At 37.4% G+C, this 121,896-nt stretch overlaps 2 protein-coding genes and 1 long non-coding RNA gene across 6 annotated transcripts; 1 reads left to right on the forward strand and 2 right to left on the reverse strand.

Annotated features, from left to right (window-relative positions):
* Positions 1-6,312: 6,312 nt before the first annotated feature.
* On the reverse strand, positions 6,313-23,887 carry ANGPTL5 (angiopoietin like 5). Its single transcript, XM_005579440.4, has 8 exons — positions 23,736-23,887; positions 23,044-23,188; positions 21,682-21,785; positions 20,751-20,844; positions 18,559-18,659; positions 16,394-16,514; positions 10,526-10,711; positions 6,313-7,250 (listed from the first exon to the last, which is right to left on the reverse strand). The coding sequence occupies exons 1-8, from the start codon at positions 23,829-23,831 to the stop codon at positions 6,931-6,933; spliced, it is 1,167 nt and encodes a 388-aa protein (XP_005579497.3). The 5' UTR covers positions 23,832-23,887; the 3' UTR covers positions 6,313-6,930.
* Positions 23,888-30,731: 6,844 nt separating this feature from the next.
* Positions 30,732-108,805, forward strand: CEP126 (centrosomal protein 126). Of its 4 annotated transcripts, none has more exons than XM_005579437.4 (11): positions 30,732-31,131; positions 38,326-38,445; positions 57,651-57,796; positions 61,801-61,912; positions 70,138-70,336; positions 73,715-75,848; positions 85,441-85,553; positions 88,962-89,037; positions 94,631-94,840; positions 101,733-101,800; positions 106,857-108,805. In XM_005579437.4, exons 1-11 carry the CDS (start codon positions 31,004-31,006, stop codon positions 106,899-106,901), a joined length of 3,351 nt encoding a protein of 1,116 aa, XP_005579494.3. In that variant the 5' UTR covers positions 30,732-31,003; the 3' UTR covers positions 106,902-108,805. The 4 variants fall into 4 exon arrangements, with proteins under 4 accessions (XP_005579494.3, XP_005579495.3, XP_045227061.2 ...); XM_005579438.5 differs by lacking the exon at positions 101,733-101,800 and adding an exon at positions 101,838-101,870 and having other exon boundaries at positions 106,857-107,688; XM_045371126.2 differs by lacking the exon at positions 30,732-31,131 and adding an exon at positions 43,370-43,421 and having other exon boundaries at positions 38,410-38,445.
* Positions 92,568-104,936, reverse strand: LOC135967108 (uncharacterized). The gene is made up of 2 exons (XR_010580972.2): positions 104,804-104,936; positions 92,568-92,621 (listed from the first exon to the last, which is right to left on the reverse strand). It is a non-coding gene; the product is annotated as an uncharacterized lncRNA (long non-coding RNA).
* Positions 108,806-121,896: the final 13,091 nt, after the last annotated feature.

Below are 121,896 nucleotides of genomic sequence, written 5' to 3' on the forward strand. Positions count from 1 at the left end.
TTAGTTTGGGTTTATCTAAAAGTAAACCCCAAAACAAGAATTTGAGTCCAGGTGACTTACTTAGATGCAAAAAGATTGATAATCCTTAGAAATGAGCTCTTAAATCATGCCATTAACTTATAAGATTGTCTCCTGCAGAGAGAGACAATAGTCTAGCAAATAGCAAGACAATTTCTTGTACATCAAGAAAGAACCAACCCTTGCCATCAACTTAAAATGAACTCCCAGGCCGACCTATGCTAGTTGGCTAACTGCCTGGCCACCCAACTTTATTCATTAAAGGATTGACCACGTAGCTCAGTTTTCCTCTCCATGCTAAGACCTTCCTTCCCTCTAGGAGGTTTCAACACACAGACTGTGGTGCCTCAAGTATCTGGCCTCCTCACTTCCCAAGACTAAAAACTGTCCTGTATTTGTCACTCACTCTCATGGCCAAATTCTAGAGCTCACCACCTAGAGTCACATAGCTCTCTGAGTCCTGCGTTCAGACAGCACCCCAGCCCCAGCAGCCAGTCCTTCCCACTTGCTCAGGTGAAAGGAGAGGCCACCATGGACCACAAGAGCCTTAGGGCAGGGATTCCTTCTGGAGAATACTCAGAGACTACAAAAACCTCTTCTGATCCATGGATTCACGTTTCCTCTTTAAAATACCTTTGGATATTTCTTTGAAACCTGACAATACGGGGAAATAAATTTGTACAACTTGGGAGAAATCAAAGTTTTCATTATTCCATTTGTTTCACTTTCAGAAGACTAGCCTTGCTGGAATATAAAATGTCTTAGGCATTAGTGGAAAATGAAACATCTTGTTTTATTCCCAGCTGCTTAATGCTGTTAAGTTCTTAAGCACAATGTAACGAGTATCTGACCTTACACTCTGCTTTTATAGAAAACAAAAAGAATGAATACATTTGATTTATAATGCTCTGAACAATGAAATGAAAATAGCCTTTTATATGCTTTCATATTACCAACTTTTCTCATTTCTATTTCTCAAAGCTTTTCTAGTCTTGTTTATCTGAATTGAAAGCACATGTCCTGTGAGCCTCTTATATAATTCCTTGGATAGTGAGCAATAACGATGAGTCTGATGGCAAGCCTGGTTTAGGCTAATTTTAACAGACAATCAAGTTTTGGTTTTGTTTTCACAAAACCTGTCTCCTACTATTTATTACACATACCTAGACACCTAACTACCTATTTCCTGCTGTTACATCACCACACGACTTTGCAAACTCTTTCTTTATGACATCACTGAAAACCTATTTCAGAACTAACATAAGGATTCAGTTGTCCTTAACTTACAAGAACATTCACTGCATAAGAGCACAATAGGGACTAGTGGTTAGAAGCAGCCGGAGCAGGGCCAGCCGTATGGGGGCCGCCACACTGCCTCACACACCTGGCTGTGTCAGCACAGTAGATGGAGTCGAAAAGACCTGAGTTCAGACTCCAGTTCAGCTACACCTAAGTGGGATTGCTGTGGTTATAAATTGGATTCAGTTGTCTTCATCAGAAAAGTGAGAATAATACCTAACTTATAGGATTTTCTAAGGACTAAATGAGATCCATGCATAATATTTAGCACAGTGTCAGGCACAAAGTAAACACTAAATGTTAACTCTGATAGAATATTCATAATCAAGTGTATGTGGCTATGTTATATAAAATTGGGATAAGCTGTTTTCTCCTGACTATTCCTCAGACCTAGACAGTATCAAATGTACCCTTCAACAAGGTTGTATCAATTTACATGGCAATAAAACTATGAGTAAGCCCACTTATTGGCTTCTGTACAAACACTGAGTGTTACCTCATGTAAATGCTAACATTAGGTCTTAATTTTTATGATAACTCATGAGATAATTTTATGTATATTGACCATTTATATTATGGCAATTGCTTTTCATGTCATTTGCCTATTTTATAAGGATGTTCTTTTCTTATATTTTAGGATGCATCATATATAAGAAACAGAATCTGTCATTTGTTCAAATACTTTTTCTAGTTTCTCCCTTGTCTGTAATTTTCCTTACAATGTTTGGGGTATATGGAGCCTTCAAATATTCAAGTAATCAAATGAAATCTTTCTGCCTTTGAAATAAAAAGATTAACTCATATGTTTGCCTAACATTAATTTTGTTTTTTAGTGTATTTAATTGATCTGTAATCAATTTCTATGCAATACAGCATTCCTTTTTATTTTCAAGTTTTTAACCATTTTCCCAATTACCATTTATCCATTTTTCTCTTTTCCCACTAACATAAAACTCTACTTTTTCTGTATTCTACATAACATATTTCTATCAAGTTATAGACATAGTCAAGTATTTTACTGACCTTTCTGTTTTCCTCATTACACATATTTTAATTTTGTAGTTTTATTGTGGTAGGCAGAATTCTAAGATGGCCTCCAATATTTCTCGCACATGCACACACCTTCTCCCAGTTATTCAATTAAACACCAATCCATATACTGCCTTGGAGGAATATCCAAATGCAATTAAGTTTCCAAACCAGTTAACCTTAAGCTAGGATTATGCAGGTGGCTTGGCCTAACCACATGAGCCCTTTAAAAGCAGCTAGTTTTCTCTGGCTGGTCTGGCTGGCAGCAGAGGTAGTAGATAGAGAGATGTGCTCTGGTTGACCTGGAAGAAAGCAAATATTCATCCTGTAAACTGGAGGTCCCATGTTAAGGAACAACAGGCCACCTCTAGAAGCTGAGAGCAGTCCCACACACAGCTAGATAAACAACAAGGTCCTGAATCTTATAACCACAAGGAAATGAGTTCTGCCAACAAATGAGCAGGGAAGAGGACCCCGAACCCAGATGAGAACTCAACCTGGATGACGCCTTGATTTAGCCCCATCATTCTCTGAGCAGAGAACCCACACAGCCTTTGCCAGGCTTCTGAGCTTCAAAACTGTAAGCTAGTAGTTGAGAGTCCTTTTAAGCCACTAAATTTGTGGTAATCTGTCGCATAGCAATAAAAAACTTACGTGTTTATAGTATACTTTCACAACCGGTATATCAGAACACCATCAATTCCTATTCCATCATATTATTTGCTCTTGGTAATCACACTTACAGTGCTTTAAATTTTCTCAAAATTAAAAAAGAAAAAGTTCTATTGATCTTTCATGTTAAGTGTATGGATTACATTGGAGACAGATCTGAATGGTCCGGGAGGCTCATTATCCCTCTTCCGTGGTGGCTAGACAGAAAGAGCAGCCTGGTGCCAGCCACTGCACTTCAGTGAGTTCTTCTTTCAAACCAGGCCACCCCCTCAACCACAAAGCCCATACTGTTACAAAGCTGCCTTCCCAGAGCATACTGCTCATTAAGATTAGTGGGCTCCATCAATGATAGACTGGATAAAGAAAACATGGTACATATATCCCATGGAATACTATGCAGTCATAAAAAAGAATAAAATTGTGTCCTTTGCAGGGACAAGCATGGAGCTGGAGGCCATTATCCTTAGCAAACTAATGCAGGAACAGAAAACTGAATACTGCATGTTCTCACTAACAAGTGGGAGCTAACTGATGAGAACACACTGACACATAGAGGGGAACAACACACCCTGGGGCCTATTGGAGGGTGAAAAGTAGGAGGAGGAAGATAAGCAGGAAAAATAACTAATGGATATCAGGCTTAATACCTGGGTAGTTAAATAATCTGTACAACCAACCCTCATGATACACATTTACCTACGTAAAAACCTGGACATCCTGCACATGTACCCCCTGAACTTAAAATTTAAGTTAAAAAAGTAAAGTTTAGTGGACTCTCCTACCTGCAAGCCAGTCATTTACACACACACACACACACACACACACACACACACACACACAAATCTATTTCCTGTATACCTAGGATGTTGCTGGGGTGCATCAGCAAGCTCCTAAGTAATACCCAAATCGTCCTTACGCATTGTTCCTGCATCTCCAAACCACCCTTGGTTCTCACACCCACTGCTCAACTTCACACATTCGGGGCCCTTTGCATCAAGTCTTCCATTTGAAGACTATGATGTGTGTTGCTACTTCGAGTGGTTTATGTTTTTCTGCCATGTTTTAGAAATATTTTTAAATAGATCATTACTTGCCTTTAGCCTACCTCTGAGTATTATAGCTCTCAAAGCTATTATGAGTAAGTTAACTTTTTTGTTTATAATTAATCTATGCTGGCATAAAGAGAAGCTATTGGATCTATATATTTCTGGGGTTTTTTTTCCAACTGGACACAGAGTGTTTACTGACCATTGAAGCGTAAGTGGATGAAAGAATAAAGCATTCATATTTTTAAACAGGACCAGTTAGCCAGAGAAGTCGTCAGAATCTGAAAGAATGACTCTATAATGATGCTATTCAGACAATGAGCATGTGGCTGCTACCTATTATGCCTACTTCTGAGGCACATGTGCATGCTACTGGGGGAGTAGATACAAAAAGAAAGAAAAAGAAGAAAAAGAAAGAAAGAAAGAAAGAAAGAAAGAAAGAAAGAAAGAAAGAAAGAGAGAGAGAGAGAGAGAAAGGAAGGAAGGAAGGAAGGAAGGAAGGAAGGAAGGAAGGAAGGAAGGAAGGAAGGAAGGAAGGAAGGAAGGAAGGAAGGAAGGAGAGAGAGAGAGAAAGAAAGAAAGAAAGAAAGAAAGAAAGAAAGAAAGAAAGAAAGAAAGAAAGAAAGAGAGAGGGAGGGAGGGAGGGAGGGAGGGAGGGAGGGAGGAAAAGAAAGAAAGAAGAAAGTAAAGCGAGAAAGAAAGAAGAAGAGGAAGAAGAAGAAGGAGGAGGAGGAGGAGGGGGAGGAGGAGGAGGAGGAGAGAGAGAGAGAAGAAAGAAAGAAAGAAAGAAAGAAAGAAAGAAAGAAAGAAAGAAAGAGAGAGAGAGAGAGAGAGAGAGAGAGAGAGAGAGAGAAAGAAAGAAGGAAGGAAGGAAGGAAGGAAGGAAAGAAAGAAAGAAAGAAAGAAAGAAAGAAAGAAAGAAAGAAAGAAAGAAAGAAAGAAAGAAAGAAAGAAAGAAAGAAAGAAAGAAAGAAAGAAAGAAAAGAAAGTTGTCCTTATCCCTTAACATCTCCTAAGAGTCAGGCCTAAGTGTCTGAGGCTCAGGATTATGACCTGAAATACACCTCCTCATTTGCAATAGGGTTTGAGACCTCTTCATACTTTTATAGCTTCTCACCCAAGAATCAGGCCTAAGTGTCTGAGGCTCAGGATTATGACCTGAAATACACCTTCTCATTTGCAATAGGGTTTGAGACCTCTTAATACTTTTATAGCTTCTCACAAGGCATCCTGGAAGTAATGTTGTCCATGGTTAGTCAATTACAACTCAAATGTATCTTCCCACTCCAAAGCCCCCAAAATTAAAATTTCTCACTGCTCCCTGGGTCCATCTTTTCCTTTAATATTCCATTGATTCCCATTCTGCTTTCATCCTCAATTTTTCCATCATTTCCATAGCCTTTAGATGGCATAAAAATGTGAAGCCCCTATCTCTTGCAGTACCATAAGGGAGAGTGCCTCAGTCCCAGCTCAGCAGAGATTTCAAGGCCCAGATCTGAAACAACAGATTGGCTTGCTAAGTAACAAAATTATTGCCTTGATTTGCAGGGGAATTTGCCTTGTGGTGCTCATATCATTACAGATGTAAAAGTCAGCTCTGTGCTTCTCCAGTCTGGCAGGCATCTTACTCCACTGCCAAGACACAACCTCAGCTGTGCCTCTGTGATATGCATTGGAGACCATGGGAATCCATGTGCACCCTCCTGCAATCTTATCTCATGTAATCCTGTTCATGATTTATTCACCACTTTCAGAGGATATCAAAGTGAAAGCACTTTAATTGATGACCTTATTATCATTTTTGTCCATCCCTGAACCCAAATCAGATTCTGTGTTCTATTCTGGGCTTAGCTATGTCACCCTGACATCTATATCCTCAAACCTACTTTTAATTCAATCCTCTTCCCACTTAATTTTTCAGCCACTTTTCCCCTCCCTTGAGTATTATGTAACCCTAACTCTGGACAAAGTACTTCCTATTAAAAACTAATTCTTGATCATTTCCCTTGTCTCTCTTATCAGTAACTGATACTTGCCCCTGCATATTCCCTGCTGTCCTCCCCTATGGAATCCTTACCATCCAGTTCCCTCCACCTTAGTAGAAAAAGTAGAGAGGACCAGCTTATTCCTAGAGTATATCTGGAATTGATTCATCACTGTTTTATCCACCATCCTTCACATAAAGTTCATACCATTCCTGCTGGTTTAAAAAGAGTTCAGATAAAGACATATTTTAGAATGCAACTGATCAGGATATAAAAGTACAGTATATTTATTACAAACATTAACAAAATAATTAACTATGATTAGATATGAAAACAAGAAAAATTATTTGGGCAGCAAACTCTTACTACTTTTAAAATGGTATGGCATCACCTAGAAATAGTAAAGTTTTAAAATCATGTGTAGTTTATATATTAATCTGCATAAAAGTTACTTATTGTAACTGTCTTCAGTAGAAATTATCTGTAGATTATATAATCATATAAAGTAAATATAAAAATAAGTAAAATACTCTCTTCAATTTTCCTAACAACATATTATGGTTTAGAAATGCTTCAAAGAAAAGGCAAAATCCTTTAAAAGCACTCTAAATTTTAGGAAGACAAGTTGTAATTCACTTGAAACAAATTTCATTGTATATTGTTAACATAGTCAGAAGTAAAAAAATACAATGAGGCATGTTTTCTTTTACAGAATACTACAAAATTGAAGTTTTCTAATTAAACTCATAATATCTAAATGCTATCTACAGTTAAATTTTGCCTAATATGTTTGAAAGACTAAGTAAAAAGATAAACTTTTAAAAATCTTTAATATATTATCACAAATCACTGTAGAACTTGCATTACAATGTTAAATGAGATTATTTAAAATATGGATTGTACATTCTTCTAATTTTCATTGAAACAGATTTAATCTTGACAGGTGAGTTGTTTTTGGTCCATGTGCCCCACTGAATTCCAGTTGCAAGCAATTTTCCAGGGAAGTGATGAATGCCATTTAGATTTGCTAGACCGCACTGGTTAAACCACCAGCCGGTCTTGTTATGGAGGTGACTGCAGCTCTTCACAGACTGACCATTGAGCAGGCATTCAGGGCGACACCCATCATTATCAACATCTGATGTGCTAAAAGGCATTGCATTTTGATTATCTTCTTTTTTGAGGCCTCGGAATGCATCACCTGGGAAAAAAAAATTTAATGATTGAATTTAAAGGAAATTTCTATTATTTTAATTAATCATTACCAGCATATTAGGCAAGAGCATCATATCTGGAAATAAGGTTTAAATGATTTTTCTACTGTTTATCATGTTAAAATTCTCCTACTCAAAGATTCAACATGCCACAATCTGGTGATGAGTTCCTCAACATGACAGGCATCTTTAAATGAATATTTCATATACAAGTCACAGTCCAAAATGGAAGTTTTGCTGTGTAGACAAAACCAGATATTTAGGCCAAAAATTACAGCATACAGAGCTGTCATAATTTGGACAGACCAATATGATAATTGATAATTTAGGAAAAGAAAATAATTTACACAGGGTAGGTTTTCATACCACTACCATTGACATCACTTTAGCTAGAGAAACTTTTACCTTTAAGAAATGTAGATTTACAATTTAAAAAGTTGGGGGGTTTTCTGGGTTTCTTTTCTGTATATTATACAGAATACCAAATGCCCTCAAGAAAAATTCAGGTGTACTTTTGAGGTGTACCTTTTCTTCATGGCTCTTCACATGATTTATGGACCAATTGAATAGTAGTTAAGACAAAACCATTTTTAAAGGGCTTCTACTGAACATTGTTTTATTTTGTTTTGTTTTGTTTTTGAGACAGAGTTTTGCTCTTGTCCCCCAGTCTGGAGTGCAATTGCATGATCTTGGCTCACTGCAACCTTCACCTCCCGGGTTCAAGCGATTCTCCTGCCTCAGCCTACAGTGTAGCTGGGATTATAGGCACAAGCCACCACACCCAGCTAATTTTTTGTGTTTTTAGTAGAGACAGGGTTTCACCATGTTGGCCAGGTTGGTCTTGAACTCCTTTCCTCAAGTGATCCACCCGCCTCGGCCTCCCAAAGTGCTAGGATTACAGGTGCGAGCCACTGCTTCCGGCCTGAACATTGTGTGTATGGCATCTCTCGTATTTACAATATCCCTTCAATGATTAAGTATCCTGTCCAAGATGACCCAGTTAACTCAGTGGTAGAAGCAGGAGTCATATTTTGTTTCATAAAATTCCATAAAGTTAAAGATTCTAAGTAAACCCATAATACCTACATTTCACCTATATGTAAACTTTGGTTAATGTTTGAAACACTAATTAAAAAAGAAGTCATATAAAATCTGTGGAGAAACCAAGCTCTATGTTTGTTTCATTATTTCTGAATGTTTGGCATCTCTTGAGATAAATCTTTTGAAAGAGCCTGGAGAACTTCATTAGCAGTGCTGGTGATTCTGCTGATTATTAAAGTCTCTGACTCTGCACTTCATGGGAAACAAAACACACATATTGTAGGTATTTTCAGAGACGATATAATCTTCAACACCCACACAGTGTAATACCTTTCCAAATCCAGTGAGAGACAACACCCATGGAGCATTGCCTAAACAATGTGATCATTCCACGGATACTCTCCCTAGATAAAGTCCGACCACCAGAAGGACCATACAGCACATAAGCTCAATAGATTTTATTTAATTCATTTAAAATATATATGCATAAGTATATTTCCTTAAAAATAGCCTATTAAAATATACCCATCATGTTTTCTGCGAGAGTATGGTTGGAGAACATAACGCTTTTGTTTTCTGTAAGAATCTAGATAAATTTATCTCAAGTCTTATAATCAGGAATAGTTGTGATTCTCATGGAACAAGTCTACTGCTCAAATATTCAAATTCATATTTCTGTTTTTGCTCCAAGCTCAAAGCCAAATTTGTTATCTGCCTCTACCACACACCTGATTACATTTAACCCACTGGTTGTATCTGTATTTCTATCATTACATCCTGCTGACACCTTTTTCTTTTATTCTTCTGATTCCATTATGTGATCGACAGTTGAAAGTTACTTAACAACCTTGTTGGGAAAATGTAGAGTACATTATGGCAAAGTTTGAGAGTTTTGTAAGGAAAATACTTTTGTCATTATCAATGTTATCCTTTAATTAGATCCTAGTCATCTTTCAGAGAACCCCCACATAAACTTTTCCTAATGTAATATATTCCATCTTTAGATAGTTCTTTACACTTTTAGAGAGGAAGCATTGAAAATCATATATTGTAACTTTTTAAACTTTTCCCTATAGATCATGATTTGAATGTCGGACTTTCACCTAACATCCCAGTGTAAATCCCTCAGGTATCATAGATTCCAACCACGTCAGACAACTCTCTGTGTCCTATAATTTTCCTCCCTCTATGCCTTAACTCAAACTGCTCTGCTTATCAGCCTTCATTTGCCAAAAGCCTATCCATTCTTCCAAGACTAGATCAGTGGTTCTCAACGGCAAGTACGCCAACATATCCATCTGGCTTAAAATAACTGAATCAGATTCTACAGGAATATGTACTTTTAAAAAGCTTCCCAGGTTGAATCTAACATTAAAAGCTCGTTGAAAATTGCTTTTCCATGAATATTTTTTGGGTGCAATCAACTGGAATAATTCTCACCCTCTTTCTGACCCCAAAAGTCCTATCAGTATTCTATATTTCCAGGGTTACTTATCTTCTCCTTTATACTGGGATCAGTTAAAGAGCTGGGGACATATATCATTCATTTTTTGATTTCTAACACTAAATATACATAATGAACAAGCACCACAAACAGCAACAAGGGAGTTGAATTTAGTACTTTTTAATTCAAATGCCTTTAAATTGTCAGCATTAAAATGCAAGTTTAACATCAAGTATTTTGAAGTTCTAACAAATTAAATTTATTTGGAAATGAGCAGATGCATCAAAGTATAATGAAAAGAACACTAAACTAGTTTTTCTGTCAGCCTGGATTCTTGCCTTGGCTCAGGTGACATGATCTGGGAATCTTGGGCAAGTCACTTTATCACTCAGGTTTTTTCACCTGTAAAGTGAGAAGACTAGAGATCGTCTTTAACAGTCTGTCACTTGTAAATGTCAGCCTCTCTGAACATGAAAATGAAAATACCTTCACAGCCTCCTCCACAGGCCCTCTATCCAAAGAATTAACTGAAATTACATAAGGCAAATTGTTTTAGAGACTATAAAGCACTTCAGAAGCATGAGGTGGTACAATGATCATAAGGTGGTACAATGATCATAACCAAGTTTCAAAACTCAAGACTTGGCCAGCTTTCTTATTCCTAATCTATTCTGTTATCAGTTAGGTGTAAAACAAATGCATTATTTTTATCTTTGCTTAATAATGAGTCAGTTATAATTTAGATTTGGATACTTTTAGGAATAAAAAAAAACTTACCAGCATTTCCTGAATACCGTCCTAAGTGCATTTTAAAAAATCTTGTTTCATCCTCTAGCCAAAAATTATCATATGATGCATAAGCAAGTGTGTCATCTTCAGATTCCAAAGACACATACAGCATAAAACTGGTATTTTTCTGATTTACTATATAAAAAATCTTTTTTAGTCCTAGCCAAAATTCTCCTGTAAAAAAAAATGCTTTGTTTTAATATATTTTAATACAAATTAGAATAATGCTTTATTCTTGAATGTTTGGTCTTGTTTAGCATTTCAAAAATTCTGAGATGGCTCACATAAGTAATTACAGGCACTGGATGGCCTAGCTCAAATTATCAGTGCTTACCTACTTTATAAAACAAACAAAATGCCTACTTCTACTTCACCAGACTTGAGAAAATCAGACCCTTTTTCTATCTCTCAACTTAAGTAAAATTTGGGGAGAGGAAACAATAATGATCTCCCCAAATTTTATCTCCCAAAATTAACTTAGTCTTCATTTAAAGACTAAAATAAAAAGTCAACTTTTACCTTAAGGCATTTCAACATAAAACCAATTGAAATATTATGGCAGGTAACACAATGTTATTAACCAGTAAATGTAGAAGGTTTAACCTCCAAATCAGCAGCTCCTAAAGAAACATTTCCTAAAAACGCTCAGTCGAAATTATTTTTTGCTGCCTTGTAATACTTTCTTAACAGACACTTCTTTGTTACAATGCATCTAGTTAATTTCCTATGCCTTGAACATCATGTAATAACATTGGAATATCCCCGGGTTTAGGATCAATATTTCCAAGACGATTCTAGATTCAGGATGAAATATAAACTCCCCAGCTCAGACTGCATACTTCTTGCATACATATCCTAGCCAATGGCTTTCTACCTCTGCCTACCCACGTGGCATAGCCCAAATGTGGATACCTCTACTCTGAGATATATGCCTCTACTTGAATCATAAAATTATTAAAGAAAATAAGGGTCCAGTCAAAACAAACTTCAGAGCCGGAGGATGATGTGACAGCATTCAAACTCTTAAAATTATAGCTAAGATATTAAGTCTTTCTTCAGAGCTCACGGGCATGGACATTTTAGCAACACACTTACAAATGAAAAGTAAGGAGAGAAATTGCGCCCAATAAGATAGCTCCATAGGGGTCCACTGAGTCTCACACAGTGTATAACACTTCAGTTTAAGTGCCCCTGCCATCTTTTCCCAGTAGCCCACCCTCAAATTTAAGACTTAAAAATGCATTTTCTGTAATCCCAAATTAATTAATTTATTTATTTTTGTTTCCTTTTTTTTTTTGAGAGAGTCTCACTTTGTCACCCAGGCTAGGGTGCAGTAGTGCAATCTGGGCTCACTGCAACTTCCACCTCCCCCCAGTTCAACAGATTCTCATGCCTCAGCATCCCAAGTAGCTGGGATTACAGAGGTGTGCACCACCACCCCCAGCTAATTCTTGTATTTATTTTTTATTATACTTAAGTTCTGGGATACATGTGCAGAATGTGCATGTTTGTTACATAGATAGACTTGTGTTATGGTGATTTGCTGCACCCCTGAACTCATCATCTACATTAGGTATTTCTCACAATGCTATCCCTCCTCTAGCCCCCTACCGCCCAACAGGCCCCGGTGTGTGATGTTCCCCTCCCTGTGTCCATGTGTTCTCATTGTTCAACTCCCACTTATGAGTGAGAACATGTGTTTTGTTTTCTGTTCCTGTGTTAGTTTGCTGAGAATGATGGTTTCCAGCTTCATCCATGTCCCTGCAAAGGACATGAATTCATTCTTTTTATGGCTGTATAGTGTTCCATGGTGTATATATGTGCCACATTTTCCTTATCCATTTTATCATTGAAGGGCATTTGAGTTGGTGCCAAGCCTTTGCTGTTGTGAATGGTGCTGCAATACACATATGTGTGCATGTGTCTTTACAGTAGATTTATAATTCTTTGGGTATATACCCAGTAATGGGATTGCTAGGTCAAACGGTATTTCTAGTTCTAGATCCTTGAGGAATCCCCACACTGTCTCCAACAATGGTTGAACTAATTTACACTACCATCAACAGTGTAAAAGCATTCCTATTTCTCCATATCCTCTCCAGCATCTGTTGTTTCCTGACTTTTTACTTATCACCATTCTAACTGGCATGAGATGGTATCTGATTGTGTTTTTGATTTGCATTTCTCTAATGACCAGTGATGACAAGCTTTTCTTCGTATGTGGTTGGCCGTTTAAATGTTGTCTTTTGAAAAGTGTCTGTTCATATTCTTTGCCCACTTTTTGACGGGGTTATTTGTTTTTCCCTTGTAAATTTGTTTAAGTTATTTGTAGATTCTGGATATTAGCCCTTTGCCAGAAGCTTAGATTGCAAAAATTTTCTCCCATTCTGTAGGTTGCCTATTCACTTTGATGATAATTTCTTTTGCTGTCCAGCAGCTCTTTAGTTTAATTAGATCCTATTTGTCATTTTTGGCTTTTGTTGAAATTGCTTTTGGTGTTTCAGTCATGAAGTCTTTGCCCATGCCTATGTCATGAATGGTATTGCCTGGGTTTTCTTCTAGGGTTTTTATGATTTTAAGTCTTACATTTAAATCTTTAATGCATCTTGAATTAATTTTTGCATAAGGTAAAAGGAAGGGGTCCAGTTTCAGTTTTCTGCATATGGCTAGCCAGTTTTCCCAGCACCATTTATTAAATAGGGAATCCTTTCCCCATTGCTTGTTTTTGTAAGTTTTGTCAAAGACCAGATGGTTGTAGATTTGTGGTGTTATTTCTGAGGCCTCTGTTCTATTCCATTGGTCTATATATCTGTTTTGGTTCCAGTACCAAGCTGCTTTGGTTACTGTAGCCTTGTAGTATAGTTTGAAGTCAGGTAGCATGATGTCTCCAGCTTTGTTCTTTTTGCTTAGGATTGTCTTGGCTATACAGGCTCCTTTTTGTTCCATATGAAATTTAAAGTAGTTTTTTCTAACTATGTGAAGAAAGTCAATGGTAGCTTGATGGGAAGAGCATCGAATCTATAAATTACTTTGGGCAGGCCAGGTACAGTGGCTCACGTCTGTAATCCCAGCACTTTGGGAGGCTGAGGTGGGTGGATCACTTGAGGTCAGAAGTTCAAGACCAGCCTGATCAACATGGTGAAATCCTGTCTCTATTAAATATACAAAAATTAGCCAGGTGTGGTGGCAGGCACCTGTAATCCCAGCTACTCAGGAGCCTGAGGCAGGAGAATCTCTTGAATCCAGGAGGCAGAGGTTGCAGTGAGCCGAGATCACACCATTGCGCTCCAGCCTGGGCAACAAGAGTGAAACTTCGTCTCAAAAAAAAATTACTCTGGGCAGTATGGCCATTTTCATGATATTGATTCCTCCTATCCATGAGCATGGCTTATTTTTCCATTTGTCTGTGTCCTCTCTTATTTCCTTGAGCAGTGGTTTGTAGTTCTTTTTTTCTTTTTTTTTTTTTTTTTTTTTTTGGAGACGGAGTCTCGCTCTGTCGCCCAGGCTGGAGTGCAGTGGCCGGATCTCAGCTCACTGCAAGCTCCGCCTCCCTGGTTCACGCCATTCTCCTGCCTCAGCCTCCCGAGTAGCTGGGACTACAGGCGCCCGCCACCTCACCCGGCTAGTTTTTTGTATTTTTTAGTAGAGACGGGGTTTCACTGTGTTAGCCAGGATGGTCTCGATCTCCTGACCTCGTGATCCGCCCGTCTCGGCCTCCCAAAGTGCTGGGATTACAGGCTTGAGCCACCGCGCCCGGCCTGGTTTGTAGTTCTTGAAGAGGTCCTTCACATCCCTTGTAAGTTGGATTCCTAGGTATTGTATTCTCTTTGTAGCAATTGTGAATGGGAGTTCACTCATGATTTGGCTCTCTGTTTGTCTATTATTGGTGTATAGGAATGCTTGTGATTTTTGCACATTGATGTTGTATCCTGAGACTTTGCTGAAGTTACTTATCAGTTTAAGGAGCTTTGGGACTGAGACGATGGGGTTTTCAAAATATACAATCATGTCATCTGCAAACAGAGACAATTTGACTTCCTCTTTTCCTAATTGAATATCCTTTATTTCTTTCTCCTGCCTGATTGCCCTGGCCAGAACTTCCAATATTATGTTGAATAGGAGTGGTGAGAGGGCATCCTTGTCTTATGCTGGTTTCCAAAGGGAATGCTTCCAGCTTTTGCCCATTCAATATGATACTGGCTGTGGATTTGTCACAAATAGCTCTTATTATTTTGAGTTACATTCTATCAATACCTATTTTATTGAGAGTTTTTAACATGAAGGGGTGTTGAATTTTATCAAAGGGCTTTTCTGCATTTATTGAGATAATCATGTGGTTGTTGTCATCGATTCTGTTTATATGGTGGATTATGTTTATTGATTTGCATGTGTTGAACCAGCCTTGCATCCCAGGGATGAAGCCCACTTGATCATGGTGGATAAGCTTTTTAATGTGCTGCTGGATTCAGTTTGCCAGTATTTTATTTAGGATTTTCACATCGATGTTCATCAGGGACATTGGCCTGAAATTTTCTTTTTTTGTTGTGTCTCTGCCAGGTTTTGGTGTCAGGATGATGCTGACCTCATAAAAACAGTTAGGGAGGATTCCCTCTTTTACTATTGCTTGGAACAGTTTCAGAAAGAATGGCACCAGCTCTTATTTGTACCTCTGGTAAAATTTGGCTGTGAATCCGTCTTTTGCAATTTTATAGAGACATGGTTTCAACATGTTGGCCAGCCTGGTTTTGAACTCCTGGCCTCAAGCAATCCACCTGTCTCGGCCTCCCAAAGTGCTGGGGCTACAGGCATGAGCCACCAGGCCCAGCCCCAAATTTGTTTTCAAAATACACCAGTACAAAGCTGTCTCCGTTTGCATGCACTATACCTGCCTGAAGACCTGGTCAGTCAAAACTCATATTCTTTCCCCATAGAAATAAACTTGAAGTAAGGAAGATGGCAATTCAAAGCCTGTATATGGATCTATAACTACCTAATTCAAGAAGAAGCATCAGCGGAAAAATCAGAAGTAATGCTGCGGAAATGCAAGCATATTCACTATACTCCATAGCATGGCAGTTACCTGGGTATAAGCCAAATGGCTTCTAAAATCACTGGCATTCAGTAGCATTTTTAGCACTAGGACTAACACCATTACTTACCAAATCCTTGGATGACATTATTATGAGAGATTAAAGATTTCAAATTATAAAAACAGTAACTGTTAAAATAGCAGAAAAATTAGCAAACTCACTGGCAGAAGTTCCAACTAATGTAAAATTCTGCAAAGTTCAGAAATATTGGTGTTTCTGTTTACCAGCAAAAGTGATGCTGCCATGTGGCAATAATGTAAACAGATTTTTACATTCACCTGGGGTTATAATTTTCAAATTTTGAACATAAAGATGTTTACTGACATTTTAATAATATGATCAGTTTAAATAATTTGAATTTGCACAGACACCTCAATTGGCCATTTCACTGGCTTGTATCGATACTACACACATCTCAAGAATTTTAAGATCTAGGACAATGCTGCCATTCAGTTTTTCGTTCTGCAAACAGTTGGTGAGCACCTGCCAGAATCTGCTGGGTACACAGTAGGCACTTAATACATATCCAATCTAGAATTTTCACTCAAATCACATTTCACCAGATATCTACAAATAAAAATTTCCAGATCTCAACTGAAGACCTACTTATTTTAAATAATCTGGCATATGAAAAGAGGGTGATTTAACTCATATTTTGATATTTGCAAGCATTTGCTATTTTTACTGAAGATCTGACCAATAGAGATTCTATAGATATAATACCAAAAAGAGTAAAAAATGTAGAGTAGAAATACAAAAAATTAACCTAAAAGGTCTCCAAATCCATCCAGATAATCACACCACAACCTTTGGAAATCAATTATCCCATCAATCCTTTTCTGTATCACAGTCCATCCACCTCCTCTGTAATCCATGTCACACATTACCTAAAACAAGCACAGGGAAGCACAAAATAATACACTATTATTTTCATTATTTGATAATATAACACTCACGCTTCATCCTTAGGCCTAGAAAAAGAGACGATACTGCCACTGAGTTTTCAATGCAATCATATGCCATTAATTCATTCAGATTTTTTTATATCTCTAGAAATAATGCTGTTTATTATAAAACAAACCTGTAATTAACCTAAATAATTTTGTTTATTATAAAACAAATTTGTAATTAACTTAATCACGGTCCCCATAACAATCATTTTTTAAAATATGTATTTGCAGCATTTTTTTCTTTCTTTTTTTTTTACTTTTTTGAGACGGAGTCTCCTTCTGTCACCCAGGCTGGAGAGGAGTGGCGCGATCCGGCTCACTGCAAGCTCCGCCTCCCTGGTTCACGCAATTCTCCTGCCTCAGCCTCCTAAGTAGCTGGGACTACAGGCGCCCGCCAGCACACTGGGCTAATTTTTTGTATTTTTTAGTAGAAACGGGGTTTCAACTGTGTTAGCTGGGATGGTCCCGATCTCTTGACCTCGTGATTCGCCCGCCTCGGCCTCCTAGAGTGCTGAGATTACAGGCGTGAGCCACCGCGACTGGCCGTATTTGCAGCAGCATTTTAAGGTTATGCTGTTATTACTCAACTTTACAAATATTCTTCAGTTTGTATAACAGTATTGCTCTGATGTGGCAGAGCAATGTATTTCTCTATAAACTTTTGAATTAAAACACTGGGGTGTGTGTGTGTGTGTGTGTGTGTGTGAGAAATGTGTTCACGTGCTTGTCTTTGCTCTTTTCTCCCACAAGCCTGGAAGGCCTGTGTTCAGACTGCCATTTTCAGAGAAAGGCATGATCTGTGCCCACTCAGCAGGTGCTCATACACACATCTGTTGATGCTGTGTAAAAGCTCCTAAAAGAACCTCTGTAGGGGACGCATAGAAGCAATCTAGGGAAGAAATCAGAGCAAAATTCTCCCTCAGAAACTTCCCGCATAGAGACAGAGAAAAGGCAGTGTGGGGGAAGTTAAGGAACCAGCACTTTCCCACAGAAGAGGTGATTATGCATCCCACTCTTCACAAAATTAGAAGCCTTCCTTTTCCACGTCTGTTCAGATCTAGTTTTGAATCTGTAGGTGAAGTCACTTAGGTAATTTTAAAATTATTTCCCACCTAATTTCCAATTTTTTGACATCTTGTCAATAGATTTCAAATAAAATAATGGTAGTAACTCTAAGAAGAGAAACCAGTAGTACCTACTTAGAAAAAAAGTGACTTTATTATCCAATAAAGGTTATCAATAAGGTATAAGTATCATAAACTGTCTTCTGCACAAAGAGGTGCCCAGGAAAAAATATATATAATATATATAATTGTATATGTGTGTGTGTGTATATATATATATATATATACACACACAAATATATTCCATCAATATGCATAGTCTCTGGTAGAAATTTCTACTAGATATCCTTGCAGAGAACTACCAAGAATAGACATAAGAGTAATTTATCAATTTCAGAATGAATCAGCTTTTCAGTCTGCCTTGCACTCCACTGAAAGGTTTTTTAATTTTTAATTTCTCATACAATCACATAAAATCATCTATCATCAAAAGAAATTATAAACATATACAGGAAGAGAAGTCAAAAGTATTTTTAGTAAGCTCCAAGGCAAAGCACACCATTATTTTCCAATATCCACAGGCTAATTAAAGCAAGCAAGTATTATATTGCATAGTTCTGCCTGCTATAGTTCTGCCTATTATGAGGATAATATAAGCTTTCACATCAGATGGATTTACTTTAAAGAGTATAACCATGGAAACTCAAATAGAAAAGTGAAAGACAGACTCTAGCTCTTTTATTAATTCATGTTTTGGGCATTAGAATTCTAAAATACCAAAATTTTGAAACTAGAACTTTACCTAATTTATTTAAAATTTTTCAAGGAAAAATTAAATATTAAAACAATTTAAATTTTAACATAAATTAAATTGGTTGGATGTTTATCTTAGCCCACGTAATATGGGAAAACTTTACCTCAAATGGGTAGCTAGATCCTTCTGGGTGAATTATGTATAAACCGCTCGGTGTTTTGGTGACAGAACCAATGGTATCCTTAATATCAGTGCAATCTAAACCTAGAAAAGCAAAATTATTTAATTGGGATATTTTCAAGTGTACATTTAAGGCAATCATTTTACTATAGAGAATTGATAGTGCTATTATTATCATAATTTTCATTAATAATATTATTTTAACTCCTGCAAAATGAAAAATGGTCACAATTTTAGAAATAAGAAGAAAATATAAAGGATTAAAGAATTTATGCTGCAAGAAGCCTTCACTTATAATATCACTGTTAGTGATTTGTTTCCTATACTGTTTAAAAGTTTCATTTGGGATCAACACTTATTAAACATATTTTATAATTACACATTCTCTTTCCCAATAAATAATGCCCTTTCAGAAATTTAAGTTTATCTTAGAGGATGTAATGTTTAAAGGAAGTCTACATAAACAGGGAGGAGAACACCGAAACGAATAAGCAAATTAACCACTATAGACACATCTTTCAGTATTCTATTCCCAACTTCAGAGACTGAGGTGTTTGGGACCACTAATACCAGTAGCCAAAGGAAGAAAGGGGAAATCACTTTCTTAACCAAGAAATTATGCCTGATGTTAGAGCCTACTCTGTTTACAACAGTTAGAATTATAGCCCCCCATAATCACTTTCTCCAGAGCACTCATCTCTAAGGGATTGTAAACATGTGTATGTGGATATGGATATTACATTTTCTGGAAGATATTCTACTCTGTAGCATCTTTTATAAATGAAACAAATTCAACCCTTAGAGTGTCCATTATCCAAATGCCCGTCTTAACATCCTAGTTCTACCCCTAACACTTTACTTCATTGTGTTATCCTAACCATTTATATAGTAAGGTATTACACAAAGCCCTTACCATAGTGCCCAGCACATCCAAATAATGAAGAAAATGCCATCTACAAAAAAGTTAGCTATAAAAAGTCATTTGCTTTCCCCTTCATCTCTAGGAGACATAGATTTGTTGTTGCCTGTGTCCTTAATTGTTAAGAGATATTCTTATAATGACTCTATGCTCAGAGACATGATAGAAGTTCATGCTGAAGGACTGATCTGGGTTGGAGTATCTGCTTTATCATTACCTTTCAAATTAATGTGAACAGATTATTTCGATTTTTCTGGGCTAGATATTTCTTATCTGATGATGATGATCATAGCAAGCCCTTATATTGCTCTCCCTATGATTTGGGCAATTTTTTTTTTCCTTGTGATAAACATTTGATTCGGGCAATATTTTAAGAGACTTTCCTGTATTTATTCATTTAATCCTCACATCAACTATAAGAGGTAGGTACTATCAGTTTACTGATGAGAAAACATATCAAGAGAGCAGCAGGTCAGAAATTTGAAACCAAGGATTCCGACATCAGAGTCCATGCTCCTGACTACCACACCATACGTGCTTTGGGGCAGTTATGAGATATAATAAAATAATTTTACTAACAAAATAACATGAGAAAGTGCCTGTCTTCCTACCTATCACATAGAAGATTTTCAGGCACTGTTTATTCTCTTCTTTTTCGAAGAAGAACATAAAGATCATGTTCTAGGCACTCAATAATATTTATTTGTTTAAACATTTGGAGATAAATTCATATTTATAAGATTTATAGGGTATTTTTCCTAGAAATCCAAGCCTTTAGGAATTAATATGCTGTATTTTAGTATAAAAAGTGCTAACTTTCAGTTTATTCTTGTCTTCCATTTCTTTTTCCTTTCAAATTTTATACCCCAATTTTAAACATTTCAAACATGTCAGAAACATTTTTTACAGGTGGGAGGAACTTTGAAGCTTTCTTTTCTTCTATCTGAAGATGAATTATTAATAAGATGTAAACCAGGAGCCCAGAACAATGCTACAGAAAACAATGTTATTTTCAACAGCTTCAGGATATCTTTATACAGCCATGGCTTTCACATGGTTGAAAAAGTATCCCATTTTAAGAAAGTACCACATTGTCTGTGGTGAAATTTGCTTAATGGCAGGTATTAACCCTCCAGTCTGTTAGAGAACGGTGAGCTGCAGTTTTTAAACAAAACTTTTAAATGGATCGACCTGTCCAGGAAAATTTTAAGCAATAAAAGACAAACATGTAAAGGCTGAAATACCAAAGTTCTCACCATGTGACTGAACTGGTCTGTGAGGAAAAGGATCCAGTTGTTTTCTAAAAACTTCTGTAGTCAAAAGGAGAACTCTATTCATGAGCTCGTTAACCTAAACACATGCATACACATTTAAGTAAATTTATATTTGAAGAAATTGCCATCTTTAAGCCTCTCCTAAACCCAGCTCTGAAATACATAACAGTGCCCATTTCTCTAGATTGAGTTCTTACCACTTTAACAAACAATAAAGACAAAGCTAAATAGCAATCATTGAATTTCGTAGTATCTACCTCTTTAACATTGATTTTATCTGCCCCTATTTCTGCATTTGGCTGCTCTTGCACATCTGTCTTTCATACCTTGTCCAAACCATTGCTGTAGTTTCTTACCTCCTCCCTTGGCTCTTCCTCAAGTCACTGGCCACACAAGTTGATCAGATTGTGGCATTTCCTTGCTTAAACACTACAGTGGCTCTTTGGTGTGGTACGATTTCGTTCTTGCCTATTCCTATAGTCAGTTTTCCTTAAATACTCAGCCTCACCAGCCACTCCACCCTGCATCAACTCCAGGAAGTTTCCCCAGAATGGAATGTCCTCTTCGCCTTACCCAACCTGTATGATTTTTAAAACATTTATTCATCCTTTATGACTGTTCACAGACTTTCTCCTCTGGGAAACTTTTTTGTATCTGAGAGTTCTCTTTTGTGCCATTCTAACAACCACATTTTTGTCAATACATTTTAATGCTCCACTAGACTGTATACCCCTTGAATAATTCAATTGTTTTACTGCTTTTTGTTTGCTTAAAGTTTACTATGGTGCCTCTAACATAGTAGGCACTAAATAGATGTCTGAACATGAAAGCATTTTAAAAAAAGATGATATCTCCAGCTAATTATACATCAACGTGCACATGCAATAAAAACACAATGCTAAAACATCTATACCTGATTAGACAAATAATCCAAGGAAGTTTGTTGCTCATCCATCATATTCCTTAGTAGTTTTTTGGTACTTCTTGTGTAGGAAACAATAGAATTTTGCAAATTTCCTTAACCATAATAAAAAGTGGCTGTTAAGTATTATATTGTTATAGAAAACAATCACAGTGAAAAATAGTGAATTTTACCTGATTTTGGATGTGTATGTTAACTCAATACTATCTCAATTTATCTTAATACTCAGAATTACATATTTTAGTTAGTATATATTTTGTTTAACTCAGGATTAACCCCAGAAATGATTGTGTCAATACTTATTAATGAAACTATGCTTCCTACTAATATAGATTATCCAGAATAATTAATTTGTTATAATTAAGAGACAGTGTTCTGATTATAAATTCTCACTTTATAAGATGAGATATATAGAGGCAGGAGGTATAGGAGTCATCAATTCTTACTGTTTAAGAAAGTTAATGGTAACAATTTTATACCAGGCAAGTTAATTTTTAAAAGTACATCTTGGTTTTTTAATTTTTCTATTAATACTATATTTATATAATTAAATTGCTAGCACATACATATACATACACATAATAAATCTTAGTCAAAGGTTTTGGTTATTTGGTTTCTGACTAAACATTTACCATGCATTTTCCTTTTAAAAATATTTTTATCTTAGGAGAAAATTTCTTATAGTGAAGTTGTGATAACAGTACAAATAACTTTTTTACTAACGCCTTTGAGACCATGTTGCCATAATGTACCATCTTGCCATTTCAGTGTGTATTTCTTACACCAAAGACATTTCTAATAACACAACCATCAAAATTAGGAAATAAACATTGACTATCTATAGTTCTCAGACCCTATGTGAGTTTTACCCAAGATAGCAATAATGATGCCCCCTATAACAAAAGGGCCACACATTATTACATATGTTATTCTTTAAAAATTTATTTTCCAAGTTTCTTTCCACCAGCAGTAGGATCGCATTAATAAATCTTGATAGTTTTAATTCTGCCTCACTCAGCTTCCTCTCTCTTTTTTATTTTCAGTCTCTCACTTTCTATTAGCTTTTTCCTGAATTTAGCCATCTGTCTTAATAGGCCTAAAGCTGCACTCATTGGTTTGAGAAGCCTGAGACCCTTTTGTTACACACAGAATTAGCTACATAGAAAAAGGATCCATTCATTTACCAAATATTTATTAAGCACCTATCATGGGCCAAACAATAAAGCTTCTAGCCTAGGATGATCAGGATGTGTAGAAAATGACCCAGACAAAAGCTAAAGTATACTTTTCAATGTCTAGCCTAAAAATAATGAATCATATACCCTTATTATTGTGTTTATTTTTAATACTTACTACACATGAAATGTTTTTCTTCTCGTGTAATTTTAGTTTTAACATCACATGATTCCTCACAGTCTTCCTTACAAACAGTATCATTACTTTTACTTTCATCTTTTGCATTAGATACATCTTCTACAATGTTAACTACTGAAGAGTCCTTTATATTAAAAAAATAGAAATAAGAAAAAATACATTAAACATATTATATGACATAATACATAATAAGACTATAGGGAAAAGCTTAGATTTCAGGAAAGACAAGGCTGATCATCAGAGAAAAATATAAGCTATTTAATCCAAACTTCCACAAATAAACCTGATGAGTAAATAAAATCTAATGGACCAATTTCTTAATATCCTAGGTAGTCACTCACAGGATAATATTTGAAATATGAAAGTTTGTGGAACAGCTTTTTTTAAGCAATGTGATTTTTTATTACCTATCAGATATTTCATTGAAAAGTTGTGGGCTAGTTTTTAATCTAGGCCTGAAATGTCTTTAAAATTTTTTCATAAGATATTTGTTGAGTCAATCTTCAGTTTATAGCTTCCTCAGTTTAAAAACAGTAACATTACAGCAATTTTTCAACATTTCTAAATAAATGTTTTAATTGTTCCATAAATTATATTTGGTAGTTATGATTAATCTTTTCAAAATTCTAATCATGCTTTCCTAGCTAATATAATATTGCTAAAATTCTTACCGTAGAATGATGTACACAGTTACCTTGTACAGCTTCTCCACAAATAAAAATACATACATTTACAAATAAGAGTGAGACTTGGAATGGAGACATCATATTTTTCTTGGATAGATGAACACTTCTTCAAATATCAGTCAGCTCTCTGTGGAAAGAACTACAGAGCATAGAGTCTTCAGTTAAAAACCTCTGGAAAGCGTACAACAAAAACAGAAGCCAATACTTACTAGTTTCCATGCCCTGGTTTGAAACAACACCCTTCATATGAAAAACAAAGTAGCCTCTAGAGATCCTGACATTTTAAGTTGTACAATTCCTTTTTTATCACTTCATGTCTGTATTATATATCCAAGTTTTTGCAATATAGGCAACAAATAGATAAATAAATAAATAAATGACAGATGGGGATAAATAAAGCATGAATTTATAAATTCATCTAATTTTTGTGAGTCAGCCTTTTCTTGCCTTGGAAAAAAAAAATGCATTTGATAAGCTATACAGCAATACTTGCAAACTGCTTGCAAAAAAATAGGAAATAGAAATGACTGAGGGAGTGGTAAAAATATTACCTTGAAACTATTTCTATAAAATGCTAAGTAGAAATTTGATCAAGGTGGACATCCAGAGCAGATAATTCAGACTTAAAATACACTTTTAAAATGCCAAATTTCAAGGCCGGGCACAGTGGCTCACGCCTGTAATCCCAGCACTTTGGGAGGCCGAGGCAGGTGGATCATCTGAGGTCAGGAGTTCAAGACCAGCCTGGCCAACATAGTGAAACCCTGTCTCTACTAAAAAATACAAAAATTAGCCGGACGTTGTGGTGGATGCCTGTAATCGCAGCTACTTGGGAGGCTGAGGCAGGGAGAATCGCTTGAACCTGGGAGGCGGAGGTTGCAGTGAGCCAAGATCGCACCATTGCACTCCAGCCTGGGCGAAAGAGCGAGACTCCGTCTCAGAAAAAAACAACAAAAAAAAAATTTCAAGACTGTAATTAATCTGTAATTAGTTGTAATCTAATTACAACTATTTTGTCAAAACTGTAAAAATTCTGAACATCAGAGAAATAATGTTGTTGAAAATGACCACTCTTTGAAGGTTGATAGATCAATGTCTTCAAATTTTCTCTTTCAATGTCTCCTTCCCTTCATTCTACACACATGCCTAAGTCTTCATTATTCTAAAATTAAGAGGCAAAGCAAAACTTTCCTGCACCTTGCTTCTGGTTCAAGATATCATTTTCTCCATCTCTTTTCCTAAACTGAGAACTGTCATAGTTTTTATGGTACTAGTACAATGACTGATACACAAGAGGCACTCAAATACTTTCTGAATGAAGAAACAGCTTAAAATAATTATCTGTTCTCTGACTTTCCTTCCTCACCACCTACTATTTAAACCCAAACAATCTTATCTCTTATTCGTGGCAATCACTTTCTCAGAGTTTCTCCAGTGAGACAGTATGAGATGGTTGGGAGTGCCGGCTCCAAGACCAGATTGCCTAATTTAAAGACTAGTTTCAACCTTCCCTTACCGTGGAATCTTGGACAAAGTTACTAATATTGCCACAGCTCAGTTACCTCCTTTGTATTATGGAAATTGTTGTATGAATTAAAAGATTAATATATGTAACATTGAGGACAATATTGATGACTTTTATAATTTATATTAATAGACAAATACACATATTGTAATCTTAAATTTCAAGTTGAAGTCTTACAAAACTGAAGTGAAAATGGCAGAACTTCAGCAGAAGTTGGCAGAACTTTAAATCAGCCAGATGTTAAAATTCTTTGTTCTTTCACATCTTGCCCAGAGGCCAATTCAGGAAATTCTTATTTGAGCAAGAAAATACTTCAGCAGAAGATGGAAAAAAAAAAAAAATATATATATATATATAGCCTCAGCCAAGACAAAAGTGAAAGCACAAAAAATTGTCCATCACAGCTGCCACATGGTTATAATACTCGTTAAATTAAATAAGCAGGAGGCCATTGCCTGAGGCTGTCTCTGTACTTTGAGTTCCTCTGTAGCAAACTGCAGCCTGACTTAGGAGTATATTTTTTGTAACAAATAGCGGAGTTTCAGCCAATCATAGGCAGCCAACTAATCAGAGTGTACCCAAATGAGATAAACATCTAGCTGTAGTCAATCACATGATTTCTCTACTTTGTTTCTGTGTCCTATAAATAAAAGCTTGCTGCTCATGCTGCTGGGTGGAGCTCTCTGAACTTCTTCTTGTTCTGGGTGCTGCCCAATTCATAAATCATTCTTTGCTCAAATAAATTCTGTTTAATTTCTGTTCTAAAGATATTAAAAATAATATTCAGGCTGGGTGTGGTGGCTCATGCCTGTAATCCCAGCACTTTGGGAGGCCAAGGCAGGCAGATTACTTGAGGTCGGGAGTTTGAAACCAGCCTGACCAACATGGAGAAACACCGTCTCTACTAAAAATACAAAGTTAGCTGGGCGTGGTGGCGCATGACTGTAATCCCAGCTACTTGGGAGCCTGAGGTAGGAGAATCGCTTGAACCCGGGAGGTAGAGGTTGTGCTAAGCCAATATCGTGCCATTGCACTCCAGCCTGGGCAACAAGAGCAAAACTCCATCTCAAAAAAAGAAAAATATATATATATATGTGTGTATATATATATATATATATGTGTGTGTGTGTGTGTATTCAAATTCAAATTAAATAAGTTATGTGAATATGCTTTATAACCATAAAGTGGTTATTATTAGTTTCCTTTGTAAATAAAACATCAACAATTTATGAGACCACATTAATGAAATTGCAAGTCTAATAGACATCTCACATTTAACAGGTTTAAAGCCTAACTCATATTCCTTATTCCACCCATACCGATTCTTTCCCATCTTAGTAATGGTAATACACTTTATTCAATTGTTTGAGCCAAAAATCTGAGAGTCACATTTGACTTTTTTCCTCTCGCTTACTGCAGCCATTCACCAACACATCTTATTGGCTCAAGGTTCAAACTGTAAACATTTCTCGCCACCTCCACTGCTACCATCCTAGTGCAAATCTGCTGTCTCTGATAATCTTTTAACTGTCCTCATTGTTTCTGGTCTTATCTCCTATACTCTGATTTTCCCCACAACAACTAGAGGGTCTCTTTAAAGGTTAAACAAAATTGTGTTACTCTTCCAATCAAAACTCTCCAATGGATTTCCCTCCATTGAAAGTTGGATTTTACATTAAGTCCTTGCATACAACACAAGTCACCACTAAATCTGGGCCATGTACCTCTCCAATCTCATCTGTTAGCACACTTCCCTTATGATATGGTTTGGATCCACGTCCCTGCCCAAATCTTTTTTTTTTTCTTTCTTTTTTTTTTTTTGAAACGGAGTCTTGCTCTGTCACCCAGACTGGAATGCAATTGCACAGTCTCGGCTCACTGCAACCTCTGCATCCCACGTTCAAGCGATTCTCCTTCCTCAACCTCCCAAGTAGCAGAGATTACAGGCCCCCATCACCACGCCCAGTTAATTTTTATGTTTTTAGTAGAGATGGAGTTTCACCGTGTTGGCCTGGCTGGTCTCAAACTCCCGACTTCGGGTGATCCACCCGCCGTGGCCTCCCGAAGTGCTGGGATTACAAACGTGAGCCAGGCCTCCCCACCCAAATTTTATGTCGAACTGTAATCCCCAGTGTTGGAGGTAGGGCCTAATGGAAGGTGATTGGATCATTGGGGCAGATTTCCCCACTGATGCTGTTCTCATGATAGTAAGTGATTTCTCGTGAGATCTGGTCATTTTCAAAGTGTGTGGCACCTCCCCTCTCTCTTTCAGTCCTGCTCCTGCCATGTAAGATGCCTGCTCCCACTTTTCCGTCTACCGTGAGTAAAAAGCTCACTAAAGCCTTCCCATAAGCGGATGTTGCCATGCTTTCTGTACAGCCTGCAGAACCATGAGCCAATTAAACCTCTTTCTTTATAAATTACTGAATCTCAGGTGTTTCTTTATAGCAGTGCAAGAACTGCCTAATACACCCTACCTCACTCTGTTCCAGCCACAGTGGTCTTGTACTGTTCTTTGAGCACAACAGTATGATTCTGTCCTCACAGCCTTTTGTACTCACAGACCGCTGTGCCCTTATTCTTCATCCAGATATTTGAATGGCAATCTCTTTCCTTCATTCAGACCTTTGTCGTAATTTCCCTTCCTTTGGGGCCTTTCCTGAGCACTCCCTCACAGATAGAACTGACATTGGTCTCTATCTCCCTCCACTATCCCACTTTCCACATAGCACTTTTCACTACCCTAACATGTTCTAGTGGGGAAGAAAAATAAATATAAGCTTCATGAACATAAGGACTTTGAAGTTTTATTCACTGTATCCCTAGCATCTAGAAAGTGCTTGGCACATAGTAGGTGCTCAATATATATATTTCCTTAACAAAAGAAGGAATTGTTTTATGGTTTTGAAGTGTGAAAGAATATAACATTATATTTAATTCAGATGCCCCTTCTGATAAAAATAGAGAGATTTTAGGGTAATATTCTTCTTTACTGCTTGAATCACAATTGCCTTTCCTGTCAAGAAATTAAGTTTGTAAAATCCTCAAATTTTTTATTATCCAAATATCTAATCCTAAAGCCTTTTCCATAAATAACATTGACAAAAAAGTCATGACAAAATCAAGAATCATGATGTACAGAGCCCCTCGGGCCCTGCCTTTCTATAAGAATCTAGGATTCTACAACTAAAATAGAATGTGGAAAACCCACTTAACATTTTGAAGAAATAAAGAAAGAATTTAAAGGTAAAAAAAAAAAAAACCTATGATTAAAAAAAAAAAAAACTGGCAGCAGGGCGTGGTGGCTCACGCCTGTAATCCCAGCACTTTGGGAGGCCGAGGCGGGTGGATCACCTGAGGTCAGGAGTTTGAGACCAGCATGGCTAACCTGGTGAAACCCCGTCTCTACTAAAAATATGAAAATTAGCTGGGCGTGGTGGCGGGCGCCTGTAATCCCAGCTACTCAGGAGGCTGAGGCAGGAGAATCACTTGAACCCGAGAGGCGGAGGTGGCAGTGAGCTGAGATTGCACCACTGTACTCCAGCCTGGGCAACAGAGTGAGACTCTGTCTCAAAAAAGAAAAGAAAAGAAAACTGGCAACATTGTTTGAAATTTATTTTCTTCTTGGTCGTTACCATAAAACAATATTTGAATGAAGAATAATTATATAAGTCTAAACTGAAATAAAATCCTAAGCCCCCACTGACCAAATAGACCCCCTCTTGGCCAAGGGGACCCTGGGAAAACCTTAAAACATTTTTTGGTTTCATGTTTGTTCAATACACATGCATCAGAACTACTTTCATAAATAATCATAACTCCTCCTGTATCCTATAAATTATGTATGTTTAGCCAACTTTTTCAGCATAAATCTCCTGTCTCAACCTCCCCTACTTCAAAGTACCTGCCTCTCTAGGCTTCAGCTAGAAGCACACTTTCCAGCTTGTGGGATGGCCCTCCTTTCAAGCTGTAACCCTTTCCTCTCCTTTCCAGATTCATAAATCACGTGGTTTTTTAAGTTAACATAAGAAAGGATTTGTAGGCAATTGAAAAACCAAATTATGCTTCTTAGTGCTTATTGCAAGCCACAAAGCAGTGAGATGCCTAGGAGTTACGAGATTGCAAACTAATAATATAGCAAAAGCTGGACTTTTGGAAGGCTACCCATGCCTAAATACTCCAAATAGCAACCCTAATATACTCATATTCATCTGTACTTTGCACTGCCCTACTTTGCTCAGATCAGCCAAGGGGAGACAAACTTGTGATGATAGCAGTGGGAATAGAATCAAGGCCATTGCCTGTGGCCAGGCCAATTAAAAACTTGCCAAGATAGCCAAGTGTCCAATTGTATCCATTTAGCTTTTCGTGTCAGAATTGTATATTTTATCCTGTTGGTATACTTCTGAAGGAGACTTCATGTGTTTTGTGTCTTAAATCTAAACTGGATTTGTTGTGGCACTTTAAAATCTGTCCCCAGTGTACATTCCAATTTCAGTCATTACAACCAAGTTTGCAAAGATTGTTTTAAATAATTTCAACTGGAAAAGTTTATTATTTGAACTCTTAAAATGAACAAATTAATTCACAAAGGCAGAGACATTTGAATGGTGGGTGAATAATCTTTATTTGGTCTGTACATTCGGCTTCCAATCTGGGAATTTTTCCAAGAAAACACTGACTGAAATACAGTCAGAATATTTATGTGCATTTACATTAGGCTCCAACAATAAGATTGAGGCTTTTTCAAAATTTTCACTTGCATAGCCAATGAACTAGTGGCTCAAAAATCCATTTAATTTTCCATACTTCCCAAAACCATGTCAATGCAATGATCTCTTTTGGCATATGATCCCAAGAGATTGCTAGTTTTGCTGTGATGGTCCATTTCCAGAATCTGGCAGCAAGGCAAGAACCATTAGGAGGCTTTGAAATGTAGACCTTATAAGTAGGGCAAAGGCAAGGAAGACGACTGCAGAGGGAATGCCAGAAGCATTACCGAGTGGATGAGAGAATGCAGGGAAGGAAAATTTCCACTTCACAAAGACATTTTAAAGAGACGGTGTTTGGGGATAGCGATGCCACAGAAAGACTCACAACTCAAAATCTCATAACAGGATTCAGTAGTTTAACAAATTCAACTCCAAATTGTCCCCCAGACAATCACTGCAGAATCCTCCCGGTGGCAATTGCCTGTATCTGAGGATTTTACATCTGTCTTTCGTCACTGTCAGTACTGCCACAAACACACTCTCATAAAAAGGGAGGTAGAACTGCATCAGACTCTAAAACACCACCCAGCTCACCCCTCGCTCAGCAACGCGGGTCGCTAGGGATGCCTGGGTTGCCACCAGCGGCTCGAAGAGGGCGGGGCTGCCGGAGCCTGCGATTGGCTGCTTCGTGCATATCGTCCCGCCCCGCCCTGTAGCTCCTCCCAGGTTTCCGTTGTCAAGGACGCGGCGTCGGTTGTTATCAAGATGGCGGCTGCGGAGTTGCTGCCGCCCCCTCTGCTATTGCCCGGCGAGGTCGCCGCTGCCTCAGCTGCCATCTGCACTAAAGGCACAAGTGCCGCTGCGCGGGAGCTAGGGCTGTCGCGGCCGACCTTTCGGAGCCCGTGACGCGGGGCCTGAGAGACGGAGTATAGGGAGGGGCCGAGCAGGAGGAGGAAGCCAGAGCTGCCATGAGGGAGGCGCTGGGGGCGAACAGAGAGGCGGCGCTGAAGTGAAGGATGCTGGCGGGGAGGCCCGGAGCCCGGAGCGCGGTCGGGGAACTGGGCACTGAATCATCGGACAACCTCGACAGAGCCCCCCTCGACCCTCGGGAGAGCGGCGGGCATCACCGACCTGGCGCTTACCTGTATCCTTCCCATTCTGTGGCTGCCAGGGTAGCGATGTTGAAAACGGGGCCCATCTTTTTTCCAATTAGATTCCCATTACCTTTGACGCAGGGTGATCAAAACTAGCGAGTCATCTTAGTGCAGATATTTGCTTTAGCAACTCTCGTGGCTCACGTTAGACATGAAATTATACCATTTTATCTAGTTCTGTGGCTGCTTCCTCCACATCACCCTGTTATCCTACTCCCATTCTTCAACTTTGTAACATTTTTGTGAATTTTGAAACGCATCAACTGCGTATTCTGTGGGGATTATTTTTTACCTTCTAGAATTATGCCATTATGTTCTTATATATTAACTACTTCCTGATTTATCATTACTACTTGGAGAGAGAAATTACACAAATAAGTAAAATGTTTTGCTATCCCGAAGAGTCCGTTTTAACAGTTATCCTAACACAGCCCTAAATCCATTTACCAGAGCTGCTTAAGGCTACACCGTTTGGTAAGTTGTTTTGTTTTCCATCTCTGCCAGTCTGTTGTCAGAGCAACAGAAGAGAGGAAATGAGAAACAGGGGACCTGGACGCTTCACGATCTGGATTATCTCTGACTTTTCTCGAAGAGTTGGTTAAGCCAACCTTTGATGTTGCTGTTGGTTGCATTGTAGAAAATGGAAAAAGGAGAAGTATTTTGTTATCAAAATCTGTAAATCACGTTTATTCCTTTAGAGACTGTTGTGATGATTAGGATTTAACCTTTGTGTTCCCAAAGGACTTGGTTGACAATGATGGTGTTGTGTAATCATCTTCATTCTTGTCAGAGATGAGTGTCTTCTCTTTGCAAGTTAACCCTGTTTTCTTATCCTCCTTGTCTCCAACTTCTAGGATGTTCTTTGTACTCTGTTACAATTTTAGCAGCAAGTCAACAATGTGTATTGAGTGCCTGCTCTTTGGCTGACTCTGTTCTAGGTTCTAGGGATACAAATCTAGTGAGGAAGACAAATGTGTGTAGAGTTTCACTAAAAATAAAACATCTCTCCTCCGATCATGCTTTCTCCAACCTTCCATCCCTTCAGTCTTTTCTTTCTTTGGGCAAGTTCTCAAAATGGTAGCTTGCAACAGCAGCTTCTAGTTCCTCTCATCTATTCATTATTAACCCCATTCAGTTTGGCTTTTGCCCTTGCTGCTCCCCAAAATTGCCCTCTTAAAGATGTACTCTGAAATGAACACAATCATTTTCTGTATGGATTTAATTCTGGCCTCTTGACATTATATGTTCTTGGACACAACTGCTATTACACTGACCCTGATTTATCTCTAAATCAGAAAATAGGGAAGTATTGTAAATGGCTCACTGAGAGTGTTTTTCTATTATTTTCATTAATAAAATGGTTGTAGGCCTCAGTTTTTAAAAATTATGTGGTATAAATTTTGACACAAATGCCAAAGAAAATATTCATAAATAGAATCCAGCAATACTTTGAATGAATACGACCAAATAGACTCTATTCCAGAATTCAAATGACATTTCCTATAAATACAGCACTAAAAAATATCCTTAAAAGCTAAATATATAGTTAAAATTAGGCAAGTTATAAATGAACATTTTAATAGATGACCAATAGACTTTGATAAAATCCAACAACGTATGTGTGTGTGTGTGTGTGTGTGTGCTGGTTTATATATATTTTTGCTAGTTTGTGTATATATATGTTTAGATAATATATATTTAAATTAGAACAGAGGAATTATTTTTGAACATAAGATTATAACACTAAATCAAGAATATTATGTTTACTAGTTGGAAAAACACTAAAGCACCTTTTATATAAGTTTAATTAGAATATTCTTTGTGTCTGTGTTTTCCATTGGATACCTGGTACAGGGTAGGTGCTCAAATTTACATGACTAAATGAAAAAAAGGAAAGAAAACAAATGAAAGGACCATAGTCTTAAAATAAGCAAGTATGTGGTAACATTTACATTTCGATTTCAAATATGAACATGATACTGAGAGGCCATCTGGCTTTCTGTTGAAGACATTTTCTTACTGGAGTCAGAATTTTCTGACTCTAAAGGTTATAAAACAACAAAACCTTATAAAGTTTATTTAATTAAAATTAGCTAAAGTTCTATCATTTCAATCTCTTTTGAGAGTTCAAATAGAAATAAAGATTTTTTTTAAAAGGAAGGTCTCTCATGTCCCCTTATACCTGCCTTTTTTTCCTCAGAAATATCTCTAGACTTCAACCCTCCCATTTTATCCTAGCACCCATCTTGCCTCTCCTTTCCTCTCCAGTTTATACCCTATTCTTAACTATCTGAACTTTCTCTCACCAACATCTTTGGCTATTTGTACCGCAATCATTCTGCCTCAGTCACTCAGTAACTACTAAAGTCTGCTCTTTACTCCTTCATGCGAATAATAAAAATGCTGTCAAAGAAAAAAATCACAAAACAATACAGATTGTACCACTAAAGATTGATGGTTTCCAGCTTCGCCTAAACAGGAACAAGTTTCTTTCTTTTTCCTATTAATGCCCCTGCCAGGTCTCTGTCACCTTCCACCACACTCAATGTACTGTCTTACCACTTGATAAGACACGGATGCCCTGACAGGTCTCTTCCAACAAACAGCACAAACTCACACCCTCCCACCCACCTGTCTTTTTTTTCCTCCAGGCTCACTGATGGGATCTTACTTTTACTGTAGAAAGTGAAGTGAACCCATTCAGCTGGGCTGGGTGGCTCACATCTGTAATTCTAGCACTTTGGGAGGCCGAGGTAGGCAGATTGCTTGAGTCCAGGAGTTCGAAACCAGCGTATCTCTACAAAAAAAATACAAAAATTAGCTGGCTGTTGTGGTGCATGTTTGAAGTACTACTTAACAGGCTGGGACAGGAGGATTGCTTGAGACTGGGAGGTGAAGGTTGCAGTGAGCTGAGATTATGGTACTGCACTCCAGCCTAGGCAACAGAGGGAGACCCTGTCAATAAATAAATAAATAAATAAATAAATAAATAAATAAATAAACTATTTTGCTGACACATACATAATAAAACATAGTTTTGTACCTTGTCTTTCTAAAAGGTACTGCCCCACGCTCATGAGATTTTGAAACTTATGTACATAGTACATTTCTAATGGCATATACATTTGTACAACCCTCTTAGGAGCCAAGTTTTCTATAGTGCACTAAAAGATATAAAAATGCATATGCCTTTTTGTCCTCATATCTACCCCAGAGAATTTTCTCCAAGGGAATAATTCAGCTGGTTTTTATTAAGTCATTACTGTATTCTAAGAACCATGCCAGGCATGAGAGTTACAGAAATGTAGCAAAGACACTTACGATGTACTCATGAAGGTGTCATCAAGTCATCTGGTGGAGGTTAGAAAAGGCTTCAAGGGAAGGAACTGCTTGAGATGACCCTGAAAGGATGAGTAGAGTTAGCCAAGTGTGTGCCAAGAGATAATGGTATGATACATCATGGGTTGTTCTGTTTATAATTATCTTAGTGTGTCTGGGCATAAGATTCATACAGGGAAATGTTAAGAAATGAAGTTGAAAAAACAAACTATATTATAGAATGGTTTATATGTAGGTCCAAGAACTTTGGAATTTTTCTTGAAGGTAATAGGGAGTTTTTAGAGAATAACAAAGAGAAACACAATCAGATTTGCATTTAGCTGACTTCGTGTAGGTTCAAATAGAGGATGACCAGTTTTGGAGTAAGATGAGTTAGAGGAGCACTGCAGTAGTTCAAGCAAGGGATTTAGAGCACCTGAGTTAAGGGAGAGGAAGAAGGTACAGTAGAAGAGAAATAGAATCAACATAGTTTTAATAGATTTGGGAAAAAATGGGTTATGTAATACATGGTTACTTGTGATGGCAACATTTTAAACAACCTAACTGGAGAAAAGACTAAGTTGGGAGAGGAGAAATGAGGATAGAGTGGGGTAGAATAAGCTGTGCTTTAAAATTACATGTTACAATCCATAGTATTCTTGGTTTTGTTTTTTAATGTTAGGTATCTAAAAATTCCCTTCTTTTGGACAGGTATTTAGCAGTGTTTTTTATGGAACTACCTACCTTTACCATACAGCCTGTATAAAAAACAAAATTTAACCAGCCATCTAATTTTTTTAAACTTGAGTACCTTATTTGAAAAGATACAAAAGCAGCAGGATTCTTTATATTAATAATTAATAATTCAGCAGGAAACAAACTATACTATTATACTTATATATAAAGAAAGAAAGACAATCATTTGGTTAAATTGAAGACTATGTAGCTGTCAGAACATTACAAACATTACATTTGTGATTTTCTTTATGCTGTTGTGATGAGACTTCAGACATGTCAAACAGAGAACAGAACTGTCTCCTCCTTGCTTCCCACTGAAGCCGGAGCATCTTCCCTCCCTTCAACCTCATGTTGGCCCTGTGCACCCTGAAAGAAAGTTGCACTTTTCTTTACTGCCAAGTTGTCACTTTTAATACCTAGCCATCTTGTTGAAGTCTGGCTCTTAATAAAGAATTCTATCAGAGAAAAACAGTTTTTCTGTGCTAGCAAAGAACCAAATTTTCTTCCGTTTTGGTTTGATTTTTATAAATCCTTTAAAAGAAATCTTTAAGTAAAAATATGTTTGTGAGTGTGTTTGGGTCTTTGTCTTGAAGTAGTGTAAAATTTTATTTAAAACAAAGGTAAAATGAATTATGGCCTATGGTATAAAGATGGTTAAATAGCAACATGAAACAAATAAGCCCCCATCAGCAAAGGTCTAAACAACAAAATGTTCAAATAAATCTGTTATTCTGAAATATGTAATAATAGAGTTTCTTTATAATATTGATGCTGAAGCACTATAGGATCCTGAAATTAACACATGTTGAATTAACAAATTATGTACCATGTAGTTTATTATTGGGTGTATTTCTTGTCTTGTTTTACCATCAATAATCAATTTATGAAATTTTTACAATCTTGATTAAATGCAGCTTTTAAAGGGAATTTTGCATCTCCATCTTAGAGTAAAAAGTTTTTAAACAAGCTGTTTGTTCTAAAAAAGACAAGTAGATATGCCCTACCATCTATAACTTCAGTGTAATCTTATATATTTCTACATCTAATGATGAGGTACTAAATGTGATTACATGGTAATTGAATGAACTTTTTTTTTTTTTGAGACAGAGTCTCGCTATGTTGCCCAGGCTGGAGTATAGTGGCGCGTTCTCAGCTTACTGCAGCCTCAACCGCCTCCAAGCTCAAGCGATCTTCCCACATCAGCCTCCCAAGTAGCTGGGGCTACAGGAATGCACTGCCACACCTGGCTGATTTTTGCATTTTTTGTAGAGACGGGGTTTCACCATATTGCCCAGGCTGGTCTCAAACTCCTGGGCTCAAGCAGTCTGCCCACCTTGAGCTCCAAAATTGTTGGGATTACAGGTGTGAGCCACTGCGCCCGGCCAAATGAACTTCTTCTAATTCAGAATCGTTAAAAACAGAAGACTCATGAAAAACAGAAAATTACTCTGACAAATTCGATAAAGATATTTAATAATGTCAATTAAAACACCACTAAATAAATTGGAGAAATTACTCATATTGCTACAACTTATTTAAGGAGAGTTTAATTTTATAAAATAAATTTCAAATGAATAGATGATTAGGATAACCAAAATATTCCCCTTTTTCTCTGACGAGCTTCTGGATACACAGATGACTATGCATGGTTTTCCTAGTGGTTTTTTATAACCACTAAGTGAGTCAGAAACTGTATTCCTAACCGTTCTAGTTATATGGCTATTTGATTGTTTAATATTTGAAAGTGTACTTTCCTACTATAGATTAAGGGATCTGTTGGAACATTTACTTCATCTACTTTCTATTAGTGAAATACAACCTTCTTATTTCATTTTCTTATATTTATGGCTATGAGGGCAACTAGTTGGTAAGTACTCAAATATTTGTGTAATGAGGACATGCTCAGTGGCTCACACCTGTAATCCCAGCACTATGGGAGGCTGAAGCGGGCGGATCACCTGAGGTTAGGAGTTCGAGACCAGGCTGACCAACATGGTGAAACCCCGTCTCTACTGAAAATACAAAAATTAACTAGGGGTGGTGGCACGTGTCTGTAGTCCCAGCCACTTGGGAGGCTGAGGCAGAAGAATCACTTGAACCCAGGAGGCAGAGGTTGCAGTGAGCTAAGATCATGCCACTGCATTCCAGCCTGGGCGACAGAGTGAGACTCCATCTCAAAAAAAAAAAAAAAAAAAAAAAAAAAACCTGTGTAATGAATGAAGAGATATATATATATATATAGTCTTCTTATCTGAGCTCATGACTTTTTTTTTTTTTTTTTTTTTTCTGAGATGGAGTTTCGCTCTTGTTGCCCAGGCTAGAGTGCAGTGGCATAATCTTGGCTTTCTGCAACTTCTGCCTCAGAGGTTCAAGAGATTCTCCTGGCTCAGCCTCCTGAGTTGTTGGGATTACAGGTGCCTGCCACCACGCACGGCTAATTTTTGTATTTTTAGTAGAGACGGGGTTTCACCATGTTGGCCAGGCTGGTCTCAAACTTCTGACTTCAGGTGATCCACCCGCCTCGGCCTCCCAAAGTGTTGGGATTGCAGGCGGGAGCCACGGCGCCCAGCCTGACCTCATGATTTCTAAAAGTAGATTTTTTTCTTCAGGAAAAGTGAGCTATATCTTAAATTCTAATACCAAGTCAGAATTTTTTTTTTTTTTTTGTGAGACGGAGTCTTGCTCTTGTTGCCCAGGCTGGAGTGCAATGGCACAATCTCAGCTCATTGCAACCTCCGCCTCCTGGGTTCAAGCGATTCTCCTGCCTCAGCCTCCCAAGTAGCTGGGATTACAGACATGCACCACCAAGCCCTGCTAATTTTTGTATTTTTAGTAGAGACAGTGTTTCGCCACGTTGGCCAGGCTGGTCTTGAACTCCTGACCTTGTGATCCGCCTGTCTCAGCCTCCTAAAGTGATGGATTACAGGTGTGAGCCACCGCGCCCAGCCCAAAAATTTTTTTACATAAAATGTTTGCCAGTCATATGCTAATGTGGGCACATACTAATTATTCCACAAAAACTATCATTACATCATTTGCATGAGGCTGTAGTTATATTTATCCTATAGCACTTGACACTGTTCCACTAAAGGTGTAGACCATTGTTCTTAACTTAATGCTATCATTAGAGATATGAAAATCCATCTGGAGAAAAATTTAGAAGAAGAGCGCCAGATATTACTGCAGCAACAAAAAATATGTCGAAATCGAGCACGTAAATATTTTGTGGAGTCAAATCGGAGAAAAAAGTAAGTAATTGCACTTTATTCCGAAGCATAGAAATTCAAAGTCAGTATAAAGTAATAGTTTCTCTACTTTTAAATAGTAAATAGTTGAAATTATTTACTGAAATTTAGAATTTTATTTTGTATGTATCTGTTTCCATTTTTCTCCTACTTTTGGGCTCCTGGCATCTATAAACAGCATGTGACAGGTGTTTGATAAAGATGAATAATCATATGTTGAAAGAGTAATGGACTTTGGGGTCAGAGATGTAGGACATACTAGCTCTATGAATTAAAGGAAGTCTGTTTAATGTCTTTAAGCCTCAGTTTTCTCATTTATGATTGGAATTAATAACATATGTTTCAATGGGTTTTGGTGTACAGCAGAAAGGGTAGAAATAAAGTGGAGTATTTGAGAATACATGTAAAAATATCAGTGTCTGACATAAAAGACTTCTTATTTTTTTTATTAATGTTTGTCAATTGTTTATTTTACCATAATCGACTTTGTGTAATAGCAAGCCTTATATGGAATTTTATTAATAAATTTTCTATTTGTATTCTCTCATCAAATGTAAGAATTCTGATGTAGAAAATGACAGAAAAGAAATTTTGGTTTAAAATTCTAAGAGGCAGGACATTTTCCAATACAATATTATTGTGTTTTATTTTCTGTTACCCTAAAGTGCAATGTAAAGATACATAAACATTTCTTTTAAAACACTAATCATTTATCTCTATATTTCACCTTTTATAAGGGGGCCAAATTATTTGTGCATATCCCAATTTCAGGAACTGTTTATGATTATGGTCTTCTTAACCATGCCATGATCTATCAATTTATACTTTACGTCATTTAAGTTTATGCTGTCCACTTACATTGTGTTCACAGAGGATTTTTTTGTTTTATTGTGGTTTTGGGTGTGTGTGTGTGTGTTTTTTGTTTGTTTTGTTGTTTTTGAGATGGAGTCTCACTCTGTCTTTCAGGCTGGAATGCAGTGGCACAATCTCAGCTCACTTCAACCTCTGCCTCCCAAGTTCAAACGATTCTCCTGCCTCAGCCCCCCAAATAGCTGGGATTACAGGCACGCACCCCCATGCCCAGCTAATTTTTTTGCATTTTTAGTAGAGACAAGGTTTTGCCATGTTGGCCAGGCTGGTCTCAAACTCCTGACCTCAAGTGATCCTTCCACCTCGGCCTCCCAAAGTGCTGGGATTACAGGCATGAGCCACCATGCCCGGCCATCCATACTATAGTAAAGAAAATTAGAATATTTGGAAGTTATCTTTGACTATTTAAAATGTTGTGATATAAGACAATCATTTATTCACTCAACTAACATTTACTAGGAAACCCCAAGGTTTCATATTCTGAAGGATAAAAAGATACAAAGCATAATTTCTGCCCTCAGATTACTGATAGTGAAATAATAAAAGATGGCAATGCTATGCAGTAGGTACTACAATAGCATCACTTCCGAGATTCTATGGAAGCACATGCCATAGACTTAAAGGACAAGAAAGAATTCCTGGAAGAACAAAGTCTTTTGTATTACTTAACCAAGAGTTAACCAGGGAAGATGAAGAGGAAGGGAGATGTTTTATTTAGAGAGAACAATATGCGGAAAAGTCTAATGTTATGAAATACAGGACAAAAGTTGTATGTAGCTGATGCATGGGAATGTGTGTAAGAGTATCAGGAGATGAAGTTACAGTGTTGATAGTACACATTTTATGAAATAACTTTTATGACAATCTAAAGAAATTAAAGATGCTGTTGAAGGAACAAAATCAGAGGAGTGTCATGATCAGATTTATATTTTAGCTCATTATAGCAAAGGGGTAGAGGATGAATTGAAAACAGGCTGGAGGCAAAGAGTACAGTAGAAAGCTGTTATAATGTTCTAGGCAAGAGGATGGTTATGGAAGTGGAGTTGGATTGAGTAGATAGGGTCAATAGGAGTCAAGGATTAATTATAGGTGAAGCATGATCAGCATTGCCAGAAATGGAATTCTTGTAGATTATGAAAACTTTAACATTTTAACATAAATTTTTCTAAAATACAATGCATATTTCTGTAATCTTTCATATAGTTTATGATAAAAGTGGTTTGATCTTTTCTTCTTGCCCTAGGATCATTATTATGAGCATTAAATATTCTCCATTATGTTATTGTACTGCCTTTGAGCTATTAAGCTTTATTTAGTCTATAATAAGTAGCCTGTAACAGTTAAGCTTAGTGAGTTCTTGCATTGAGGATTATCTATCTTCTTGTAATTTCTCTTTTTAAAATTAAACTCTTGGCTGAGCACAGTGGCTCACACCTTTAATCTCAGCACTTTGGGAGGCCAAGGCGGGTGGATTACTTGAGGTCAGGAGTTCAAGACCAGCCTGGCCAACCTGGTGAAATCCCGTCTCTACTAAAAATACAAAAATTAGCTGGGCATGGTGGTACACTGCTGTAATCCCAGCTACTCAGGAGGCTGAAGCAAGAGAATCTCCTGAACCCGGGAGGCAGAGGTTGCGGTGAGCCAAGATCACTCCACAGCACTCCAGCCTGGGTGATGGAGCAAGGCTCCATTTAAAAATAGTAATAATAAATTAAATTAAACCAAATTATACTCTTTATTTTGAGGTAATTGTAGATTCACAGGCAATTGTAAAAAATAAAACAGAGAGATTCCATATACCTTTTACCCAGTTTCCCCCAGTGATAATATCTTGCAAAACTATAGTACAATATCACAACTAGGATGATAAGATGTTTACAGTCAAGATACAGAACACTTCCATCACCATAAAGATCCCTCAAGTGTTGTCCCTTTATAGCCACACCTACTTCTCTCCCAGTCCCACCCCCTAGAAATCACTAATACGATGTTCTCCATTTCTACAGTTTTTTTCATTTCCAGAGTGTTGTATAAATGGGATCATACCATATATAACCTTTGGGAGTTGGCTCTTCTCACTCAGTACAATTCTTTGGGATTCATTCAAGTTGTAGTGTGTATCACTAGCTTTTTTATTTTTATTGCTGAATATTTATTATTATTTCATGATATGGATGCACCAGAGTTTGACCATCCACCCGTTGAAGGACATGATATCTCAGTCTATTATAAATAAAGTTGATAAAAAAAATTCATGTATAGGTTTTTGTATAAACATAAGCTTTTATTTCTCTGAGATAAGTGACCATGAGTACTCTGGGTAGGTCATATGGTAGTTGCACGTTTAGTGTATTTTTTTTCAGAGTATAAGCATGATCCAGCTTTTCCTCATCCTCACTAGCATTTGGTATTGTCACTTTTTTATTTTAATCATTCTGATAGGTATGTAGTAATATCTCATTGTGGTTTTAATTTGTACTTCCCTAATTGCTAATGATGCAGATTATCTTTTCATATTTTATTTACCATCTCTTCTCTTTTAGTGAAATTTTCTTTACATTTGTATTCATTTTTAATTGGACTGTTCACTCTTTTATTATTGAGTTTTGAGGGCTCTACATATATTCTAGATACTAGTCGTTTGTCAGATATGTTGTTTGTAAACATTTTCTCCTACCTTGGAGATTGTTTGTCCATCTTCTTCATAGAGTCTCTTCCAGAGCAGAAGTTCTGAATTTTGATGAAATTCAGTTTATTGGTTTTTCTTTTTATGGACTGTGCTTTTGGTGTGAAGTCTAGGAACTCTTCGCCTAGACCTAGGTTCTGAAGATTTTCTGCTGTGTTTTATCCTCAAAGTGTTATAGTTTTATGTTTTACAGTTAAGTCTGTGATCCAGTTTTAGTTAATCTTTGTAAAAGTATCAGATGTGTATCAGAGTTTGGAGGTTTTGTTTGATAGTTTTTTGGGGGATGTGTTTTGTCTCCAGATGTCCAATTGGCCCAGTGTTATTTGTTGAAAAGGCTACCTTTCCTCAATGAATTGTTTTTGCACCCTGTCAAAAATCAGTTGAGCGTATTTGTATGCATCTATTTTGGGGTTCTTTATTCTATTCTACTAATTTTTGTGTCTGTTCCTCTACCAACACTCCACAATTTTGATTACTGTAGCTATATAATAAGTCTTCAAATCATGTAGGCTGATTCTTCCCACTTTGTTCTTCTACAAAATTGTTTTAGGTATTCTAATCTGCCTTTGAATATAAAATTTAGAATAACCTAAACCTGCAAAAATTATTGCTGGGAGTTTCATAGGAATTGCATTATATTTGTATATCAGTGTGGGATGGGGAAAATTGACATCTTCTGTTGGTCTAAAATTACCTTTTTTGTGTGTGTCTCTGCCAGGCTTTGGTATCAGGATGATTCTGGCCTCATAAAATGGGGATCTCCTAATAAATCTACTGAGTTTTTTATTTCAGTCATTGCATTTTTTAATTCTAAATTTTTTCATTTGACTCTTCTTTATATTGATTCTTTATGTCTTCTATTTATTTTCTGAGACTATTTTTTCATCTACAGACATGCTCATTGAAGCATTTTTGTCATGGCTGCTTTAAAATTTTGGCAAATAATTCTAACATTCCTGTCATCTTGATGGTGGCATATGTTGATTGTCTTTTTTCACTCAGTTTGAGACCTTCCTGGTTCTTGGAATGACAAGTGATCTTCTATTGAAACCTGAACATTTTCATATTCTATTCTAAGATTCTGTGGCTTATTTAAACCTTCAACTTTAGCTGGCTGTCTCTGACACTGCTCTAGCGGGGGAAGAAGGGATGCAGCCTCACCATGGAAAGATGGAGGTAGAAGCCAAGGTTCATCACTCAGCCTCTGTGGACAGCAGACGAGTAGGAGGGTTCCTTATTACTGCTGGGCAGTAGCAGGAGTTCCAGCTTCTCACATGGTCTCCATTGATACCACAGTGGAGGTGGCCTTATTACTGCTGGATGGTGGTGAAAGTCATGTCTCACTGCAGGCTTCCTCATGTCTCTCTGCAGGCCTCCTCAGATATCACCAACTATGGAGACTCAGGGCATCTCATCCTGCTGGGTAGGTGAAAATCCAGACTCGCCACATAGTCTCTACTAATACCAGGGTGAGGAGAAGACCACATTACCACCAGGTGGAGATGAAAGCCAGGCGTTCTACTCAGCTTCTCTGACAACATCCCTACAGCAGGGTTGAGGGCACATTGTTACAAGGGAGGCAAGGGTAGAAATCTAAGCTCTCCATTCAGTCTTTTCTGGCTGGATGGGAGTGGAACCACAATTTTCTGTGGTGTTCGGATGGAGTAGCAGGATTATTACCTAAGTTTTCTGCCTAGCTATGCTGATCTTTTCCTTATCCTGAGGCTAGAAAGAGCAAGCTTTAGTTCGGGGGGGTGTGTGTGTGTGTGTGTGTGTGTGTGTGTGTGTAAGCTTTTTGATGCTTCCATGCTTCCAGCTTTTTTCTGCTCCAAGTCTGGAATATATGAAGCAAAAAGAAAACCCAGAGAACTTAATCACCATGTCCTTCCTCAGGTGCCAAGGTCCCTAGCCTGCTGACCTCCTCTTCTTCACTTCTCAGACTCTTCTTATGGGGGTGTGTGTGTGTGTGTGTGTGTGTGTGTGTGTGTGTGTAGTTGTCCCTCGGTATCTGCTGGGGATTGGTTCCAAGACCCCCAGGGATACCAAAATCCACAGATGCTCAAGGCTCTTATATAAAATTGTGGAGTATTTGCATACAATCTATGCACATCCTCTCATATGCTCTAAATCTTTTCTAGATTACTTAGAATAACTAATACTGTGTAAATGTTATGTAAATAGTTGTTACACTATATTTTTATTTGTATTATTTTTATTGCTGTGTTGTTATTTTTATTGTTTTTTCCCAAATATTTTCAATCCAGGGTTGGTTGAATCTATAGATATGGAACCCACAGATATGGAGGGCAAACTGTATATATCATGCACAGGAGTTTTAGTTGTACTTAGTGGGAGAAATAGAAAAAGTATGTCTACCTCCATTTTCCCAGAAGCAGAATTTGTTTCTTTTTGACGTCAGTATTTCTCCTTCTAGCAGCTCCTTCACATTTTTTAAATATTTCTAATACATTTTAACCTACTGAATAGAGGGATTTTGTTAGAACTGAAATCTAAGACTAGTGAATGAGGACCTAAGGGATCTCGTTACTGAATTTTTGAGCTTTAGTTAATTGATATGTTTCTTTTCACTGACGCCTTAGCCTTTAGAGAAATGAGGTACTTTTATGTTTTTCCTTTGTGTGATGTATATTACTAATTCTATAAATCTTTATTGTTTGGGTGTTTTGCCCTGTGATAGTGTATTGAAGGTGATTTTCAACCTTTCATTTGTTTTCTTTTACAGTCAAGTGAAAGACAATCTGTTGGAAAGTACGATTTTTGATACATTCTTTTAGGATTTCAAATAATTTTAAGTCTCAGAAAGCACAGGATTATAATCTGGGACACATGTTTCTTTGACAGGCAATGAAAACTCACAGTATATTATTGGGTTTAGTTCTATTTCTTATAGGCTTGTTGTTGGCATTATTGTTTGTTAAAAATGATATTTTTCATTTCTAAAAACTATGTCTCCAACTGCATTTTTTAATTTGCAAGAACTATTTTTCCTTATTTTTAATTTATAATTATCTCAAAATATGTTTAGCTTTACAGTTTAATATTATCATATCTCTAGAAAGTTGTAACAACCTAGATCTAAAATATAATTCCATCCAGAAAAAAGAAATGTATCACAAAAGGCAAGTTCTTCAGTTCTACATTTGTCTCCTGTGACCTCAGGTACTCTAAAGACTACTTCCTAGGTTCTATTGTTAAACTGTTGCCATGATGTTTATTTGCTCACTTCTTAAGAGTATTTCCAACAGAGGAAAATGATACCCGTAGCTGTAGACTCCTGGGAAACTAGAACAAATAGTTTGGCATATAGCTGTCATTTGATGAGATGGCTCACATTTGAGCCAAGGTGCTCTACATGTTTCGTGAGGCAGAACTGCACATGTTAAACAGACCCCTCCAAAGTTGCTAAGGCAGATTCTGTTTCTTCTGTGAAAAAGACTAATTCCAGGGTCAATAGGAAGCAAAAATGTATTTCTCCACTCTGAATTCTACAATGGTAGAGAAGCTTTCTCATTTTTATTGCCAGTTCCTTCTATTCTCACAGCACTTACCAGTGCCTGGCACAGAATAATATAAAAGGAATTCTGTAAATAGTCATTGAGTAATGAAAGAATATAGTAATCATCACTATGATTGCTTATTAAAACTTTTTATTATTGGCCTATCATTGAGTTCAGGAGTAGAAATGTCTGCTTATTGGTCACACTCCATCCCTGGTTTAATGTGGCTCAACTTAACACAGGCTTTATTTTCTCCAGTCCCAGAAAATACTGCATGAAATTATTATTACTTTCTGTATACATTTTAGCCCAGAAAACCTGGCCACCGTGGAACAATATGAAATGATGGTGATGATAATTTGCTATCAAAATGACTTTTGGATAATAACAAGGAAAATACCACCTCTTAGCTTTGGAAATCCATCATTCATCATTGCCAGATATTGCTGAGTTGGTGGTTATTTTCTCAATTTCTCAAACATGCTAAGTTTTTTCCCCTCTCAACTCAGGGCCTTTGCATACTGTTTCTGCCTACAGCACTTTTTTCCCCATTTTTAAAATGATTTTCCCGTGTGTATTTGGAGTTTTTTAGCTTAAATATCTCCAGAGAAATGGTCTCTGTTTACCTTATTTAAAGTGGGTTCCCCTGGCTCCCTATCTCAAACTAGAGTTTCTTTACCTCCTAGCACTTATGACAATTAGTAAGTCTTTGTTTACTTGGTTTTGTTAGCTTGCCTCGCTAGATAATAAATACCTGCCTGAACCATATCTGTTGTACTTACTGTTATATACTGAACATATCCACTATTACATCAAAATAATAGATAACTGCTTTTAAAAGTGCTCTGATTATATTTGAAGTTGACATACAGTCAAACATTTATTAAACAATTATTTATTAAGCATGTACCAGATACAAAGCCTTGTGTTAGGAACAGGAATTCCAGAAATTAAAATTTCAGGCTCTGCACTCAATGAACTTGGAGAGTATGATGGGGAAGACAGACAGTTAAAATGCAATTAATTATTTCATTTGACAATGGTATTGCATGCTGCTGTATTCCGAGCCCTATGCTATGTGCTGACACAGACACTGAACTTATGATACTTAGAGTCTGATAAGCAATGCAGAAAAGTAAATAATTACAATATAGTGAGATAAATCCTATGGTAAGGTTAAGCTTAGGGTTCCATGGGAAAACAAATTCCTGTTATGTGTGGAAGTTGGAGATGAAAGTGCTTTGAAGAAAAAAAAATTACGGAAAGGTTGTGACATAGTGTATACTTGTTTAAAACCAGATAGAATCAGGCTGCCTAGTTTAGACTCCCAGTTCTTCCACTTAATAGTTATGTGGCCTTGTACAAGTTACTTAACCTTATTAAGATTCAGGTTTTTTGTCTGTAAAATGCTTACCTCAGAGAACTGCTGTGGGATAAAACAAGGTAATACGTATAAAATACTTAGCATTTACAGTACCTGACCATACTAAGCACTTGTAATGAATGATGATCATCTTCACAGGTCACCTTATATGTAATGACAAACTTTGCTTTGCCAGCAGCCTTCCCCCAAATGTTCTTTCCAAATCAGTCCCTAGCACCCTGATAGTCTCCCTCTATCCAAAATATAAATGCCAATCATGTAAATGCTCACATGCACAGTGCTTTTGGGAAGAAAGTAAACATGGGAAACTTTCACCCCCAAGAACCCCCAAAAACAATTAAGACTTAAAGCAACTGAAGATATGTGATTATATTAGAAATTGTTTCTAGAACCCCAAGTTGAGGAGAACATGGATGAAGTATTTTTTTTTTGATACATGATAAGGTCTGTGCTTATAGCTTCTGTTTTCTCTGTGATAAAGGATGTGAGAGGGAGGTAGAAAGTGGTATCATGGAAAGTGTGAAGATATTCAAAGATAGATACAAAGGTGTCATCTTTGCTCTTTGTTGTCATTTCTGGCCATTGCTCTCCCTTTTCTCTAAAATCCTCCAGCTCTCTTCAAGCACATGCTGTCAAAATATACTGCTTACCCCTACTTTTCCTTACTGCAGTCATGTATAGATCCTCTGTGTCATTCCTTGAAAATTTTAGCAACTTGGCTCTTTTTGTCTCCCTACCACTATTCTAGTGATCATTCTTTGTGATTTTAGCGTCCACATAGACCATTCATCCAGCCTAATGATCTGTCATTTTCTTGAACTTCACTCATTCAGTAGCACATCACCTCAACTATTACCAATTACTACTTCACCTCCAAAATCTCAATTTCAGTCATCTCAATCTCTGATCTATGTCTCCTATTTTTCCATGTCAGTTCCTCTAGTACCCTGAATTCAACAGTTCTAAAACTCCACCAGGTCCTCCAATCCATTTATCTTATTACCCTTTTTCCGTTAATCCCATCCCTCATGTTCTCACTTCTGTTCAAACTGAGCTTCACACTCCATAGTCTGTCTATATCCTCAAACCTCTTGCAGTCAATCTCCACCCTTCATAGCGACCACTGTTATAATTCCTATCATTGGAGTTAATTTTTCTGGTTGAGATTCATCCATATATTAGTTCATTCTTATTGCTGAATGGTATTCTATTGTAAAAATATGTCATAATTTATTTATCCATTCTTCTATTGATAGGCATTGGGTTACTCTAATTTGGGACTAGTAATAAAGCTACTGGCAGAAAGATAATTATAGCCAAAATGGTAAAACATGAGAGAATCCATAAGTAGGAAATCTTTTTGTAGATATACATTTTTATTTGTTCTGAGTAAACTAAAAGTAGAATTGCTAAGTCTTAGGGTATATGTATGTTTAACCATATAAGAAGGTGTCAAACAGTTTTCCAAAAGGTCTGACCTTTTTTACACACCCTCCAGCAAAGCATGTGAGTCCCAGTGGCTTTATAACCTTCCCAGTCAGCCTTTTTAAATTTTAGCTATATAGTATATGTAAATTGGGTTTAGTTTGCACTTCCCTGATGTGCCATTCCTAAGTTTTTTATGAAATATCTATTCAAATATTTTGTCCATGTTTTAAGTTGGGTTGTCTTCTTGTTGAATTGTAAGATACAGATACATTCTGGGTACAAGTTCTTCGTCACAGATACATATTGCCAGTATTTTCCTCTAATATGTGGCTTGCCTTTTCATTTATTTAATGAAACCTTTCAAAGAGCAGTTTTACATTATGATGACATACAATTATCAATTTTTTGTTCTATGGCTAGTGCTTTTTGTGTCATCTCTAAGACATGTTGTCCACCCCAAGGTCATAAAGCTAGTCTTCTTGATTTCTTCTGGAAAGTTCATACTTATAGATTTTCAGTCTAGTTTTATCATTCATCTCAAATTATATGTGTGTAGTATGATATAAAGGTTGAGTAGTTTTTTCACATAAGTGTATTTAGTTGCTCCAGCACCATTTGTTGGAAAATAATTTCCTTTCATCAGTGGCCTCGATGCCTTTTTTGAAAATCAATTGAGGGTCTACTTCTGTGCTCTGTATTTTGTTCCATTGGTCTATTTACTCTTATACTAATATTACACTGCCTTGATTATTGTAGCATTATAGCAGGAATGCTCAACAGCAGTACTATTGACATTGTGGATGAGATAATTATTTATTATGGGGGGACTACCATATAGGAATTTTAGGATGAAGTATAGGATGTTTACTAGCACCCTTGCCTGCTGTCCACTAGATACCAGTAGCACACCCCAGTCATGACCATTTAAAATGTCTCTAGACATTGTCAAAGGTCCACTTGAGGGGGAAGGAGCAAAACTTTCCTCAGTTGAGAATCACTTCTTTATAGTGAAATAAGATAGTGTGTAGCCTCCGATTTTGTTTTGATTCAAGATAGTTTTGCTTATTCTAGGTATTTTTACTTTTCCCTATAAATAAATCTGCCTGGTTTTGAGTAGGATTGTGGTGAATTTGTAGATAAATTTAGACAGACTTGATAACAATTCTAATTGCATTAATAAAATTGAGTCTTGCAGTCCATGAAATCCATGAACATAGCTCATCTCTTCTCCTCTTCCCCCCACCCTTTATTTTGGTTGAGTTTTGTTTGTTTGTTTGTTTGTTTGTTTAATTTCTCTCAGTGGCATTTTCTAGTTTTCAATGCAGAAGTCTCGCATGTCTTTGTTAAATGACTCCTAAGTATTTTGTATTTTGTAATGCTTTATGAATGAATTTATTTAAATTTCATTTTCGATTGTTTGTTGCTTATATGTTGAAATACAAATGACTTTTCTATATTGACCTTGTATTCTAAGAACTTGTTAAATTTTCTCATTAGTTCCAGGAGTTATTTTATATATTCCTTATGATTTTCTAGGTATATAATTATGTCATCTGCAAATAAAGAGAATGTAATGCCTGTCTTTCCAGTCAATATGGCTTTTACTTTTTTGTTGGCCTCAGTGAACTTTCTAGGAGTACTTCCAGTGCAATTGGGGAATAGAAGTAGTATGAGTAACCCTCTTTGCCTTCTACCTTTTGGGGAAGTATTTACTATTTCACCATTAACTATGCTGCTAGCTAGGGAATTCGGGTAGGTGCCCTCTATCAGATTGAAGAAGTTTCCTCTCATTCCTAGTTTGCTAAGAATTTTTATGAATGTGCATAGAATATTGTCAAATAGTTTTTCTAAATCTATTTTGATGATCATATCGCTTTCCTCTTTTTTGTCAATATAGTGAAATTCACTAATTTTGCATTCCATGGATAACCCTCATTTGGTAATGATGTGTTATTTTTATAAATTGCTGGATTTTATTTGCTAATACAGATTGAGTGCTCGTTATCTAAAATGCTTGGAACTAGAAGTGTGGTAGATTTTAATTTTTTTTGAACTTTTGGAATATTTGCATATACATAATGAGTTATTGGGATTGGGACTCAAGTTTAAGCATGAAATTCATTTATGTTTGATAAACACCTTATGCACATAGCCTAAAGGTAATTTTAATGTAATATTTTTAAATAATTTTGTGCATGAAACAAAGTTTGTGTACACTGAACCATCAAAAAGCAAAAGTGTCATTATCTCAGTCAACTGTGTGGACAATCTATGGTGGTTTGGTCATCACTACCATTCCTGAGTCTGAATTTATATGCTACTCATAAGCAATCATTTTCTTGTACTTATTCACACTTAACTACTTAAAAGTAAAATATATGACAGATAACATTAACACAATGAAAAAGTAATGTGTTTAAGGTAGTGAACCAGTACAGTAGCATCACCAGAATACCTATATCAGCTGTCAGACAACAGCAACAGCAAACAAAGGCAGACGTTCAGTCTTCATGTCAGTGCTCAAAAGTTTCCAATTTTGCAGCATTTCAGATTTTGGATTTGTGGATTAGAGATGCTTAACCTGTATTTTGTGAAGGATTTTTGTGTAATGTCGGTGAGAGATACTGGGCTATAAATTTCTTTGCTTGTAATGTGTTGTTGGGTTTTGGAATCATAGTTATGCTGGCCTTATAAAACATGGCGGGGAGTGTTTTCTGCACTTCTATATTTTGAAAAAGGTTGTATATGATTGTTCTTTTTTAAATGTTTGACAAAAAAAATTATATCTGAACCTAGAGTTTTTTGTGGGAAACTTGTTAATTATAAATTACATTTTATTAATGTGTAGAGGTTTTCATATTTTATTGTCTTTTGTGTCAGTTTTGGAAAGTAGTTTCTTTTAAGAAATTGGTCCATTTTACCTAAGTTGTTGAATTTATTAGTATGAAGTTATTTGTAATATTCTCCTGTTATTCTTAAGGCCTGTGGTATTTGTAATGATATCCTGTTTTGCATTCATGATATTATTAATTTTTGTTTTCCCGTTTTTTCTTCATTGTTCTTGCTAGGAGCTTATCAGTTTTCTTAACATTTTCCAAAGCAACTTGTCTGTGTTTTCTCTAATTTTTTTGCTTACTATTTCATCAGTTTATTTTCTTTTTATTAGATTCTTCAGGATAAATTTGCTCATCTTCTATCTTGTTAAGGTGGAAACTGAAGTCATTGATTTTAAACCTTTCCCCTTTTCTGATATAGCATTTAAAATTATAAATTGGCCGAGCATGGTGGTTCACTGCCTGTAATCCCACAACTTTGGGAAGCCAAAGTAGGAGGATTTCTTGAGGCCAGGAGTCAAGACCAGCCTGGGCAACAAATCAAGACCCCCCATCTCTACAAAAAAAAAAAAAAATTAAAATTAAATAAAATTATAAATTGTCTTCCAAACGCTCTTTTAACTGCATTTAACAAATTCAGTATGCTGTATTTTCATTTTGATGTCATTCAAAAAAAATTTTTTTTAACTTCTCTTTAGATTTTTTTCTTTGATCTGTGGTTTATTTAGTACAGTGTTTTCATTTTTTCTTTAATTTTCAGTTATTTGGAGCTTTTCTAGATATTGTAATTGATTTCTAATGTAAATGTGTTTTGGTCAGAGAACATACTCTGTACGATTTAAATCTTATGAAATTCATTAACACTTCTTTTATGGCTCAGCATAAGATTTTTGTGGTGTACTTGGGGAAAGACTGTATTATTATTGTTGGATATAAATTATTACTGTTCTATAAATATCAACTAGATTGATGTAGCTGATAGCATTGTTCAAATATTCTGTACTCTTACTGATACTTCTTTTCTTTTTTTTTTTCTGAGACAGAGTCTCACTCTGTCTTCCAGGCTGGAGTGCAGTGGTGCAATCTCGGCTCACTGCAAGCGCCGCTTCCCCAGTTCACGCCATTCTCCTGCCTCAGCCTCCAGAGTAGCTGGGACTACAGGCGCCAGCCACCACGCCCGGCTAATTTTTTATATTTTTTTAGTAGAGACGGGGTTTCGCGGTGTTAGCCAGGATGGTCTCGATCTCCTGACCTCGTGATCCACCCGCTTCGGCCTCCCAAAGTGCTGGGCTTACAGGCATGAGCCACCGCATTTGGCCTCTTACTGACACTTTTGTCCAGTTGTTCTGTTACTAAGAAAGGATGTTACAATATGCAGCTAGGATTGTGGATTTGTCTGTTTCTATCTTTAGTTCTGTGTTTGCCTTATGTATTTTGAAGGTCTGTTATTAGGTTCATACATCTATATAATTTTTGTGCCTTCCTGATGAATTGGCCTATCATTATGAAATGTTGTATTTTATCTCTAGTAATACTCCATTTCTTAAAGTCCAATATTAATAGCACCTAATAAATTTGTCTGATATTAATATACATAGTCAAAAACTTCATCTGATATTAATGTAGTCAAATAAATTTCTCAAGCTTTTCCATTCTTAGGTCTTCAGCCCGTGTATATTTGCAGTTGGGTCTTACTTAGTATCCATTCCAGCAAGTGCTAAGTCAGAAACTGTGAAGGGTCTGAGATTTTGCCCTACTTGCAAGCTAATAATTTAGTTTACCATGATTTCACTCAGTACCAATGAGATAGTTGTTAATTCATGTTGCCTGTTTTGAAATATTAAACAACAAATAACTTTTGTTTCCTTGTTTTCACGAGTGTCTGCCATATGACATAAATGTTTAGTGTCTTTTTTGATAACTCAGATACAAGATATTACCGAACGACTTCAAATACTTTAATTAGAGGAAGGCTTATATACTTATGATTTAACAAATTCCCCTGAGCATCTAGGCAGCCATGGACTTCTCAAACCAACTCTCAGATATACAATTTTGTCTAGAGTTAGCTCCATATCAGCCATATTAAAGGACAGACCATCAAAGCATTTGCCCAGGATACAAATCTGTAAGGATCACTGAAATATCACTAACATAAATCAGTTATACATACCAGCTGACTAAGATTCCTTCCTTACCTAACTAGATAAATGTAAATTGTTCTCATTACCAGTGAAGTAGATAGTGCTCTAAAAGAAAAATACAATAGTACAAAAAAAATCCCTGGAACAGACATCTCTGTTTTAAATAATGTCATAGGTATAAGTTGTTTTATGCAGTTACATGCCGCAACATCAGCCATGAGACATGAAGACGAGTTGCCTAAGTTGGCAGTTGCAGTGCACTGATACTCAGAAACTGAATAATGCATGACGTAGTGCTATTTACTAGGAAGATTTTAATATCATAAAACTAATTTCTAAAATCAAAAAAAAGTTTTATTCTTCAGAAAAGCATACATAATAAATGGACATAATCCTTTTAAAATAACATAAAGAAGAAAGTAAACAATTTTTGTTAATAAACATTTCTCCCCATCTCTACTAAATAAATGTTAACTGGTTTTTAATATACTGACTTAAAGTTATTATTCTGGTCATTTGCTTCTCTATAACAAACCACCCTAAAATTTAGTAGCTTAAAACAGTTTATTAAAAATCTGTGTTGAATGGCTGAGCTGGTTTATTCTCCCTTGGAAGTCTCATGCTATTGCACTCAGATTTGTGCTGTGGTTGGTGTTATCTGAAGATTCCACTTCGCTGGACATCCAAGATAGTTTCTTCAGTCACATGTCTTGTGCTAGGCTGAGAAGGCTAGAACAGTTGGAACCAAGCTAGTTATCTCTCTCCAATGCTGTCTTGCCTATTAGCTAGCTTGGGCTTCTTTTCAGCATGGTGACCTCAAAGGCACTAAAATTCTTACATGGGGTTGGGCTTTTCTTGGAGTGAGCATTCCAGAAGTCCAAGTTGTAAGCTGCAAAATTCTAGCATGGTAAGTCACACAGTATCACTTCCATAACATTCTGTTGGTAATAAGAAAGTCACAGGGCCACACTGATGAAAGGGGAGGGGACTACATAATCCTGCTTCATTGGACATTATGTTTGGAGACTGACTATGACTACCACAGGAGTGCTTGACATGTGATTTTATCTGCTTGACACATTATTTTAATCTCAAGAGCATATGAATGTAGAATTTGGAACTTTTTAAGTTGACTCTGTCAGCTTCTGCTAAGCAAGCTGTGCCTCCTTCCTCCCAACAGAAAGTAGAATACTTTATTATGACTCTCTATTTAATCTCTTTTGTTGTCTCTGTCTTCAAAGACTACATTAAGTACATTCACATTGTTGTGTAACCATCATCATTATCCATCTCTGAAACTTCATCTTGCCCAACTGAAATTCTGTACCCATTAAGCACTAACTCCCCATCCTTCCCTCCCCACCAGCTGGTAACCCCCATTCTACTGTCTCTATGAATTTGAATACTGTAGGTACCTCATTTAAAGTGAAATCTTACAACATTTGTCCTTTTGAGACTGGCTTATTTCACTTAGCAGAATGTTTTCAAGGTTCATTTATGTGTAGCACGTGCCAGAATTTTCTTCCTTTTTAGACTGAAAAAAATTCCATTGTATGTCTATGCCACATTTTGTTTATCCATTCATCCATTTATGAACACTTGGATTGCTTCCACCTTTTGGCTATTATGAATAATGTTACTATGAAAATGGATATAAAAATATCTGTTTGAGTCCCTGTTTTCACTTCTTTGGGATATAGTCCTCAAAGTGAAACTCTTTTATCATATGGTAATTCTATGTTTAATTTTTTGAAGAATCAGCATACCAATTTCCACAGCTGCTGCACCATGTTACATTTCTACTAGCAATGCATAGGAGTTCCAGTTTCTCTACATCCTTACCAACAGTTTCTATTTTTTATTTTGTTTTGTTTTTTAAATAATAGTCATCCTGATTGGGTGTGGTGTGGCATTTCATTGTGGTTTTAATTTGCATTTTCTTAATGATTAATGAGTTGAGCATCTTTTCATGTGTTTGTTTGTATTTGTATATCTTCTTTAGAGAAATTTCTATTCAAGTCTTTTGCCCATATTTTTAAATCAGGTTGTTTTGTTGTTGTTGAGTTGTTGAAGTTCTTGATATCAATCCTTATCAGATATGTAATAGGAAATATTTTCTCTCATTTCCTGTGTGGCCATTTTACTCTGTCGATAGTGTCCTTGGATCCACAAAAGTTTTTAATTTTGATGAAGTTCAACTTATCTATTTTTCCTTTTGTTTGTGCTTTTAGTGTGATATCAAGAAATTATTGTCAAACCTAATGTCATGAAGCTTTTTCTGTATGTTCTCTTCTGAGTTTTTAGTTCTTCTATTTGGATATTTGATCCACTTTGGGGTAATTTTTATATGTGCTGTAAGGGTAAGAGTCCAACTATATTGTTTTGCAGTATCCAACACCATTTCCTATAAAGATTGTCCTTTTCTCATTAGATGGTTTTGGCATCCTTGTGGAAAATCATTTGACCATATATAAGAGGGTTTATTTATGGGCTCTCTATTCATTCCATTAGTCTGTGTGTCCATCTTTATGCCAGTACCACACTGCTTTGATTACCATAAATTTGTAGTAAGTTTTGAAATCAGGAAGGGTGAAACATTCCGTTTTGGGTTTTTTTTTTTTTCCCCAATATTATTTTGGCTATTCAGGGTTCCTTGACATTGTATGTAAATTTTAAAGTGGATTTTTCTATTTCTGCAAAGAAAAAAAAAGTCATTGGGATTTGAGGGATTGAATAGATTGAAGGTAGCTTTGAGTAATGTTGTCTTCTTAACGATATATTCTTTGAATTCATGAGCATGGTAGGTCTTTACATTTATTTGCATCTTTTTAAAATTATTTCAGTCATGTTTTACAGTTTTTGGTGTATAAGTCTTTTGCCTCCTTGGTTAAGTTTATTCCTAAGCATTTCTGTGCTATTGTAAATTGAGATTGTTTATTTCCTTTCTGGATTGTTCATTGTTAAGTGTACAGAAATGCAACTGGTTTATATGTGTTGATTTTGTATCCTGCAACTTTGCTGAATTCATTTATTAGTGATGGTTTTAGGTGGAATCTTTAGGGTTTTCTAAATATAAGATTATGTCATCTGGACTAGAGTTAATTTTACTTTTTCCTTTCTAGTCCGATGCCTCTTTTTTTTTCTTGCCTACTTGCTCTGGCTACAACGTCTAATATTATGTTGAATCAAATGGTAAAAGCAACTTCTTATCTTGACCTGGGGAGATTCTTGAAGGAGATTGTTTTGGGAGCTAAAAATCTTCTCCCCCACCTCTGGTGCTACATCACTACATTCTACCTATCTCATATGTTGGACCACTTGGAGATCTATAGTCCTCTATCACCTGAAAGTATATATAGTTCCCTTAATCGGAGCTATTTAGAGTAGAATAATGTTCTAGCCAGGAGAGGTCTTTAGAAAGATGGTTAATAGTAACCTATGGCACTAAAAATTCTTAAAGAGTTCTTACCAACCATCTCCTAACCCCATGCATTCTAAGGAGTTCCCTTTGGAGGTTTCTCTACCAGTGATTCGTAGGCTCATCTTTTTTTTTTTTTTTTTTTTTTCATTTTCCAGCAAATAATTATTGAATCATACACACATACATGCGCGAACACACACACACACACACACACACACACACACACAGAGTCTTCCAAGGACAATATCAATTTTTGAGACAGTACAGCTTAAACTAGAGAACATAAATTTCAAGTGTCTGGGGGCAATCAGAAATAAATGAAATAAGAAAGTTAAGAAAAATAGGGAATGGCAGGGATTGGGGCAGGTGTTTGGAGCTATGTGTGATTAAGAATCCAGATTTGCCAGATCTTCCAAATTTTGAAGAGAAACTGGAAATTCACATTTTTATGTAAATTTCCTGAATTTTTAGCACAGTTCCAACTTAAAATGACAGCCAATTTTAAACTTGTGGTCCAAAAGAAAAATAAAAATGTACAGATTTTATTGAATGCCTCATAATTTTCAAAGCTACTTCTTTCACTAATGAATTCATTCTTCATATTACAGAAAATGGCATAGCTTTCTTAGAAAAGGTTTTTTCCACAGGACAATTTGCGAGTGGGAATAGGTATGCGGACCTAGGAAAGGGACGCATTAGAGAATCTTCTCTTAGTTGCAAGAGACCTGGGTAAAGTTCTGAAATTACCATTTACAAAGCAATAAGTCTTTGGCAAACACCTGTTTTAAAAAAATTTAAAATGTGTTGTTTTTAAGTAAAATTTTGAAATACGAAAACACTGTTATACAATAAATGCATCATTTTGAAACTATTTTCTAAACTTACCACCTCTTTCTGTTGCCTACTTTGTGTTTTAAATATAGAGCTTTTGAGGAAAAACGAAAAGAACAAGAAGAAAAAGAACACCAAATTAGAGAACAAATACTTCAACAAAGAAAACAGAGGTTTGAAGAAGTTACTGAAAAATTCCAGCGTGCCCATATTCCTCTTTCACAGCGGAGGAAAGCAGGTGCCTTAATTTCTAGAACAATATGAGAACAAAAATTGAAGTTTTAATCTCATTTGACTTGGGTAGACAATAAACTCATAAATGAAGAAATGAAGTGGAAACAAACTAAAATGACCAATATGACTTTTGAGTAAAAGCACTTTAACCGAATGAAAAATAGTCATTTGATTTAGGTTTAATTCAGAGAATACTGTTGGCTGTATTACTAAATTCTGAAACTCACGGTTTGAATTGACTTCCAACTGGTTACAATGTTTTGTCTTTTTAAAATTGATTTGGTAAGTAGCTTAGTACAAAGAAAATTTAACGTTTGGGTTCAGAAAATTAGTGTCACATTTATTCTAGTATTTTTTAATGGTTTGGTTCAAATTCATATTTGAGAGACTGGCAGAACAAAAAGAAAGTCTACAGCGTAATATAATCCAACAAGATAAAGACTTGGAACCATTTAAGAATTTGAATAAGATTATGGTTGGTTCTTTTGTATTATATCTACATTTTAGTACCTTAAATAGTAAGACAATTAACAATATGTCAAAACTTCATAAAGAAAAGTGATAAGCAAAACCTTTATGTATTCAGCAAACATATGGTGTACTGTGTTGTACTTAGCCTTAGGCTAAGCTGAGATATAGAAAAATCTAATTGCATTCTACCATTAAAGATCTCACAACCTATTTTGGAGATGAGAGTGGTATAAGCAATGTCAATAATGTAATGATAATTGCTATGGTAGCAGAGTGTGTAAAGTGCCATGAGAGCACAGAGGAAAGAACACTAAACCTATGTCAGGACCTCAAGGACATCATTCTTGGAAAAATGACTTAAGTCAGATCTTAACAAATGAGCATATTGCGAAGCAAACAGAAAATAAAAGGACATCCCAGGCAAAAGAACAGCTTGTGCAAATAAATTATGTATTTCAGTGTATCTGAAGCATAGGATGGGGAAAAAAAGAAGAAAATGGATATGAAGCTAGAAAAAATAAAGGTAGCCAGTTCTCATAGAACTTTATATGCCATGCCAGGAATTTCATCTTTATGCAAAATACAGTCCACTTACAGTTTTTTTAACGAGAAAGCAAGCCATTGCTGTGTTAGTAATATTACTGTTAATAAGGGCAGCTAGTAAAACTGTGCAAAATAACAATAGCTTCAACATGATAGGAGTTTATTTTTCTCCCGTATAATATGGAGTCCTGTGGTAGGCAGTCATGAGCTGGTTTGTTGATTATACTGAGTTGAGAGACAGAAGGATCATCTGTCACTCGGCTCAGCAGTCTTTAGTATCTGCTTTTTATCCTCACTGTCATGGTCACATGGTAGCTGCCAGAGCTCAACCATCATAGCAGTGTTCTAGGCAAGAACAAAGGACAGGAAAAAAGGGTGCACCTCTGAGATCTCTGCTTGGCAACTTTATTTGCAAGGGAGTCTGAAAAAAATAGTTTTTTTTAATGTAGGTATATTGCTACCCCTAACTATATAGGGTCTGTAAGGGAGTCTGAAAAAAAGTTTTTTTAATGTGGGTGTATTGCTACCCCTAACTATATAGGGTCTATAAGGAAAAAAGAGAAAATGCATATTAGGTGGGGAACTTGGGGTCTCTGTTATATAATTAGATTTGTTAGAAAGATAATTACAGTTACAAGATGGAATATCGATTGAAGAAGAGACTTACTAAAGTAAGTAGACTAGTAGGATACTATTTAAATAATTATGGTAAGAGATGTTAAGCTCCTAAATTAAAGCAGTGCATTGAGTGTAAGAGATAAGAGTTACCATATTCATCCTTTTTTTTCTTTTTCTTTTTCTTTTTTTTTTTTTGAGACAGAGTCTTGCTCTTCTCACCTAGACTGGAATGCAGTGGTACAATCTCGGCTCACTGCAACCTCCACCTCCCGAGTTCAAGAGATTCTTCTGCCTCAGCCTCCCAAGTATGTGGGATTACAGGTGCCCTCCACCATGCCCAGTCACCTTTTGTATTTTCAGTAGAGATGGGGTTTCAACATGCTGGCAAAGCTGGTCTTGAATTCCTGACCTCAGGTGATCTGCCCTCCTTGGCTTCCCAAAGTACTGGGATTACAGGCGTGAGCTACTGTGCCCAACCAGAGATACTATATTCAAGAGATATAATCACAGCCAGCTGAGGTGGCTTATGCCTGTAATCCCAGCCCTTTGGGAAGCCGAGGCAGGCGGATGGCTTGAGAGCTCACGAGTTCAAGACCATCCTGGGCAACATGATGAAACTCAATCTCTACAAACAATACAAAAATTAGCCAGGCATGGTGGTGCATGCCTGTAGTCCCAGCTACTCGGGAGGCTGAAGTGGGAGGATCACTTGAGCCCAGGAAGCGGAGGTTGTAGTGAGCCAAGATCACACCACGGCACTCCAGCCTGGGAAACAGAGTCAGACCTTATCTCAAAAAAATAAAAAAATAGACATAATCAATAGGATTCAGTTACTAATTCGATTGTGGTGAAAGAGGCTGAGCACAGTGGCTCACACCTGTAATCCCAGCACTTTGGGAGGCCGAGGCGGGTGGACCACCTGAGGTTGGGAGTTCGAGACCAGCCTGGCCAAAACGGTAAAACCCCATCTCTAATAAAAATACAAAAGTTAGCCAGGCATCGAGGCGGGTGCCTGTAATCCCAACTACTAGGGAGGCTGAGGCAGGAGAATTGCTTAAAAACCCAGGAGGCGAAGGTCATAGTAAGCTGAGGTTGCACCACTGCATTCCAGCCTGAGTGACAGAGCAAGACTCCGTCAAAAAAAAACAAAAAGTGGTGGAAGAGAGGCTAGAAGGAGAACAGTACCTCTATAAATTAGCAGAAAACCTTATTTTAAACATTCAATAAATACTTTTTAAATTAATTGATTACTTTCATAGATGCATCCTTTATGATGCAAAATATCAGCAGACTATCCTATAGCTTTGCGTTCTTCATGTAATCACCAGTTGATTAGGGAAATGGATTGTCTCTAGAGTTCAAGTTTGAACTAAACCTTACATAATAACATACTGTTTTTGTTTAAACATTCTAAATAAATTACAAACATTGTAATAATTGAAAAGTCTGATGACATATTGGTGTTTTAAAGGAGAAAAGAGGAAGATAGTTTGGAAGTACTCACAAAGAGCTAAAGCCAGAAATTCACTCACCCTATTTCTAGGCCTTGAGTTATTTATAGTATATGATACACTACAGATACCATGTATAGATAGTATAGTATATTTATGGTCTATGATGGGAGGAAAATAATGTCTCCATTTGAGGGGGTTGTAGGACAATTAATGTCCTTAAAAGACAGCTATGCTTCAACTTGAACAAGAAAGAGAAGACAGTATTTAGAGGGAAGTAGGGGAGAATAGAGTATGTTGAGTACCAAAGTGCACAATGGAAGGCTTTGAGAAAGTGGATATATATAGGACATAGGGTTATATTTAACGTTGTACAGGACAGTATATGGATGAGTGTCCATAATAATGTATGACCTTGAGCAAGTTACTTTGCTTCTGTATGCTTTAGTTTCCTCAGTTGTAAAATTCAAATATACCTCATAGGCCATAGCGAGGGTTAAATAGTTTATGTGCATTAAGTGCTTAAAAATAAGGTCTGTAACTTAAGTGCTCAGTAAATGTTAGTTGGTGTTTTTGTATGTTCCCCTTTTCTTCATAGGAATATTTATAAATAGTGTCAGAAATTTATACCACTATGAGATCAAATATAGGGGAGTTTGCATGCGAGGATGAAGAGCCTGGACATTTCTCAGAGTCTCTTTTTTCCTGATAAATATTCTTAAAATTGGTGATGAAAACTTTGAGGTAACACATTCTCTTTTGGGAATTGAATGTCAAAATTTAAAGTATTTACACTATTCTGAAAATATTTTCTTTTTACAAAAGTTTTAAAGTAATATTTTATCATTAGCCAATTAAATTATATGTAAAGAGACCATTGAAGATAAAGTGATTCTGCACTATTTGGTCTTTATTATCTCTTTAGTTTTCAGAAAACCAGTTCCTCCATTAGAAGAGGCCCTCAAACAAATTCAGGAATCCAACTTAAAATCAGAAGTAAACCTTCCCTTTTCCCATAGACCAACAATAAACTGGAGGTAAGTAATTTATGATTATTGTATACAATTATTACAATAATTGTATAACCATCCAGTTGCTGTGCTTGTCAGCCTTTTCATCAGCTACTCCTCACCTCTGTTTTAGAGTTTATTTTATTTTTACAGTTTAAATTGAGGTAGAGTAGAATGTAAATTGCTCCAAGAATAGGTCAGAATTCCAATTTGTTGTCTTAAAGTCTTTGGTGTTACAAAATACTATGTATGTTAAATAATTTTTTGTGGAACATATCAAAACACTTTAAATATTGATATTGATATTTTGATTAAAATTGTAATATCTTTACTGAGAAGAGAAAAATTATGTTGAATTGTAATAAATTTAGGTAAAAAGAGTAACTTTATGGTAGAAATGGGTTTTTCCTCACTGAAAATCTATCTTGAATGTCTTGAAAAGATTACAGAGTCTCCTGGTTCTTCTACAGGATGGCATAAGTGAATCATCTAGAAGTAATAGGATAGACCAATCAACCAGTGGGTACCCTCGGACATCCTGTATCTTCCATTTATTTATTCCAAACATTTCTTAACGCTACTACATGTAAAGAAGTAGATCAGGCATTATAAGGGGATATGGAGAAGTATATACTATTGTAAAATATAATCCCCAGTGTATAATCTAAAAGATAAGTGAAATCGTGCTTCAGAAATATAGAATAGTGCCAAATGAGTAATTACAATAATATATAAAATTCATTTATATAAATAACATCTGCAATTCAGACAAATTATGTTAATATTTTACCTGTGCATAATGTTATTCCATTTTTAGAATATTTGTGGTCAATAGTTCCCTTGATTAGGACTAAGAACAAGTAAATGTATCCTCTTGATCCTAATTAGAGTTCAGGAAAGACCTCATGGGACAGAGAATTCTTCAGCAAAGCTTTGAAGAAAATAGTAGTTATTTGGAACAAGTGAGTGGATGGCATTTTAGACAGAGAGATGAGCTGTGCAAAAGCCAAGGACAATCGAAGCCATGATATACTCTAGGAGTAAGAGCATGTGTACATCATAGAATGCAAAATACAGATGGCTTTGCCAGATACAAGATTGGAGAGATAAGTGCATCTGTATGCCAAGAAATATAAACTTTACCTTGAGAGTTTAAGAGGAGTCAATGAATAATTTTAGACAAATTAGTGATAAGGTAAAATTTTCTTTTTAAACATATTATTCCAATCCATTGTGAACAATTGTGGATAATGGATTGAAAGGTGGGGATATTTCAATAAATGTAGAAATTATATAGCCTAGAGCTCAAGAGAAACTTAGGCTAAAGGCATTTGAAGCCATGGTAATGCATATGGTCAACTATGGAGAGTATGTGTGTGATGAGCACTGAAGAACAGCAACATTTAAGCAAGTGGAAAAAAAAGAGATGCTTGCAAACAGAATGGCTAGAATGGCTCATATAGGACTAGGAGAGGTCAGTACTATGAAAACTAGGGAAGGATAAATGTTCATGGGAAAAAAAATAGTTTACAGAGATCAAATAACTTCTAAAGAATCAGACACATAATGTCTGTCAGTCAGGATCCTGGCAGGAAACAGGAGGCACACTTAAAAGAGGTGACTGAGAGGTTAAGTAAGGAACTATAAAACCAACAAAGGATGGTAAAGCACCCCCAGAACTGACACAAAGTCAATATTACCAACACAGACCTGAACTGAAAAGAGCTGGACTGTAGAAGAAGGAGGCTGGACAGGTCCTGTGGTCTTAGGGAGAGGAATGTAAGCCACTGCTAAACCAAGCCCAGCAGGGAGGAAGTCAGAGGAATAATTATCAAAAACCACTTTGTTCTGTCACCCTCGTTTCTCCTTCTAGTCCCTTCCACTGGCCAAACTCAGCCATAAATCAAAGAGCAAGGGACGATTCAGTCTCTTGGAGCAGAGTCAAGTAGAGAAATGAGGCAAATGAATCTGGAGAGGCAAAGAGAGAATGTCCAACATACAATGTGTCCACTGTATTTCACAACAAAAAAAGTTACTGGCGGCCGGGCGCAGTGGCTCAAGCCTGTAATCCCAGCACTTTGGGAGGCCGAGACGGGCGGATCACGAGGTCAGGAGATCGAGACCATCCTGGCTAACACAGTGAAACCCCGTCTCTACTAAAAATTACAAAAAACTAGCCGGGCGACATGGCGGGCGCCTGTAGTCCCAGCTACTTGGGAGGCTGAGGCAGGAGAATGGCGTGAACCCGGAAGGCGGAGCTTACAGTGAGCTGGGATCCGGCCACTGCACTCCAGCCTGGGCGGCAGAGCGAGACTCCGTCTCAAAAAAAAATCTACTGTAGGTCAGGCAGGGTGATTCACACCAGTAATTCCAGCAGTTTGGAAGGCCGAGGTGGAAGCATCACTTGAGCTCAGGAGTTCAAGACCAGACTGGGAAACATGGCACAACCCCATCCCTACAATTTTTGTCAGACCAATTTTAGTGCAGTAGTGGGGGCAGAAAATAAATTGCGATGAGTTGAAGAGAAATGGAGAGCGAAAAGGATAACAAGTTTAGTTTGACTGTGAAAGTTAGAGAGTGATAGGACAATAGCCAGAGGAGATGTACGGCCAATATATGGCTTTTCCCTTAAGAGAGATCTTATGATATTTAAATATGAATATTAAAGTGATAAGCAACAGAATTATAGTCTAGAAAGGTAGAGTAGAATTTGAGTAAGTACTTATCCTGTGTTGGACATTGATTAGCATGGATTACACATGTGAATGAGATATGGTCCTCTGCCTAGCAAGGGTTTGCAATTACATTATAATACTGTTTGTTGGTCTTTACAACATAATACACATGTAATACTGCATAATGGGGATTGTTACAGAAATACTAGCAAAGTAATAAAGAAGTACAGCATTGAAGGTAGAAGGTAGTCTTAGAGAATGAGTTAAGATTTATCAGAGAAGCATGTGTTGGGTTTTAGGCATGTGCAGTGCTACAGTGTTGTGAAAGGCATAGACCCCCGAGGAAATAGAACTTATTCAGAGTGGCAGGGCTATAGGATGTGTTGCTGATGGGACAGGGGATGATCTAGAAATGTTGATTGTGATCAGATGTAAAATGTTTGTATGTCTAGCAAGTGAGTGTGAACTTTATCCTGTAACCAGTGGGGAGCCAATGGAGGTTTCTCAGCAGGGAGTGATAGCATCCTCTTTATTATTTTAGAAAGATAAATGGTGCAAATGTTGGAGAATAGAGAAGATAGAGACAAATTGGAGGCAAGGAGACCAGAGAAGAAATTATTGGAATAACCCAAGGGATAGATCCTTACTGCCTAAACCATAACAGTGCTATTTTGTATAGTGAAGAAAGGATGGATCTGATAATAAAAAGTTTTGAGTAGTGAGAGTATGAGAAAGAAGAATGAAGATAATGTGCTTTCACAGTGCAGAGAAGTAACATAAAGAAATAAGAGTTTAAGGATATTGGTCAACTAGAAGTATAAGAATTGAAGTATAGGCTGGGCATAGTGACCCATACCTGTAATTTCAGTGCTTTGGGAGGCTGAGGAAGGAGAATCGATTAAGACCAGGAGTTCAAGATCAACCTGGACAATATAGCATCTCTACACACACATAAAATGTAAAAATTAGCTGGGCATACTGGCACACACCTGTAGTTCTAGCTACTCGAGGAGATGAGATAAAAGGATCACTTGAGCCCAGGAGTTGGAGTCGCAATGAGCTATAATCACACCACCGCACTCCAGCCTAGGTAAGAGAGTAAAATCCTGTCTCAAAAGAAAAAGGAGAAGGAGAAGGAAAAAGAAAAGAACAAGAATATGAGGAAGAGGAGGAGGAAGCAGAATTGGAGAATAGACAGAATAGAAGCAGAAAGAAAAGATACTTTATTAAAAGAATAGATGAGTTTGGTATAGGACAGAGGAAATAGAAAAAAGCAAAAAAAAATCAAAAGCAACTGATATTTTGAGTCTTGATGATTAAGAGAATATGATTAACTTTTTTAAAATTCCCTTTGAGCCTTCTGAATTTTTTTTTTCTATCCGTTGTTATACTTCATGCTAATTGGATATTTTAGTCTCACTCTGTCGCCAGGCTGGAGTGCAGTGGTGCGATCTCAGCTCACTGCAACCTCTGCCTCCTGGGTTCAAGCGATTCTCCTGACTCAGCCTCCCGAGTATCTGGGATTACAGGCACGTACCATACCCAGCTAAGTTTTGTATTTTTAGTAGAGATTGGGTTTTACCATTTTGGCCAGGAGGGTCTCGATTTCTTGACCTGGTGATCCACCCACCTCGGCCTCCCAAAGTGCTGGGAATACAGGCCTGAGCCACCGTGCCCGGCCAGATATTTTCAGTTTTGAAAAACTCTTGTAGAATGAAGAAAAGCATAGGCATTTTTCTTGTTCAAGAGTGTGCAGTTGCTTGAAGTCTTAGAAGAGTTAAACTGTCAGAACAACTTTGTTTTCCCTGTAGCAAACATGTAGATATGATTACAGCAAGTCTATGCTAGGATCATTAAATAACACACATCATCTTTGTTTTATGAGAAATGATCTTCATTGTGCATTAGAATACCTAGTTTTCGTGTTATTTTAATATGCTATTTTGACTTTGACTTCATGATATCTATGTGTGCATGTTTATATATGTATCACATAAATTCTATGTATTTGGAAAACAAGTATATACAATGTATAGTGAGAACACTATGATTTACTTATTAAAAAGTTAGACTTCTCTCCACAGATACCCAATAGTCTTAAGTAATGTATATGAAAGTGCTTTGTAAACTATGAAATTCTATACAAATATGAGATATTGGAATATTAAGAATCAGGTGTTAGGTTAGTGGGCATATTTTTATTTATTAAAAATTTGATTAAGCTGAAATCATTGATAAACTACTATCATATTAAAAATACATTTTCAGTGGAACGTAAACCTCAATGTATTAAGAAATAAAGTAATGCCATGAAATAAGGGGCTTACAAAGAAGCAGAGGTATATCAGTAAGACTATTCTAATGTGGAAAATGTTAGTGGTAGATAAAAACAAGATGTGGGCGATGTGATCATGTAAAAGAGAAAAAAAAAGTACGATAAAGTGCAGGGCATTTAGCGCTTAGGCCCCAAGACAAATCAGAGAATAGGTTCTCATGAACATAGAAGCTGCTTCAGCAAATAGTGAGACGTAAAAATATTAATAAGGGAGTAAAGTTAAAAATATAAGAAGTAATTAGTCTTCTATCACCACCAAATCCTTATCATAAAACTAATGTGCTTGACCATTCTGGAAGGTGTAAGGTAAAAGGGAGATATATTGTCTCCTGTATTAAATGGTTAAACTTCAATAAAATGATACTGCTAGATATCTATCTCCAATATCCATGTATTTGTGTTGTGGCAGTTGATCCTGAACTACGTGCTACACTGAGAAATCTGGCCAGAGCTGAGCAGTTATCTATTGACCTCTATTTGCCCTTTGAACGCATGCTTTAAACCAGATTGTCCAGCCCATATTCCTGTATCTGTATGAGTAAAAGGCTTCTGAGAAGTGAAAATACTCTAAGAGCCAGAAATAAGAAATGGCGAACCTGAATAAGCTATGTACATTTTTCAGTCCATGTGAGAGGACACTGATTGATCAAAGGAAGATCATGCATGGACCCTATGGACAAAAAAAAAAAAAAAAAAAAAAACATGAATCAAAAGCCTAGAGGCAGCCCAATAAACCAAAAAAAAAAAAAATCTTAACAAGGCTATCTCTCTACTTGCCTGTCCAAATGCTTTTCCACCTGTGCAGATCCATTCCTGCCTGTCCAGCTGTCTCCACACCTGACCCCTACTTACCTGATCAACTGTCTCCTCCGCGGGTCCCATTGCGGTCCCACCACTTCCAAATTCTTCCTAGCTACCCAACTGTTTCTCCTACCCACCAGCCCCATATACTGCCTATCCATCCATCTGTACCCTCTACTCTTCCAAAGACCTTTGCACCAGTCCCATTACTGTCTTACCCAATTAAATATCGTCCTCGTCCTCCAACCCCGGCTACTTCCAGCATTTCTAGCAGTTTCCCTCATCTACCAGCACCAATTCCTTCTTGCCTACCTGGCCATCTACCCCATCCACCCCAAAGGTCTCCAGTCATTCCTGACCCTGACTCACAGAACAAGTTATTTTACAAAACTTTCAGACCCAAACATTTCCTTCCAGCACAGCGTTCTACCGCAGCCACTCTAATGCCTGCCCTTGTTCGTCGTTCCCTTCCAGCTCGACTGGTTGTTTCCCCAACCCCTTTGGAACCTCTCCCTGTTTTGAAGCCTTCCTGTTTATCCAGTCACTCCCCTCATCCACCAGTCCCCACTCTTTCTTATGTCACTCCGTTGCCTGCACATCCTGCTAGCTTGGATTCTTTTCAGTCAGTCCAGCGATCTGTTCCACAAGCCACAGCATTGTCAAATCAGCCCAAGGCCTTTGCAGATCATCTACCAGCCTCAGTTCTCTCCCTTGCATCTCCCTGTCATTCTTCATCTTCTTCTTTGCCTTCATCTCCTTCTACTTCGACATCCTTTTCTTCAGCCTGTATACCGTTTTCTTCCTCCTCATCTGTTCTTTCCTCTTCTTCGACTTCCTCTTCTACTTCTCCATCCTTACCTCCTTCATCTATCCCTCTTTTTTCCTCTCCTTTGCATTCATCTTCCTCTCCAGGTTTGCCTCCAACTTATTTAGCTTTTCCCTCTCCAATTTCTCCTGTTTCTTCTTCCTTTATGATTTCCTCTTCCTTTCCCCCTATTCTTCACTCTCCTTCTGTTTCTACCTCCCCATCTCCTTTTATTCCTATCCACCCCTTCAATCCTCCTCACTGGGGGAAGAAAGTAGAGAAGAGAAGAGAAGAAAGTGAAGTAGAGAAGAAAGGAATAGAGAAGAAAAAGTTGACAGACGACAACTTTAAAGGTAAATAAATTGAGTTTATTAGATATTTTGTAGATATAGCAATATTTTGTTTGGGAAGGGCAACTGAAGGGGAAGGATTATGTAAGAGTAGGAAAGTGTAAAAGGAAGAGACAGAAACATACTCTCAATGTTCAGGAACTTGTATTAAATACCTTCTTGCTCTCCCTGATTAAATGTGTGATCACAAAGGGATAGTTAAGAATCTAGTCATCTTTGACCTTGACTACTCCAGTCTGTCCAAATAAAGATATATATGGATATTGGAGATAGGTAATCGGTATATATCACATGTGACCATCGTCACCTTCCAAAACATTTTTATTCTCATTAAAGTGGGAATAATTTAATAATTTAATTGAATTAGGAATAAATGCTCTTGGGATTCATACTGCCAGCCCCAGTGCAGCAGCATTCAGCTATATGATAGTCTCATCCCCATCCTATCCTCCCCCAAAAATCTTCTTTAGTTCTTTGCTTTCACTTTGTATATGTACTGAAATGTAACATGCTATAGCTTTGCAGAAGATACAAAATTCTAATAGAAAATGATGTCATGCACTGAAAATGTTTGAATGACCCCTTAGCATAGTAAAGGTAGACTCTATATTAAGGGTACACTTATATTAAGGGTACACTTCTGTGTATATTAAGGGTATATTAAGGGTACACTTCTGTGGCATAAAAACCATGCTTATATTCCTATTTATATTCCTGAAATAACTGAAAATAAGTGAGTACTTGGCCTCCATTGAGGAAGATCCAAGTTCCCAAAGCTAGTTAAATAGGGAGGAAATTCCTGCCGACCCCGACAAGCAATGTTTATATTTTCTATCTGCTTGAATCTTCAACCAACACTATTAGGGTTACAGTTTTTTCCTAACCTACCAGCCATGACATCAACTCAGAAAGAAGGGTAATGCAGTATATTATTATCCATATAGGAATGCTCTTAAAGACCTGAGGACTAACTCTACACAGGAATTACTTCTACCCTTATCCCAGATGATAGAGGGATAGGTTATAATAATCAAAGCCGTTAATTACTGGGCATTCCTATATGAAGGTGGAGTTCTTTACTGGCACTTTAGTCTCACAACTATTTTTATTCTACTATTGATTGCCTTAAATTCTCATTCTAACATGTCTATATATTTCTCCAATATCCTTATATGTGGTTACCTGGACAAACACACACATATTACACAAATGTGTCATGTATATACATATAGAAAGAAGTTAACTTTATTTAAATGTACTAAGCGCTTTCTGTGTCTGGTTCACAGAGCTATAGATTCTGCCTTGCCTTCAGCATTATCAAAAAATGATCACAAACATCAGAAACAACTCTTATCCAGAATCAATTGTGATAAAGAAATGAATGAAAACATGAGGGCAACCTTGGCTACTAGCAAAAATGTGTTCCAGCTTAAACTGGAGGAAACTCAGAAATGCCTAGAAGATCAGCATCTAAGCAATTTGCAAGTATGAAACTATAAAAATGTTGTTAATATTTTAATTCCTTGTACTAATTTTGCTCCACTTTTGCAATGTTCTCCACTAAAGAAATATCTTACTAGCTAAGAGTGGCCTTGAAAGAGTGTGGAGGAATCAGCACAAATTCATCATAGAAACTATAGAAATAATTTTTTAGTTTTTTCCTTACCTTTGAAAGTACAATGTAATGTATTATTGTTAGAGATTGTATTATAAAAAGCAACCAGAAAAGTATAAAGATGTAGGTATTAGTTTCTTAATGGAAATATGGCAGGATTCACTAGAAATGATGTTTGTAATCTATCCCTAGAAGGGCATATACTTTGTTATTTTTTCCACAACTGAATACAGATATCAGCTGATTTTCCTACATGTCCATCCATGTACTTTATTTTTCATTAATAATTATACACATTTATGAGATTTTTAATAAGCCAATATCAAGATTAAATTCATAACATTGACCTGATTCATCCAACAATCAACAGTGGCAAGGCTAAGAAGGCAAAACAGAAGATTCCTGGCAGCTATCGTGATGTGCCTTCCTACCATAAACAACTATGATTATGAATAAAATATATAAAACAACTGCTTTTAGACATGAGCCAGAGGCAGTGCAGGATGTGATCTTGAAAAGGGGAAACAAATGACGTAAGCCTTATGATCACCTAGGCTTTCTATGTTGGTATATTGCCTGAATAAGCCTTAAAAAGATCCACTAGTAACCCAAGCTACCTATTAAACAAAAAAACTTAACACTTTTTTCTGTTTTTCTTTTCTTTTTTTTTTCTTTTTTTTTTTTTTGAGATGGAGTTTCACTCTGTCACCAGGCTGGAGTGCAGTGGTGCAATCTCAGCTCACTGCAACCTCTGCCTCCCGGGTTCAAGCAATTCTCCTGCCTCAGCCTCCCGAGTAGCTGGGACTACAGGTGCCTGCCACCACGCCCAGCTAATTTTTGTACTTTTAGTAGAGATGGGGTTTCACCACGTTGGCCAGGATGGTCTCAATCTCTGGACCCCATGATCCGACCGCCTCGGCCTCCCAAAGTGCTGGGATTACAGGTGTGAACCACCATGCCTGGCCAACACTTTCTTAAAGAAGACTATGAAATCTAAATATTCAATAACATGATGCTCACAATGTCAGCATTCAATCAAAACTTACTAGACATATGAAGAATCAGGAAAATATGACCCATAACCAGGAGAAGAGTAGTCAGTATAATCAGACAGAAATAACAGAGATGATGGAATTAACCAACAAGGAATTTTAACGTATTTTTATAAATATTTTCAAGGAATTAAAGTAAAAATGTACATAAGAAAAACAGTTTAAAAAAGAAATAAACAGACCTTCTAAATCTGAAAAACATACTGTCAGAAATGAAAAATTGACTGGATGGGCTTAACTTTGCAGTAATTGCAGAACAAAAGATGAGTGGACTTGAAAACATAGCAATAGAAATTATCCAAGCTGAAGCTTTAGGAGAAAAAGGCTGGAAAAAAAATGAACAGATTGTTAGTGATCTGTGAGTCCATATAAAGCCATCAACACATTTAATTAAAATTTAAATTTAAATAAAATTTCACAAAGTGGGAATGGAAATGTTTAAAGAAACCATCACTGGAAATGCTAGAAATTTGATTAAAATTGTAAATCCACAGACTCAAGAAGCTCAACAAACTCCAAGAAGGATAAGTGTATGCACACACACATACCACAGAAAGGCACGTAAAAATCAGATTAAAGCCAGAGGGAAAAAAGATATGTTACATGCAGGGCAATAAAGATAAGATGGACCGCTCATGTAACTTATAAGCAAAACTTGAAGTTGATCATGTTTCATTATTTAATGGTGGAAAAAAATCTGAAAAAAAAAAAGAGTATTGTTTATGAAATCAGAAATTGCCAAACTTCTTTTGAGGTGATTTGGGAGATGAAGCAATTACAAACCTATGCAAACTGAAATCTTAGAGCCATGGATGTCATACTTATATCTAGAAGGATCTTCTAATGCAAATTTCTGTGTCTCTCTAGATGTAACCTCAAAGGATGCCTTCCAGGCCTGATTTCATCATCATTATCATTTAAAACAACTTAGTTCCAAGAACAGGCATTGAAGTAGCCGTGCTTTGTTTTATTCCCTGTTTGGCTGAGTGACTATCACTTTAAGAAGTATGCCAAAGGATGTGATAAATAGGGACTAAATGCTAAAACTATAAAACTCTCATGAATAATTTTTAAAACTTACTCCATAATACTAAATCAATAAGAACTAACTATGTAAATTAAAATATTTGTATTCTGTAATTTGTTTACTTTAGTTCTTAGTTTACTTACTAGGCTAAAAAAAGAATGTAATTTCGTCTGATACCATAGTATGTAAATTTTTAAAATTTTCATATTTTAGATAAATCTAAAATGTACAATAAATCTTAAGGGATATCAATTTTCTCTCCATTCAGCATTTTGACTAGATATACAATTTAATGTCTTCTTAAAATTTATTTCTGTGTATGTGATATAGATTAAAGCATTCTAGATATGTGTGAGAAAATAGAAATATTTTTAAACATTTACCATACGTTGAAGTAATTTTGAAATTTTATTAAAGACTGATAAAGTTCATGTAAATTTCACTGAAATAGTGATGAAAATGTCTGTGGAATTTATGGAAATTACTGCTATGCTAAACCTCCAAAAGGAGTCATTAAAGTCAATAGTTTTTGAGTCTAAACCCATATGAAAATTACCTGGGGAATTTAAATTATACCAATATATGGACCCCATCCAAGTGTTAAATCAGCAGGACCCAGGTATAGATATTTTACACAGTTCTTTATGTGATTTTAACATGTAGCCAGAGTTAAAAGCCTTACTACAATCCACAAAATTAAGTTTTGTAAAAAGATGTAGCCCCTACTAACAGGAGGCTCACATTAGGATCGCAGAGCTTTTAGGAGCCTCATTCAAGTCCAGTGAATGTTTTAGGAAAAAATACAATTTGTAAATAATTATTTTTCAGAATCTCACTTGCTATTACTAAGCCTTCAAGAAACTTCATACTCTAAATGGAATAGCAGTAACAAAAATATTTTCTAAGTTATAACTGTGGCTAGAATAAGCAGGTATTACTTTAGGAGTTGAAATCAAAGCAAGCATACTATATTATAAGTCTTTGTTACCTCCCTATTTTTTACCTTGAGGATTGCTGCAGCGATAAGAATTATTTATATACCCACGATATTTATAGTCATATTACTCTATATGCAAGGAGATTTGGGCTCAGTAACAATGGTATGTTGAATCATTAATCTTGGCATTTAAAAGTTTATAAGCTATAAAACAGTGTTCTTTTTTTTCCAGAAATTTTGTGATGAAGTTAATCAGATAACCAATTCTGAAACCCTCTCAAGTATAGACAGTCTTGAGCCTACAGAGCATGAAGAAATATATTTAACACTTAATAAGGAGCATTCCACATCCATCCAGTGGAATACCATTTCCCTCAAACCAGCAAATATGCAATCAACTAAACTCAGCTGCTTTGATGAAGATAAACTGGCATTCTCTAAAACTCAACATATAAATAATTGGCTTACAAATGTAGATGCTTCAAATACTCAGGATGTCACACCTTTCTCAGATATTTTAAGTAAATCTAATGTTCTACCTTCATGGGAATATTTTAATAGTAAAGAACAAAATCCGTCTTCTTTGAATGGAACAGTGGAAAGAGCCAAAAATACTGCTAATAATTCAGTACCCTTTGTACCTAGCCCACCTATATTTGTACTAGATAAAAAATGTGAAAAGACCTCTGAAACTAGCACTATAAGGATAACTGACTCCACTTCTGGAGCATTCAAAAGAGAGAGGCCGTTAGTTACTGAGAGCCCAACATTTAAATTTAGCAAATCCCAAAGCACTTCAGATTCTCCAACCCAGGAAGTGGCTACATTTCCAGACCAAGAGAAATATTCTGAATTAAATCAAGAAAATGGAACTACTTCAATTCCTACTTCATGTGTACCAGTGGCAACGCCTTTAGTTTTGCCATCTAATAAACAGTCAGCTAGACCTTCAGCAAAGAACAGTATACACATAAAAGAAATTGATGCAGTGCAGTGTTCTGATAAGTTTGATGAATTGAAAGATGGTGAAGAAGAAAAGATAAAATATTTTAATTGCAATAAGGGAGAGTTGCCTTTATTTTCAGACAGTTTTCAAGATGCCTATATACCTCACAATCCGGATTCAAAAGATGAAAAACAAAAATTCGCTGAAACATCATCCTTGTCTAATGTAACTTCTAATTATGACTTTGTTGGCCAGCACAAGAAAATGAAATACAACATCCATGAGAGAAATGGTGTGAGGTTTCTTAAAAGTATTTTAAAGAAAGAATCTAAATATGAACATGGTTATCTTAAGGCATTAATCATAAATCAGAGCTTTAAGTTTGGAAATCAAAAAGCAGCAGCTATCAAAGATAGTATTGAATTAACAAAGGAAAGGGAAAAAGGTGCAGAAATTCCAAAGACTATTAAAAAACTGAGGTGGTTTGATGAAACTAGCAGTATAGAAAACAATGCTGAAGACAGTCATTCACTGAAGAATAAAACAGGAATAACTCAACAGCATTCTCAAAAATTCTGCATTCAAAGTGGTGCTGGAAGCAACATAATTAGTGTTTCTGCTTGTGCTGTAAATTCTGCTGCTAGAAAGAAGTCCAGGGAGGATTCTATCTCTGAAAATGTTACGACTGGAGCAGACCATAAGCCTTTGAACTGTTTTATACCTTCAGGTTATAATTTTGCTAAACATGCCTGGCCAGCCTCAAAAAAAGAGGAAAGTAAAATCCCTGTACATGATGATTCTAAAACTAAGCAAGGTAAGCCACAAAGAGGTGGAGCAAAAATAATTAGAAAACCAGGATCTGCAAAAGTCCAATCAGGCTTTATATGTACAAACAGAAAAGGCACTGTCATTGAACCACAATCTGCAAGCAAAGTCAACATATTTACACAAGCTCAGGGAAAATTAATTATACCTCGTCCTCCTCCCCAATCTACATCAAATATTAGAAGTGGTAAAAATATACAGGTGTCTCAGTGTCAATCAGTAACTCCTGAAAAGCCTCAAAACATTATTACACATAACGGTTTTAATTCAAAACATGTGCTTCCAACAGAACACAATTTGAATCAGTGGAATCAGGAAAGTAGTTCTCCACTGTCAAATGCTTGTTCTGATCTAGTCACTGTGATACCATCACTGCCATCATATTGTTCTTCAGACTGCCAAACTTTTGCAAAAATAAATCATTCAAATGGCACTCAAGCAGTTGCCCAGCAAGATGGGACATTATATTGCACCCAAAGAAGTCCTGTTTGTGAAGAAAGTTATCCATCTGTGACTCCAAGAACTGCTGAAGAAGAATCGGTTCCCTTGTGGAAAAGAGGGCATAATGTCCTGCATCAAAATAAGAGGGCTACGGGTAAGAATAAATTTATAGCTTTTTATTGATAAAATGTACACCTTTGTTAAAGTCATGTGAAATTGTTCCTATTTATGTATGGACATACATACTATGTAAATATTAGTATTAAACAATAGCTGTATAGAAATAACTTACCTCCAGGCCGAGCACAGTGGCTTACACCTGTAATCCCAGCACTTTGGGAGGCCCAGGTGGGTGGATCACTTAAGGCCAGGAGTTCAAGACCAGCCTGGCCAACATAGCAAAATCCCATCTCTACTAATACAAAAGTTAGTCCGGCATGGTGGCACATGCCTATAGTCCCAGCTACTTGGGAGGCAAAGGAAGGAGAATTGCTTGAACCTGGGAGGCAGAGGTTGCAGTGAGCCGAGATCGCATCACTTGCACTCCAGCCTGATGACAGAGCAAGACTCTGTCTCCAAAAAAAAAAAAAAAAAAAAAAGTAACTTACCTCCTGTAATACTGTGATTTTTGGCCAGGCACAGTGGCTCATGTCTGTAATCCCAGCACTTTGGGAGGCCAAGGTTCGCGAATTTACTTGAGATTGGAAGTTCGAGACCAGCCTGGCCAACATGGCGAAACCCTGTCTCTACAAAAATACAAAAATTAGCTGGGCATGGTGGCGCATGCCTATAATCCCAGTTGCATGGGAAGAGGCAGGAGAATCGTTTGAACCTAGAGCCCAAGAGGCGGAGGTTGCAGTGAGCCGAGATTGTGCACCACTGCACTCCAGCCTGGGTGACAGAGCCAGACTCCATCTCAAAAAGAAAAAAAAACATTGTGACATTAGTAGCTGAAGTTTTTAAGAGAATGAGCCAACCTGTGCTCAACTGAAATTAGAAACTTTTGCCAGCCTCCATTTTTTTCCATGACTTTTCCTGTTAGTTTAAGAGGAAGGACAAGGAATAGGATCTGATTCTTGTCCCATATTATTCTGTCATTACTATTGTAGTCAAATTTTCCATCAAAGAAAGCACAGTGAAAAATATTGTTTAAATTATTATAAACAAGTGAATACATGTAATTATATTCATTTTTCTTTAACATGTTTGTTAAATTGAGTTGCTATAAACTAATATTAATTAGATATACCCGATTCTCCCATTCCCTTTCCCAAAGTGTGGTAGCTCCGCTTTTATCTGCTCTATTGGTTTTTGTGAGAGCAAAAAAATGATATCATTGCCTTGAAATATTTTTGAAAATTAATCTCTATAGAATGCCATTGCCCTTACTAGCTAGTTGACTCTCATAAAACTTCTTTCCTCCTATGAGGGAATAAACTAGAAAGCAATACATTTTCCTGCCAATAGGAAACAGTTGCCTATTGAGAAATAGGACTGGAGTCTGGAGGCCATCAGAAAAACAACTCTTGTTTTTCCAAAGGTATGAATAAATATTGATATATAATGAGAGTTTAAAATTTAATATTCAAAGTCATCTTCAATTAAACCATGAGTTTTTAAGGACAAGGGACATTTATGTAATTCATCACAGTATCCCCAGATCCTAACAAGTGTCTGGCACTTAGTAATCACCCAGACTCTACTTGAATTGAATGGATACAAGCCACATTAGCGGAAGGGAAGCTAAATGCAGACACTATAATCTAATAATCTTCATTACTTGTCTACAAAAATCTAGATTTTAAAAAACTGTTTCTGTCACTAAAATTACGATTTTTTTAATCCAGTCATTTCAAAATGTAACTTTAGTTTTCACAACACTTCAAAAAATGAAGGTATCATACAGATTAAGTATTCTAAAATAAATAATGATGGTTACCCTTTTTGAGTTTCTACCTTGTACCAGTCACAGTACTAAGTGTTTTATACTTATTATCTGATTTAAACCTTCTAATAATACTGAGAAATAAATATTTTTAAGACACTGTTTTGCAAAGAAGTAAGCAGAATTATCCAAGGTCAAGAGCTAGTAAATAGCAGAATTGGTATTTTGATCCAGATCTCTGTGGTTCCAAGTCCTGTGCTTTTTGTACTAAAACCGTATAGTAAATATAGTTATTAAGCAAATATCATATATCACACTCTGCTAATTAAGAAAAATATTAGGAAACTTACAGTTTCCCAATATATGTACAAAAGGGTAGCATATTAAAATTATCTGATTCCCTGATAAAGGAATGGGATACGTTTTATCTGGAGAAACCAATATTTTCCCGACATTTAATCAAAGGAGGTACTTCTCTCTCGGACCTTCATATAAGGGACATTGGAAAATATAATGAATTTTAACATTCTTAAATGTTCTTAAATATTCACACTGTTGTAAATATCTATACATATTAATACAGTGATTATACTTCAAAAATATAACAATATTAACAATACTGAATATTTTGTATGTTCAGTCATTTAAGCTTTTTTCCCAAAACTGTTTAAATATAAAATGCTTCATGTGAACTCTTTGTTAATACTGGATTATAGTACAGTGAGCATTTGTGGGATTTCTTTTCCTACACTTTTATTTGCCAGTTCATTTTATTTTTATACCCTTATGCATCCAGAGTTGACAGTTGTAGAGAGCATCTTGTTCTCAATTAGCATTTCCAGAACACTCTAGCATAACTCTCTAGGAAAACCTCTTCCAATTAGATCCAAGCCATTCAACTATACCACCTCCTGATGTCTCAAGTTATTTCCCCCCTAAACGATGGCTTTGATATTTGGTTCACAGTCTTCATTTCCATACAAAGTCTTTGCCATCATACTGGATAGTTCAGCTTTTATATGGATGAGCAAACACCCTGATCGTCCTCACTCCTTTTTCATCTCTAATAACTTTCTATACAATTCTGCCTCAAGTACCCATTCCCTTTGCTATATTCTGGACCTCGTCAACATTCATAACTTCTCTACTTCTTTTTTTTGTTTCAGCTTTTATTTTAGATACAGAGGGTACATGTGCATGTTTGTTACATGGGGATATTGCATGATGCTGAGGTTTGGGGTATGGATCCTGTTACCCAGATAGTAAGCAAACTCACTCACTCCTCTACTTAAGCACATTCTCCTCTCTTTTCCCTACTCTTACTCCTCCCATTCTTCTACCCTACCGGGCTTCTTCAGTCCAGTATTTTCTCTACTTTCTCATTCCAATTCATCATCTCTTTCTTTCCAATTCATCAGCTCTTTATTTTCTATTCCTTACCCAGCTTAAATTTAATGGTCCATTTCTTTTTCTTTTTATTATTTTTTTCTTTTTTTGAGATGGGGGTCTCACTTTGTGCCCCAGGCTAGGGCAAAGTGGCATGATCATGGCTCAGTGCAGCCTGGGACTCCTGGGCTCAAGCAGTGCTCCCACCTCAACCTTTCAGGCACTACAGGTACACACCCCCATGCCCAACTAATTTTTTTATATAGATACAGGGTCTGCCTATGATACCCCGGCTGGTCTTGAACTCCTGGGCTCAAGCCATCTTCCCACTCGGTCTCCCAAAGTGCTAGGATTATAGGCATGAGCCGCTGCGCCTGGCCAGGTTCATCATTTCAATAGTTCTTTTACCAATATCCTAAGCTCTTTGCCTCTTGGTCTTTTTTGTCACAGGAATCAAACAACCCTCCCCCACCCAGGGGAAAAAATTATTTACTTTTTCTCTGCCTCCTTCTAAGTAGCAGAGAAATTCATACCAATGTGCCAGGCATATTGGCTATACTGTAGATTTATGATCCACATTTTCTGATGAGCAACCTTACTGAGTATTCCTACTGTTTCTCTCGTAAATTCACTGTCCTTCCTTTGAAATAATTATTTCAAACATCCTTCCCAAACATCTAATTTCCCCACTTCTCTTTCCTCATCAAATACTTTCACTGCTCATTTTTCTTAAAATGAGAGACTATTTTCATCCAAAAAACCATTACCAGATTGAAAAGGCAAACCACAGAGTGGAAGAATATTTGTAATGCATATTACTGACAAAGGGCTTATATCCAGAAGATATAAAGAACTCAAAATGCTCTTCAATAGTATAATATATAAATAGAGTTAAATTCCATTATTCATTTAATGAAATACTCTAAGATAAATGAGCTATTGCTGAAAAACAGCAGTGTGGGTATACCTTACACCTTAATATTGTGCAAAAGAACCATACTGCACAATAAAAATGCATATTCTGCTCCATTTATATCAAAAACAGGTAAAATTATGGCAGGGGAGTATATAGAAACAGGTAATGAGGGGAGCATTTTTGGTGCTAGTAATATTCAGTTTCTTGACATGAGTGGCTGCGAAATCTGGGTTTGGATATATAATCTGTTTATTTTCAATTCGTGCACTTTTCTATACATAGATTCTACTTCCATTTTTTTGAAAGCCAAATGATGTTGACACATTATTTAAATCTGATTTCAAAAAGAACACTTTTTTCTTTTCCAATAATTATTAAGAATATCTTCACAGAATCAAAAATTTGATTACTAGAAAGGACCAATGTGACAATTTCCTTTAAACTGTCACATTTTATAGATGAGGAAATATCCTAGGCAAAAATTAGGTAACATTTATTATGTTCCAATCACTAAGCAGTTTAAATATTGAAACAAAGTTAATCCTCCCAATAAATCTGTGAGGTGAGTAATATTCTTACACCCATTTTATAGATGAGGAAACTGGGTCACATAGAGGATAACTGACTGTATAAATTGCATAGCTAGTGTAAGTGGCATACTCAAAATTAAGGCATTATGAATCTATGTTCTTAAATATTGAGCTACTTTGTTTATTTTTTTCTGAGACAGGGATCTCACTGTCACCCGGGCTGGAGTGCAATGGCACGATCTTGGTGCAACCTCTGCCTCCCAAGGTCAAGCGATCCTCCCACCTCAGCCCTCTCAGTAGCTGAGACCACAGGCACGCACCGCCACACCTGGCTAATTTTTTGTATTTTTGGTACAGATGAAGTCTCACCATGTTGCCCAGGCTGGTCTCAAACTCCTGAGCTCAGGCTCAGGTGCTCTGCCTCCCTAGGCCTCCCAAGTACTGGGATTATAGGTGTGAGCCACCGTGCCCAGCCTTACTTTGTTTTTTTTAAACTCTTAATAACAACAATTTTTTTAGTAATATACATGGAAAAAAATAGTACATTAATCTATACAATTTGTGGATAGTGCAGAGTATCAAAGGAAGTTACTGATGAAATCAAGGCTGGAAGCAAGCTTCAGAATCATCCTGGCTAACTGAACTGGCAAATCAAAACCAGTAAAGTTCAGTTTAGCAGAAATAGCTATAAAGTCATACATTTATTTGCATTCAGTTTACTGTTTACAGTTTGGGGGGGGGTTGCCTTTATTTTTTTTTTAAGGTGGGGACTCACTGCATTGCCCAGGCTGATCTTGAATTCCTGAGCTGAAGAGCTCCTCCTGCTTCAGCCTCCCAAGTAGCTGGGGTTACAGTTGTGAGCCATGGTGCCTGGCATGCTTTTTAAAGTTTTAATTGTGAAATATATCTGACATAGAAAAGAATGTATGTGGCATATAAGAACAAGTTAAGACTAATCATAAGAGAACCCTGTACCCATTGCTCACTTTTAGAAATAGAAAATCACCAATAGTGGCCAGGTGCCATGGCTCACACCTGTCATCCCAGCACTTTGGGTTGCCAAAGCAGGTGGATCACTTGATCCCAGGAGTTTGAGACCAGCTTGGCCAACATGGTGAAACCCTGTCTCTACTAAAAATATAAAAACTAGCTGTGCGTGGTGGTGAGCACCTGTAATCCCAGCTACTCAGGAGGCTGAGGCAGGAGAATCACTTCAATCCCAAGGCAGAGGTTGCAGTGTGTCAAGAACATGTCACTGCACTCCAGCCTGGGCAACAGAGCGAGACTCAGTCTCCAAAAAACATAAAATAAGAAAGAAAAGAAAAATCCCAATACCTACGAAGCCCTATATGCTTCTTCCCAACTGCATCCCCTTCCTCTGTTACAGACGTGAACACCATGAAGAATTTCACGTTAAGCTGGGCACGGTGGCTCACACCTGTAATCCCAACACTTTGGGAGGCCGAGGCGGGTGAATCACAAGGTCAGGAGTTCAAGACCAGCCTGGCCAACATAGTGAAACCCTGTCTCTACTAAAACTACAAAAATTAGCCGGATGTGCTGGCGCGCACCTTTAGTCCCAGCTACTCCGGAGGCTAAGGTGGGAGAATCACCTGAACCTGGGAAGTGGAGGTTGCAGTGAGCCGAGATCGTGCTGTTGCACTCCAGCCTGGGCGACAGAGTGAGACTCCATCTCAAAAAAAAAAATCATGTTAATTATTCCATGATTTTCTTGATAATTTTGCCACATATGAATGCATTGCAATCAACTTTGTTTTTTAGATTGATTAGTTGGCTATACTTCATATTCATTGCTACAGTCGCATTCAACTATATGAATGTTCAAACAATGTTTTCATTCTCCTGGCATTGGACATTTGGGTTGCTTCTAGTTTCTTCCTTTTATGAATAATTCTTCCAAGAACAGCTTTGTACATCTACTGATGCACATGTTGCTGAGCCATATGGTATGTGTATTTTCAGCTTTACTAGGTAATCCAAATTGTTTTCCAGAGTAATATATGAAAGTTGCCTTTACTCCATCTTCACCAAAAGTCTGATAAACTTTTTAATGTTTTTCAGTCGTACAGTGTAAAATGGTTTCTAATTATGTGGTACATATACACCATGGAATGCTATGCAGCCATAAAAAGGAACGAGATCATGTCCTTTGCAAGAACATAGACGAAGCTAGAAGCCATTATCCTCAGCAAACTAATACAGGAACACAAAATCAAACACCACATGTTCTCACTTATAAATGGGAACTGAACAATGAGAACACGTGGGCACAGGGAGGGGAACAACACACACTAGAGTCTTGGAGTGGGGAGGGGAGAGCATCAGGATAGCTAATGCATCCGGGGCTTAATACCTAGGTGATGGATAATAATTTTAGGCAGTAACAAGCAGATCTTTAGAAGTACTGCTGTACTTTATGTCATTTTATAATATATATTTTAAGGAATTATAAACAAACTGGATTACCCAGGGCTATGAGAGGAGAGATTCAGTCTAAAAGTCAGTTAAAGAAACACAAGCCTAAGAGACATGACAGCTGTGTACAAATATTTGAAGGCTTATTACAAAGAAGAAGGAGTAAACAGAACTGAAATGAAAGGGTAAAAATTGCAGAGAGGTTTTCAGCTCAGCATAAGGAAGGATTTGAGCTATCCAGCAAAGGAAGAGAATGCCCCCATGAGGTAGTGGCTCCTCATCACTATTCCATTCAAGCAGCAGTTGAACGTCCACCTGTGAGTAATTTAGATCCATAGGTTACAGGTTGAACTAGTTGACTTCTAAGATTTTTTCCAAAACTATAATTCTGAGATTGTCTCCGGTATTTTTTTTGTGTTTACAATTAAGAATACTACAGATTTTAAAAAATATAATGCTTTATTGAAGATTAGTTGCTTTATTTTGAGTTGTGGTGGTGAAACTATCATATCTAGAATTTTCATATGAAACTAGGAATTTGGCCAGAGATACCAGTGCAAGCTACATTATTTTTGCAAAAATAGCAAGATTCTCAGCTATTGTATTAATTGTTAGATAATATTTAAGCACATATATATGAACAGAAAAATACATAAACTGTTTCAGGCATATACTGTGTCTTTAACTGCGATCAATAATTTACAATCCACAAAACTACAAAGAACAATAAAGCACAAAGATAAATAATTCAATCAAGAAAGTACAAAAGTGACTTCAGAAGATTGATGAGCAGACTGAGGGATGAGATAAAACCTTGACACAGCAGTTACATGAACAAGGGAATTTTTATGCAAGGTGTTTAAAGCTTTTTAGATAAAGATGAGGACTTCTCAAGATTTAGAGGAAGAAAATTCCAAGAATAGAAAACAACATAGAAACTATATTGCTGCCGAAATAATCTCAGTGGAAACTATAATATTTTGCATATGTAGCATTTAGCATATTGATACAGGTGGAAATAAGCATAATACAGTGCTTTTTAAACTGTGGGATATGACTCGTTCATCAATTGTGAAATCAACGACTGGTAACCAGTATTTTTTTAATGAAGTCTAATTTTAGAATTAGAATATTCTAGAATGGAAACTACCAGAAAGTATCATATGTTGTGAGGATAAATATATTTTATAAAACTATGTATGTATCCAAGGTCACAATGCAAAATACATTTATTTCTGTGAGACACAGTCAAATCAGAATGAAAATTACTAGCATATGTGTAGGAGCTAGAAGTTTAGATTTTAGAACCCAACTAATTGGAGCTGAATCCCAGCTTTGCCCCTTACTGGCTCCATGGCCTTGGGCAAGTTATTTATCTTCCCCCCTCCTTCATTTATTTTTTTGTTGTTGTTTCTTTTTTAACTTTTAGGTTCAGGAGTACATGTGCACTTTGTTATATAGGTAAATTGCATGTCACTAGGTTTTGGTGTACAGATTATTTTGTCACCTAGGAAGTAAGCATAGTACCCAAGGGTGGTTTTCCAGTCCTTGCTCTCCTCCCACCCTGCACTCTGAAGTAGGCCCCAGTGTCTGTTGTTCCCTTCTTTATGACCGTGTGTATTCAAAGTTTAGCTCCCACTTATAAGTGAGAACATGCAGTATTTGATTTCCTTATGATCAAGACCATCGTGGCCAACATGGTGAAACCCCATCTCTACTAAAAATACAAAAATTAGTTTGGCGTGGTGGCATGCACCTGTAGTCTCAGCTACTCGGGAGGCTGAGGCAGGAGAATCACTTGAACCCGGGAGGCAGAGGTTGCAGTGAGCCAAGATTGCACCACTGCACTCCAGCCTGGGCGACAGAGCAAGACTGTCTCAAAAAAAAAAAAAAAAAAAAAAAAGCAAAGAAAAATAGTATAGTAAGCATTCATGTACCTACAACTCACTTTAATAATAAATACCAAAGATATAGTAGAAGCCCTACAAAAGTTATTTTAGCCACTTTGTTATTTTGTGAGGGCTTGTTAAGATACTGTAAGATACGCATAAGTTCACTTACCTGGGTACACATAATTTTTAGTACATTGCAGGAAGCTTACGAGAGCTAATGAATCATGACACCACTGTCAACCTCTCACACTTGGAATTTTGACTCTTAAGATAACTGAGTTTACTTCATGCATTACATGAGCATCCACCTTGCAAAATAACCAGGGTGCCAGTGTCAATCGTATATTACATGAGTGAAGTTTTACTTCTAATTTTTAGATAATAAATATGAATTGGAATTCTAATATGTTCTTCCAGCACACCAGTGGATTATGTCACACAGTCTTCTGGTGTTCTGCATCATGCTCTGGAGGTTACTGCTCTAAACTATAAACCCCTCAGAAGCAAGGATTTTGTTAAATTCAACATTTTAACTGTGCCATGCATAGAACATATAAGAGGAGCTCAATAAAGTATGCCAACTGAATAAATTAAACTTACAGAGTTTTCTTGATGTTTGAAAGTAACTTGAAAGTTTGTAGTGGATATATATTGGCTACTCAACTTGCATATTTTTGATATTGTGCTGGCATTTGTTCAAGGGTCTACTTTTACGAGAAGAAAACGAATTGTTGAAACTAAGCGAAGAAATATTTTAGAGCAGAAAAGACAAAACCCTGGATCTGTAGGACAGAAGGACAGTGAGCAAATTAATGTAAGTACAATATTAATCAAAATCTCTATTCAATATTAAAAAATTGCTTGGAAAACAGAGGTTCTTAAAGACTGTATACCATAACATAAATATAGCCAAAGCCCTTTGTGAAGCAGTCTTGGAATCTTTATGCTAGGAAATTATTCCACTATACCTACTTGCTGCATTCTAGTTAGCCTATATAATCAGTTACCAATGAAAGCTTTAAACCAACTCTAAATCATTATTATTTTATTTGTTATTATTGATAGCCAATGCTGGAAAAAATGAGGTCATTCACAACAAAATTCAACAAAGCTATTTAAATATGCACTTAAAAAAGAAAGAAAGGTAAATTAGAGACCTGGATAGAAGAAACAAGTATGCTAGGCCAGGCACGGTGGCTCACACCTGTAATCCCAGCACTTTGGGAGGCCAAGGCGGGTGGATCACCTGAGGTCAGGAGTTCAAGAACAGCCTGACCAACATGGTGAAACCCTGTCTCTACTAGAAATATGAAAAATTAGCCAGGAGTGGTGGCAGATGCCTGTAATCCCAGCAACTGGGAGGCTGAGGCAGGATAGTTGCTTGAACCTAGCAGGCGGAGGTTACGGTGAGCTGAGATCACACCATTGCACTCCAGCTGGGGCAACAAAAGCAAGACTCCATCTCAAAAAGAAAAACGCAAGCATGCTAATCATAAAGACAACTATAGTTTCATGTGATTGAATATCCTATTTGTGTCTAAGCTTCCTGGAAGACGTGGCAAAAAGGAAAATTAGATGAGTTATATACTTCTCAAGGGATATTGATGATGATGTTGTTGTTTGGGATACAATTTTAAAAAACATTTCCCACTAAGGACCTTTCATAGGGAACTTTGAAATACATAATGAATATGCTCCTAACAACAGTTCCACAACAAATAAATAAAGAGTTTAATATGACTATTTGAGATAGAGATCTTCAAAAAAAGTAAACAGCATAATAGCAATTTTTAAATAATGGCCAGGCATGGTGGCTCATGCCTGTAGTCCCAGCAGTTTGGGAGGCCAAGGCAGGAGGATTACTTGAGCCCAGGAGTTCAAGACCAGCACGGGTAACATAGCAAGACCTCATCTCCACAAAAATAAAAATAAAAAAATTAGCCAGGCATGCTAGTGCATGCCTGTAGTCCCAGCTACCTGGGAGGCTGAGGTGGGAGGATGCATGAGCCCAGGAGTTTGAGGCTGCAGTAAACTATAATTGTGCCAGTGTACTCCAGCCCAGGTGACAGAGCAAGACCCTGTCTCTCAAAAAAATGAAATAAAATTAAAATAAATGGAGGTAATTCTGTAAGAGCTAAGTAAATGAAGTCAAATATGGCATTTTCTAGAGGTCTAACTTGATCCAGGGATTGACTTTAGAATATTAAAAGTCTAGATAGATAAGTAAATAGCATTTCACTTGGGAGTTTCCACTTTAAATGTCACTCTGACTTTTTAAAATAAAACTGGAATATTTATAATAAAATGCCTTATGAAGAATTTATATTCCAAGTTACTGGTTGAAGGTGCTATGATTTGTATATTATAGGAAGTACTGATTTTTATATGGATAAGATTATTATATGGAGAATAATCAACAATGATGTAATCTTATCAGCAAAACAAGTCATTTAGTTGAATATTTATGTAAAAAAAGTTAATCCTATTACCCATATATTTTTATTGCTTAATAGTGTAATGGTTAATTACAGATATAACTTCCTGATTACAAATACAATAATGCCTAATAAGTCCTTCCATTTCAACTGCTGTGTTCACATCCAACATCTCAAAATGCACAATGCAAAAAATCTTTACCCTTATTTTTTCCTTATTTTCATTAATATATTATAAATTTAAAAGTAATATGTAATTATAACCAAGAAAACGAACTAACAAAATTTTAAATGCCTGTTATTAGTGCCCTCTGTAAACTCATTTTTATTTTACTAGGTCTTATTCTATTCTTCTGTCTCTTGCTCTTTCGCATTCTTAATATGTTTAGAGCCCATTTTTGTCCTTTTCAGAAGCCTCCCTTCCACTTTCACATACAGATCTTCACCCATCCACTTACATACCTTCCAAACACTTGTTAGCCTAAGAATAGGTCAGTGTTCCTGAATCAAATTTTTTCATCCTTATTATTTTGACTTGTTTTCGTTTTTGTTTTTTGTTCCAGAGCCTAAGCAAGGGTTCAGTTACTAAGCAGTGGCCCTTGTCACCTTGTATTAGGAAATGCATGTTATCATACCGGATTTTCTCCAGCCCATGACATCTATATGGAGAAAATCTCAAAGAGATAAGTGAAACGTAGAAAGGGTAGAAAAGGTTTGCACCAGGATTTCAGTCCAAGGTTTCTCAAGTCTATAATGGAGATCAAACAAGACTGTGAGATCTACTGAAGGAGAGCTGTTGCAAAAATCTGCAGTTTCTCATCAGATCAGACTGAACAAAAGTTACATATAGTCATAGCCAGGCAGTTTTATCTGACAGAAAACAATTATTTCTTAAAGTGAAACAGAATGGTAATAAAGAAGGAGGTAGACCATATTCAGGGAAGGGAAGTTGGTATCTCTCAGAAAGTGTTGGATGCGTACACTTTTTGCCAGTGTTCTGAGACTTCCATTTTCAAGGTTCTGTGCAGCACTGGGGCAGCTATTTGTGTTTTAAGTTTTGTCATATAAGATAATTACCTATCCTTGGCATTAGCTGTAGTCAGATGCTTTTGGCTAATAGTTGTGATTCACGCTTACAATGATAAACCAACTAGGTTATAAACTTTAAGGTAATTTCTTACCTTTTCTTTAATTAGCACTTCTTTTATATTTCAGACAGAGTCTCGATCTGTCGCCCAGGCTGGAGTGCAGTGGCGCAATCTCAGATCACTGCAACCTCCACCTCCTGGGTTCAAGTGATTCTCCTGCCTCAGCCTCCCAAGTAGCTGGGACCACAAGTGTGTGCCACCTCTCCCGGCTAATTTTTTGTATTTTTTAGTAGAGACGGGGTTTCACCAGGTTAGCCAGGATGGTCTCGATCTCCTGACCTTGTGATCCGCCCACCTCGGCCTCCCTAAGTGTTGGGATTATAAGCATGAGCCACTGTGCTGGCCTAATTAGCACTTTTGATTACCATCCTACTCACTTTACCTCTTCCAAATATCCAGGACAATATGATAACCTGAAAATTTTTTAGTGGACATAAAACATTATTCATAATATTCTGTTACCATAGAAATTCTTTATTATAATAATTCTTGAATTCAGCTCTAAAAAATGTAATATACAAGTTATGTGAACAATTATAGCTGAAAATATATATAGCAATTAAATGTTTTTTAAAAGTTCATGTACATATGAATTTTAAATATGGAAATATGTTTTAATTCAATATTCTATTTTTGTAGAATTGTGGACAAAGTGCCCAGCTAAGTTCAAGTGAGCCAAAACAAACTACAAGGGGTACTTCTTATGTTGAAGAAGGTACGTTTTAGTTTAAACATTTTCCTCTGATCTTTGTTCCCAGTGATTTTTTTTTCTTGTATGCCTATTCTCAGATGCTAATATATTATGTAATTGTTAAACCACCATTTAGAACCTGAACTCTCCTCACCTCTGCACATCTAGGTCATTGTCAGTGTTTCTTTATTCTAAATAATAATGTATTGAACATCTTTCTACATCAAGTTATTTTCTGATTTTTACTTATTTCTGTAGGTTAGATTTCCAGAATTAAAATTACAGTAACTGACATGTAAATGCCACCCAGTAAATTTTTTTTTTTTTTTTTTTTTTTTTTTTGAGACAGAGTCTCGCTCTGCCGCCCAGGCTGGAGTGCAGTGGCGTGATCTTGGCTCACTGCAAGCTCCGCCTCCCGGGTTCACGCCATTCTCCTGCCTCAGCCTCCCGAGTAACTGGGACTACAGAAGCCCGCCACCTCGCCCGGCTAGTTTTTTTGTATTTTTTTAGTAGAGACGGGGTTTCACTGTGTCAGCCAGGATGGTCTCGATCTCCTGACCTCGTGATCCGCCCGTCTCGGCCTCCCAAAGTGCTGGGATTACAGGCTTGAGCCCCCGCGCCCGGCCTACACCCAGTAAATATTTATTGAATTAAACTCTGTGTATTAAATGAATAGTGGATCAAAAGAAATAAGCATTGATATGGCTTTTCATATATATTACTAAAGTATTTTCCAGAAAAGTATTATTCAAAATTGTTCTAGTAGTATATGTCCAGTGTTGTATGTCAACTTGAGGTAGAATCTTTTCATATTTGCTATGAAAATAGTATTTGCAAAAAAAATAGTATTATGTTAGTTTTGATTTCTATACCTTTCATTAATATTATGCTTAATTGCTTTTCTGTGTATTTTTTGGTGAACTGTCTCTTTGTACTCTTTTTTCTTAGCTTAGATATTAGAGTTTGAAATTTTCTTACTAATGTCTGCAAATTCTTTAGCTATCAAGGATTCTAATTCTTATATTAGTTGAAGATGTTTTCACTACTTTACTATTTGCATGTTATTCTACTTATATTGTATTTTCACATAAGTTTTAATTTTTATTTGTTCATTCAATAAATGATTATTGAGAGCTAATCTTCTGCTTGTAAGTAGGTATTGGATGTACATGTTGAATATCCCTAATCCAAATATTTCCAAATCAAAAATGCTCTAAAGTCCAAAGTTTTTTGACCCCTGATATTATACCACAAATGGAAAATTTTACACCTGACTTCATGTGATAGGTAACAGCTAAAACACAGGCTCATGCCACACAGTTTATTTAGCATCCCCAAGGGGAAAAAAGATCCTCTCAACCCTCTTCAGCTGCACTATATCTGTTCCATGCACACCCGGATTCCCCCATATAAGCATCCTCACAGGGAGTAATAAAATGGTATATGTACCAATGGCAGATTCCCCACAAGGCCCCACATGGGGCCAAGACCTACATGCATTACTCACTATATATATATATTTTTTTTTGCTTTTTCTCTGCTTTATGGTGTAAAGATATTGTTGAAAATATTAAAAAGACCTGAAGATACCCCTGTGGGTAGCAGTGATTAAAAAAAAAGGAAACATTTCTGTTTATCAATAGCACAGAAAGTCAAACTGTTGGAGAAACTAGACGAGCAACATAGTGTAAAATGTCATATAGAAAAGGATAGTGTTGGAAAGACCACAATATATGACGTGAAGAAACAGAAGGATAAACTGTTGAAGTTCTGTTTTGGAAGAGATGAACAGAAGTTAATGCAAAATATAAAAACTCTGCATAGGATTTCAACCATGAAGTCAAAGAGTGGATCCCTCAGCGTCGCAGTGAACATGTGCCACTTAATGATATGCTGATCATGAAACAAGCAAAGATCTATCATGATGAACTGAAAATTGAAGAGAACTATGAATATTCAACAGGCTGGTTATAGACACAGTATTTAAGACACAGCATTATTTTTAAAGATTTATGGTGATCAGGCAGCACAATTTTCTCTACAAAGCAGCAGAGAAATTAATTGAAGAGTTTGCCAAGGTCATCACTGATGAAAATCTGACACCAGAACAAGTATATGTTGCTGATGAAATATCACTGTCTTGGTGTTGTTACTCAAGAAAGACATTGACTGTAGCTGATGAGACAGCCCCTATAAGAATTAAGAATAACAGAATAACTGCTGGGGTGTGCTAATGACTCAGTCACACCTAAGTGTAAACTTGCTATGATAGACAAAATCTTGTGTCCTCACTGTTTTCAAGGAGTGAATTTCTTACCAGTCCATTAATATGCTAACAAAAGGACATGGATCACCAGGGACATCTTTTCTGATTGGTTTCACAAACTTTTTTTTTTTTTTTTTTTGAGACGGAGTCTCACTCTGTCGCCCAGGCTGGAGTGCAGTGGCCGGATCTCAGCTCACTGCAAGCTCCGCCTCCCGGGTTTACGCCATTCTCCTGCCTCAGCCTCCTGAGTAGCTGGGACTACAGGCGCCTGCCACCTCGCCAGGCTAGTTTTTTTTTTTTTTGTATTTTTTTAGTAGAGACAGGGTTTCACCGTGTTAGCCAGGATGGTCTTGATCTCCTGACCTCGTGATCCGCCCGTCTCGGCCTCCCAACGTGCTGGGATTACAGGCTTGAGCCACCGCGCCCAGCCATGGTTTCACAAACATTTTATATCAGGGAAGCTGGATCGAATGATGACTGCAAGATTTTGTTATTCTTTGACAACTGTTCTGTTCATCCTCCAGCTGAAATTCTCATCAAAAATAATGTTTTTGCCATGTGTTTTCCCCCAAATATTACTTCATTAATTCAGCCGTGTGACCAGAGTATCCTTAGATAGATGAAGAGTAAATGTATATAAACACTTTCTTGAACAGCATGCCAGCAACAGTGAACAGAGGTGTGGATGTAGAAGGTTTTCAAAATGAGTTTAGCATGAAGGATGCCATACATGCTGTTGCAAACACTTGAAACACAGGACTGAAGACACAATTGTGCATTCCTGGCACAACCTCTGGCCTGCAACTATATTCAGTGATGATGATGAACAAGGTAGTGACTGAAGGATTCCATATGTCAAGTGAGAAAAAAATGATGTCTGACATTATTACATAAGCAAAAAATATACCTTGAGAGTCTATCAGTAAGCTGGAAGAACTGGATATCAAAGAGGTTATTAACATCGATAATAAGACTCCAGGTGTTTTCATTGACCAATGGTGAAATAGCCAAAAGAGCTCTGAATTAAGATGATTGTGATAATAGTGATGATAATGACATTGTTAACACTGCAAAAAAAAAAAAAAAAAGTGCCAATTGACAATATGATGAAAATGTGTGATGGGTTTATTGAACGACTAGAGCAGTATGCACTCATAACAAGAAGAAATTATGCCGGTTTATAAAATCAAAGACCAAAAAAAAAAAAAAAAAAAAACCATTGTAAATGTTAAGGCAAAAGACTCTGGAAGAAACAGTTTTTAAGGTCATCTAGCAGAATATTTCCTCATCCCTAGAGGACCCACTTCCTTGTGCCTCAGCTGCTTCTGATGTTTCTTCTCACCTAAAAAAAGAAAATACAGTGTACAGTAACCATTTGATCAAAATGTAACATAATACCTAAGGTTGGAAGCCTGCCATTGTTCCTTGTTGCTGTTGCTGAACAGCTGACACAGGAATTCTGGTGATGTTACTGTGGTGCTTAGTTGCTCTGAACACATTATTTTCTCAGGGTATGAAGGATACATCTTATTTTTTACTGTTAAGTACTTATGTGTGAATAGGTGTAAGAACATCATTGCTTTTCAGTAGATATAAATTCGGAGTCAGGAATAACAGTGATGCCAGACAACCACAGATCATCCACATAGATTGCTGATACAGTGACAGCTTTGCTTTCTGATGGTTCAGTATACACCAACTTCGTTTCATGGACAAAATTATTTAAAATGTTACATAAAATTACCTCAGGTGTGTGTATAAGGTATATACGAAACATAAATGAGTTTCTTTTTTTTTTTTTTTTTTTTTTGAAACAGAGTCTCACTCTGTCACCTAGGATAGAGTGCAGTGGTGCAATCTCAGCTCATTGCAACCTCCACCTCTCAAGTTCAAGCAATTCTCCTGCATCAGCCTCCCAAGTAGCTGGGATGACAGGCGTGTGCCACCACACCTGGGTAATTTTTGTATTTTTAGTTGAGACGAGGCTTCACCATGTTGGCCAGGCTGGTCTTGAACTCCTGACTTCAGGTGATCCACCCACTTCAGCCTCCCAAAGTGCCAGGATTACAGGCATGAGCCACCACACCCAGCCGAGTTTCATGTTTAAACCTAGGTCTCATCACCAACATGTCTCATGTATGTGCAAATATCCAAAATTCTAAAAAAATCCAAAACCTGAAACACATCTAGTCCCAAGCATTTTTGGATAAGTAATACTTAACATTTATAATAATGAACAAAACATACAAAAGTATTGCTCTTCAGAAATTTAAAGTATATTAGAGAAGACTGGCTTTAAATAAACATGTTTTAGTCTTTTTTTTTTTTACTGATTTCTCTATTACTTTTAAGCTTTGTCGAAGAACCTTCCCAATATAGAAATTCAGAAACATTTGTTTCATTTTCTTCAGGGTTGCTTTAATTAATGGGTTGATTCCTTAAGTTTGTCTTTAATGTCTTTGGAATTTGTTTTAACAAACAGTGGGAAATAAAACTACGAATTGATTTTTTTTTTTTTTTTTTTTTTTTTTGAGACAGAGTCTGTCACCGAGGCTGGAGCACAGTAGCGTAATCTCAGCTCACTGCAACCTCCACCTCCCAGGTTCAAGTGCTTCTCCTGCCTCAGCCTTCCAAGTAGCTGGGATTATAAGCGCCCACAATAACACCTGGCTAATTTTTGTATTTTTAGTAGAGACGAGGTTTCACCACATTGGCCAGGCTGCTCTCGAACTCCTGACCTCAAGTGAACTACCCGCCTCAGCCTTCCAAGGTGCTGGGATTAGAGGCATGAGCCACTGCACCCAGCCCAAATTGATTCTTTTATAAGCAACAACTAATTTATAAAATCATCTTTCCCTTCTGTCAAGTCTTTGATGCTTCTTTGATCACATGTTCTTATATCTAACTGGATCTGTTTCTAGGCTGTCAGTTCTGTTCAGCTGATCATCAAAGTTTCTAATGTTTCCTTAAGCTTTTTTGTGTCTTACTTTTTTATAATTCATTATAACTACTATTATAAAAACGGTCTCTGTCATCTTTTTTGTACGACCAATGAATAATAAACATATTACAAAAACTATCTACATTAAATATTTTTTTCTTTAGTTAAGTCATACTCTGGGAATTTTTATTAACTCACTGCTTTCATTTTCAATATCCTTTTTTTAAAAATGAAGGATGGGAAAATGCTAGATAGAGAATCCTGATAGATGAAATCAAAGTAGCAGATATTTACTAGGTTTCTATTTGTAATATGAATACATACAGACAGTTAAGTATGTGTAAGTATGTATAAGGGCTGATCTCAAAGACAAAAGGGGATCAAAGAATAACTGATGTAAGTTTCTGTAGTTTCAGATAGTACTTCTGAGTTTTTGATGGCTGAAAACTTAGTGAAAGCATCAGTGCCGGAGGATGAGATTCTGACTGTCTTGAATAGCAAACAGATACAGAAATCAAATCTACCTTTAAGTAAAACTCAACAATTCAACATCTGCACACTATCAGCTGAAGAACAGAAGATCCTAGAGTCCCTTAATGATCTCAATGAAAGACTACATTGTAAGTATGGAAGAACACCTCTTATAAGAAATACTGCATTTTTCACTTAGATAATTTTAATTTAAACTTTAATTTAAAAATTGAAAGGAAAAATACAAAATGTATCCATATGACTTAATTGAGTGTATAACCATTCAGAACATATTTGAATACTAGTTCAAGTATGCCATATCATTTGTGATGATGTCAACTTATTTGGCAGACTTACCCGTCTTTTTGGAATATATGAATAGACTTCTGTTTCAGCAATGGACAGGCTACGTACCTATACTGACCATCCATCAAAACAACCATAAATGCTTGATTAAGTATTTTTTAAATCTGCAATATAGTGATGATCTAGTAAGAATGTAAGAAATGCTTAAGACCAAGAACTAAATGTAGACAAGAACTCAAAAAATAAGAAGAGTGCTGCAGCTAGCTCTTGTCCTGAGGATATTTAACTCATGGAGTGAAATTGAACTTTGCTTTCCATGGCCTCATAGGAAAAAGGGAACAGGCCTACTCAAGATGAGTAGTCTCATAGAAGATCTTTTCATCATAAAGCTGGGCCACCCAACGAGCTCTGCACCACACATGCACACACAGAGGAGGCAGCACCACACATGCACACACACAGGAGGCAGCACCACACATGCACACACACAGGAGGCAGCACCACACATGCACACACAGAGGAGGCAGCACCACACATGCACACACACAGGAGGCAGCACAGGAAGAGGGAATTTTTCCTAAAAAAAAAAAAAAAAGCTTTCGGCCGGGCGCGGTGGCTCAAGCCTGTAATCCCAGCACTTTGGGAGGCCGAGGCGGGCGGATCACAAGGTCAGGAGATCGAGACCACAGTGAAACCCCGTCTCTACTAAAAATACAAAAAAAAATTAGCCAGGCGCGGTGGCGGGCGCCTGTAGTCCCAGCTACTCAGGAAGCTGAGGCAGGAGAATGGCGGGAACCCGGGAGGCGGAGCTTGCAGTGAGCCGAGATCGCGCCACTGCACTCCAGCCTGGGCAACAGCGTGAGACTCCGTCTCAAAAAAAAAAAAAAAAAAAATGCAAAAATGCAGTCATTTTTAAACTTAAACATGCAGGGAATAAGAAACTATAAAGAAAGAACAAACAGATTTGAAAAAGGGCCCAAATAGAATGCCTGGAAATTGAAAATATAATAATTGAAACATAAAATTTAGTAGATGGGTTAACCACCAGATTACAGACATCCGAAGAGAGAATTAGTAAACTAGAACACGAATCAAAGAAATTTATCCACAATATATCTTAGAGAGACAAAGAGATGGAAAATATGATATAGAGCTTAAGAGACACAAAAGAGTAAATTAAAAAGCCTGAAAGGCCAGAAACAATATCTAAAGTGATAATGGTTGACAACTTTTCCAATTTGATGAACAATACCAACCTACAAGTTCAACAACCCAACGTATTTCAGAATAAATAAAAAGAAATTACCACAAGATACATCACAGTTAATTTTAATCAGCAACAAAAAAGGCAGAAAACAATGAAAAAAACTCAGAAGATATTGATAACATGTCTAATGTGCTGAGAGAAAGTAACTTTCAAATTTAATACCTTCTTTTTTTTGAGATGGAGTCTCGCTCTGTCGCCCAGGCTGGAGTGCAATGGTTCCATCTCAGCTCACTGTAAGCTCCACCTCCCAGGTTCATGCCATTCTCCTGCCTCAGCCTCCCGAGTAGCTGGGACTACAGGCGCCCGCTGCCACGCCTGGCTAATTTTTTGTATTTTTTAGTAGAGAGGGGGTTTCACCGTGTTAGCCAGGATGGTCTCGATCTCTTGACCTCATGATCCACTCTCCTCAGCCTCCCAAAGTGCTGGGATTATAGGCGTGAGCCACCACGCCCAGCCATTTAATACCTTCTTAACATGAAAATGTCTCTCAAGAAGAGGGGTGAATTAAAAATATGTTCAGACAAAAACCAAGAGACTTTGTTAACAGCAGACTTGCTAAAGAAAATTCTCACCGCACTTCACCAGGCAGAAAGTGCAGTTAACCTCAGATGGACAGTCTGAGAGAGTAAATTTCAACAAACACTGCATAAAACAATAAATATAATAAAGTAGTATATGTTTCAGAGATAAAAAGGTTAGAATTAAAATACCTATCAATAATAGTACATAAGTTGAGAGGGCATAAATGGAGTTAAAGTATAGTAGGATGTTTATATTGTTAGGGAATTGGGTAAAGTCCTAGATTAAAGTTAGATATTGATAACTGAAGTATGCCTGTGATAATTACTAGAGTCACAACTAAAGAACTAGAAATGTAATATACAACTTCCAATCTGGTAGAGAAGGAAAAGTGGCACATAAAAGCTGACAAATCAATCTGAAATAAAGCAACAAAGGAGAGAAAAATAAACATAGAAGAAATACTGTAAGATTATATGTAGGAGTATATTTACAATAATTGTAAATGTAGTAAGTGGTACAGTTGAAAGAGGTTGTTAAATGGAACTTTACGTTGAAACTATATTCTGTTTATAAACAATATATTTAAAACATAAGGATATTAAAAAACTGAAAGCAAAAAAAGATGGAAAAGGTATGCCAAGCAAGTTTTAACCAAAGGAAAGCTGGTTTTGATTCACTTTTAAATAGAAAGCATTATTAGACATAAAAAGTATCACTTTGGGCCAGGTGCAGTGGCTCACTCCTGTAATCCCAGCACTTTGGGAGGCCGAAGCAGGCAGATCACAAGGTCAAGAGATCGAGACCATCCTGGCCAACACGGTGAAAGCCCGTTTCTACTAAAAATACAATAATTATCTGAGTGTGTTGGTGCGTGCCTGTAGTCCCAGCTACTCAGGAGGCTGAGGCAGGAGAATCGCTTGAACCTGGGAGGTGGAGGTTGCAGTGAGCCGAGATCGCGCTACTGCACTCCAAGTGGGCAACAGAGCGAGACTCCGTCTCAAAAAAAAAAAAAAATCACTTTATGATGAGCAAAGTCTTACTTCAGAAGAAATACATAAGATTTTTATATGCACTTAAGAACACAGCCTCAAAATATATAAAATAATTTTAACCATCGTAGGTGATTTTAACATACCATTGTTAGTAATTGATAGAACAAATAGATTTTAAAAATCAAATAGATGTATAAAAATTAAATATGATTAACAAAACTGATCAAAGGGACATGTTCTTTGTAAGTGAACATACAATCTTTATAAAATGAATCATATATAAGACCATGAAACGAGCCTTAACACGTTTCAAAGGATCGGAGTCACACAGCCCACATCCTCTAACCACAATGCAATTTACCTAAAATCTACTAACTAAAAGATAACCATTAAGAAACAAGTTTCTAAATAAATCATGATTCTGAAGAAAAAAAAATAATAGGAATTTCTAAATATTTAGATCTGAACAACAATAGAAATACTTTGTGTATCTATCAGGTTTTCTCTACCTCAGCACCGTTGACATTTTGAGCTGGATAATGCTTTATTGTGGGAGACTGTCTAGTGCATTGTAACATGTTTAGCAGCATCTCTGGCCTCTACCCACTAGATGCCATAGCACTTCCCTATCATGACAAGTGCTCCTAGACTTTACCAAATATCCCCTGGGTGGCAAAAATCACCTATGGTTCAGAACCACACACATATTTCCTCCTAAAATGCAGAAGGCCAGAATGTATCAATCCCATTCGAAGAACAATAAAAGATAAATGGCAAAAGTATAACTTTTCTTGAGCCAATTAGAGAGCTGAGGTCGCCTCACAACCAAGTAGCCTAGCATCCAAGAAAACACATAAACATCTAAAGAGAGACAGGTCGTGAACATTTTCTCACCCATGGGAGAATATGAGAGAGGGAAATGTCGGGTTCCATCAAGCTGATCTTAGAAATTCTGTTTAAATTTTCAACAGATTGCTAAAAGATGAATGTGGACTACTGTGAGGATGTAGAACCTCTGGGAGCCATAGGCACAAGGGAACTTCACACCTACTCAGATTCTTCTCCATGGATCTACATTGAGTGTTCATGAGGAAAATAGGAGGCAGAACAGGGGACAAGAGAAACCCTTCCTCAGTAGTGCAGGCCTGACAAAGGGCAGCAGCCACTGCTGTAGGAAAGGCATGAAGCGCCCCCCATACAGAACCTTGCCCCCTGCAGAATAAAGGCCATCTGGGACAGAGGCCGCATACCTTCTTGATTGCTCTCAAGGCACAGGTGAAGACGTACTGGGGATAGGGAAAAAGTAAAGGGAAAAAAGCCTCTACCCCTGGGAGAGGAGCAAGAAACATTCCTGGGCCAAAACCATTAGAGGTATCCTACTGTTAGAGGAGGGGTCTAAAATTCTCTTACACAAAATCTGCCAAAGATACAAGGCAAAGTTAACTGTCATGGGAAGGAGGAGCAGGAGAAAGAGGGGGCACACAGGGTCTGCTTAAGACTGAGCCTGGACCAGGGCAACAGAAAAATTACCCTACTTCCCCACCACCAGACCAGCAAGTACCAAGTAACAACTAAATCTACTACTGGGAGACAGGCAAGGGCATAGAGAGAGATCCCTTCTCCTGTACACACATATAGGAAGGCCAAAACATGAGGGCAGAACAGGAACATTTCAAGGGGTGGGGGGACTCTCCAAGACCCCTGCATAAGTACAGAGTAACACTAATGGAATTTGAAATTAGTAATGTTAGTAATGCACTGTAGTTGGCTACAGCAACAACAAAACCCAAACCCACTCAGGGAGGCTGAGGCAGGCAGATCGCTTGAGCCCAGGAGTTTGAGACCAGCTGGGCAACATGGTGAAACCCTGTATCTACAAAAAATTCAAAAAAAATTAGTCAGGCATGGTGGCACAGGCCTGTGGTCCCAGCTACTCCAGAGGCTGAAGTGGGAGGATAACCTGAGCCCAAGGAGGTCAAGGCTGCAATGAGCCATGATCACAGCACTGCACTCCAGCTTGGGCAACAGAGGGAGACCCTGTCTCAAAAAAAAAAGCTCAAATTCCCTACTAAGGTTTTAAACATCTACACATACACACTGCACACACCTACACACACACATACCCTCCAGTGACCTAGCAGAAGTGGCAGAAGTGCATATACTCATTTCAAGACACAAATACTATCTACCTCGGTTCCTAGTATTCCAAAAATCATGTCCAGCATTCAGTCAAAAATTATGAGACATACCAAAAGAACAACAGAAAAAAACACTATCAAGGGACAAAGCAATCAATGAATAAGATGCAAAGATGACCAAGATGTTGGAACTATCAAGTAACTTAAATTAACTATGACTAATATGCTAAAAGTTATAGTGGGAAAGATGAACAACACGAGAGAGATAGACAACGTGCGTGAACAGATGGAGAATTTCAGCAGAGAGGTGAAAACTATGAGAGACAGATGTGTGAGAAAGAAAAGTAACAGAAATGGAAAATGTTTTATATGTGTTCATCATTAGACTCAAGACACCACTGACGAATCAGTGAACTTGAATATAGGTCAACAAAAAATTTTCCAAACTGAAACAGCAACAGAAAAAAACAAAAAGAAAATAAACAAACTACAGCTACACACATCATCATTGATGAATCTAAAAATTTATAATTTGGGGCAAAAAAGGTAAATCACAGGAGAATAAAGACAGTACAATTCTATTTGTATGAAGTCTAAAAACAGATAAAACTAAACGATATTATTTTGCATACTTGCAATTAATATGTGCTAAAATCACAAAGAAACCAGTATAGTCAGTTGGTTACCTCTTTGAGTGAGGGAAGGAAATGAAATCCATAGGGCATTGTGTAGGCAGGAAGTGACAGGAAGCTTCCAAGGTAGTGATAATGTTCAAATTTCTTAATCTAGGTGGTTACACAGACATTAGCTTTATAAGTATTAATTAAAATATGCATATATGTTTTATATACTCTGTATTTTTAAATTAAAACTAAATTTTAAAATAATATGTTAATAAAAAGGGAGCTACAATCATGAACTAAGGCTATGAGTTTAAGATGTAAAATTATGCAGATAAAGAAAAAAATTTAAGTCAATAATTGGAGAATTTTTAAATTTTTATTTGATACTTCCACATATTTAAATGTTTCCTGTAAAAGATTCTGCATGAATTATTTTTCTTTTGCTCAGATGCTTGCTGTTATATAGACAAAAATCTAAAAATTGAAAAGGGAACCAAGTTACTCAATTTTTTATGCCTCAATAACTAAATAAACATCTCTTTTTTTTCTGAGAAGCTCCAAGGATGAAATTAATATTTTTATTTTTATTTTTTTTTGAGACGGAGTCTCGCTCTGTTGCCCAGGCTGGAGTGCAGTGGCCAGATCTCAGCTCACTGCAAGCTCCACCTCCCGGGTTCATGCCATTCTCCTGCCTCAGCATCCCAAGTAGCTGGGACTACAGGTGCCCGCCACCTCGCCCGGCTAGTTTTTTGTATTTTTTAGTAGAGACGGGGTTTCACCGTGTTAGCCAGGATGGTCTCGATCTCCTGACCTCGTGATCCGCCTGTCTCGGCCTCCCAAAGTGCTGGGATTACAGGCTTGAGCCACCGCGCCCGGCCAAAATTAATATTTTTGATTAAAAAAAAAAAAGAAAAAAAACATAATATTTGAATGAAGATTGTTATATAATAGTAAAAGTATTAGGAATTCTCTTTTATCAACATAAGCTTTATATAATTGTTTATAATCAAATTACTTCCATTTTTGGACCTAATATAAGTATAAAGACTATTTCTAGGGGGTGATAGAAAAAAGTTTCTTACTCAATTTTGAATATTTGGATACATCAGAATTTAATAATTGATTCTTTAGTCATTCTTCTATTTCTGTATATGTAACTAAATTATTTTGGTATTGTGGTATAATTATTTCAGATATACAAGAATCCATTTGCAAAAACTCATCCATCAAAAAAAATACTTTACAAATAATACCACTTCTGGTAAGTATTTGAAGAAGCTCTTTTTTTCTTTTTCTAGGAAACTTCTGATTTTATGTACATATCAATACAGGTAAGAACCCTGTATTAATATTAATATTTCTTGGGATTGGTTTATAGAGGTTTTCTCCTCAATCAGCTTTTTATTATAAGACTGTTTGTTAGAATTATGCAAATATCCTCTCATTTTTAAAAAATGTGGGCCGGGCGCGGTGGCTCAAGCCTGTAATCCCAGCACTTTGGGAGGCCGAGACGGGCGGATCACGAGGTCAGGAGATCGAGACCATCCTGGCTAACCCGGTGAAACCCCGTCTCTACTAAAAAATATAAAAAACTAGCCGGGCGAGGTGGCAGGCGCCTGTAGTCCCAGCTACTCGGGAGGCTGAGGCAGGAGAATGGCATAAACCCGGGAGGTGGAGCTTGCAGTGAGCTGAGATCCAGCCACTGCACTCCAGGCTGGGTGACAGAGCGAGACTCTATCTCAAAAAAAAAAAAAAAAAAAAAAAAAAGTGAAAGGTCAAAATATGACGATTTTTTTTTTAACGTTTAGGCTCAGGGGTACATGTGCAGGTTTGTTAAATAGGTAAATTGTGTATCGCAGGGGTTTCATTTATAGATTATTTCATCACCCAGGTAATAAGCAGAGTACCTGATAGGTAGTTTTTCAGTCCTCTCCTACCTCCCATCCTCCATGGCCTCAATTGGGCCCCAGTGTCTGTTGTTCCTGTTTTTGTGTTCATGTGTACTCAATGTTTAGCTCCCACGTATAAGTGAGAACGTGTGGTATTTGGTTTTCTGTTCGTGTATTAGTTTACTTAGGATTATGGCCTCCAGCTCTATCCATGTTGCTGCCAAGGACATGATCTTGGTCTTTTTTATGGCTGCATAGTATTCTATGGTTTACATATACCACATTTTTCTCTATCCAGTCTATGATTGATGGGCATTTAAGTTGATTCCATGTTTTTGTGAATAGTGCTGCAATGAACATACCCCTGCATGTCTTTAAGATAGAATGATTTGCATTCCTTCAGGGTGTATACCCAATAATGGGACTGCTGGGTTGAATGGTACTTCTGTTTTAAGTTCTTTAAGAAATCGCCACACTGCTTTCCACGATAACTGAAGTAATTTACATTCCCACGAACAGTGTATAAGCATTCCCTTTTCTCCGCAGCCTCACCAGGATCTGCTATTTTTTTACTTTTTAATAATAGCCATTCTCACTGGTGTGAGATGCTGTCTCATTGTGGTTTTGATTTGCATTTTTCAAATGATTAGTGATGTTGAATTTTTTTCATATGCTTGTTGGCCACATGTATGTCTTCCTTTGAAAAATGTCTGTTCATGTTCTTTGCCCACGTTTTAATGGGGTTGTTTTTTGCTTGTTAATTTGTTTTAGGTTCCTTATAGATTCTCAATATTAGACCAGGCACGGTGGCTCACTCCTGTAATCCCAGCACTTTGGGAGGCTAAGGCTGGTGGATCACCTGAGGTCAGTAGATTGAGACCAGCCTGGCCAACATGGTGAAACCCTGTCTCTACTAAAAATACAAAAAATTAGCCGGGCGTGGTGGTGTGCACCTGTATTCTCAAATACTCAGGAGGCTGAGGCAGGAGAATCGCTTGAACCTGGGAAGTGGAGGTTGCAGTGAGCCGAGATTGCGCCATTGCACTCCAGCCTGGGTGACAAGAGCAAAACTCTATCTCAAAAAGATTTTTTAAAAAGATTCTGGATGTTAGAACTTTGTCAGATGTGTAGTTTGCAAATATTGTCTCCCATTCTGTAGGTTGTGTGTTTACTCTGTTGATGGTTTATTTTGCTGTGCAGAAGCTCTTTAGTTAGGTTCCATTTGTCAATGTTTGCTTTTCTTGCGATTGCGTTTGGTGTCTTCATCATGAAATCTTTACTGGGGCCTATGTCCAGAATGGGGTTTCCTAGGTTATCTTCCAGGGTTTTTATAGTTTTAGGCTTTATTTAAGTATGTAATCCATCTTGAGTTGATTTTTGTATATGGCATAAGGAAGGGGTCCGGCTTCAGTCTTCTGCACATGGCTAGCCACTTATCCCGGCACCATTAATTGAATAGGGAATCCTTTCCCCATTGCTTGTTTTTGTCAACTTTGTTGAAGATCAGATGGTTATAGGAGTGCAGCATTATTTCTGGGCTGTCTACAGAATATGAACATTTTTATATTCAGAGTATTTTCATCAGTCCTGGGAGCAGAAACAGGTATTAATGTACCAATCTTCAAATAATTTTAGATGTGTATCCTAATTGAAAAACTGCTAAGAAGTGTACATCATTAAGGATCCATATCTCTTCTGTCTTGAGAGTTTTTTTTTTTTTAATTATACGTTAAGTTCTGGGATACATGTACAGAACATGCAGGTTTGTTACATAGGTATACACGTGCCATGGTGGGTTGCTGCACCCATCAACCCGTCAACTACATTAGGTATTTCCGCTAATGCTCTCCCTCCCCTAGCTCCCCACCCCTTGACAGGCCCTGGTATGTGATGTTCCCCTCCCTGTGTCCATGTGTTCTCATTGTTCAACTCCCACTTATGAGTGAGAACATGCAGTGTTAAAACTAGACGTTACTGAATCTTTTTTTTATTTTTTGCCTTGGCACTGGGTTCTGGTAAAAATGGTCTGAAACAGCACTTTTTAAACTTTAGTGTACTTTGTACCACCTACAGATCTTGGTAAATACATTTTCTAATGTAGTAGGTCTGGGATGTGAGTAGGTAATACCAATGCTGCTGGCTAACTGTGAAACACAAGTTAGTTGTATGCGAAGCACTAACTTCACATAGAAACATAAACGTGGATACACACTGGAATCACATGGAGAACTTTAAAAAATATTGATGCCTGGGTCGCACCTGAGAGCAGCTTCAGCATTTAGATATTTCTAAGCTCGCTGAAGAATTCGAATGGGAAGCAAAGGATGAGAAACACTGGTCTAGAAACAGTGATGACAAACAAGAAAGTCACCTACCTTCTTGTTCCCCTGTCCTTTGTCCATCTGGGAGTTCTTGGGGAAGGGGATCAAAGTGTAGCCTGCACTGATGAGGAAAGCCAGTGAAGGAGTCAGTCCGAGTACCCTCTCCCATTGACAGTACTGGACATACAGTGACAAATTCTTCTTTTGCTGGACTTCTCTTAGTCACCAATCTATCAATAAAACAGCAGTACTACATAAATGTTGAATTAACTGTTATAGTCAAGAAAGAGATTTATGAAACACTTTCATGTCTCAGTGACAAATTTTGCTTTGCTTCTCATTTGCAGCGTATAAATGGTCTTCCATTTCTTCTTTCGTTTATTAAATATTAAGTGCTGTCTATGTGCCAGAAACTTTGCTACATTCTAAGAATACATCATGAGCACAAGATAGCCAACTTTGCTAAGGCTAGGATTCACATTTCTAGGTTAGAAATTTTGGCCACAAAAGAAGGCAAAAGTGACCAGAAGCCATTATTGTTGGAAGATCTTGATCATGGTTAGTCAGTGATGGACAAATACAAAGGTGCCCAGCAGCTCACTCCTCTCTACTCTATAGCATCTTCATGACTACAGGCCCTGCTGGCCAACAGCAGCCCCAGGCCCACCACCAGGCACTGGGCTGCGGACCTGAAGACAGTAGCTTCAGAAAAGCAGAGTCGTTCCACATTCGGCAGTTTCCGTAGATTTCCCCAGCAAGCTCCCCGTCATAGTTCCACTTCAGCAGCTTGGGCATGCTCGGGTTATCAGATTTCCCTGCACGCTTCCATTTGTTTCCCACACCAGTGTTTCAAACAGCCTGCTTAGTCATCCTTTCTCCGACCCTGACTGGCACGCCACAGTAGAGCAGGCTACATTTTTATCCCTTGCCCCATATACTCTGATCCTTCAATTTTCCTTTTCCAGACCCTCATTTTCCCAGCTCCTATATTTGGCAAATGTAATTCCTGTAATAAATACCTTAGTCCTACAATTCTTATAATGGCTTTGTTTTCCTGATGGGTACAGTCTGATAAAGGAAACATAAAAATAAGCGGCCTCTTATAAATCAGTGTAAAAAGTGCTAACTTCACAGGCATATGAACATATAGGAGATGAACCACATTCTGAATTCTGAGAAAAGCTTCAGAGTTAGCCAAATGAATATTATTTCAGAGACTGAAAAGGAGAAAATAACTTCCCGGGACTAAATGAAACAGATTCCTTACAAAGGGAGAGAGACAACTGGACAGGGACGCAGGGCTAACGTGCCCACAGGTTTCCTTCTGACGTGCCTAACTATGTGGGTTCCAGGCCCTTTCATCATTAGTTCCATTGGACATTGTTTTCACAAGAACTCCCGTTTCTGCTATACAACACTATAGAGATTTATTGGTAACAGAATTTATCTAGAAGAAAATTTTAAATAAAGAGCTTTAAATGCAGGTGCAAATAAATTAGAATTTATCATTTCACTTTGAACCCTGAATTTTTTTATTTTATTTTATTATTATTATTATTATTTTGAGACAGAATCTTGCTCTGTCACCCAGGCTGGAGTACAGTGGAGCGATCTGGACTCACTGCAACCTCTGCCTCCCAGGTTCAAGTGATTCTCCTGCCTCAGCCTCCCGAGCAGCTGGGATTACAGGCACATGCCACCACACCCAGCTAATTTTTGTATTTTCAGTAGAGACAGGGTTTTACCATATTGGCCAGGCTGGTCTTGAACTCCTGACTTCGTGATCTGCCCACCTCAGCCTCCCAAAGTGCTGGGATTACAAGCGTGAGCCACTGCGCCCAGCCTGAACCCTGAATTTTTAATGAAATTGTAAAATTGGACATTTTCAAAATGGGAATTTTATCTTTTAGAGTAGAAAGGTACTGATGAAAATAACATAAGGGTTGAGGTAAATAATCTGTAAAGTCCTCTCCAACCTTAAAACCATTACCTGAGAGAATGATGTGAGGATGTATTGAATATGCCACTATTTGACATAGCAGCCTAGTTTGTGGCTGCACCGTTTCAGCATGTGTTTGCATGCTTGTTTCTTCTTTCTGATTTCCAGGAGAAGAGAGAAGATAGAACCAGCAGCTGCAGAGACAAGAGATAAATTCCAGCAGAATCCGTCTAAGAAGACCTTTCATGTACTTCTCTAGGACTAGATGCATACTATTTTGTCAAAACCAGCCATAGGAAAACATGTGAGCAACAACCCCTGTGAACATTTGTCCTAACTCAGATTTTGTGAGCAGTGAAGTTTAACAGAGCTGTGAACATTTAACAAAGCAGTGAAGTTTAACAAAGTTCTGAGAATACCATGAAAGACATTATGCCTGCCTGAACAAAAAGCAGGACATAACCTAGCTCTGAATACATGCCACAAGGATGAAGCTTGTGAGTAGAGCAAACAAACATTTTTCCACAGAATTCACAGTGCTCCTTTGTAATTTATAGATTCCATGTTGAAATATATGTTAAATAAAATTTCTGTTTATTAAACCTCTTTATTAAACCTCTAACTTACTGATAAGATGTTTATAAAGTATGGCATATTTTGATTTTTTAATTGCCCATTTCAGTGTAATAAATATTCCTAAAGTTACCACATCCCACAAAATGGCCCTTGGTGGCAGCAATAGAGCAAAGGTTACCTTTTTGTATGGTGAAGGGAGGCCTTCCTATGGCTGTACAATTACATCGATTCTTCCAAATTTCATACATGGCATTTTGGCATACAGAAAAAACATGAAATTTTTCATTAAAATGTCATGAATCAAGCCAGGGCCGTTGGCTCATGCTTGTAATCCCAGCACTTTGCAGGCCGAGGTGGGCAGATGGCTTGAGCTCAGGAGTTCGTGACCAGCCTGGGCAACCCTGTCTCTACAAAAAATACAAAAGTTAACCAGGCATGGTGGCATGCACCTGTAGTCCCAGCTCCTTGGGGCCTGAGGCAAGAGGATTACTTAAACCCAGAAGGATTACTTGAACCTGGGAGGTTGAGGCTGCGGTGAGCTGTGTGTCGCCACTGCACACCAGCCTGGGTGACAGTGTGAGACCCGGCCTCAAAATTTAAAAAAAATTTAAAAAAGGTAATGAATCAAAATTAGAAATTAACAGTTTTAAGAAAACATGTTATGTGGTCTTTTATTAATAACACTACTAAATTTTGGTTCCTCCCCATAATTAGTTTTGAAACACGTGATGCAGTGAGAAATGCATTAACATGTTGAATGCCTACCATGTACCAGATTTTGTGAATATGTTTTTTTATTTAATCTGACCAGTCACCCAAACCATGGGTATTTTTGTCTCCATTTTACAGATGAGAAACTGGAGGCTTAAAGAAGTTAAACTTACCCAAGGCCACATAGCTACCTACAGTGAGAGAATCAAGATTCAAACTCAGGTTTATCTGGTTCCAAAACCCATGTTCTTTCTGCCACACCTTGTTGGTAGAAATGGAAACTATTGGATGAAATGAGGGAAAACAGAAAATGAATTCACTTTTTCAATGAAGAAAATTAGTGAAAAAATTGACCTAATGAAGGAAACCTTTGTGCTTTCCTATATTTTGAATTATAAGAGTAGGCTTTAGGAAGGCAACAGAAAATTTAGTGCTTAGACTTTTAAATAGAAAGTTGTGTGCCCTTTTAGAAAATACTTGAGAATTTTTATACTATCAAGAAAAAATTATGTGAATTAAGATGTAATTTATAAAATAACATTTCAATGGGGGTAAGCAGACCAGAAGAGTGTGCCAAGTTGTTTCTGAATCATTCTAAGCACCTCAGATGAAAACTCACTTTTATTTAAAAAAAAAAAAAAAAAAAAGACAAGGGTTTATATTCATGTACACTAGTAGTATATATGTACACAGCAGCGTCCTGCATGCCAAACTAGCTTCACCGTTAATAATCCCTCACTTTAACACCTCTTAGGAACCAAAGAATGCCTCTACAAGCAAAAGCTAGTTGAAAATAATTAAAATCCAAAGTCGGAATAGGCCAAAAAAAAGCCTAAATAGTAAGCTGGTGAAACAAGATAAGATTTGCATTTTATTAGAACTTGCACATTATGACATTGTCCTTTTATGAAACTGTGGTATGATCAGAATTCTTATGCAATTCTGCCCATGGCTACTCCAGAATTTTAGTAGATACAGGGTGGGTTCATTGAAAGTGACAAAAGTGGGAAGACAAAGAGTAAAGATCCCTTGTGAAATTAAAGTGGAAGAGAATAGCACTTTGCATGCTATAAAAGTGAAAAGTGGAAATGTAATAAAAATAAAATTTTTTGGCCAGACACAGTGGCTCATGCCTGTAATTCCAGCACTTTGGAAGGTCGAGGCAGGATTGCTTCATCCCAGGAGTTTGAAACCAACCTGGGCAATGTAGCAAGACCCCATCTCTATATAAAATATTAAAATGTCGACTGGACATGGTGGCTCACACCTGTAATCCCAGCACTTTGGGAGGCTGAGGCAGGTGGATCGTTTGAGCTCAGGAATTCAAGACCCGCCTGGGTAACAAAGCAAGACCCCGTCTCTACTAAAAATACAAAAAAAAAAAAAAAAAAAAAGCTGGGCTTGGTGATGTGTGCCTGTGGTCTAAGCTACTGGAGAGGCTGAGGTGGGAGGATCACTTGAGCCCAGGGGGCAGAGGTTGCAGTGATCAGGCATCATGCCACTGCACTCCAGCCTAAATGATAGAGCGAGACCCTGTCTCAAAAAAAAAAAAAAAAAAAAAAGAGATAGTAATCTCTTGGGCAAAAGGTATCAAATAATCAAAAGAAAAGTTTAAACACATTTGGGAGAGGCAGGGCGTCTAATAACTGGTCAGAAAAATTTAGACAGTCTTCATTTTAAAATTGGCATCAGGGAGGATTACCATGGCCTTATTTTAAATCCATGTTGCACCAGAATAACTATGTCTGTGTTTCTTATGAATGTTGAAGCTTTTTGCGAAAACTGTACTGTTAACATATATAAATATACACACACTTACATGTATGTATTTTGATAGATATTACATGTACTAAATTTTGTCAATTTCATGTAATTTACCCTTTACAATAAAAATGATCAATTAAATGTATAACTAAATGTGATTTAGTTTTTATATCTCTGTAAATTTTTAATATAAAAATTCTCAAAATGTTTTAATCTTCTTTGACATTGAGAAAACTGACACTCATGAGCCACAATGCATGCACTAATTTAACTCTAGTATACATGAAAATTCGCTTCAGAATTGCTAATCCACATATTTAGGAGAAACAAATTTGCCAACTAAAGTACAGCATTTTTATCATTCTTTTCATGCCCAATCTTACTTATTCAGTCAACACACAGTTTTCCAAAGTTACTAAGGCCAGTTCCTTCCTTTCTACCACCTTCACTGTGGTGGGTTTTTGTTTTGTTTTTAAGAGTTGAGGGTCTCACTTCATCACCCAGGCTGGGGTGCAGTGGCACAATCATAGCTCAGTGCAGCCTCCAACTCCTGGGCTCAAGAGATCCTCCCACCTCAGTCTCCCAGTATCTGGGACTAAAGGCATGCACCACAATGCCCAGCTTTTTTTTTTTTTTTTTTTTTTTTTTTTCCTTTTTCTTTTTTAGAGAGGGGATCTCACTGTGTTGCCCAGGCTAGACTGGAACCACTGGCCTCAAACCACTTTCCCATCTCAGCCTCCTGAGTCGCTAAGATTACAGGAGTGATAGTTTACCAAGTTTACTCATTTTAATACGGTTAGATTCATTTGTCACAATCTGTATCCCACGTTGGATTCTTCCAACATCCTGGATGTTTTTCTTACTTGCATACAGTAAATTCACTCTTTGTAGAATTGTGTAGGTGTTGACATATGCATAGCATTGTATACCCACCACTACTGTACCATGCAGAACAGCCCTATCATGCCAAAAATTCCTTCATACAGCCCTGAGCAACCACTCCTCTGGGTTTTGTTTCTATTATTTTGCCTTTCCCAGAAAGGGGGAATACTAGAATAAAACTTGTGGTGCTGGATTGATGTTGGAGATATATAGAGAATTCCTATAATTTTATGTTGCTCAGCATCCATTTTGAATGTAAGTTTAACTTTCTCATGCCAAAAGCAGGGCTCAGTCATCTTTGGCACAATTTCCAGTTCTACATTACACCTAGATGGCTCAAGCTGGTGGCCAGCGACAAGAACTTAGATGGATCTCTCCTGCCTAGCAGACTGGGCTCCCTGCTCTCCTGCCGCTCTTTAAATGGACCATTTAGACATTTGCTTGTTAAAGTGGCCCATACTCCATTCCCTTAGACATGCTGCTAGACACACTTTCTCTCTGGCTCTTCCTTTCTGCCTTATATGACCCGGGGACAGAGGACTGCCCTCCTGACTCATTATACCCTCCTTGCCCAGGATCTGTATGTGAAAATCATTGAACTTACTTCCTGTTGTGGTGATGTACTGAATTTGTGCTTTCCATCTGAAGAACCAGGGGACACCAGGGAGAGCACAAGGTTGAACTCCCGGTGCCAAAGTGATGATCAGGCAGGCATAAACTGGACACAGATCAGATAAGAGCCACAAGGGCACCTGCCAGTATTCCCATGTGAGAGACCCCCAGTCAGGTCAGGCAACTAGGCCTTAGGCCATCCTCCGGGTAAAAGAAGTATCCCATGAAAGGCACACTGTAAACACCCACATCCATCTCCCCTTCATATCCTGTTGGGGTAGGGTTGCTAGCGACTCTGGCACTGGAACCCCAGTTTAGCTAGGGGCTCTCAAAATAAGGTACCAAGGCCAGGCACGATGGTTCACCCCTATGATCCCAACATTTTAGGAGGCTGAGAAAGGAGGATTGCTTGAGGCCAAAAGTTTGAAACAAACTTGTGCAACACAGCAAGACTCAGTCTCTATAAAAACTGAAATAAAATAGCCAGGCATGGTGGCATGTACCTGTAATCCTAGCTACTTCGGAGACTGAGGCAGGAGGATCACCTGAGCCCAGAAGTTCGAGGCTGCAGTGAGCCATGATTGCACCACAGCACTCCAACCTGGACGACAAAGCGAGACCGTGTCTCTAAACAAATAATTTTTAAAATTTTAAAAACAACATATGAGCATAAATTCATGCTTTTAAAACTATACATACAGATACACGGATACAGAAATATAGATATGTGTGTCTACATAGGTTAGTACATATGCATATATATGTCTTTGCTGACAGGATCTGACACACAGAAGACTGCGCACCCAGATCTTGGTTTCTAAATACCATTCTCTAATAAAAGGATCCAGGGCTTTTAGAGAAGTGATTGAATCCAGGGCTAGGGCAGGCAAAATACAAGATACAGAGTAAGGATGTACTAAATTAAATATAAATAAAAATGGGCTGGGCGCAGGTGGCTCACGCCTGTAATCCCAGCACTTTGGGAGGCCGAGGCAGGCAGATCACCTGAGGTCAGGAGTTTGAGACCAGTCTGACCAACATGGAGAAACCCCATCTCTACTAAAAATAGAAAAAATTAGCCAGACGTGGTGGCAGGCACCTAATATCCCAGCTACTCGGGGAGGCTGAGGCAAGAGAATCGCTTGAACCCAGGAGGCAGAGGTTGCGGTGAGCCGAGATGATGCCATTGTACCCTGGCCTGGGCAACAAGAGTAAAGCTCTGTCTCTAAATAAATAAATAAATAAATAAAATGGGGACATTCCAAAAAGACACAGGAGCCAACCTGACAGAGCTCTGGCCTGGGCAACAACAGTAAAGCTCTGTCTCAAAATAAATAAATAAATAAATAAATAAATAAATAAATAAATAAATAAAATGGGGACATTCCAAAAAGACACAGGAGCCAACCTGACAGAGCTCGCCATGCCAAAGCTGGAACAATTTGAGCAACAAAATAAATAATGATAATATTCTGTTATAACCAAAAGAATAAAACAAATTACACCTGCCTACACTGATAATGAATAAATGATTGAATAAATAGATGAGGAAGAAGGAATGACTCTACAGTAGAATTCCAATTAATAAATGTAGACGACATTAGAGAAATATAAAAATCACCATTAGAAAACCACAATTAATTGTTGCAAGCAAGATCCACAAATGACTGCTAACATTTGTTAAAAATTTTAAGAAGAGGCTGGGCACGGTGGCTCACGCCTGTAATCCCAGCACTTTGGGAGGCTGAGGTGGGCAGATCACGAGGTCAGGAGATCGAGACCATCCTGGCTAACACGGTGAAACCCCATCTGTAGTAAAAATACAAAAACTTAGCCAGGCGTGGTGGCGGGCGCCTGTAGTCCCAGCTACTTGGGAGGCTGAGGCAGGAGAATGGCATGAACCCAGGAGGCGGAGCTTGCAGTGAACTGAGATCGTGCCACTGCACTACAGCCTGGGTGACAGAGTAAGACTCCATCTCAAAAAAAAACTTTAAGAAGAAACAGGGTATTTATGGAGCCTCAAAGTATCTCCCACAAAATATGTATTAAATACAAAGAGGCAGAAAAAAAAAGTAATTTTACAGTACAGAAATCTAGTTGATATCACCTGAACCAAATGATCAAGGTTAAAATTACTAAAAGACCTGTCAATATCATGTTGTACCTCCTGATATAATGTGATATGATGCACTGAGAAGATTACATCGCCTCTGCTGTATTCTTCCCAGAACTCAGTTTAATCAAGAGAGAAACATCACACAAACTCAAACTGAGGGACGTTCCAAACATGTCAACGTCATGAAAGAGAAGGAAAGATGGAGACTGTTACAGATCTGAGGAGACAAAAGCACATGACCACAAAATGTTTCATAACATCTTTGATTGGACCCTGAAACAGAATAAGGATATTCATTTAAAAAAGAATGGTAGAATTCTAACAATGTCTGTCACTTGTTAATAGTGTTATATACAAATATTAGTTTCTTAGTTTCGATAACTGTACCTGGTTATGCAGGATGTTAACATTAGAGAAAGCTGGGTAACAGAAACTCTTTGTGTCATTATGGTCACTCTTCTGTAAGCCTAAAGTTATTTCAAAATAACAAGTTAAATTTTTTTTAATTCTCAAAATTTTTTAAATCTTTTGTTATACTACGTGTCCCAATTTGGGGTTTGGAGCAAATATCACTATAATTATATAAAACATTAAAACAGACATTGAATAGTTTTAAATGTATTAAATATATATATATATATTACTTGATATAGATTATACAGGGTAATGTTCTTGCCCACAGGAGTTAATAATTTAGACAGTCTGTTTCAAAACCCCATTCCAAGCCCAATATCAATGATACTGAAGAAAAGAAATTTCCATCTCATCAAAGTAGTAAAAGAGCCTCAAGGTGCTTGCTGCTGCAGCAATATTTCCTACTGCTTCTGCGGTGGCTGCAAAGATTATGAACTCTGTGGATGGATGGGTGGATTCGCTTGTTCTCACCCTGCTATAAGGAAATACCTGAAACTGGGTAGTTTATAAAGAAAAAAGGTTTAATTGGCTCGTGTTTCCACAGGCTGCACAGGAAGCATGATCTGGCATCTGCTTGGCTTCTGGGGAGGCCTCAGAGAACTTTCAATCGTGGCAGAAGGCAAAGGGGAAGCAGGCACATCTTATGTGGTAGGAGCAGGAGAGAGAGGACAAAGGTGCCACACACTTTTAAACAGCCAGATGTCACGATAACTCACTATCGTGAAGACAGCACCAAGGGAGGGTGGTGTTAAACCATGAGAAACCGCCTCCGTGATCCAATTGCCTCCCACCAGGCCCCACCTCCAGCACTGGGGATTACAATTCAACACGAGATTTGGGTGGGGACACAGATCCAAACCCTATCAATGGGGAAACCGTCTGGGAGACTTTTTGAGGCCCATCCAGTTGTCCCTGACCTGCAGCATCCCACAGGGGGAGGCTTCACCGCCAAGGTTTTTACAGTCACAAGCACTCGTTTGCTTATGGTATATATCTTATCCAAATGACAAAAAGACTCCTTTTTATTGCCACGGTGGAAGGAAAAAAACCGTTAAGAGCTGTTTATTTGAAATGGAAAAATGTCTACATGCCAAGAAAAAAAAAGATTTTATCTTGCAATAAAGACCTTTTCCTGTAACAACAGCTAACGTTTGTGGAAGGCTTATAATATGCCAAGTCTTGTGCAAAGCTCTTTATATGCAGGATTTCATCTAATCCCCCTAGGAACCCAAAGAAGTATTATTATTATGTCCATATTCAAATAAGGGAACTGAGGTGTTGCAAGGTTAAGTAATGTGCCCCAAGGTTGCAAAGGTGGGGAAAGATATATCCAAGAATCAAACCAAAGTCTATCTGTCTTTACAAGTGACTTAACCTCTATCATGTACAACCAGCTTTCTTTTTTGAGACAGAGTCTCACTCTGTCATCCAGGCTGGAGTGCCAGGGCACCATCTTGGCTCACTGCAACCTCCACTGCCCAAGTTCAAGTGATTCTCCTGCCTCAGCCTTCCGAGTAGCTGGAATTACAGGCACCCACTACCATGTCTGGCTAATTTTTGTATTTTTAGTAGAGACAGGGTTTCACTATGTTGGCCAGGCTGGTCTCAAACTCCTGACCTCAAGTGATCCGCCCACCTCGGCCTCCCAAAGTGCTAGGATTACAGATGTGAGCCACTGCGCCCAGCCAAGGTTTCTTTTCAGAGCAGAATTTTCCAGATGAGTATGACTATAGGCTTATTTACAAGATTTAGAATTAGCTAAAAATATTTTTTCAACTTTTTACAAACATGACTAAGGTGAACATATAACGAAAATTTTATGAACAAATGCATATACCAATTGGGTGGAGAATTGTTTAATTTGCCATATGAGCACTTAGGACATACTGAAACTTCAAATCTTTTAAGCTTTTATAGACTACCAGTGGAATGTACTAGGAACCCTGTCTATTTTTTTTTTTTTTTTTTTTTTTTTTTTTAGACAGAGTTTCACTCTTACCTCCCAGGCTGGAGTGCAATGGTGCGATCTTGGCTCACTGCAACCTCCACCTCCCAGTTTCAAGCAATTCTCCTGCCTCAGCCTCCATAGTAGCTAGGATTACAGGCATGCACCGCCACACCTGGCTAATTTTGTATTTTTAGTAGAGATGGGGTGTCACCCTGTTGGCCAGGCTGGTCTCAAACTCCTGCCCTCAGGTGATCTGTCCGCCTTGGCCTCCCTAAGTGCTGGGATTACAGGTGTGAGCCACTGCACCCGGCTGGCACCCTGTCTTCTTAATACCAAAGGTGTCAGCAGCATCATTAGCTGCTAGCCAAATGGCAAACAAAACTGCTTTACCTACTTGGCCAAGTAAATATTGCAAAAGTAAGGAAGGGATGGAATAATAAAAGTTAGTCTTAGCTATTGTATTCCTAATGTAAATATCATCTTGCAAGTCATCATGGGGGAAATAACTAGAGAAACCTAAATCTTCCTGCAGAATTCCCCTCCCCTTTCATATTCAGTAAAGCCTAACCCTCCCTCACCATCAATGAGTCAAACAGTCTGTCTTTGGTTTGCTTCGGCAGTTGAACAGCTGCTATGTTAGTGGCATATACAAAATGAGAGGGTAGAAGATCAATTGAGAGATTACATAACAAAGAAATTCATTACAGTATCTCTTTATAGCATTTCTATTTGCTCATTGACTAAATATTTATGTTAAGCACTGTCTATGTGCCAGGCACTATACCCCAGCTACAGAAAAAAAATGAATGATATATTCCCTGCCCTCCAGTAGTTCAGTTTCCTGGGGGAATGAGACATAAGCAATCAACTGTAATAGGGCTGAACTTGACCCAGAAGGAGTCAAGTGGAGAAAGCACATATTTTTTCTGTCTGGGAAAGTCAAGATATTGGGGCTTAGAGTGTAAGTGGCAGTTCACCAGGCGAAGAGGGACACAAAAAATATTCCAGGAAGACAGAACAGTGTGTTCAAGGTGACTACAAGTAGCTCAGCATGATTGCAGTTCAGGTTGCAAGTTGGGGAGTGGCAGGATATGAGGCTGGAAAGGCAAACATAAGCCCAAACGCCATGCATAACTGCCTTGTAATATCACACTTACCTTCTCACTGCATTCTAGAACATGGCTTATTCATCAATGTCTCCCTAACTCAATGTGTGCCATGTAATAGGTCCTCAAATAACAGTACATTAACAGCCCGACAATCTTTTTAAATGTAATGTTGTGTCTATCATAATCAGTTGTAAAACTAGGTCAACTTGTATTAAGCTGTTAGTTGGCCTTTTTTTAAACTAATGTAATGACTGCCCTCTAGTGGTTATAAAACAATAAACTTTTCTATTGGTCAATGCCAGTAGCTTTCACTCTTTCGAATAAGAAAACTAAGGGATGCCCTTTGATATTTTTATATTGTATTGTATTGTATTTTAAAAACAATGTTGGTTACAAGGAATAATATATCTTCACCCACTAATAGCTTGCCATCCAGTTTGACAACCAGTGGTCTCTGACAACACTTGGTTTAATATATTAACTATGTCACATAGACTATGGTTTATGATTTAATTTATTCTGAAAGTAGATATGATTTAACTTTTTCTGAAATAGTAGGCTGCTTAAGTTTAACAATACAGATAATACAAATAAGACAAATAAAATTACCCATACACTAATACTAATCATACCTACCAAATATATTACCTTTTCTATTAATAATTTATGTACATTTCACATGTATTATCTCAAAAAAGTCTCTACAACAAAACCTGTATTTACTTTCATTCTTCAGAGTTACAGAATGAATTTCCTCAGGCATAACAAGACTTACAATAAAGTTATGAACTATAGCTTATTACTGTAATAGGACAAATAAGAAAACACTCTGTAAGATGATAAACAGGGAAACTGTTAAATTATGGTACATTTATATGATGACTATTACACAACTATTAAAATTATATATTCAAAGAATATTTAATGAATTAAAGAAATAGCAATAATTCGTTGCTAAGTGGAAATAGAGGGACCTGGAGCTATACTTAAGAGTGTCTCAACCATGGGAGGAAATAAACACATCAAGAAAGAAAAACTAGGAAATTAATGCAATCGAATATCAGGAGTGGTTTCACTGAAGTAGGATTCCAGGTGATTTTCATTTTTCCTTAATTTTTTTTTAATATTTTCACACTATCTACATTGTGTATGTGTAACTTTAGAGAAGTCCAAAAAAATTAAAAGCAAATGAAATTGTCTCCTTTGTTAAAAGTGTACACATGAAAGAGAAAGAATGACCCTCAAAGTCTGCCTTTCTGGATGTCCTATGTAGCTGAATTATAGACCCTGTAATAGGTTTTCTATACTGGAGGATGAGTTTGCTTGTCACAAAAGCATCTTCCAGGCTATTCCTTATCTACAAATATTCTTAGTAGGGGCCCCTGGACCTTCAGAATCAGAAGATGAGTAAGTATAATTTTGCGTTATCTCCTATATATAAATAGCAGTCAAACTCTCCAAGAACTTTCCCTTGGGAAGGTTACATCAGTATGAGTTTTGTTCCATTGGATGGCCCTTTCTTTTTTTTTTTTAAAGAGATGGGGTCTTGCCATGTTGCCCAGGCTAGTCTCAAACTCCTGGGCTCAAGCAATCTTCCTGCCATCCAGGCCAGGCACAGTGGCACTTTTGACTGCAAAGTATGACAGCACTAAGAGTATTGCACTACAGAATGGCAAATATGATATGCAATTTTATATTAATTTATATTAAAAGGTTGCCAGTTACCAATGTTGCTTTTATTTCCTAAAATGGATTATGACGTAAACAATATTTACGAACACCTAAAACACCCATTAAAAATCTCTTCCGTTTTTAATATTTTATCCTCATATTTTATTGTATATGCAGTAGTTGTCATAATGCCTTTCTTCTAGAGATTTTTTACAATGCCTTTTTTTAAAGATTAAGTAGAAAACTTTCCAAGAATTTCAAATAATTTTAAAGGAAGAAATTTATACATCATCCACTCCATCTAACTCTTCATATTAAAGATGAAATCCAAGTACTTTTTAAATGGCATTGGTTAAATTTTCCAATGTCCATGGAAATAAAACTAGTATTTTGCCTTTTTGGTTTCTCCAGCTCAGCAAAGAAAGAACAAAAAAAATTTGCAGAAAGTGAGAACTTTGTAAGCGACTGCATTGATCAGAAATCAATCCAAAGCTATGTAATACATATTCACTCAATACAACTTTATTGAGTACCTCTTAAATCATCTCTATGCTTGGGACTAGGGACTCCAATAGAGATCAAATAGAATCCCACTAATCAAAACATTTAGCCTATGAGATCTTAAAGACTGTTAAACAGGTAATTACTGCAAAGTGTGACAAGGAGTGAACACAGATTATAATGAGATTGTCTAGAAGGGCCATCTAATCCAGGACTTGGGCTGTGAAGGCAGGCTTTCTGGAAAATGTGACTACAAAGTGAGGGCTGAAGGATGGGTTAGACAAGCAAGGATGGAAGTGGATGTAATTTCAGGCATTAGAACCAGCATGTGTCAAACTCAGCCTGCTTTGCCCTTACTTCATAAATCTTCCAAATCAAGCAGGGCTTTCAGGCAAGAGAGCAATTGGAAGCACGCTTTTATTATACCTCTGCTCTTTCCTGAAGCCCTACTTAAATCACAATTAAGGATGAAAAAGGAGAGATACAGGCCAGGAAGAGACATCAGCCAGGCGCGGTGGGTCATGCCTGTAATCTCAGCACTTTCGGAGGTTGAGGTAGACGGATCACCTGAGGTCAGGAGTTTGAGACCAGCCTGGCCAACATGGTGAAACCCCGTCTCTACTGAAAATACAAAAAAATTATCCAGACGTGGTGGCGGGCACCTGTAATCCCAGCTACTCGGGGGTCTGAGGCAGGAGACTCGCTTGGATCCGGGAGGCAGAGGTTGCAATGAGCCGAGATCGCGCAACTGCACTCCAGCCTGGGCGACAGAGTGAGACTCCGTCTCAAAACAAAAAAAAAAAAGAGAGATACCCTAGATGTCTCAATTGTTGTAAATAAAATAAAAGGAGGGAGTACAAAACAAAGAGAAAAGAAGGGAAGACAGCGCCAAAACTCGGAAGGTTAGAAAGCAGGTGATGAAGTGGTAACTGATTTAGATAATCAAAGAACGCTAAAACCTATGCTGGCAGTAGGAGAAGCCTAAAGCAAGCCAATCTTTCCTGCAAAACCAGAAAGGCCCAGGCTTGAAAGACATCCGGTAGTTCTGAAAACTGGGGGTAAAGGTAAGACTGAAACACGATTAGTTGGAAGTCTATTAGACAAACAGTTAAACCCCAGATCCAAATGTCATACAATACAGCTGGACCACTCTGCTTCTTTTGCCAAAGCAGGAACATTTAACTTTAAAACTATGAATAAACGAGAATTTCTTTAACCCGTTAGAAGGCATTTAGTGCTGAGGGCTTGCTGCTGAGATAGCCCGGTCAGGACCTGAGGAGCCTTTCCCCAGCTGACGGGAATGTCGGCGGCTGACAGCTCTCAGCTGAGTCACTCTCCAGGCATTTCCCGCAGGCCAAGAGGCTCCTCACACGGGGCCACGCCCAGTCCCTGAGGGCCGCCCTTATCCAATGCCTGGTTGATGTGGGGCATAAAGTCCTGGTCCCTTTGCCTCAAGGTAGGTCCGTTTTGAAAGGCATGACTGCACGAAACGACCAAAAAATGTTTTGTAACATTTTAAAAGATACCATTTACAAAAATAACAAAATTTAAAATGCCAGCTATGAATCTTTAAAAAGATATGCAAGCCTTTTCTGGAAAAAAGATTAAAATATTGAAAGACATTTTAAAAGACTTAAATAAATGGATATATATACCATATCCTTGGATTTGAAAACTCAATATCATGTCAGTTCTTCCCATTGATATTAAACATTCAATGCAATTCCAACTAAAACACTAAAGGGCTGTTTGTGGAACTTGACATGATCTAAAAATTTATGTGAAAGAGGAAAGAACAAGAATAGCCCAGATACACCTGTGTCCGAAGACTAACGTGGAGGTACTTGCCCTATCAAACAACAAGACTTTTTGTTTTTCTCTTTTTTTTTTTTTTTTTGAGACAGAGTTTTGCTCTGTCGCCCGGGCTGGAGTGCAGTGGCACCATCTCAGCTCACTACAACCTCCACCTCCCGGGTTCAAGTGATTTTTCTGCCTCAGCCACCCAAGTAGCTGGGATTACAGGCATGCAACATCACGCCAGGTAATTTTTGTATTTTTAGTAGAAACAGCATTTTGCCATGTTGGTCAGGCTGGTCTCAAACTCCCGGCCTCAAGTGATCCATCAACCTCAGCCTCCCAAAGTGTTGGGATTACAGGCATGAGCCATGGCACCCGGCAAAGCTCTTATAATTAAGATAATGTGGTACTGGCACAGGATGCATATAAAAATCAATAAAATACATATTAAAAACCAAAATATATATAAAAATCAATAAAAACTCTTGCAAATAAACCTGATTTACAGCAAAGCAGGCATTGCAAACCTATCAAGCAACAATAGCTATGGTAGCTATGAACACGCACCACTCAGATTTCCTTTCAAGAGATAACCTGCGCCAAAGAGACTGTTGGCTGACAGCCCCTACCTGCTGTACCTTCTGCATCTACCATGGTGTTCACATCAATGCCTTTCTCCCCGCAGAGTGTTCCCAGTGACTGAACACTGTGGGTGTACCAGAAACAGACAATTCTTAACCAGTGAGGGACTTCTCTGGTGGACAGTCTTTACTTATGGGTGCCTCAATAGCCCTGGGCAAGACTCCCTTTTTCAGAGCTACTTCTTCCTTCCCATGCTCTTTTCACATGTGTCAGACACACATCATAACATCATGACCTTTATCCTTCACAGGTGTTTCTTCCCAATAAATCTCACACACCTCTCATTCCATCTTGATATCTGCTTTTCAGAGGAACTGAACTGACATAGTTGGTACCAGGAACAGTCCAAGAAAGCAGGCTGTAAGGTGGAGATTGGGGATGGAATCACTGACTGGCAAGGAAAACCCCATGCTGAGTGGAGAGTGAGTCACAGATTGTCCCTGGCTCAAGGTAGTGGCTCGATTG

Source organism: Macaca fascicularis, chromosome 14 (assembly GCF_037993035.2).
Source record: "Macaca fascicularis isolate 582-1 chromosome 14, T2T-MFA8v1.1".
In the NCBI taxonomy this organism is placed as follows: Eukaryota; Metazoa; Chordata; class Mammalia; order Primates; family Cercopithecidae; genus Macaca; species Macaca fascicularis.

Coding starts and splice junctions, on each gene's coding strand:
- ANGPTL5 (XM_005579440.4), bottom strand. CDS start 23,831: ATGATGTCTCCATTCCAAGTCTCACTCTTATTTGTAAATGTATGTATT. Junction 21,786..23,043: donor AGAAAAACATTTCATGTGTA/GTAAGTATTAAA, acceptor ATTATGGTTAAG/GAAATTTGCAAAATTCTATT. Junction 10,712..16,393: donor TGGATTTGGAGACCTTTTAG/GTTAATTTTTTG, acceptor TTTTTTTTACAG/GAGAATTTTGGCTAGGACTA.
- CEP126 (XM_005579437.4), top strand. CDS start 31,004: ATGCTGGCGGGGAGGCCCGGAGCCCGGAGCGCGGTCGGGGAACTGGGC. Junction 70,337..73,714: donor AGCATCTAAGCAATTTGCAA/GTATGAAACTAT, acceptor TTTTTTTTCCAG/AAATTTTGTGATGAAGTTAA. Junction 75,849..85,440: donor TCAAAATAAGAGGGCTACGG/GTAAGAATAAAT, acceptor CATTTGTTCAAG/GGTCTACTTTTACGAGAAGA.